Source organism: Polyodon spathula, chromosome 5, assembly GCF_017654505.1.
Source record: "Polyodon spathula isolate WHYD16114869_AA chromosome 5, ASM1765450v1, whole genome shotgun sequence".
NCBI lineage: Eukaryota > Metazoa > Chordata > Actinopteri > Acipenseriformes > Polyodontidae > Polyodon > Polyodon spathula.
Genome location: NC_054538.1, coordinates 33,310,099 through 33,454,277, shown reverse-complemented (window position 1 = coordinate 33,454,277; position 144,179 = coordinate 33,310,099). Strand labels below are relative to the sequence as shown.

Here is a 144,179-nt window from a genome sequence, read left to right as displayed (position 1 = left end):
GAGGGATATAATCCCTGATATTGTACCCTTAGAATCTTTGTATCCACATCACAAAAACAAATCAAACAAGATCAACAAACTCTACCAGCTATTAACAAAATTTTGTTTAAAATAAATTTCAATCTTTTTAATAAGATGTCAATTGAGGAATGGCTAAATCAAAACATCCTGGAAAATACGAGCGCCTCTGAGATGTCTACAGTCCAGTGCAGAGAGAAGTACTGACAGACAAACTGAAAAACCTACCAGCAGTACTACTAGTAGTGCTAGACATGGTAACGTTACCCAACAGCGACTTGATTTAATTGAAATAGAAAGAACTGACAAAAAAAATGAAAACAAACAGTTTGAGCAATTAATGTTTTTCAAGACTGGTTAAAGGAAAAGAATAAAAACACAAATTTTGAGGAAAACTCTTGCCAAAGTTTAAATGAATATCTCAGAGAATCGTATGGAACCATCAAAAATAAAGAGGGACAACAGTACGGTATCAGCTGTGTAGAAAGAAAAGTAAACAGATTAGCACACTTTTTCTGTAAATATGTTAGCTACACAGCGTTTGACCTTTTTTTTTACACAGCTGAAGAAGGGCTTTCCTTATGTATGCATGTCTAGAACTTCAAAGTACAGCCTGTGAATTCTATGCAGCTCCAAATTTCTTTCAACCAGTGAGGTTTTTTAGCTTTCTCAATCAAGCTTTTTCATCTCCCTTCTTTTTCCTTCTTTTAATTTTGTTCTGCTTGTTAGATCTACCCGTTTCTCCCTTATTTTGGCTACTGTTCTTTGTTCCTCACCAACAGTGTTTACTGCATCAATGATCCTCTGCAAACTTGCCAAATAGAATAGATTTGTTTCCACCAGCCATTTCAATACTTGTATAATTTTTGTTCTTTAAAAAAAGAATAGCTTTCCTTTGTAACCCTTCCATTGTGTATTTACTAATTGGTCACTGTGCCTTAAAATTGTTTACCGATCGCAAAACAGTGAGCGCAAGTGATGGCGAAGTGCTTTATGAAACACACACAGCGCCGACCTTTGCATCCTCACAAACTCATTGCAAGCACATCACAATCGCAGGACTTTTGTGAAATGTGCCCCTGAAATGCAAAATATAAGTACATATACAAACTATAGATAAATGTTAACTCTTCCAGAAACATGAACACTGAAAACCTAACAAAGTATTTTCATCACAAAATAATAATACATTTACAGTGGCTCTCAAAAGTATTCACCCCCCTTTGGCAGCAATTACAGCCATGAGTCTATTTGGATAAGTCTCTACCAGCTTTGCACATCTGGACACTACTATTTTTGCCCAGTCTTCTTTGCAAAATTGCTCAAGCTCGGTCAAGTTGGATGGGGACCTTTGGTGAACAGCTATTTTCCACTCTTTTCACATATTCTCAATTGGATTGAGGTCCTGGCTTTGACTGGGCCACTCCAGAACATTGACCTTTTTGTTTTTAAGCCACTCCAGTGTGGCTTTGGCTGTATGTTTGGGGTCATTGTCCTGCTGGAAGATGAATCTTTTCCCAAGTCCCAGGTCTCTTACAGACTTCAGCAGGATTTCTCTGTACTTTGCTACATCAATTGTGCCCTCTATCTTCACAAGCTTTCCGGGCCCTGACGCTGAGAAGCATCCCCATAGCATGATGCTGCCACCACCATGCTTCACGGTAGGGATGGTGTTCACAGGATGATGTGCGGTGTTAGGCTTGCGCCAAACATAACGCTTAGCGTTGAGGCCAAAAAGCTCTATTTTGGTCTCATCAGACCATAGTATCTTCCCAGCTCAGCCGTGGAAGACTGTAACTCCTTTAGAGTTGCCATAGGCCTCTTGGTGGCCTCCCTTACTGGTGCCCTTCTCACCCGGATACTACGTTTTTGAGGTTGGCCTGTTCTAGTCAGACTCACAGTTGAGCCATATTCTCTCCATTTCTTAATAATGGACTTTACTGTGCTCCAGGGGATATTCAATGCCTTGGAAATGTTCTTATATCCTACCCCTGATTGGTGCTTTTGAAAAACCTTATTCGCTTTGAATGTTCCTTTGTCTTCATGATGTAGTTTTTGTTAGGAAATGTACTAACCAACTGTGGGACCTCCCAGAGACAAGCATATTTAACCTGAAATCATGTGAAACACCTTAATTGCACACAGGTGGAATCCATTCAACTAATTATGTGACTTCTAAAGACAGTTAGTTGCACCAGAGCTTATTTAGGTGTGTCATAGCAAAGGGGGTGAATACTTATACAATCAATTATTTTCTGTTTTATATATGTAATTAATTAGAACAATTTTTGTAGATTTAATTTTTCACTTTGACATTATGGACTTTTTTGTGTTGATCAGTGGCAGAAACTCCTAATTAAATCCATTTTGATTCCAGGTTGTAACACAATAAAATGTGGGGAAAAGTCCAAGGGAGGTGAATACTTCTGAGAGCCACTGTACAGTGAAATAATTGGTCTTATAAAAAAAGACAAAATAAATAGTGTAGAATATTATAGCTTCTGTCTTAGGCCCTACAGCCCCAGTAAAGTACCATTCAGGTAAATATTTGAGAAGGATAAGTAGTGTTAAGTTAATCTAAACTATCCACTCTACCAGATTTCTTTTTTTGTTATAACATGAGGGAAACTTTTTATATACAAGTAGGAACTTACACAACAGATGTGAAATCTCCTGGGTTTTGAAGGAAATTTCAATATACTCTTAGTTTTACAAACCTATAACTTCATACGGGCCTATGCAATATGTTTATATTAGACATTGGGTACATTTGTGGGAAGAGAACTTGGAGAATTTCAAATATCTTTCCTCCCACCTTGTACTGTATTTATGCTGAATGTTGCTCCTGCTAAAGCTAAGCGTTATTTATTTATTTATTTATTTAAGTAACAAACATATTTAATCGAAAGCATAAACCGGATCTGCAATAATTTATTATTACAAATTCAATAGCCTTTAAACATTGTACATAGCAACATAACTACCACAATGCATGTACATTCAGTATGTGTAAAAATACTTATTGATTTGCTTTATGCAGCAGTATGTCATATAAGTATCTACACAACACATAAAGGCACCTGCCAAAGCATCTTGTTGAGCTGCTGGGATTTTTCTTACTCCTGTTTTGTTATTCTCACCACAGTGATTTTGTTCCTCTTTAATTTCAGTTGGGTTGAAGCAACTAATCTTTTCTAGGTCATGTCTGCATCAATCATCAAATGTATAATATCAAGCAATAGTGTTCTTCGGATATGGGGCTACACATGATATCCCTTCAGTGTAGGACCTCTTTCACACCATTATGTTTTTAATACTTTTCCACTACCAGGCTTTCCTTTCAAGTGAAGGGTTTTTCTATCTTCAGAAGTGAGGATTGACTTTTAAGGGTTTGTTTCTTTTAATCTCACCACCAGCAGAGGAAGATTGATTGCTGTTTCTGCCTCCACCAGCAGAGGGAGATTGCCTGCTGCTTCCGCCTCCACCACCTCCTCATGCCTGCACCACCTGGGGCTGCCGAGCCTGCACCACCTGGGGATGCCTGCTCACCATCGCCTGGGGATTTGCTGGGCCTGGAGGAGCCAGTCTGGTAGTCGTTAATGGAACCCTGCAAGCCGGGAAGTTGACAGCCACCAGCTGTAACAACCAATAATGTAGTAAGTAACTGATAATGTAATAATACTCTATACTGTAAGAATTTTTTGTTTATAATGTGATAATAATGGATAATGTAATAACTTGACCAATAATGTAATACAAATTTCTGTCCTATAATGTAATAATTAACTGTTTTCATACTTCAGAAATATTTGTTATGGTCCATGTCAGGCTTCCCTATTTATAGTACAGCATGGATGCTAGTGCCAGAGTAGCCGAGTGCACCGCCTTTAATTATGTGCAGGGCTTTTCTCCTGCCCTGCTACATATTCTGTGGATATAGCTGTTCAGAGAACTCATAAGGCAGTACCTACCCTGATTGCACATTAATGATTCTTTGGCTAATGGTTTGGACATCATGGGTGCCATTGAATCCCCTGTTAATATTATTAGGCTATATAGACTGGCTGATACGGGGAGTGGTCTGTCATTACGTATATGGGAACTATTTTCTATTAATATAAGACGGATGCATGCCTGGCTGATGCCATCTGATTCATCGCATGGCCATTACAGGGTAGATGAAATTTTCTGGAAATAACACCATTGTTGAATAGATATTTTAAGTTGTTAGTATTAGAATGTTAGATTGTTCGATTTGAGTTGGAACATTTCTTATTTGCTAGTGTTCTAATCTCATATTTTTTAGTGTTTATATGTGCCATATGTTACATATTTTTGCAGTTGTGTTAATGCCAAATGTTTGATGTAAAAAACATTTTGTCTTGCGTTCAAGGGGATGCCAGAAATGGGAACATCACTGCTGATTAAGTTTTCAGCAGAAACAGTTATTGTGTCTTGAAAGTGAAAAGTATTTTGGGATTGCACATCTTTAAAAAAAAAAAAAAAGTGGCTAAAAAAAAACGAAAAAACATTGTCAATGTATATGTTGAAAAAAAAAACATTGTTGACTGCAATTTCATTGGATCAATCAATAGTCGCCATGATGTTTGATTGAAAATACATAGCAAATATTTAAGAACAATACCAAAAAATGATAACGGACATCATGATCTACATAACTCATGTACTCAATAACTATTCTATGTAATGGACAGCAAAACATCTCTGACCATGTATGCCAATATCTTGTTTTTGTTAGTTACAAAAGATTTTAATTTTTTTTTCCCACTATCAGAGGAGTTGTACCTTTTTATAATTTTGCCCATATGCCTACATAAGGAAGGCATATAGCAGTCACAGATCATCAGATTTAGATGGACAAATGCTTGGAGATCACAGATGACTCATCGGGGCAGGTTTGCAATGGTGGCATGGCAGTTATTACATTATTGGTTGGCAAGTTATTACATTATCAGGCAAGCCGAATTATGGGGGGGTGAATATGTAGCAGGGCAGGAGAAAAGCCCTGAACATAATTAAAGGCGGTGCACTCAGCTACCTTGGCACTAGCAGCCATGCTGTACTGTAAATATTTTACGCATGAAATGAGTTAATTTTCCACCAAGTCATTTCTTAAGGGTATTTTGAAATACTGTATTGGGTAAAATCCTTTCTGTTTTTGGTTTGTAAATTTTGGCAAATACCTAAGGGAATACATAGTTTGTTTGGATAACTGAAAACAAACAAAATTCTGACAGAAGAAAAACATAGTCATTTGTTATATTTTTGTAAATAATGATTTCCATTTGTTAAACATATTTTTCAGTCCAGCCAGTTATGATAAGTCCTATTAGTCCATATAACCTACACTGTATATCAAACAATGTATATGGAACATTTAACAATAATCCTAATAATAATAATTGTGTTAACTAGAAAACTATCAATTCATTTGTTTTGATTAATTCAGTAGTCAACTTTTTTCTGTTTTCTACTGCACTCTTGAATTCTAGTTTAATTTATTAAAACTAAGAACATACATTCAGAATAGCCTCATTCACAAAATAATGGTACTGAATTAATATCTCTCTCTCTCTCTCTCTCTCTCTCTCTCTCTCTCTCTCTCTCTCTCTCTCTCTCTCTCTCTCTCTCTCTATATATATATATATATATATATATATATACATACATACATACATACATACATACATACAGCTCTGGAAAAAATTAAGAGACCACTGCAAATTTTTCTTAAATCAGCATCTCTACATGTATGGCAGCCATTCCATTCCAGTGTCTGTTGAATTCCAACACAGGCACGCCTCATTCTACTGAATGAGGTACTGATTAGGGGATCACCTGAACCAAATCTTATTTAACGAGGAAAAGTATAAAAACCACTCCTGTGGTCATCACTATCCTCTTGCAATAGGACCAGCTGGATGGCAAAACAGTGCTAGTAGTACCTCAAAAGTAATTGGAATCAAAAAATAACTATTGACCATGCCCAAAGAGTTGAAAAGGAAAGTTTTGAGTGAGGAAAAGAAGGGTTCAATTCTGGCTTTACTGGCAGAGGGATACAGTGAGCATCGGGTTGCTTCCATCCTTAAAATTTCAAAGACTGCGGTTCATAAGAACAAGGTCAAGCAGCACACATTTGGGACAACAAAGCTACAGACCGGCAGAGGGTGAAAACAACTCTCCACTGACCGGGATGACCGCCAACTCATTCAAATGTCATTCAGCAACCGTAGGATGACATCAAGTGACCTACAAAAAGAATGGCAAACGGCAGCTGGGGTGAAGTGCTCGGCGAGGAGAGTTTGAAACAGGCTCCTAGGGGCAGGGCTGAAGTCGTGCAAAGCTAGTAAAAAGCCCTTCATCAATGAGAAGCAAAGAAGAGCCAGGCTGAGGTTTGCAAAAGACCATAAGGATTGGACCGTAGAGGACTGGAGTAAGGTCATCTTCTCTGATGAGTCCAATTTTCAGCTTTGCCCAACACCTGGTCGTCTAATGGTTAGACGGAGACCTGTAGAGGCCTACAAGTCACAGTGTCTCGCACCCACTGTGAAATGTGGTGGAGGATCGGTGATGATCTGCGGGTGCTTTAGCAAGGCTGGAATCAGGCAGCTTTGGCATGAATCAAGCCAAGTACAAGGTTGTCCTGGAAGAAAACTTGCTTTCTTCTGCTCTGACAATGTTCCCCAACTCTGAGGATTGTTTTTTCCAGCAGGACAATGCTCCATGCCACACTGCCAGGTCAATCAAGGTGTGGATGAAGGACCACCAGATCAAGACCCTGTCATGGCCAACCCAATCTCCAAACCTGAACCCCATTGAAAACCTCTGGAATGTGATCAAGAGGAAGATGGATGGAGGGATCACAAGCCATCAAACAAAGCTGAGCTGCTTGAATTTTTGCGCCAGGAGTGGCATAAAGTCACCCAACATCAATGTGAAAGACTGGTGGAGAGCATGCCAAGACGCATGAAAGCTTCCTAAGTTAAAACATTAGTATTGCTTTGTTTAAAAATGAATATGGACTTATTTTCTTTGCATTATTCGAGGTCTGACAACACTGCATCTTTTTTGTTATTTTGACCAGTTGTCATTTTCTGCAAATAAATGCTCTAAATGACAGTATTTTTAGTTGGAATTTGGGAGAAATGTTGTCAGTAGTTTATAGAATAAAACAAAAATGTTCATTTTACCCAAACACATACCTATAAATAGTAAAACCAGAGAAACTGATAATTTTGCAGTGGTCTCTTAATTTTTTCCAGAGCTGTGTGTTGTGTGTGTGTGTGTGTGTGTGTGTGTGTGTATATATATATATATATATATATATATATATATATATATATATATATATATATATATATATATATATATATATATATATATATATATATATAGATATTATTTTCAATGTTTTTAAACAATAAAAATGATTTTACATGTTGACAGTGTAATCCACTTGAATGCTTTCCAAAAAAAAAATACTGTTTTTAGTGCTAGAATGTACTGTACAGGGCTCTACGTTTAGATTTTTGCTACTAGACCCTCGGGCTACTGAACTAGTATTTTTACTGGCCCAAATGCAATTTTATCTGGCCAAATATATTTATGTATTTTTTCATGATGGGTTTTACTTTCAATATGTTTGTAACTAGGTATGGTAACCAAAGAGAGCCCATGTCTCAAAATAAAGTGGCTAAATGAAGCCTTTCAATATATGTTACTTCAGCCATTAAACATGTATATAGCAAGTGCCAAAAGAAGTACGGTAATCCAAACTTGGGTAACATTGAAATTAGAAAGGTAATTTAACATTATGATGAATATAAAGACATACTAAATGTTAAGCACAACAACACAGTAACTATAAGAAAAGGCAAGATACTTGGAGTTGGAATGGAGTTATTTTTTTAACTCATGACTGTAGTTCAATGTAAAACATCTACTGTTGACTTTCTGTGAATGGATGGAGTAAACGGCAACATTTGGATTGACTATGACCAGAGTTCGGGTAATAGAATACACAAAAAGGTTGCACCCTGTGTATTCAAATAGGAAACTATTCGAAATTCCCACCCCTAATCCTAATAATAAACATTATTAAAACAACATTCATAATACAAAATAATAGCAATCCTATATAGAGCGTTGTCGCTTGTGTAGCCTCTCCCAAGTTAGCGCCAATCTTGCTGAGCGATACCAGCGAGTCCCGGATGAATGACATTTTTGACCTGAACACATCGGATCCCAAGTCTAAAAGTTAGACAGTTAGATTGTGAATCCAGGTATCTATTGGTATACCTTACTGTGAGACTGGATATGATGTGAACGAAATATTGAATTCACAACAAATAAAGCTGCTGTTTTATCTGCAATTCTGGGAAACTGAGCAAAACAAGGCAAAATGTTACTTTTTCTTTTCTCTGTCATAATGGAGCCTCCACTCTAAATGTTCGTCTTCGTTTTTTTTCATAATTACATTCTTTATGATTTATTGATTTCAGCGCTTTCGTTTTGGCTTATTGGTTGCTTATTTGTAGAAAACCTAATTTGCCGCGTGAACAAGTACCAACACAGCACTTCGGTACGTAGCCTCAGATTCTGACTGTAAAATAAATATAACGTGCGGTGAGAAAGTTAGGATTAGTTCGTAGTTATGTTTTTTAAAAAAAATAGGAATAAAGAGGTGTCTTTACTGTTGCTATGATAATGAGATGATGCTCCAATCCCACTTTCAAGCTGCCAGAAAAGAATAGCTTAAAGCTGGGTTTTTTTTTGGAAAACTAAGCTCTTCTGGACATTTTCTTCCAAAGACATCATGGGTAAATCACACACATCTACAAGAACTTTCATCTATGTGGAAGATACTGTATATTATTGTCCCCAACATTTAATGTGAATTAAGAGCTGTCAGCATACAAGCAAATAATTTTATTATTTTTTTATCTTACAAAGGAAAATTCATACACTTTCAACAACAGCTCAATTTTTATTGCCTAACAAAACCACCAAGGTACCTTACAGCATGATTGTCCTACACAGCAAGGTGTCCGGTTGGTTAATTAACCACAGTTCATTTAAAGCTGGGAAAAAAAGCTTTCAGCATTCTGCAATTATCTGAAATATTGTATTTCGTTAAAATGTTCTCTTTATGCCTGTGGATGACAGGGTGATTGGGCTGTCTAATTTCATAATTCACCTTCACTATAGCCCAAATCACTTCATATGTCCCCAGCCATTTAGCAAACAATTTCGATTCTGATGAGGGAAGTAGTAGCATTACCTTTTCTCCTGGCTGAAAGGTTCTAATTACTGAGGTTGTCCTGGGCCAAACAACCGACCAAATCGATGATTTGTTAGTAGGAGCACATACTTCACTACATTTTTGGACTAGACTGTGCTCCTCCCACCCTTCTCTCAACAGATCGAGGATGCCGCGAGGCTGTCGGCCTTACAAGAGATTGAAGGGGGAGAACCCTGTCGAACTCTGCGGCACCTCTCTCACTGTAAAAAGGAGGTAGGGAAGAAGCAATGCTCAATGTTTTTGCTCTTGTGTTACAAACCGTCTCAGCATCGACTTTAAAGAGTTCCACCAAACCGTCTGTCTGTGGATGATAAACAGATGTCCTGATGGCATGTATTTTTAATATTTTATATACCTGCTGTAACGTGTTCGACAGAAAGTTGGTTCCATGATCAGTCAAGATCACTTTGGGGATCACTACTCTAGTCATAATCTGTACTAACTCAGTGGCTATTGCAGCGGCACCAGTGGATCTCAATGGAACTGCCTCTGGATATTGCGTTGCATAATCTACCATTATCTACCAGTGCTACTTGCTGGCAGTCTGGGCATGTGGCTACATATTTCGACACATCAGTATGAAGACCTAACCAATAGAATTGAGCCAATATCTTCTCCCTTGTCTTGTCAGCTCCGAGGTGCCCCGCAAAAGGGATATCATGCGCCAGCCTCATGACCTCGGTCCGACAAGACGATTGATTGTGTTACAGGCTGTCTTGTGCCCGCGCCTAGATTTACCCTATACAGTAATTGTGGTGTTGACGGTAGTGGTGGTGGTGGAGGAGAAAGAGGGGGAGCTCGACTGCTCCAAAGGCCAGGCACCGACTGTACCCCTGTCCAGGCAGAAACCAGGGAGTCCTCATAATCCTCAGCGAGTTTCACGTTGTCTTCCAGGGTGTGAGGATTATAACAGGGATTTGCAGTAAATACGGGTATCTCTCCCACAATATGCAAATGCGGTCACCAGTCCTCGGTGCACACTGTAGTACTTGTGGTGGGTGATACAATTTATAGAGTGACAAATAGTGAAGTGCTATTCTGGGTTTTACTGCTGGCCTATATCGACATCTCCAGACGTGTTGAACACACAAGTAACAATTATAGCAAGACAAACAAAACAGACACTCATGATATTGTACTATTTACCGCACAGTCCTTCCGGGTTATATTTCGTAACCAAAGCGAAGGAACACATTACGAGTCTCCGCCTCCATTTATATGTTAGTAAGCATGACCCCTTTTTAAACGATTGCAGCTGTTTTTACAATCTGCGGCTGCTACATTGTTTCCCTTCTGGGTCAATACGTTCTGGCCACAGAGTCTTGCCTTCCATGCTGACTGACTTCCCAACCCTGGAAATGAACTGTCGGGCCAGCCTGTCCAAAGGATCATACCTTTGCTGCTTTGAACCCTCACAGGTTGGGAGAGAGATTTACAACCAAGACTCATTATATTTCTGTCACAATGCATTATCAAAAATATTTTTGCATAGTTTAGATGCATTATCTACAGTCAGCCTGGACTATTTTATTCTCAAGAGGTGCAGTACCTGCTTTCACAAACAAACTGTACTGTGTTATCAAGATGAGAAAGACATTTTTTTTTTATGACTTAACATAAACGTTGTCTCGCCAGCAACATACAACAGTGTCCTAAACTGGGCAGCACGTTGCCGGCAAAACACAGGCAACACAAGTTGATCGTTTAACCAAGCCTTAATACTTCATTCCCCTTATCCATTCACTTCCTTCACAATCACATTTTCAATAGTGTGACTAGGTTTATAAAGTATTTGTTTTGAGCAGACAGGATTCTACATTGAAACACCATAAAATATTTAACTATGGAACGTTTCAACACTTAATGCATTACAAATGGATATATTCAGGCAAACGATAAAAAATTGAATGAGTTAGAAAACATAACGTCAGTTTAAGAAAGCTAAGCCTTGAATTATTTGAAGAAATCACAGTAAGATAAACAAACAGAATACAGTGTGTTATTCTGAAAGGTGAGTGATGTAGTACAGTATTTTGTGCACTTCTTAAAACGCTAAAAATAAAGGTCCATACAAGAACATCAATATCTCAGAACTAATAACAGTATCCAGTGAACATTTTCCTGTGATTATAAGGTTCATATTTAAACAAAAAAAAAATGTACACTCTCTAATTTAGACTGGGAGCTGCAGTTATTACTTTAATAAATTAATTTTAAAAAAATGATGTGCTAGGGAATTAAGTTATATATAACTTTTCGTTATTTAATTAACAAAATGTGAGCTAGAAACATAATTAACCCCTACATTACATTCTAGAGACAATATTGAAAGTGGGATATTTTTTACCTGGGTGCAAGCATAGTACAGAAAGTCCTGCGCTACCGCTCTTTCTAGAAGGAACATACAGGTGCTGCAGATCTGTGGTGCACTAAAGTACTGCTGCAAAAACAGACTGACACGCACACACACTTTGTCTACAACATCTAAACTTTCTCCTACTTACAGTACAGGCAATGAAAGATCTGGGACTTTTTTGTTCTTATGCTCAGCTAAACACAGCAAAACAGGAGTGGGTGTTTTTTCTTTCATTATTCACTCAGCATGGCCAAACATATTCTAAAGAGGCATGCTTGTGCAAAAACATGCATGGCAATGTAAATAGCCTGCATTACAATAGCGTTTTCTCTTTCTTGGCTGAGGACCAACCAATTGACGTCATTCCACATTGCCGTCTCAATGTCCTTCTCTCTCACACTTCCCATGCTTGTTTCAGCTGCAAACCATAAACAAACATACACAAGAAAGCCTGAGGTGCAAAAATAGAAGGTTTCAGGATTTAATAAACTAAATTTGCTTGCTTACACTTGGACCAACTGGGAAATTAAAACAACTAGGAAATAAAACAATCTGAAAATTAAGTGATATAATAAAGCTGTATCACAAAGGCCAATAAAATTAGTGACATTTTTTAAGTTTATTTTTGTATTACTATTGTCGTTGTTAAAGTGTTTAAATTAAAGTATTACAATGCCTCTGCCATCCATCGGCTCCAGCTCATCCAGAACTTACTTGCTTCTCGTCTTGTCTTTTCCCATTCCTTGTTTCTCCCACTCTACACCGCTGCTCTGCTCTCAGGAATTTGGCTCCAAGTTGCTGCTTGCATCCAATTCAAAACTCTTGTACTCGCCTATCGCTGTCTAGACCATTCTGCTCTCTCCTATCTCCAGACTATAATTTCTCCCTACACCCCCTCTTGTCCCCTCCAATCCTCCACCACCGGCAGATTAGCTGAACCCCGCCTCCGCTCTCCCACTTCCAGAGACCTCTCCATCTCTCCATCACCTTCCAGAGCATCCTCAAGGCACACCTCTTCAGCAGCATCTGTACACCTCACAACTCTTGACTATACTGGACTACTGTATATAGCACCCAATTGTTCCAGTTCTTGTATCAGCTTGTACTTGCACTGAACTGCTCCATACCTCGCCATGTTCTACTACTGCTCTTAATTATAACGATTTCCTGTATCTTGTTCTTGATTTTACTCTTCTAGGTATCCGTCTTCATATTTTTTATAATTGCTCTTATTTTAAAACCATTCTCATCCATTCATCGTACTGACTGTGTGATCATACTGGACTTTACTCATATAAGCAAATATTTTTTTTTAATATAAGTTAACTGCTCTTAGTCAAACATGCTCTTACATGTAATTATTTACTGTATTCTCTGTTTTTTGTTTTTATGTAAAACTAATCTTTTGCTACTGATTTTATTGTACTTTACAACTGCTCTTATCTGTAATGTGATATTCTGAAATGTGATAATTTACAATGTGATATTTTATAATGTAATACTTTGTATTGTGATATTTTGCAACAATTGTAAGTCGGCCTGGATAAGGGTGTCTGCTAAGAAATAAATAAAGAATAAAATACAGTATACCAAACTGTCCTCAGTGAAGACAATCATCTGGTAGGTGGTAAAAGCCTATATAAAAATTCAAATACATGTTTGCTTTTTTTATTTTCTGTTGATCTAGTTTTCTCTTTAGTGCTTCAATATTTAAAAAAATATGTAGAAATAAAATGTTGCACAAAATAGTATTGTGCATTACATGCAATTAAATCTGTCAATGGCTATATATAAATTTATACATTTATAAAGTTTATAAAAGTAGTATCTGTGTCACTGTGGCAAAGTGGTGAGTAGATGCAGGTGAGTGCAGTGCCGTGCAGGTACAGAACACACAGACAATTACTTTCGGGTACAGGGGTGTTTATTGATAATAATAACAATGTCCAGAGCCTTAAGGCAAACACCTGTAAATAATAAATGCTGAAGTGATACAGCGGCCTGTATCACTCGTAACTGTAATCCCCGGGTTTGACGTGCAACCAAAAGTCCAGGTTTTATACACACCCACACTAAACACAAAACAAACAAACACAAGTCAATAAGTGAATTTAAGTGCTAGTGGTGATTACAGTGCTCCGTGAAATGCTGGGGAGAAAAGTGATGTGTGGGTTAATGCTGGCTTGTACTCCAGGCGAGGTAGAGGATGATTTTGGTCCCTGTATAGAGGACCCTAGCATACAGAACATTCCAATGGGGGAACAGTTACTCCCAGATCAGCAGAGAGATCTGTGCAAGTTAACCCTTTGCGGTCCTATGTCAGACCAGGTCCGATATTACAATTTTCCCTTTCTAGTCCAATGTCGGACCCTGTCCAACATCAAAAAGATGTAAAGCACAGGTCACTAGTCGTTTTTTCTCTGGAAAAAGCAGAGAAAACCTCTCAGTGGGCGAGTGAGACCGATAGGAGCCGAACGAAACTGAAAAAAAATAGGTGTATCTCATTGCCCCATGCATTACAGCGATAACACTGACATAACAAAGGAGGTACCTGCTTCTGCATCCAGCACTCAAAGAATATCACAGACATTTGCAGAGCTTTTTGGGAGATATTATAGTAATAAAATAATGACTTGGATCGCATTACTGAGGAGTTTGGTGATAAAACGAGCGATCAGGAGAGGATTTATCAGTATGCACGTCTATAAAGAGGTATGTGAAAAATACAGCGAACAAGAGGTGGAGCTTGGCTGTAGATACAGTACTGAGTGTCTTGTTATGATTCAATGCCTTTTAAACCTGTTTTACTCTGAAAAAAAAAAATTTTAAACAGCATGTGTAAAATAAACAGTGCGTGTGAAAATAAATTGGACCTGACAAGCCTGAATAAATGGACAGCAAAGGGTTAATTGAGGAGATGTTTGGCGTACCCGGCAGAACTAATCTTGTTGAATATGACATGATCTATGCCCCAGGTATCACGATTCGGGAGAGACCATACCGGGTCCCGGAAATTCGAAATGGTGGTGTTTGCAAAGATGTACGGGCGATGCTCAAACTTGGGGTGATTGAGCCTTCCAGGAGCGAGTGGTGCAGTCAGATTATGATAGTTGCCAAAAAGGACGGTACCAACTGCTTCTGCGTTGATAAACACTATTACCAAGTTTGATGCATACCCCATGCCTCGGGTCGACTAGCTTCTCTTTGGACTTTGAACTTTGGACCTGACGAAGGTATACTGGCAGATCCTGTTAAACCTCAGATCACGTGAGAAAACTACATTTTTTACCCCTGATGGTCTGTTTCATTTCACAACCATGCCGTTTGGGCTACATGGTGCGCCCGCTGCCTTTCAAAGACTAATGGACCAGGTTTTATGCCCACATCATGAATATGCAACAGTGTATATTGATGATGTGGTTATCTACAGCTCCACCTGGCTAGAGCATTTGGCTAGGGTCGCAGCCTTCTTACAATCTCTAAGGGTAGCCCAGCTGACAGCTAACTTGGGTAAATGTGTATTTGCCAAGGAAGAAACCCAATATTTAGAATTTATTATGGGACATAGGCAGGTGAAACCCATCGCCACCAAAGTCCAGGCTTTGACGGACGTGGCAATCCCGAAAACCAGGTCCCAGGTGAGGTCTCTTTTGGGGTTGGACAGTTATTACCACCGTTTCATCCCCGAGTACACCACAATTGTTAATCCTCTAGTGAACCTCACTAGAAAGAGCACACCAAATTTGGTAGGGAATTTCAGGGGGCATTTGATACCATTAATCAACGACTCTGCCAAGCCCCCGCCCTGATCACACCGGATTTTGATAAGGAATTCCTCCTACACATCAACACTTCGGATGTTGGTCTGGTTGCGGTCTTGTCCAAGCAGGTCGTCAGAGTACATAAGCAAGAAAATGCTCCCTCGGGAGTGCCTTATGCTACTACCTCTTGGGACATTCATTCAATCTCGTCACTGACTACGCCCCACTCAGATGGTTAAGCACGATGAAGGATGAAGTAATACCTGGATAACTTGGTGGTATCTGGCGCTGTATCCCTTCATGTGACACACCGTGCAGGGAAAGATCACCAAAAAGTGGATTACTTTTCCAAGGAGGTGGGGTGTAATGGGTAAGGTAGATTCAGCTGAGTATTCCTTCAGCTCCACTCTGAGCGGTGGGATATGTGACAGAGAGCGAATTAATTCTGAATTAACAGTCTCACTCTTGACCTGTGAGGGCACTGTACAACATGAACTGTGTGCCTCATACTGAATGGTTGGGCAGTTCATTCCAGGGGCAGTTGGAAGCAGGCCATTCAGGAAGGGGACAGCTTCACGGTACCAGGAATCCGAAGTTTCAGTCATTATTTGGAGGATAAGTTATTGAACTAGATAACAGAGGAGACAGGGCTTAGGGTACTTTAGTGGGGCATGATGCTGTAATCGGTTCCTTTGTTGTGGTTAATGGGAGGAAACGAGGACGGCGGAAATGTGAGTGGAGTATTTCATATTTGATGAACTGTCTGTGTTAGTTTCATCAGATGGCTAGAATGAAACTGGGAGCTGCAGCACAAAGCCAAAAGTAAGTCTGGACATGCATATATGACCCACCACTGCTGAGAGCACTGCACCTACACAAAGAGCACCTTACAGTCTGGAGACAGGGTTTTTGTGTCTGTGTTGTGCGTTTGTGTTTGGTTTATTATTTCAGAACTGCAAACCTTTTTGTTTGCAGTCCTGTTGGGTAGAACCAGCCTTATTATTTAACATTCTCATCAGAAGAAAAAGAAAACTTAAAAGTATTGTTTGAATTGTAACTTTGTGTCTGTCGTGTTGAAGCATCCTATATCACCTGTACACCTCAGCACTGCAAATCACTCTTTCACAAGACCAGAGATATATGGTAAAGTAAATTCAACCTGCTAAACCCTAGGTGTTATTCTTGACCCCTCGCTCTCCTTCTCTCAACACATCTCTTCGCTGATATGCACTTACCACTTCTTTCTTAGCATCTACCGAATCCATCCTTTTCTCACTACTTATTCCACCTAACTCCTGGTCCAAAGCTGTGCTGCTTTTCGTCACCAGTTTCTAAGATCTCCACCAGTCCTACTAACCTGCGAGAGGCTGCTGCTGGTTGAGCAAAACTGTTTTGGGTCCAGAACAGGGGTAAATCACTCGTATCCTATGCTAAAATTTTACATTTTGTTTTTATGCAGTTCTCACAATTTTTTCATCTGCTCTCTTCCTTGTTAAATTATTATAAATCCTATTTATTTATTGTGTTCCACACACTTTGATCTGTATCACTTGTGAAATGGTGGTCAACCCATCTGAATTTAAGTAGACTTTATTTGCAAGATGTACTGTATTTACAGTATAATCGTAAATCTCGAAAAACTACTCACTTCTAGATCTTTTTTTTTACTTCTAAGTCACTTCTAAGTCATTTTTGTATTACTTTAGTATAAATACATGTTAATTTGGATTCATATGTTGTTTTTTTCTGACTTTATGTGAACGAAAAGACATACCTTTGCCCGTTTTCCCATTGGAAATAGTGATATTTTGAAATATCACTGTCCTGGTCACAAAAGCAAAGTTTGTGGGGAATAATAACCATTTTCTATACTTTTGAGGCATAAGCAATTAGGAAATAACACTTACTACCCAGGAACAAAAATTGTGTTACATAGTGTTATTAAATGACAAAAAGAGCCTGTGGAAGTTCATATTGTAATTATTTACCTGTTCATATTGTATTTATTTATTAACCACCTAAGTCAAACCCCCTATATCTGACTGAATTTGGGAATGTGCTATCTATATTGACAGTCAAATATGATGGGATTCTATTATTGGGTAATGTTCATGTTGACACTGATTCTGATTCTAACTCTTTGAAGTTTTTGAGGCTACTGGATTCCTTAGATTATATCCTGCATGTCAAATGCAGGCTGTGAACACATTACCAAGCCTGTATGGTGGTCAAAAGTAGCCGGCCACGTAGCCTAAGTAAACAAACTTGCTGTTTTAAAACTAATGAATCTATTTAAGGATTTCGCAACAACCAATGAAGGTTGTATCTGACTAGTAGAGAATAATCAAATTGGCTTACTCACGTCGCATAGCCTACTTTAATATTACTGCCGCTACTCGCAAACCACACCTCCATTGCACAGACCGCTGACCTACCATACTGTACCCTTCCCTGCCCGCGCCCCTGCCCCATCCATGCCCTCGCACCCGCCCCATCCATGCCCTCGCAATAATCCTAGATTTATTTTTGCTACCCTAGATAAATTAATGAATCCTTTCCATAATAGTCCCACCCTTGACATTGGCTCTTCTCACAGCTGCAATGGCTTTTTAAATTTCTTTAAAAAGAAAATACTAGACATCAGAAATGAGATTCCACAGACACCTTCTACTGAGGAGGATGTCAGAATTTTACAAATTACACCTATTAAGGCTACTATGGGAGCTTTATCTTTGATTACCTTACAGGAACTGATAGAGCTAATTCAACATATGAGAGCTACTACACGCTCTCTTGATCCTATTTCTACCAAACTATTAACAGATGTGCTTGGTGTTATTAATACCCACATTTTAAAAATTATAAATGGCTCACTTTCCTCCGGTATAGTTCACTCAGCACTTAAGGTCACTGTGGTAAAGCCTATGCTAAAGAAACACAATTTGGACCCTAAAGTCCTCAATAACTATAGGTCAATCTCCAGCCTACCATTCTTAAATACGGTTCTTGATAGAGTTGCTGCAATTCAATTACAAAAATGTCTAACTTTTAATGGTATATCTGAGAAGTTACAGTCTGGTTTTTGTGCTGCACATAGCACTGAGATGGTCCCTCAGAGTTGTGAATGATCTGCTGATAAACTCTGACTTGGGTGTTCCATCAGTTTTAATTCTTCTTGATCTAAGTGCTGCCTTTGATACTATGTAGACCACCCCATCCTACTGAATCATCTTGAAAGCACAGTAGGACTGTCTGGCCTTGTCCTATCCTGGTTCAAATCTTATCTTTCTGATAGGTTTCAGTTCGTCTCTATTGGGGAGATAAAATCAGCATTATCGGAAGTTGTCTGTGGTGTTCCACAGGGCTCCATTCTAGGTCCCTTGTTGTTTTCATTATATATGCTACTGTTAGGTGACATTATCCGCAGACATGGAGTGAACTTCCATTGCTATGCTGATGATACCCAGCTTTATCTGTCTCTAAAGCCAGGAATTTCTTCTGCCTGGGTGTTATTAGCTACTTGCCTTACAGACATCAAGCATTGGATGTCGATAATGTTGAATTCAGATAAAACCAACTTAAAAGAAATGTGGTATTACATGATCTAGACCCTTGCAGTCTCTCATCAAATCTTAAACTATAAATTAAGAGTATGTGGGGACATTTGAGACTCTTATTAGGGAAGCTATTAAAGTGTCTTATACCATTTGAGAAATATAGCCAAACTTAGACCAATTATTTCCATCTGATGCCAAGAGACTAATGCATGCCTTTGTTTCATCTAGAATTGATTATTATAATGCACTTTTTTCTGGTGTACCAAAACATGTGGTATCCCGCTTGCAGCTTGTTGAGAATACTGGTGCTAGAATTCTGACTAAAAACAGGAAAAGTGAAAATATTATCCCTGATTTGGCCTCTTTACATTGGCTCCCTGTGCAGTATAGAATTGATGTTAAGATATTGTTGTTAACTTACAAGGCCCTGAATAGATTAGCACCTAGTTATTTGCAGGTGTTACTGACCCTGTATCTTCCAAACCACACTCTGAGAACACAGGATGTGGGGCTGCTGGTTATTCCTAGGGTCAACAAAAGCAACACTGGCGGTAAGGCTTTTTCTTGTAGAGCTCCTAAATTATGGAACGCTCTGCCTTCGTTTGTCAGGGAAGCTGGGACCGTTACAGTTTTCAAGTCAATACTGTAAACACACTTTTATAAAATGGCTTTCTTATCTTAGTGGGTTTTAATGTAACTTCAAAATTGCTGCTTTTGTACATATACAGTTATTTTAAATGGTCTGACTTTGCAGTTGTATGAGTGACATGCTATACAAATGTATTGTGGTTTGTTCTTTTTTTCTGCAATGTACTATACAATGCTTTGTGATACTTTTGTACAAAAAGTGCTATATAAATGCAATAAATAAATAAATAAATACATATATTAAGATAGCATTGTAACCCTGTACTGCCCTGTATCACCTATAAGTCGCCTTTGATGAAGGTGTCTGCCAAATAAATAAATAATAATAATGTGAACACTGCACAATTAAAGTACTGTGTGAGCCTAGCTGTGAAGAATTTCAAAGGATACATATTGGTATTTTCTTCCTATGCATTGGGATGTGGGACCTTCTCTAGGAAATCAGGACTGTCCCAACCATATAGGGACTGTTGGCATGTATGCAACATTGAGGCACTTACAAAAAATTCTACTTTCTTATACTACTGATTAATGACCGGATTTCCTCCTCGCTCCAGCGAACTTGAGCTGAGGGCGCCAAGCGCACTTCAGATACAGCTGGGATCAAAAGTAAAGGAATGCAGTTACACACATTAACAGCTCAATTGTTCGTCATCTTTAACCATAGTTTGTACAGCAAGGGTATTCGGAGATCTTTACACATGCAGCTCATGGAACAAGTGTGTTTATACAGACCTGTGCAACCTTAGTTAGGAATACAACACAATGTAAAGTACTGAACAAGTGCACGACAGTCCCACAGCAATACAGAGAGCATAATAATAATAATAAAAATATTATATTAACATGAAATACACCACTGCCAACCATGAAACCGCCCATCAGTAACTTGCTTTGACTAAATACTCTTTTAAACCGACAGGAACTGACCTGTTCTCTTTCACTTTTATAGTGCGTCATTTAATGATATACAATTATTGCATTCTCATTTGCATGTGATATGCAGGTCTGCTTGTGGAAATGGGCATAGATTTCCAGCGTGTTTGACATTTTTTCATCATTTTCTTGTGTTTTCGTGATTGAATAACACTGTATATAAACTCCGCCAATGATGTTACTGAACAACATTCAGATGTGGTTTATGGTCAGCTTGATTACTCAAAACTATACTTTTGGTAGTAAGAACCCTGTAATTGCAAACTCACGAAATACTAGAATAACAATTTCATCTGGTCTGTTTCAAAGAGATATAATAAGAGGACATGCATTCACATCTATTTTGTGTTTTGATGTTTTTATACTGTTTTGATGCCTAAAAAGTAAATTTCATTTATAATACCAAACGTTCACATTTAAACTATAGCGTTGAATAAATTAATAGCCAAAAGAAAACCATAAAATACAAAAAATATAACAGGTGGAGTGACGACCCACCACAGAGTAATAGAGTAGGAACCACCTCAGCAACTCACATTACACTACCGTGCAACTATGCGGGATCAGGTGGGGTGATGAAAATAACACATTAAACCATGAGAGGAAGTACTTTCATCAACTTATAGTGTGGCTGAATAAACAGGCTTCACCTGAGTGAGAGTGAAAAGAAAGTATGAAAAGCAAAAAGATTAACAGCAAAACAAGAAAATACATTGTGACAATGTTGCTATGTTAAAGAGGTGTGAGAAATTAATTTTCTTGATTGTTACAACTTGGATCAAAACAGCAGTGGATCTTAACAACAAAAGATTGCAATAAATCATTCCTGAGGGGTAAACAGAGTTAAAGAGTGCTGATCTTAAGATCTGCCCATTTTTATATCAGTAACAAAAGAAATGTCTGCTGTCTATACTGGTCACTGTCACTGCTGTTGGAATTGACTTCGACTCTTGACTGTTTAATCTCCTGCCCTTTGAGTACTTTCAAAGATTTGAGAACAGTGCATTGATTGGATTTTGATTCTGCTGGGTTAGTGATTGCTTCAATACAGGATGACACCGAACTGCCTCTGCAGGGTCAGCAGATCCTGTAATACTTTGATGTTTTGCTTTTGCTGGCTGCTCCCTGACAGCTGTGCCACCTCTCAGACCAGGAAACACATGGAGCTTCCTTTCCATCTGGTTACTGGAAAGGAAATGTTATGTTCAGTTTCAGTCCTCCTCAAAAACATTATCTGGAAGCTTCCGCGAGAGGTAACAAAGGAGCTTACGCACTCTCGGCTCATGAGCAGTTCCTCTTGGCATGGCGATGAGATTCCACGTACCCACCGCCTCGGCCCTTGTCATCATAAATTGAGATGATTTTTAAAAAATGAACAGTGACCTCCTATGCAAAGCATGGCTATTTTATTTGATTATCCTAGAAGTCTTTTTTTGTGTTTTATTTTATGTATGGTCATGCAAGTCACGAGTGATCACTCTCTGTATTGTTTTGAATGCCTTTCAGCAACATTTCCAGTAAAATAATGAATCAGGTATTTAAAGAGACACTTCATATGATCTGCATTGTTCTTAATATTTAATTTCTTACCCAGTTTTTCATCTACTATTACATGTGTTTGTATATCATAAAGACTCTTTCAGAACTTAAACAAAAAGCTTCTGACAACATACATTTTATGAAACGGGAACATTTTTGAAAGTGATGTTAATGTGTAAATTAGCATATTCCAACACAAATGTACCATAACTCTAACTCATATCCCTATAGGCCTATTAACCTTTATTTAAAAACAAATTCAACATTCCTTTCTTTGAAACCAGGGCTGCAGTTAAGTGATAAAATAGGGGTTGTAGCATCACTCCAATTGATGGTTTCCTGACATACTATTGATATTAATACTAACATTGTTGCAGCAGATTTGAAAAAATGACTTAAATAAAATATTGTTAATCTATAAAACAATAATAATCAAAACAATGTGATGAAGACACATAAGATAAAACTAAACAATTTATATAACAATTTTATATTGGTACATGCACAAAAAAGAAAACTACCTGGCTGATAAACAAAACAAAAAAACTACCTGGCAAAAGAAAAGCAAAGAAAGAAACAAGAAGAGACTCCATTCCCAACATAATATCTGTCAGTGGCAACATGCTACAGTACAGGGGGTGAGCAGGATACTCCATATTACTGCATTTTATATAACTAAAATTACAAGATTTTTATAGACTTCTTCTAAGTTAGCATCCTTGTGTATAAAGTTATGGCAGGGTAAGGGGTCGTGTTTGGTGGCACAGACTAAGGAGAACTCTGCCAAGCTGTCAACTCCTCCCTTGTACAGAATGAGTGCCAGCTTCCCATGTACAAATTGTTTTATGTTCTGTGGTAGTTTGCCAGGGATAGGCTTAAAGCCCATTTTCCTAAATGAAAATTGTCTCCCGGGTTACCTCCATTCCAGCCATGTGAGAATGTGGCTCGAGTGGAGGAAACAGGGACCCTGATTGGTTGGACCAGGCATGTAGGGAGCATTTTCACAGTGATACAGCCGTACCACGTCAATCAATTGCGATATGTAGCCCTGTAGCTAATAAAGTATATCGTTCAGTACTGGGTTTCTTCTGTTAGAATGGTGATTTTATATTAAGAATAACTGAAAAAGAAATAAGAAGATTTATTGTTGTGAATTGCCATTTTCGAAACACTCAGAACTGCATTTATTATTTATTATCTATTTAATATTTTTCATTTAATGTTTTGTTCTCCTTTATTAACTGAATACAGTGTTTTGTGTCCCTTTTGAAATTTTTGGAAATGTTTTCTTACGTTATTTTTACGTTTAAGTTTTTGTAGATTATGTTTCACTTTAATTTTGTTCCCACTCCCGCAATTCTATAGTGAGAGTACCATTTCTGTTCTATTATAAAACCCAAATGCTGAAAAGCACACATGCAATAGTATTTTTTAGAATATTTGCCAAGCGCTATAAATGACAAAGTGATATAAATAAGCAGAAATCACAAGTCAAAACAACAACCTTTATTTTATACTGCATATCGCTTTTCAAGAGGAAGCATCACAAAGTGCCTCACATCAAATTGCTTTTATACCAAATAAAATATCATTATAAAACAATTTAAATAGAAACTGAATCTTTAACTCTTTAAACTCAGCTCTATTTCTACCTGTTTTGCACTGTTTTCATTTATGTTGTGTAACTACTGGATAGTTTGTGCTGCATGCATGTAACTTATATCAAGTAAAAGGCCACACAATTTCCTATCATATTATATAAGTTACAACAGGATCAGGCATACTATATGTGGTAGAGATGAGAATATATGTTAAAAAAAGCTTTTTCCAAAAAAATCACGTTTGATCACTGCTACCATATATGTTATGTAATCATAGATGGCTCAAAAAACACTGTACCATTGAACTTCAATATGAAATGAACATGGTAAAATAATTAAGCAAATTGTATGAAAAACTGTTTTACTAGCACTTTTACCAAATTGCAACTATCTCTCTCTCTCTCTCTCTCTCTCTCTCTCTCTCTCTGGTCTGAAGCTTTTCTAGCAACCTAGCTAGGCAACCAAGACAAACGGCATTGGAAACGAAGCCAACCCTTTTAAAAGATATCTAATCCGATTGGCTGGGCTTTGTATTTGATCTGATGCATCTCACAGGACTGTACTATTGCAGTCTGGAGGCTGTAGTTTTCTCTCAGAACTAAGTATATGAGAACATTCCTGAGATTCTACGCTTTCCAACAATACGACCCCTTCTGTCTGGCTGCTAAAATGATGGAGTAATTTACTCATAACGAAACCTATGCAGATGACCCCTCTCACATGACGAGTGGCTTACCTTCAGGTGATTGTAGCCCAGGCTAGGAATACTGCTTACACACAGTAAATAAGTCATTGGAAGGCGCCAGGTCTGTACTTTTAAACAAGCCCTGAACCACAGGTTACAGGCCATTTCTATTACATGTTCCCAAAACTTTTGAAACTCAGCTTTACTTCTCAGAGATTTTAAAGTTACTACAGTCATTCTTGTTAAATTCTGTCCTTCTGATGCACATATTTCTGGAGATTGCAGAGCTGTGCTGAGGTTATCACAGTGACGAAATAAAACCTCACCAAGGGCAGCACCAAATAGAAAATCAAAGGACTTGATCAGGAAAGAAACACCCAACATTCTGCTTTTAGTTTCTGGTTTTGGAGCTTGGTCTTCATAGGCAATCCATGTGTTCTGAAGTACGTCATAGTTATCCAGAACACGCTTGAGTGACTTTCCTTTCACAGTCCACCTTGCCGGACACAGAACTCGAAGTCCAGGGACATTAGGTGCAAGATTATTTTAAAGCTGTTCAAAGCAAGTTCCTCTGTTGGGAGAGTTTTTAATCAGTTTTGTTATTTCATGAATTATCTTAAGAACAGTTTTGATTTCTTTGCACTTGTTAACAGCATCACAGCATGATAAGTTTAAGGAGTGTTCATAACAGTGGACAAACAATGCCTGGCTTTGCACCAAATATCTGCTGTGCCACACCTGACTTTTTCCAGCCATAGTGGCAACACCATCATAACACTCCCCCCCCCCCCCCCCCCCTTGACGTTTGTGATACAAGCATTATAACATCTTTGATTGTGCACACCAGCAAATCCCCGGTGGTCAGCATCAAACAACCCCCAAGCGGTGACAAACAAGCCTTCCCAGGCGATGGCAAATAAGCCTCCCCAAGCGATGGCGAGCAGTCCTCTCCAGACAATGCAAGCATGGCAGCCCTAGTCACTGCAGGCTCGGGACTCCTAGGCAGTACAGGCTCTGCAGCCCTAGGAGAGGCAGGCTTTGCAGGCTCGGGCAGGAGCAACAGATAGTCTCCCTCTAGCAGTGGAGGCAGGAGAGGCAGGCAGTCTCCCTCTACCTGCTAAAACGAGATTACAATTAGGAATGGAGGGATGAGGGCTCCTGAGTGGTGAATCTGGTAAAGGCGCTTCGTGTGGAGTGGAGGATGCATCCTGTGGCCTGGATGTTGCCGGTTCAAATCTAGCCTATTCCACTGCCAACCGTGGACAGGAGCTCCCAAGGGGCAGCACACAATTGGCCAAGCACCGCCTGTGGTGGAGGGGGGAGTTACAGAAGTGTGCAAATACTGTCAAGTTACTACTGCACATATTTTGACAGCAGAAACCACTGAAACATTGTGGAAAGTAACTGAAAACAATCATCTCATACAGTATATAAAAGAGAAAGCCCCCCCCCCCCCCCCCCCAAAAAAAAAAATATTTCCATAAAATACCTAAAAAATAAGCACCAAAAAATTAAATTAATAAAAACAGAAATACAGAAACCTTAATTAAATCAAGATATTTTTTCTACTCTATTAAAATTTATTAAATATTTTTTCCAAATCAGCAAGGAATTGAATTCTATTTGCTCACTTTACAGCAGTTCTACTTCTAAAACAGGTTGCAAGTTACCCCTCCACTAACTGGGCAGATAGGCTTGATAAATACTGATTGTGAGGGGACATAATTCCAGGCTTTCTTTATAATTTTGTGTATAAAAATAGTGCTAAAACTGCTCTTCCCTTAAACAGCGCACTGTGAGAACTGTGCTAGAAACTGGACAGTGTAGGTAAAATTATTAAGTTTCTTTACCTTTGCCTCATTTGGTTCATAAAGGGTTGAACCAGCTGAAGCTTCATTCCCATCACTACAGGCAAGTAGCAAGTATTGTGTTAATAGGGGTGGAGTATGTACAGTTTTATCAAAGTGTGTATTCTTGGACTCCTGCCTGTGGGAACTATTTTCTGATGGTAGTGGAAAGTGTTTTATTTTCGTAGTTTTCCCTTTTGTGAATTTTTCGTTTTATTTTATAAATAAACGAGCACCAACCCAGCACTTGAAAACCTTCTGTCGCGGCAATTACCAGGCCAACCCCTCACAAAAGGTATTGTTAAATGTTTGCTTCCTTGCACTTGAGCAATTTATATCATGGTGCTAATTATTTTAAATTCGGTTCTTCAAGTAGTTGCAATTGTGATGTTCACACAACGTGTGTGTGTGTGTGTGTCTCAAGTGATTTCCTGTTATAGGTTTAATATAGAAATTGCATAGGCCAAGCTGGTATCAAAGACATGTCTGTTTCTGCATCTCTGCAACTTTCACTCTGTATGCGATTAATTCCTGAGGAATTATTGTAAACTCTTTTAAAAATAGTGGATTTTGTGATAAAACAAATGACAGATTACACATTTATAATTATAATTTACCAGAGCCAGAATATTCATCGGCCTTTGCATTCCATTAATTGATTCTCATTTTGTTTACCTGTATTTAGGTCTTCCTATTAGCTTAACCTGGTGCACACACACTACAAACGTTACAGGTTTCTAATGCATGCATTTACTTTAGCTTCTGATGAACTCTGTAGTGCTGTCGTTTCCTTAGGAAATTCTCAGACCACCAAAGCACTAAATTGCATGACCACTATCCTTTGGCTGAGATGGAAAGGGTCCAGTGTACTCTGGACTATAGAGATACCAGATCCCATGGCACCCATTGAAGAAATATACTGGTTGGATGCTAACCCATACATCCTTGGTGGCTAAACTAAATCCCTCTGCAGATGAATAAGTGTTTTTTAAACTTTTCCTTTGTGTTTCAATATCTTAGAATCTCCACAAATAATACGCTTTGATGATCTGATGCTCTGTTATGTCACAATACTGTGTTCTTTGGTGGATAAGCAATGTTATGTAACACTAATGGAATGCTCTTCCGATCTGGAGAGGATCACTGTACAGAAGCATGAGATCCCTTGTTAAGACTGTGCCAGTCATTTTATACTGTTTTCATCCAAGACAATTACATTAAGTCAAGCTCTGGGGAATTATAAAACTGCTGTGTTGCCCTGAAAGGTTTTGGTTTTCCAGTTTGTTTAAAGAATTTACTTGGGCTAGCTTTGGCCTTTAACGTTATCTCTGTTGAAACCTGGTTGTCATTCCATGTAATTGCATCCATCAGTCAATAATCAGTCAACTATCAATAATAAATGTTTTGTTTTTGTTTGTGGGAAATGTTTTTATTCAGATGTCAAAAATCCAGGGGCTTGAACTCTTGCCTTTAACACTGACTAATGCTTGACTCAGGTACTTGAGACTGCTTGGCTAGTTTATCCAGTCTTGGCCTGATACCCCCCAGTGGCAATGATCCAAACATTGCATTCCCTAGTCCATCTCAATAACTACAAGTATGAAGAGTTTAATGAAGATTCATCTGAATTACTAAGTTTTAAACAAGAACAAGATTTTTTTCCACTTGACTTATTATCTCTCCTCATCAATAACTTTGATATATTACAGTGATTTACAGTGTTACTGATCTCAACGTAAAATACGCATCAGAAATGTCCTGGTGTTGTATCACAAGTCTGTATCACACAGCTTGTATATGATACAAATGGCACCACAACATAGATTTCACTGGTACCTGAAGCTAAAAACGAAGGGGACAATGTGCCACCAATGGTAGACTTGCAACTTATTAACAATGCACTGTCATCCTTTAACAATATGAATGCCAGGTACGTTTTAATGATTTTTATTTATTTTTTAGTTCACAGTAGTGTCTCATTAGCTCTTTGCTCATTTTTGTTTAAGTTAACATAGTGAAATGAATAGAAAATTATGCTCTGCACTATATTGTATAGAAATCCTAAGAACATTACAAAGCAGCCTATAAATAATACTTCTCAAGACTGTTATGCAACTATAAGCAGATGTTATTTTTTAAGGCTTCCTTTAGCTTGAGATTCACCAAGGAAAGAGAATTAAGGTGTGAAATTAACACAAAAGCTTACATTATTAGATAATGTTATATAAGGTTTCTTGTTCTTGTTTTACTTCAGAACATGAAAAATATCCTGTTCATAACTTCCATTACACTCCCATCAAGTCATAATTTGGTTAGTTTTTGTTATTATTGCAAACATTTGTTCTCAGTGTTTAACTGGGATAATGAAGTCTGTGTGTTATCAGGTCTCACATGGCATTCTGAACAAACCGCATTCCTCATGGAATATTGAGGAATGTGTTATTTGTTATTTGTATTCATTCATAACAAAAACTAGGGCTGCATAAAATCACAATTTTTAAAATTATTATTATTGAATTCATCAAAATTAGTTTTAAAAAACAGTCCTCAAGAAAATATTCCTTAAAACAGGCTCACGTGTCATGAATAGGTCCCAGTATAATCAAAACACACTTATTAAATTAAAACAATGTGTGTGCCAGCAGTCAAAATATGGATGGAAGTCAATCCTTTACACTGCAGTTTTCACAGTGCATAAAAATGTTGTTTTTGTTTATAGCTTCTTATTTAGCTTTCTTGTTAGTCTCACAGACATTTTCCATTAGCAGAGACTGTTGGTTTCTTGTTTCCACCTTGCGACTCACACGTTTGTTGTATGGTTTCTATGTGCCTAATGAGGTTTGGTTTGTGGTTTCCACAGAGATCATGGTGACACAAAAATTAGAACAAGAGCACCTCCTCTCTGAAACCAAAGAACAGGTTTGAAAAGACTCCCTAGTTGACAACATGTTTTGCATATTAGTATTCTCTTTAATTGTATCTCCTGATTGTCTCTCTCACTTGCTGCAGGAGTACAGTCCTGACAGTTTTCAATCTGAGTAGTGGGTCTTAGATTCAGACCAACACTGGCACTCCTACCTAGGTTGTACCCGCATTGACCCGGTTTGACCCAAGTCGGCAGCGACTCACCTCAGGATGTGGGTCATCATGCTTTAACCCAGGTGGAGCAAAACAAAATGCATATTGGGCATTTGAAAGCAAACAGTGTAACAAACAGTTTCACTTCTGTAAAGAACATTTCTGTTTATTCTGTTTATCCATATTTTTGTTGATTGAAAACACACAGTGAGCCAGATTGCAGCAGGGATAAAGAAACATTTGCTCTAATGAACATTTTGGCTTGGGTGGAAGCGTTTCCAACAAGCTGCTTCAGGGCCATTGCGTATGTGCATTTACATACCCGTGTTTGTTCAGGAAGCTGCCCCCTTGTCTGTTTGTCACCTTCTTTCACATCAGATAGCATCTGCATCCTTTGGGTTGCATTGTGGCCAATGCAGAAAGACAACTTGCTGCATGTTACCTGCTTCGCATATTCATATTATTAGGGCCAATTAAAAGCATATTTATATTTCAATCGGAGGTTATAGCAGTGATGTCACAATAGTGGCTTCACCAAGCTTTAAGCTTCCCACAGCAATGGCCAATAAATTTAAATCTTTGATCATAAGGAAATATTTCACTATGGGCAGGTGGGATAAACAGAAAACTCTGTGGTTCTTTGTGGTTGAGTCATTATTAAATTTGTAAGTAAAGATATAAACAACTCAGGACTTAGTCCTGCAGTGTTTATATCTTCCCTCACTCATTTGATCATTTTTTTAACCCATCAGAACCATTGTATACTCTTTCTTTCTGGAACAAACTAATAATATTTGTTATAATAGTGTTTATTTAGGATGTGCTCTGAAGAAAAAAAAGAGTAGACTGAAAAACACAGTTTTTCTCTTCCCTTAAAACGAAGTAGAACTGATCAATAGGAGCCCTTATTTTCTTGAGTTTTAAAAGAACAACTGGATGACTTTAAAGATATTTAATGTATACTAACTAACATATACTGGATGGTTCTTTCATGACTAGGCCTCTTTCAAGATTATCTTACTGTATTTCATTAAAACCTGGTATAGCCAAGAACATTTTTCCATAAACAATCAGTTTTTTTTTGGCCTTTTGCCATTTCTCCATTTCCCTATTACATTTCAAAGAGGAAGGAAACCTTATTTATAAAGCACCCTAATGAATTCCTGTAAATGAGATCAAAGAACTACAAACAATCACATTAAAATCAAAATTACTTTTTCAAGCAAGTTGCTTTATTGCAAACCTGTTGTCAAGGAGGGAACCAAAGATATTATTGTGCAATACCAATGACAGACTGGGCAAATCCACCACCTTTGATTGAAGACATACTTTTTAAATAATAATATCCTTATCTTACATAGTTTATACACTGTAACTGAAATGCAAGGATTGTGTGTGCATTTTCAGCTAACAATGGGAAATTAATTATAGAGATCCAGTAGTGGGTGGTTATTTTGATCAAACCTCAGTGGCATAAAATGTATTCAAAGCATATACAGCAGACATAATAACATACAGTATGGGAATGATCTGAAATCTCAATATTTTCCTGTTTTTGTAATTTGAATGAACTGAAATACTGGAAGTTCAAGTGTTTTAAAGTTTATATTAAATATGTTATAAATGTGTCATTTCATACAAAAAATAAATGAATTGGGGTGTTGTTTTTATTAAGGGAAAATTGTATGCACAACATTTTGTTTTGACAAGAATTAATCTAATTTTGGATTGAAGCAAAAACCTGTGTGTGTTTGCTTGTGAATGTGTAACACTAGCTTGCTCACAGGGGCTACAAAACAGAGGGATTATTTTTAATATTTAGTACGACTACACCATTTCAGTGTGATAAAACACAGAATAATATTAAATAATTGATCAGAATCTTTTTAATTAGACACAGAGCTAAAATACAGGGAGCAGTGTCACCAAGAAAAACATAGACAGTAGAATGAGAATGCTTTTATTTGACAGCATGGTTAAAATGAGCAGCACATTGTTCAATATCCAAGTGATCAATTACAGATTTTTCTATGAACATGTCATCATAATGAAGATTTATCAGAATAGTTATTTTAAATCACCAAAGTACAAACTGCACTATTGCACTTCAGAAAGTGCTTAGTGCATGCAGAAGGGTATGGTTTGTTAACCAGGTGTAACTAGAGGATAATAATACAAACACTGACCATTGTAAAAACACAAAACATAACATGTTGTCTGCACATGGGAGGGAACATCAGAGTGAGAGAGAAATCTGTATAACAATCTCTTACTTTACTTTCCATACTATCGGTTACGATTAGCTACCGACAGACTATGTCTGTCATTGTTGGAGCACCTGCATCACTTGCACACCTGAGCACTGCAAACTACTCGATAACAACATTTTCTGACAGATAAATATACTTTCATTTACTTATTGTCTTCTTAGGGAAATGGAACTTAGACCAGTCTAATTTACTATGATTTTCTAACTCCGCAAAAACAAAGCCAAACGAGAGTAGAATAATTTTTAATGGTTGGTCATCTATTTTACACTTACACCTCCTGTTCACTGTTTATTACTGTGACAGGATGGCTGGGTGGGTGATGTCACCAGACCAGGAAATAGATATACAGGCAAACAAAGAACTGCAGGTTGAGTCGCCAATGTGCTCTTTCTTTATTAAATAAGAACAAAGACTTTAAATAAGAAACAAAATGGCGCGAGAGCCAAATAAATAAACAAACACAAAGTAGTACCATGCTGGTGCACATCCAGCACGCATAGCAATGGACTTTTTTTGTTATTTCTCTTTCTCTTTGTCTCCTTTCTCTGTCTTTCTCTTCTCCTCTTTCCCAGTACACAGCTGCTGTTTATACTGATGTGGCGGTTCTCAAATTTGAAGACAGCCATTCAATATAAGTATTTCTGGCAGGGAAGGTTTTTAGCCCCTTCCCTGCCAAACAAAAAAACAATAATATCTATTTTTTTTTTTTAACAAACCCAGAAAAATACAAAAATAATAAAAATAAACAAAGGGGTGGGGTGTACCCCATCACAATTACCAAGAGCTCTCCGGTTGAATGATTTCATGACCTTTTCATCTTGAACAAGCTCCAATAAATGCAGAGCTCTGATATGCAGTAATTTAGATAAAATGTATTATAAAAAATGCTCACAAATGTCTATATCCAAACAATATTATAGAGCTACAAAGTAAAAAAATAAGTTAAATTACTGTAACTTTTTTTTTTTCTAAATTGTTATTTTTTTTTAGCTGGTTAATAATAGTATCTCATTCCTACAATGCTCTTCACTGTGTTTGTTTATTATGGTTGTTTTGCATGTGTATAAAGCCATAACCCAATTCACAAGCCCTACTGAATACCATGGCCCCCTCAGCCAGACTGTGGCAGCACAGAATGTACAAACTATGCACGCACAGTAATGAGAGAGGAGGGACCTAATATATAGCCTCTGTTAACTATGTATAAGCATTATAACGGAGCCCTAGTCCATATGAAAAGTCATACAGTACTGTATATAAGCGACATCAGTCTAAAAGAAAACAAGAAAACAAAACTATAAAGAAAACAGCTTTTATTAAAAAAAATGAAAAAATAAAAAATAAGTAAAATATATTGAGGTTTTTCCATACTATAACATAGAGGGTTCCCAAATGATACTTTAAATATAAATATAATATAAACACAGTTAAGTTAGTTATCACTTTTATTTGAAACACTCCCCATCATGACTTAAAAAAAAGAAATCAAAAGCTAATGACCAGATTGCATGCAACCTATGAGATACTAAGATGTGACACTAAGTGATATGTTAAATTCAATGAGTGACTGAGGCAGGAAAGAAGCAGTTGGCCTGATTCAGTGAACAGACTGTAACCCCTGATTATAAGTAATTAAGCGCTATCCTACTGAGGTTCTGGAAAGGGTGTGGAGAATTTAAACTTCTACCTATTAACCCTTTACACTCCAAGCAATTTTCACCTGTATTACATTAACTGCATTTCCCACTGTAAAAATATATTTTTGTTTTATGTTCAAGAGGCATGACTGTTATATAAAATCAAAATAACAAAGTTTCCTTTATTTTTCAGATATGTTTTGGAGACTCTTACAGATGAGAAAATGTAGACTAAAATATAAATGCATTTACAAAAAGTAACTCTTTGTTGCTATGAAAACATATATAAGGTTACCGGCAATTTGAAATTTCAATATGTTGGGAAGTTGCATACACAATTTCAGCCCAATAGGACAAGAAACAACCAAAATACAAGTGTGTAAACATTGTTAGCGTTTTTCAGATGTATACCAAAAAAGTGCCTTTCAGAACATAAGTAACAAAATAACTATATACAGTACAAGAAAGAAATAACAACAACAACAACTATATACACAGATCTCTTGTGTAGAATGAAGCTGCTTACAGTAGCAATATCAATAAAATGAAACAACAATGTTTTGTAACATTTTTGTAATATTGTAGTACCCTGCTTATTAGTTTTGTCACAATTTTTTTGGACACTCTCTGGAAAAGTAACAAACGAAATAAATCTGAATGGTTGTAGTTCCTCCAGCTTGGACCTGGAGTGTGACAGGGTGTGAACCTTGGCTGAGTGAGAGTGGTCATTAGGCCAGTTTACATGTGTGATTATGTCACGTGAATGGACAATGCACGTAGAACGTTAGGTTATTACCATAATCCTCGTTCCCTGGAAAGAGAATGACAACCATTACTGAATGGGAAGAGCCTCTCTGAGCATCAATCTCTGAGCAACTATACAAAAGCTGCCCTATCAGGGCCCTGCTGTGATGGGGAAGTCCCGCCCACCTCCTGCTGAAGAGGGACGTCCTCACAGTTAGCACATCACCATTTTCTTTTGAAAACAGAGGTCAACTGGGGACACGACCTCAAAGGGTAATGGTTGTCATTCTCTTTTCAGGGAACCAGGGTTATGGTAATAACCTAATGTTCCCTGTCAATTCAAATGACAACCATTACCAAATGGGAAAGCTGTACCAAAGCTATCATGGCTCCAGACTACCAACAGTACAGCCCCAGGGCGATAGCAACAGAGCCCACATGACACCTAAGGGCATGCTGCCTGCAAAACTCTAGAGCCCAGAGAGGGACTCGTTCGGTTTGTCACATCAGGGCGGTAAAAACGCACAAATGTCTGACTACTTGTCCATGTAGCAGCATTGCATAACTCACCTAAGGAGGTGCCATGATGGTAGAATGGGCCGTAATGTCCCTGGTAACGGGGAGTCTGTCTGTTCATACACCAAGCATATCACATCTGTCACCCAGTGCGCTAGACGTTGCTTCGATAGGGCCTGACCTCTAGATCCAAATAACAGCGTAGAACCCGAACAGGGCATAGTGTATGTTGTCTACGGTACTCCACTGACAGCACTCGCCTCGACGCCGATCCCAGCACCGACTGATTCGGCACTGGTGAATCATTTAAAAAAAAAAAAAAACGTGTCTGCAGGCTGCTCATTGAACACAGCAGTTTGGATAAACAGCAACAACAACTGCAAACATGTTGGTGCAGTCAACTGGATCAGCGGGCTTCCACCAGTGTGACCGGTGCTCAGCCAAGCTTCCCAGGAAGGATGAACACAGATCCTGCACCAGGTGCCTCAGGCCAGAACACGCGACCAAGGCACTGGCAGGTGAGCTGCTCTCCCTGTCAGAAGTTCTCAAGGAGAAGAAAGCGACGGAGAGCAGCCCTATCCCCAGCAGAGTCTCTCTCCTCAAGCCATGGGAGAATGAGATCGTCCAGGACCCCCCCTGCTACAGTGATCAGGGAACTCTCCTGCACAACTGGATCTCCCCTTGAATCCCCTCACAGAAGGGAAGCGATCACTACAGATGCCTCCACTCTGGGCTGAGGAGTGATCTGGAACAGGAGAGGAATAAGAGGTCAGTGGAAGGGACATTGGCAGCAAGTGCACATAAATGCGCAAGAGCTGCAAGCAGTGAGCCTGGCGTTATCACATTTTCGCCAGCAATTACAGAAACATGTGCTGGTCCGGACGGACAACACCACAGTGGTAGCCTACATAAATCACCAAGGCTGCCTGCGCTCACCGGGCCTTCACCACACAGCACACAGACTCCTGTCCTGTCCTGAACTTGCGCTCCATCAGGGCAGTTCACCTCCCCGGTGTGAACAACAAGGCAGCAGACCTCCTGTCCAGAGGAGCTACAGACAGCTCGGAGTGGAGGCTGCATCCTAACAAGATGCTCGGATACATTGTGAAAAGTGTTGAATTTAAATCAAGGGAAGTAATGTTAAAACTGTACAATGCACTAGTAAGACCTCATCTTGAATATTGTGTTCATTCTGGTCACCTCGCTATAAAAAAATATTGCTGCTCTAGAAAGAGTGCAAAGAAGAGCGACCAGAATTATTCCGGGCTTAAAAGGCATGTCATATGCAGACAGGCTAAAAGAATTGAATCTGTTCAGTCTTGAACAAAGAAGACTACGTGGCGACCTAATTCAAGCATTCAAAATTCTAAAAGGTATTGACAGTGTCGACCCAAGGGACTTTTTCAGCCTGAAAAAAGAAACAAGGACCAGGGGTCACAAATGGAGTTTAGAAAAAGGGGCATTCAGAACAGAAAATAGGAGACACTTTTTTACACAGAGAATTGTGAGGGTCTGGAATCAACTCCCCAGAAATGTTGTTGAAGCTGACACCCTGGGATCCTTCAAGAAGCTGCTTGATGAGATTTTGGGATCAATAAGCTACTAACAACCAAACGAGCAAGATGGGCCGAATGGCCTCCTCTCGTTTGTAAACTTTCTTATGTTCTTATGTTCTTAAGTGGAGTCAGAGGAGAACCGTAGACAACATACACTATGCCCTGTTTGGGCTCTGCGCTGTTATTTGGATAGGACAGCGTCCTGGAGACAGTTCAAAGAGCAGAAAAAGAGCAAAGAGTTTCGTATCGAAATCTGCTCTTTTTAAGAACTGAACAAATGTTTCGGTACAGTTCCGCAACGATACTGGTATAAAAATGCTAGTGTGAATAGGGTCAAACGTTAGTGGTGGCAACCTCAGGTGGAAAAATAAGCCGTTGACCAACATCTGCCAGCATTTTCCACTCTCTAGCAGCTTCCAGTTGTCCTGGGCCAGGTTTGGTTTTAACACCTTTTCTTGGTGGTTGCTCTCCTGGGCAGAGGAGTGTTGTCTTTTGTGTGTAATGCTTAGATGGAACTGGTGGCAAGTTATTAGTCAGGTTATGGTATCAGCACCTGGTAATGGCACCAAGTAAACCAATCTTGGCTAAGACCCACCTTACATCCTGTCAAAATGTGCCTTATTGTTGCAGGTGATGAACACAAAGGACATGAGGGATTCTCACCCACCCAGAGGTTTAGGTTCTGTGGTGATGGGAGAACATCATATGTTGATCTAATGAAGCAATTGATCCTGCTCTGTTCCATTGTCCATAGGTCTTGCCAGCCGATCTTGCCTTGTTCCACACTTTCCCATCTCATCCATTCTCCCTGCTTGGCCTGGGAAATGGCCATTACACACCTCATCCTCTCTTCCTGCTTTTGCACCTTGCTGACTATCAACTTATTATTTGTCCATAATTCTAGATCTGTAAGTTAGATTCAGAGGTTCCCATTTTTTCAAATATCACAAAACCTTTTCTGCCAAAGCCTCCAACAATGGAACCAGAGGATTTACTAGGACGTCCTAGACCAAGACCTATTCTCCTATTTCTTCACATGTCTCTGATTCATAGCATGCTCTGCATGCGGTTCCACTGCTCACCCTATTATTTCCTGCTCCCTTACTGACCCTCCGCTCCGTCCCCTCATGTCACTCTTCATTCTTTCATCCTTCAATCTTCCTCATTCTTTCATCCCCTCCAGATCAAAAGACGGCCAGGACCACAATATTATATTCTCTGTATGCTGCCTCATTTGTAATAATTTCAACGAAGGAATCTGCTTCTACTTGGCCTGTAACTTCCTTCATATATGCAGCCATTGTGACAAAGCCCATTTACAATTAGTATGTCCCCGCAAACCCCATAAAACAGCTCAAAATAAAAAAAAAACACTGCTAACGTTTCAAAGTGACTACTCAGATTCTTGTCCACACCTATTAATATCCAAACCTAGCCTCAGAACTACACAAGCACCCTGACCCCTCTTTTGTGTTTTTTCTAATTAATGGTCCCACTAAAGGGTTTTCTACTGGTCTTTTTTTGTCTACTTACCTCTTCCACTTATTGCAAAAACCTAAAAGCTGCCATTTTGGACCCCAAATCTGTTAAAATTTTACTAAAGAAAGAATTAGACAACGAGTTTGTGATAGGTCCCTTTGAATCCCCTCCTTTTCCCACCTTTCACATTAACCCCATTGGGGTTGAAATAAGGAAATACTCGGTCAAAAAGAGACTGATAATCGACCTTTCCTCTCCCCATAACTCCACCACCCCCAGCATCAATAGTTTAATCCCTCACAAAGATTTCTCCCTGTAACAATCGACCACGCCATATCCTTACAAAATTGGCGGGAAAAACACATGGCTGGCTAAAGTCAATATATTAAATACTTTTAAAATCATGCCATTGATCCCGCGCTTTGGCACCTCTTCAGAGTACAGTGGTGCTCCAAATTTTACTTTTGTGTTCGCCTAACATTCAACTGCAACAGCAGCCTCAAGTTATTCGATATCCTGTAAGAAGAGCTATGCTTGATCCTTCTTAACAACTACCACATTCCTTTTCTGCTGCATCTCCTGGGTGATTTTCTTCTCACTGACTTTCCCCACGCTCCCTCTGCCCAGAACATAATGATTCTCAAATCATTATTTTCAAATCTCGAAACTCCCCTAGCACCAGAAAAGACCTTGGGTCCTCTCACTTCCATTGAATTTCTAGGCATCACCCTTGATTCTCAAACCTTAGTAGCCCTTTTTCTCCTAGCCTTTTTCAGGTTTCTTAGGTACTCACAGTTTTCCCTAGATTCACAACTGTATCTCCGATCTAGCTTTTACTAAAATGTGCTCTTAAGTTAATAGTCTGCCTGGAGGAAGGGCAATCAGATCAACCATGGATGCTCAAAGGTGATTTTGTTTTCCTCTCCTGTGCATTGATAATCTTTGTTAAAGGTTGGCTAAACCTTCAAGTTGGCTATATCCAAAGTTAGGTTTGATGCCAAATAAATGTGTATATATATATAACATACTTCAATGTATTCTTGTATACTGCACATTCTACTCAATAAATATTTGTACCAAAACACGTTGTAATTGGTGTTTGTCCCGAACTACTGAAATGAGATTTATAACTAAAGTTCGGGAGGAGGGTCAGACCCCTATGTCTGTGTCATCAAATTGAATCATTCAATCTACACATTGGCTAATTAAGATTGTTAGCACTATAAATACCCTCTTCACTTACCTCTCAATTGCGTTTTGATTTCATCATAACCCACCACCTCCCCATCTCCACCTCTTTAGAAATTTAGGTTTTTATCTATGGGGATCTCTGCCTCGTCCAGTCGGCCAGGCAGCGAGCCCTCAAACCAATTTAGGTTTGATGCCAAATGAATGTGTATATGTAACATACTTCAATGCATTATTGCATACTCCACATTATCCTTAATAAACATTTGTACCAAAACATCTTGTAATTGGTGCTTGTCCCGAACTACTGAAGTGTTGAATGCAATCAGAAAACATAATGCAAAAGTTCAAATTAGATAATATCTCCAGCACTTGTCTGTGAGACTAAACTCAAATTCTGTCATTTTTCTTTTTTTAAATGAGAAAACACTTAGCATTTTCTATTAAAATAATGTTATATATTAAATCATATTTAGTGTTTCAATCAAATACCACTGCAATGAAAATGAAAATATTCATTTGAAACCAAATGTTTGTTGAAAAGGGGACTTTCTTCTGCTATGTTTCCCCTTGATTTGAACATTCAGGGCCAAAGTGTTTACTCCAGTGTTAAAATAATAAAATAAAATAATAATAAAAACGTAACTTACAAAAATTTATAATAAATAAATAAATAAATAAATAAATAAATAAATAAATAACAGACATTTTACCTTTTTCAAAACATAGGAGTTAATTAAAGACTGGAGTAAATGCTTTGAATCGACCTTGATAAATTTACTGTTGGGTGGTACTATGATATGTAATAACCTCAATACATTTTCTTTTTTCTTGTATAATTAATGTTATGTAAATATTCATACTGCAGATAACCCACTAGGTCATATTATTACTATCTAAACAACATTTTGGGGCAGATGGAATGGTAACATAGAAACATATATAAAATGAAAATACAGCAGACGTTTTATCACAAGATCTTCTACTATGGGCACATTGTTATTATGGTGTAGATTAGTTTAACAGTGTCTCTTTACCACCATCAAGTGGTTACAAGTAAAATTGCAGTTTTGTTAACTTGTTAAACTCAGTGGTAGGCTGTACCCCCCTGAACAGTAAAGTAGTCACGTTTATAGATTAAACCTGTAACGAAACTGGCCCTACATAAATTGTACATACGATGATTTCTGAAATCAGAACTTATTTTTTATCAGAGAATTGTCAGCAACAAATAATTAAAGTTGTACTTTGACACAACGTGTTAGAAATGTGTATCAAAATGTTTTCAACCCCTTTCTGTTAGAAATACTAAAAAATACTAAATTATTTTGTTCAAATATATTACGTTTTATTTACTTTTTTTTTTTTTACTGATCTATTTATTGAATAATAACATGGGGAAGGCTGGGCAACATGACCAAACCTGCAGACTGCAAGACACCCACAGGGCTGGTAATAAGCATTTGCATTTGGACGTTATTAATAATGTGCTATTTTATAAATCCCATTGAGGTTAAAAAAAAAAAAAAAAAGTGCAAACAGAAATAAGTGCCTTTTTTATACTATAACGGGGTATACTGAATTGATTTAAAAATGTTTGGTCCTAATTTAATATTTAAACGACGGCGGTATTTAGATTAGACATGTCATGGTGCTCTACAAACAAGCTGCAACTCTATGTTTTGTAATTAAGAAATACAAAAATACGTGCTCTTAATGCATTTAATTAATAATAAAAAAAGACTTATCAAAATGTTTGTCATTCAACTGAGTGTTTTATAGATATTGTAACGCTAGGAGGTTGGGGCGAAGGGTGAGGGTATCTCAGGGGTTAACTTGTGTGAGTGGTTGAGGGGCATGGGAAACGCGGTTTGGGATGACTGTGAGTCCTTGCTAGGAGCGGGAGGCTGAGTGTAGGGAGGAAGGGATGCGGGTGATTTGAGGGGGAACAGGGTGGACCGAGGGCATAATGGTACGAACGGTAGAACTGACAGGATAGTGTGAGAATGGTGAGAGATAAGAATAAAGAGGAAAGGAAAGAAAGAACGAAAAGAGAGAAATATTGAATCACCACTTTATTTTCTGTTTGCTCCCAGTACCTTTCCCTTGTTTATATTGAAAGTGTTATTTAAATAAATACGGACTCTTAAGCCTTTAAACTACCTACCATCTGACTCCATTCATCCTGGAAGTTCCAGTACAATATTGAGGGAGTTGTATTGTATTGCAATGTAATGTGCCCTGCAATAAATTGAGATATTAAGCTGGGAAGCCAACTACTGTAGCCATATTTTAAAGGCAACTTATCTGTAGATCATCTGAAAAATGTATTCCAATGGTCTATTATTCAGATAATTATTAACTTTTCTTTTAAAACGTCTTCCAAAATATTAAAATGTTTAAAATTTATGAACTAATTACAGAAGATACAGTTCTTCTAAACTTGAAAATAGATGTGTCAAATATTAATTTACCTCCTGTGCTAGGTTTCAGACCCGTTACAAGCCACTGTACTGATTTACTTTAATGTCCAGTGCCCGACCGTAGCAAAAGTATATCTCTGCAGAATGAAGGCTCGCACAGCGTAGCTCTCCCAGGGAGCTCACATAGAGTAGACTTTGTACGTTCAGCTAGTTAACTGAGTAAATTAGCTGTAATTTACATTTTCTTTTTTAATCTTTCCGTCACTTTATTAAGGAAGATAGTTGTTACAGGGAGCATGTTAATACAGGTGACATTAGCACATAATCTTGCACTGAGATGGCCTAATTATGTATTAATCAATTCAAACTTTTTGTTACAATTATTAACGTTAGATGGACATGGGCTATATAAACAAGCCCCGGTAAGAACTTAACTTGGTAACAATTTCGCACGCAACACTACCTTGTGCGTGCTGCCTGTAAAAGCAACGCTGTGGGGTTCTGCGTTTTGCAGCATTACCGCTTTCGACCCTAGAGCTTTCCTTTGTTGATTTGAAACTGCGTCACTTGCTTGCCGGAGCTGAAAGCTTAATTCTGATTGGCGAATCCCAAGCGGATATACATTACGTACGCCGGGTCAACCAGTGTTGTTGTTGTTTGGGAAACCATCGTAACGGCTTGTCTCCGTTGATAGACCTTTACTCATTGAAATTAACATTTAACGTACTGTAGTTTTAAATAAATAATTATATCGAAAACACTGGGACATGACTCTACGCAGGTATGTGCGGATAGAATACATTTTTTTTTTTGTTCTCAACTTGTAACTGCAACTTGTTTCTAGTGTCTGTTCTGCATCGTTTCTTTGATCGCTACAGTGATGTCTAAATCACAGAAGGGTCTGGGAAACGTATTTTATACTACTTGTTTGTTAAATATTAACATTTGCTATAAACACAATCACTATCCCGGCTGCCACAAATACAATTTAGAGAGGATACCGTAGGAATATAGAACAAAATCTACTATAGGTCCTGCCAGCAGAAGGACGTATTAATCACTGCGTGACAACTGAACAACCTAAATAAACGAGTACGTGGCTAAATGTCAAACGTGTAACCATTTAAAAATGCGTAAATGCAAAGCACTTACCATCAACAGTAGCCCACTACTATAATATTTTTAGACGTACTGTTACTGTTGTTGCTAGTAATAATCCTGCACCTTTCGGACGTGAGGAAGCAGCGTTAATTACAGTATAATGTGAAGTCCAATAGGCTATAGCTGTGCAGACTCTGAGCACTCCTCACCACAGTTCCATGCCACACAGACGTGGGCATGTCAGCACTTTGTAATGACAGTTATTTCATTTTATTAAGGTATGCCCCCAACTTAAAATTGCATTTTAAACTTGACATAGTTTTTGGATTGTTTTCAGATTTTGTCCAGAAGGTTATGCAGGAAAGTCACCCAACGTCCCGGTTTAACTCTTTAAGAACTGGCCAATGCACCTAGATTGCTAATGCAATAACGGACAATAACTGTGCATACAAGACCAGTTAACCAGGCATGTTCTTAGGTATGCCCTTTAATATATATATATATATATATATATATATATATATAATATATATATATATATAATAAAATTTATTCTACCAATATTAAAACATACCCATGGGTTTGTTGCTCTGTCCTTGTCTTCACGAGGTTCTACAGACCCGTACCTTAGTTCTGTGGAGCGTGTGTTAACAGGTTAGGTGTTTTGTAAAACAAAAAAATTTGTTTTAACGATACACATTCTGTAAGAAATTGGTCTACAAAGTATGACAATATAGATATATAGAACACCTCTGATGCTAGATGTATAGATTCCCTCTAGCAGGGGTGTCAAACTCAGTTCCTGGAGGGCCACAGTGCCTTCTGACTTCCAGAAGACACATGTTCTCATTTACTTAATTGGTCTAATTATTTGATTAATTGGACAAATGTAATACTTCATTCTAGGCCTCAAATTGTTTTATAGGTAGTGGACCTTGAATCAAGTACATTTCTGAAATCAACTCTAAAAGACCTTGAAAAAATATTAAATATGTCAATTTGAACAAGTAATTGGATGAATGCAGTTAATTGAGCTTAAGTTGGATTGAAAACCAGAAGACCCTGCGGCCTTCGAGGACTGGAGTCTGACACCCCTGATATAGAACAATCCATAGACTCTTAGGACCTACACAAAAACTTGAGGAAGCAATTAGGAATAGGACCTATACAAAAACTTGGAGTAGCAATTAGTCCAGTTCAAATGTGCATCAGAAAAATGGACTGTTGTTGACAACCATTGGGCCTAGCTTTTGGACCTTGGGATTTGATTCCCTGACTGGTGAGGTTTAATGTATTTCTAATCTTTTTCTAAAGGAGGAAGGAGATTAACCATGTCTAATTCCTCCCAAGTACTCACATGATGATGTTTATAAATAATTGCTTTAGACCTTCCTATAGAAAACCATATGCTGTATACTGAGATCTAACATGACATTTTTTTATTTTGCTTTCCAGTTTGTTTGACACCAGAAGAATGTAACACTTGTTGTACACTCAGCATGAACTTTAAGACTTGAAAATGCCAGCAGGTGAGGATAGCATAAAGAAACATTGTTTATCCTAGAAGGCGGAAATCTTCATAGTTTCGATGTAACTGAAAAAAATGACTTGCAAACATTATATAGAACTGGTGCAAGACAGCTATAGTACACAATACCTTGCTTTCATTAAAAATCTAATTTGACAAAAATATTTTTGTAATATTGAAAATACTTACATAGGAAAGGTCCACTGAGATAACGATCTTGTTCATTTGGTGTTCCTCTTGGAAAGATCATTCTAAACTTTCTGCAGAGGGTATAATTAATAGCACTTGTGATCTGCAAGTCACAGAAAATAGGATCACAAGAGATGTACATTTATAATTTATATCAATCAGAGCTCTTTGCTCCCACCACAAAGTAGTTTGTTATTCAACTGATTATATTAAACAATTAATACTGTACTTTAGATATATAGGTAGGTATAATTGTGCTTCTGGACTTTGGATGGCTGAAAAACATTGTGATGTCACACATCAGCTTTTACCTTGTATTTGATGGGTGGAAGGATTAGCGTATAGAGACAAACGCAGGAAACCCTTCACTTTGACTTTCTTACTAACCCTGTGTTCAGTAGTCCACTAATGATTTGTTGGTGCTATCTGGGACTGAGCATTTTAGCTGATCATGTACCTTGCACAATGCTTCTCTTTAATCGTGATGGAGGAGATTTGTTTTTAAGGAGATATCTCATCCATAACTATAAAACACCCATTGGTGGTATACTGTACACACACACAAAAAAATACACAATTATTTAAAAAACATTTCAACTAGAAGACCTTGGAAGACTTCTTGTCTAAACTTTTGTTAAATAATGTAATATGTTTATTTTAGAATTACTACACAAGAAGACAAGGAAACAAAATTGTACAATACAATAATGGAATGGCATTGCACAGGACATACAGGAGTCTTTGCATCACCAAGCTGTTGTTCATTGGGACTAACAATGTTCAGAGAGGAGTTCATAGAAGTGCCTGATCCCTGAATGTGATAATATTATTTCTATACTTTTTTTTAACCCTTTAATTTAGTCAAAATATTTGTCTTCTAGGGGAGAGTGAAGCAAAAGCAAGGACCAAGGCTCGATTTGAAGAAGTATTTAAGAGCTATGCAGGTCCATCTACTGAGAAAAAGAAAAGCACCCAGCCTCGGGAAAGTTTTGCAGTGAGTAAATAGTTTTTCTCAAAATCAACTGTAACTGAGTAATAAGCAGAGGCTGGGGTTATCAGATACAACTTTATTTGTGTCATAAGCATTAACGAAACTACCAGTATTGATGAGGTGAAGTGTCAGCTGAATTTTAATGAGCTCATGTTAAAACAGGAAGGTTTTTTTGCTAAATAGATAACAATCCAGATTCCTTTAAGTTTCTTTCACAAAGTTTATTATAAATTATATGTTTCTTATAGAAAGCTTATGGAAATGCTCACTCAATTACCCCATTATCTATTAATTTCAAAACTTCAATAAAGATTTATTTTCAGTGCTCAGCTGTGTGAGGAGTAAAAAAGATTTTAAAAGTACATATAAATGAGTTCCCCTGTTTCTTAATGTGTTTTTTTTGTTAACATGAGCTTTTCAAAGTATTTCAAATAATTCTAGCCTTAGATTTGTAGTAATATATTGTAATATACAGTCTACACCCCCTTTTTTCACATTTTGTTGTGTCAGTACTTCAGAGTTTCATGCATTTAAATGAGGATTTTTTTTTCCACTTATCTACACATCATACTCCACACTGTTAAGGGGAAAAATGTTTTTGTTGAGAACAAAATTATATATTAAAAATACAAAACTGAAAGATATAATTGGATAAGTCTCCACCCCCCTGAGTTAATACTTGGTGGAAGCACCTTTGGCAGCAATTACACTGTGAGTCTGTTGGGATAGATCTCTACCAACTTTGCACACCTAGATTTGGCAACCGGAGTGGCTAAGAAACAAACAGGTAAATGTCCTTGAATGGCCCAGTCCGCACCCTGACCTAAATCCAATCGAAAATCTGTGGCATGACTTGAAGATTGCTGTCCATCAACGGTCCCCGAGGAACTTGACAGAGCCCAGTCAGAACTGGTGACCATTGTTCTTTACAAAACTGTTCAAGCTCTGTCAAGTTCCTTGAGGAGCGTTGATGGAAAGCAATCTTCACGTCGTGCCACAAATTTTAGATTGGATTTTGCTCGGGGCTCTGACTGGGCCACTCAAGGACATTTACCTTTTTTTGTTCCTTAGTCACTCCGGTGTAGCTTTGGCTGTGTGCTTTGGGTCGTTGTCATGATGAAAGGTGAACTTCCATCCCAGCAGGGCAGCAGGTTTTCCTCAAGGACTTCTCTCTACTTTGCAAGTGCAAACTACAAGTGCCCCAGTCCCTGCTGATGAGAAACATCCCCATAAACTGATGCTGCCACCACCATGCTTCACAGCAGCGATGGTGTTCTTCGGGTTATGCGCTGTGTTTGGTTTCCGCCAAACATAATGATTTACATTTAGGCCATTAGTTCCATTTTAGTTTTGTCAGACCACAAAACTTTTTGCCACATGGCTACAGAATCTCCTGAGTGTGTTTTTTGCATACTTCAAATGGGATTCAAGGTGGGCTGTCTTGAGTAATGGCTTCCTTCTTGCCACCATACCATACAGGCCAGATTTGTGGAGTACTTTGGATATTGTTGTCACATGCACACTTTGACCAGTCTTGGCCATAAAAACCTGTAGTGCTTGCAAAGTTGCCATTGGCCTCTTGGTAGCCTCTCTGATCAGTCTCCTTCTTGCTCGGTCATCCATTTTGGAGGGACGGCCTGATCTAGGCCAGGTCTTGGTGGTGCCATACACCTACCATTACTTAATAATCGTCTTGACCGTGCTCCAAAGGATATTCAAGGCCTGTGATATTTTTTTTTTTATACCCATCCCCTGATCTGTGCCTTTCAACAACATTGTCCCAGAGTTCTTTTGAAAGTGCCTTGGTGCTCATGGTTGAGTCTTTGCTTTGAAATGCACTACCCAGCAGAGGGAACCTACAGGAACTGCTGAATTTATCTTGAAATCATGTGAATCACTACAGTTTAACACAGGTGGAGGCCACTTAACTTGGTGTGTAATTTTGAAGGCGATTGGTTACACCTGAGATAATTTAGGATTGCTATTACAAGAGGGGGTGGGTGATTGTACATTTATCCAACCAAGCTATTTCAGTTTTTTATTTTAATTAGGATGTGTAAATAAATGGAAAAAAAAGTATTTTAATTCCAGGTTATAAGGCAACAAAAGGCAAAAATTTTGAAAGGGGGTGTAGACTTTCTAAAGGCACTATATATACAGTACCAGTCAAAAGTTTGAGTACACCTGCTTGAAACCAGGTTTTTCATGATTTTATCTATGCTTTTAACTGTATAAACTTGTCTGTCAACACTTACTATTTCATTACATGATACATGTACTTATATAAGCTGATAATCATGAGTGAATTGTATTCAGAAATTTTATTTTTTAAATGAAAACGTAAATCTTGTCAATTTCAATGACATGGTCGCCCAAAGCAAGGTGATTTCAGTCTGAAGTTAAAAGTCTGAAATGTATATAACACTGTGTTAGAACACTGGCTTAAGTGTAAAAGTGTCTTTGTTAGATGTTCTCTGAGTTAACTATCATGTTACCTAATTAACCTTTTGTCACCAATTATTGTTACAGGTGAGGGTCCACAATTACTATAAATATAGGTAGTATAGGCACAAGTTTGTCATTCCTGAATGTAAGGGAGCAGAAAATGGCAAAATACGCTCAGTTAAGCAAAGAAAAAAGACAGTCTGTAATTACTTTAAGAAATGAAGGTCAATCTTTAAGACAAATCGCAGGAACTTTGCAATTGTCTGTAACTGCTGTGGCCAAGACCATCAAACTTTTGAAGAAACTGGCACTCTTGAGGACCGAACAAGGTCAGGCAGGCCAAGGGTGACCTCAGAATCGGAGAACAAGTTAATTCGAGTCACAGTTCTGCGAAACCGGCAATTAACTGTCCCTGAAACACAAGCTCAGCTAAATGCTACTAGAAGTACAGGTGTTTCAACATCAACTGTTCAGTGGAGATTGCATGAAGCTGGCCTAACTAGAAGAACTGCTGCAAAGAAACCATTGTTAAGAGTGCAGAATAAGAGGAAAAGACTTGCCTGGGCCAAAAAACACAGAAACTGGACGTTTGAGGAGTGGAAGTCGGTCTTATGGGTCGATGAGTCAAAATTTGAAATATTTTGGTCCAACCGCCGAGTATTTGTAAGACGCAGAGAGGGTGAGCACATGAGTTCTGCGTGTGTGGTTCCCACTGTCAAGCATGGAGGAGGTAGTGTCATGGTCTGGGGTTGCTTTGCTGGTGACAGAGTTGGTGATCTTTACCAAGTCCATGGCAAGCTCAACCAGCACTGCTATCATAGCATGCTTCAGAGGCATTCCATTCCATCAGGATTACAGCTAGTTGGGCAGTCTTTCATTCATTCTTTCAGCAAGATAATGACCCGAAACACCTCAAAGTTGTGCAAGAACTATCTGGCGAAGAAGGAAAGTGAAGGACAACTCAATCTAATGACCTGGCTTGCCCAGTCTCCAGACCTCAATCCCATAGAACTTGTATGGGACGAATTGGACAGAAGAGTCAAAGCAAAGCTACCCACAAGTGCCCTACATCTCTGGGAATTGCTGCAGAAGAGCTGGGAAGACATGTCGGGTGATTTCCTGCTGAAACTTGTTAACCGAATGCCTCGTGTTTGTGAGGCTGTTATTAAGGCAAAGGGTGGCTATTTTGAGGAATCCAAGATTTAGAGACAATTTTCAATTTTCTTGAACATTGCTTTGATACTCCTTATGTTTTGTTTTGTATATTGTAACATGTGTTTTCATTTTCAAGTATTTACAGAAACGTATACAACGTAAAACATTGTCAATTATGAAAAAACCTAGTTTCCAGCAAGTGTACTCAAACTTTTGACTGTGTGTGTGTGTATATATATATATATATATATATATATATATATATATATATATATATATATATATATATATATATATATATATATATATATATAGTTGCATTGTGATAATTATATTATCCTTCTAAGGTCCTTTTATTTTAGATAGTCAGGGATTAAATGAGGCATGTTTGTGATTTTTGTCAAGTTACTACCTTTAAAGTTCAGTTAAAGCTTAGTTTTTTGTATTCTGCCATCCGTTTTTAGAAAACACTAACTTTTTAACTTTCTCTATTTGTTTCCAGTAAGGTTTCCGTTGTGTGGGCTAAATTAAATAGTTTCCACTTGTTGTATACATCTAATTTACATTAATGTCTCCTATCTTCCATTGCCTTATCTTCACATCTGTGCTTATCTTTTAAAGAAACCACATCCTTTTTGCCTGGAAACCTTTGTACGAAACGGATGTCCTTGGTCTACCCAGACAGGAAAGGGTTAAACACCAATGGTTGAATTTGTGTGTATTTTAATTCCTATTGCAAATACATGTTAGTCTTGCAGTGCTATATTTTTTGTAAATGTTGTTCATCACTAAAATAACATGCATTTACAAACAGGTCACAATCTAAAGTGCTAAGTTGGGTTTTCTCAAAGTTCCATTACAGGTGGTTGCCAGCAAAAATTAACCCTTTCACTACCACTGTTTTTAATTTATGGACATGCCAGTGATGCAGATAATTTTTTTTCTTCACATTTCCTTAGTACTTCATGGTTACACACCATTCAAGTGCATTTCTGTTTTCACAGCTTGAAACCTTGAAAAACAGCCTTGACTTGAAAAAAGAAAATGGGGATGACAAGACCATCCTCAACAACACTTACAACCAAGAGGAGGGGAGCCCCCGGTTTACAAAGAACAAGTTAAGAGAGAAAACCTTAACGACAGAGAAGGTCAACAACAATGCCCTGACTGAGGAGGAAAGACAACCAAAGACCAAGAAGAAGAAGAGAAGGGATGTTATTGAGGACAAAGGCCATTATGAAGATCCACAATATATCATCAGCACTTCTGTTGAGAGAGATGACACACAAACTACCAAGATTTCAAAATCTAAAACTAATTTGGAGGCTTATGAAACCAAACAGAAGCCTGAAAGAAGAAAGGCAAAAAATGCCTCCAGAGTGCCACCAGAGTTATCAAAGGATGATGAGGAGGAAGATGAGCAACTCTTCCAAAAATATCAGCAACAAATTGCTGAAGAGGAAGCTAAGCAAATTAAAAAGAAACTAAGAAAGAAGATTGCTGAAACAATGTCACATTCTACTGTGAACACAACAAATCATGTTTTAAATAATGAGTTGGAGAAGAAGAAAAAGAAAAAAATGGTGCCAGTTACCACTGAAGGAGAAACAAGGTAAAATCGGTTGTATTTTAAAGCACAAGGTTCATCATCTAGTGCACCCCCATAATGGCAATCTCATCTGTGGTTGTGTGCCACTTCCTGTGCACATTTCACAGTATGGGTCACGCAAGTAGTAAACAGTATTTGTAGTGGGAATGAAATAGTACAGTACAAGATATGAACTAATATTTCCAAAGTATGATAAGGATGTGCTTTCCTTTCAGTGCAATGTCCTTATCTGAGCTGCAGGACAGCCAGACAGAGGAGATCAACAGAAAGGAAAAGAAGAAACACAGGATAACTACCTCTGATGCAGAAACAGAGAGAGTAGAAGAGGGTGGGGAGCAGATACTTGAAGAGGAGGAGGCACAGCAGAAAACAGAAGCAAAGAAAAAAAAGAAAAGGAAAAAAGGCACTGAACTGTTGTTACAGAATGTGGATGTGCTGTAGTGGTTTTGTTATTTTCTTTTAACCTTTTTTGTTTTTATGGCTGCATTTATTTTTTACATTTTGTCTTCTTCAGCAGAACAAGGAGTTAATGAAGTGCTGAATGACAATGCCACAGCTGCTGAAGCTCAGCCTAGCAGGCATTTGTTTGATGACAACCTTGTGCTGGGGGTTTATGTCCATCGAACAGACAGACTAAAGACAGATCTCATGATGTCGCATCCTATGGTGAAAGTCCATGTGATAGATGAAATGACTGGGCAGTATGTGAGAAAGGAAAAAAGGTAAACTAAATATATAAGCAATTGTGTCTGTAGAAAGTTTGACTGTTAGTAGAATTAACCACACAGATTTATTTTCACAGATGAAGTGATTATAAAAAGGTATATCACCAATGAAAAGGTGTGGCATTTCCTGTGTCAACAGTAAATTCAAACTTTAAATGCTATAAGGTGTATAATATTATATCCTGATATAGACTGTTCATATTTAAAAAATATTTGTCCATGTATTCAAACTAAGTTTGCAGCAATACACAAGTTTTATGTTTTTATCACAGTACCACACATCACTTGTCTCGTGTGATTTGTCCTTATACATGCTTTGTGTGCTTTTTATTAGTGTGTTATTTTCTGGCAGACTTGATTCTTGACCACACAAACACCTGTATAGTAAATGTAGCTAGTCTACCCATCATGAGGTTGTATCATATATTCATAATCCAAGTGTCAAATCTAGTGTCGATTTACGTTGTAGCATAATATTTAGTCTGTGTACTTTTCATTAACAGTGGTCGTCCGGTTTCTTCATTTTATGAGCAAGAGACAGTGGATCATATTCTGCCTATCATGACACAGCCTTATGATTTCAAGAAAAATAAGTCGACAGTCCCAGAATGGGATGAACAGATTGTCTTCAATGAGAGATTTGGATATTTCGTGCAGGAAACTGAGGAAAGTCCAAAAGTAATGCTATTTTTTGAGGTACAGACATTCTTGCATTTTTTGTGATCCTGAGCATACAGCAATGCAAGGTTGCAGTATATCTGTTTAAAGTACAGTAGTCTGTCACGTATCCGACTGCGGTAGGACCAGAGTAAGTGCGGATATGTAAAAATTCGGATAAATGAATCCTGTTTTAAATACCGTTATACACACTATTGGCTATATTCACACAATTATTGTTTTGAGATTCAGCTTTTATTGGCGCGCACCCCTAAATCCCTTGTTTAGAAAGATGCAGGGTAGCCGTTTGCTGTGTGGGTGCGTGTATTCGCGGCTGAGTGTCAGGCAGGAGATCGAGATGGAGGTTGAAGTTGATACGTCCCTGCAGGCGAACAGGATGTATTTACATATCAACACACTGAACAGCTTACATGACACTACCAGAATGGCAGCGTACGGAGCACATACAACACGGTGTACGGAAACTTTGGGATCTACAATGTCTGGACTAATCTTCTCTGTTCAGTAATGACGTTGCTGAAGAGCTTGATCTTGGCGGATAAACTGTTAGGTCGGATATGTGACGGGCGGATGCATGACGGATTACTGTACCGATTAATAATGACATGGAATAATGTTGCTCTAATTCTAATAATTTAAAGCTGAAGCTTCAAAACACAATATACCTCCTGGTATATAAAGTCAAAAAATAGTAGTAGTATTATGACTGACCATGCTGTAACTACACTGCCGATTTAAACTGGGACAGCTATAATTTTTCTGCCAGAGAGGTTGTAAAGCATAGACATACAGACACACACACACAAAAAAAAAACCTTACATTGTTCTTTGTCTATTTCATAATTTCTGTTTTATGATTTAAGGTTCTTGATTTTATGAGTATGGATGAAGCACGGGCCAACTTTGAGATACAGAGACATGAAAGTGGTTTTCGAAAAATAGCTTGGGCATTTTTAAAGGTATGTTAAATTAATTTACAGACATTTATGTTTAACTAAAACAGACCTTGGGACAGAACCATGCTTGTTTAATGGTGGGGATTTTGCAGCTGATTTCTCAACCGGTTTTGTTGATGATTTAACATCTTTCCTGAACACTTTTAAGGGTACTGCATTTCACACTATTTTTTTCCTTTTTCAGATTGTAGGGACTAACGATGTCCTTAATGTGGAAGGAAAACTCAGACTACAACTCTTTTGCCCACCTCCCAGAGGAAGGACGCAGCCCAACACTGTGGAGGTGTTTGAGTGGTGGAAGAAGTACCCAAGGAATCGATACTCATCAACACTTTATGTTACAGTCAAAGGCTTAAAATTGCCAGATCATGTACGTTTTTTAGTATGTAGTTTGTGCTTAATATATCAGTCATGTTTTATTTTGGTTAACAAAATATGTAACCTGCAGCATTGCTGAATTAAAAGGTTTCATATTCCCAAGACTTAGAAGGGTGTCACACACCAACACCTGAATCAACATTTGAGGTCATACATACTACCAAACCCATGTTAGTCTTAGCTTGTTCATAACAGTTTGCTGAAATGAATTGATCAATCGTAATTGTCTTTCCTGGAGGTATATCACTCAGAAAAGACATGCACATCCGTATTGCCCTGTAAAACTAAGGATCAGTGCGCAAAGGTATAGTGCCACCACACTAGCGCTAATTGTCAGTGATTCCCGGTATTTCTTCAGGTTGATCCTTGTGTTCGCTCGATGATGGCTCTGCAGCAGGAGATGGGTAGTACCTCATACAGCGAACTTCAAAATGAGGTCACAAGAAAGGGTGATAACCTTCTTCAGGAGGAAAAGAGAATTGAGTTTCTGAAGTGGAGCAGGCTGCCTGGGCAGGTCAAATCCTAAATACTGTTCTTTTATGTTTAGTAGAAATCAGATTAGTTGTCTGAGAACAGAAATGTTTGCATGTTGAAGATAGCTGTGTGGGGAAAACTTGCATGCAGTGATCAAAGGAAAATTATTTGCTTACATCTTGCATTATTTTATGGCCATGTCTGTTTCAGAGCGTTTGTAAATGCATACAAATCCGCTTTAAAGTGAAAACTGAAGTGTACCATAATGTTGTAGAATAATTTGTGTATTTTGCTGTTTATACAGTAATTGCATATTTATGTACACCTTCATTCAATTACCTTAAGTCGCCATGTTGCTGTATTCAGCTTTAGGAGCAATAAGTATATATAAATAAATGAATACAGAATTGTGGTTTGTTATCTACCAATTTTGCTAAAATAGTAAAATATATATATTATATATATATATATTATATATATATATATGATATATATATTAATGTGAATGAGAAACATTTGTTTTATTAATAAGTGAATCACATATGAAGAGATATTGAAAAAGCAAGAAATTAAATATTGATGACTTCTACAGGGTAAAAAGAATCCAACAAACAGCGTTAAATTATCCCTTAAGACCAAGGGGATTATAAACCTTACAAACAAACCACACCTCCTAACTGTTTGTCATATTTCAAGCAAGAATATTTAAATATTGTTTTATTATATTTTGTTTTTATACAGGTTTGCCGTATTCCAAACAAGCCTTTGCTATCCTTTCGAGGGGGTCAGATGGGCTGTTTCTGTGTTCGTTTCTCCAATGATGGAAAAAAATTGGCATGTGCTTGTGCTGACAAAGACGGTTATCCTATTGTAGGTACATACTTTCTTATACTTCATGGGACTCTGAAGTGAGTTATGTTTATATTTTATTGTTTTGTATACTATTTAAGTCATCAGTGGATGCATATTTATAAGGTGGAAAACTGGCCTGCTAAAATGTTTGGCAAAATTGGTAGACAACACTCTTAATACTGGTATACAATGTGTGCTTTTTCTTAAAATTTTTTGCTAAAATACATTTTTCTGCATTTCTGGGTGCGGTTTCTCTACTTGTAAATGTCAGTTTTCTACAGCAAGTACTGATACCTGCAACTTAGCATTGATGCATTATTTGCAGTAATTCATTGCAGTAATTTTAACTTAAATTATTATTATTATTTTCTCTTGTTGGGTAGTGTATGAAATTCCATCAGGCAAAATTCTAGGAACATTTAATGGTCACCTTAGTATTGTATATGACCTTTGCTGGTCCAGAGATGACAAGAACCTCCTTTCAGCATCCTCGGATGGGACTGTAAGGTAAATATGTTCAATGCACGTTACACTTACAAGAATTGTGTTGTATTAAGATTTTTTTTTGTTTAGTATGACTTTGATTGTTGGCCCAGAGCAGTAGCAAATGTCTGATCTTGTTTTATTTTAATTTTTTTTTTATTCCCATTGGAAATTAAGTTATCAGTTACACTGACTGCTTTCTAGTGAAGCAGTGAATTTCAAATATTACATAGCTTTAACTGTCATAACCAGTCATCCATATTTTTTTCATCTATGCCCCTAAACACTTTTTATTTCATTAAGCTGCAGTGATCTCACTGGCTCAGTCCTACACTGTCATATATGCCGAGAAGTTGAAGGGTTCCAAACTGCCTAGACATTTTACAAGCTCTAAAACAATCCCAATGTGATGTCATATATTGTACGATCAGCACTCGCATATCCGACCCTATAACATTTTGACTTCAGCGACGGTTAAACGCGTGCAACGCATATCTGATTATTTCATTTTGGCCCGTTCCAACCCTTGTCTGTTTTTCAGGGAACACAAAAAAGATACAGTAGCAAAAAATCATAACTGAAAGGACTGTGTTTTAAAATAAGTAGGCTTCCATTTAGATGTACTGTATTCGTTTTGTTGGTACAGTACTATATTTTCAACAGAAGTAGTATTTTTTAATTCAGAACTAATATGATTCTGAAAATATCACTTGCCAAAACTAGAGAGACAACATGTGCATACTTTTAAATCCGGTACGTACTGTAGTGGTATGTACAATTTCCCATTAAACACCTAACAACAAAATGTCATCTAAATGTTATCCATGCACAGAACTGCGTAAAACGTAAAAGGCAATGCAGTTTAGTAAAACCAAAAAATACCAACACTTTCCAGAATTAAAACCGTATCGCAAGTCAGTATTCAAAATTGCAGAATATAGTGTTCGATAAGGTCCTAATGTCACAGTTCACTTGCAAATGAAAATGCACAAAAGCAACAAAAAGGTCATGGATAAAAAATAAATTAATACATCGCAGTATCTAAAACTGTTTAATGATTAACTGTTATATTACCCTAGCTTGTCTCGTTCGCTTTGTTTTGGCTGCATTTCCATCAGGTGAAACTGGAGGAAGTGTTGTGTGACTGCACAGTATAAGACAGACTGATTTGGTATTAGAGAGAATTAAAATAGACAAAAAAATGTGGGCTGTGACGGATATTCACATAAATTGTAACAATGAAGAGATGGGCTTTGCGTCAGAAAACTGGTGATGGAGTCGGAAATTGCTAGTGACGGGTAAGTGCATTAATTAGTTACGTGTATATTAATGGGGATTGATTTTATTCTTAATACAAGGGCAGTAAAATGCAACTGACGTGTATCTTGGTAACGGATGTCTGACTGCTGAATGTACTTATTTTATTATATATGTTCAAAAATAACCAAAATAATACAGCAATGCCTTGTCAATGGTCAGTATAGTCTAACTGTGAATTAAGTTTGTCATGAAATTAACAAGATGTTCTATACTCTGCCACCTTGTTTTTGAAGAGCATTGAAAATAATTGTTTTTTTTAGAATCCACTAGAGGGCCTTCGTGTGGCACTTAGTCACTGAAGTTATGCTTGAAACAAAAACCTTGTTTTGATATTGTGGGGAATCCCAGTGTATAATACATCCAAATATGGTTTTAGATTTTCCTGTGGTGTTGCCAAACTGTAAATCTTTAACAGTAAAAGGAGCGTTTTTTGTTTTTGTAAAAGCAGAAATGTGGTCATGTTACAGAAATACTGAGAAACCAATTTTTAGGAACTCTTGAATCTAAACTATTTGGTATTATATATAGCATTTATAACTTTAGCTTTCCTTTTAGAAAAAGGCATGGCAAAACAAATCATTTAAGTAACTGCTTTTTATAAATCATGTTCAGTAAGATGGTTTGTACCAGGTTTAAATACCAAGACATTTAGGTAATAGAGGTAAGTTGTCTTTGTTTAAGTTGTCTTTATTCTTTTCCATGTTCCTTTATTCTTTTCCATGGCACCAAAATCCCGTCATAGGCTGGCAAAGTCTGATTGTGTTTGTTGGTGCTCACCTAGTGCCCCAGAAGGAGACCTTAGTGTTAGTGCTTAAGGCCCAGTATGTCACTTATGGTTCCAAAAAATGACTCGCTGGTAAGAAGTACTGTATGCTGTGAAGTACAGTTGTTATTTCAAAGTCTTGTGTTCTGGCCCTTTAAAATACAGTTCAACAGAGATGTTATTTTAGCCAGACAAACGTAAACTCGGAAGTGATTCTACTTTATTTTTCTGCAGGATCCTATTGAGAGTGCCATATTTAGTGGTAGTGCTTGCATTGCACTGTGATTTAGCCCATCTAAATATCACTTAGATTATTTAAATAATTAAAACACGACCTAATGTGCTTTTTATAGGCAGAAATACACTAAGTAGACTTTATTATGCTGTTAAAGGTTTGATATTCTTAACGTTCATACACAAAAGCCCTATTTGAATTCTTAGTATTTTGATCTTGCACTAAGATCAGGACGCCCCCTTTACGGATAGATACTTAAATAAATATGAAACTGTTATTAAATGCATGTGGTTTACTTTGGTTTCTATCACAATTATTAAGAAGAAAATAATTTATTTTGAAATTTTTTTTTTTTTTTTTATCAACCTCTTGGCAGTGGATATTTCATTTTTTTTTTTTTTTTAACTTGTCCTCATTTCAGTTGTTTATATATTGTATATTATATATTTATATATATATACAGCTCTGGAAAAAATTGAAAGACCACTGCAAAATTATCAGTTTCTCTGGTTTTACTATTTATAGGTATGTGTTTGGGTAAAATGAACATTTTTGTTTTATTCTATAAACTACTGACAACATTTCTCCCAAATTCCAAATAAAAATATTGTCATTTAGAGCATTTATTTGCAGAAAATGACAACTGGTCAAAATAACAAAAAAGATGCAGTGTTGTCAGACCTCGAATAATGCAAAGAAAATAAGTTCATATTCATTTTTAAACAACACAATACTAATGTTTTAACTTAGGAAGAGTTCAGAAATCAATATTTGGTGGAATAACCCTGATTTTCAATCACAGCTTTCATGCATCTTGGCATGCTCTCCACCAGTCTTTCACATTGATGTTGGGTGACTTTATGCCACTCCTGGCGCAAAAATTCAAGCAGCTCGGCTTTGTTTGATGGCTTGTGACCATCCATCTTCCTCTTGATCACATTCCAGAGGTTTTCAATGGGGTTCAGGTCTGGAGATTGGGCTGGCCATGACAGGGTCTTGATCTGGTGGTCCTCCATCCACACCTTGATTGACCTGGCTGTGTGGCATGGAGCATTGTCCTGCTGGAAAAACCAATCCTCAGAGTTGGGGAACATTGTCAGAGCAGAAGGAAGCAAGTTTTCTTCCAGGACAACCTTGTACTTGGCTTGATTCATGCCAAAGCTGCCCGATTCCAGCCTTGCTGAAGCACCCCCAGATCATCACCGATCCTCCACCACATTTCACAGTGGGTGCGAGACACTGTGGCTTGTAGGCCTCTCCAGGTCTCCGTCTAACCATTAGACGACCAGGTGTTGGGCAAAGCTGAAAATTGGACTCATCTGGGGGTGCTTCAGCAAGGTTGGAATCGGGCAGATTTGTCTTTGTGAAGGACACATGAATCAAGCCAAGTACAAGGTTGTCCTGGAAGAAAACTTGCTTCCTTCTGCTCTGACAATGTTCCCCAACTCTGAGGATTGGTTTTTCCAGCAGGACAATGCTCCATGCCACACAGCCAGGTCAATCAAGGTGTGGATGGAGGACCACCAGATCAAGACCCTGTCATGGCCGGCCCAATCTCCAGACCTGAACCCCATTGAAAACCTCTGGAATGTGATCAAGAGGAAGATGGATGGTCACAAGCCATCAAACAAAGCCGAGCTGCTTGAATTTTTGCGCCAGGAGTGGCATAAAGTCACCCAACATCAATGTGAAAGACTGATGGAGAGCATGCCAAGACGCATGAAAGCTGTGATTGAAAATCAGGGTTATTCCAGCAAATATTGATTTCTGAACTCTTCCTAAGTTAAAACATTAGTATTGTGTTGTTTAAAAATGAATATGAACTTATTTTCTTTGCATTATTCGAGGTCTGATATCTTTTTTGTTATTTTGACCAGTTGTTATTTTCTGCAAATAAATGCTCTAAGTGACAATATTTTTATTTGGAATTTGGGAGAAATGTTGTCAGTAGTTTATAGAATAAAACAAAAATGTTCATTTTACCCAAACACATACCTATAAATAGTAAAACCAGAGAAACTGATAATTTTGCAGTGGTCTGTTAATTTTTTCCAGAGCTGTATATACACACACACACATACAAACAAAAATTCAGGTAATTCCTGAATAAGTTCATTTTTATATTTTAATACTGGTGAAATTACATCTTTTTATATGGTCTAGATATGTGGCTATGATCCATATGGTTTAGTTTGTAAATATTTATATTTTTTTCCTCTTTTAGAATATGGAATGTTGAAACATTTCAAGTCCTTGCTGAAAAGGTTCTCCCACACCCTGCATTTATCTACGCTGCACAGTATCACCCCTTTGCACAGTATTTGGCAGTGACAGGAGGCTATGATTGTGTGATTCGCGTGTGGAACGTGAAAGTGAAAGATGTTAATGGACAGTTGCTTCAAGAATTTGATGGACACAAGAGCTTCATTAACACAGTGTGTTTTGATAAAGAAGGTATGTAAAGTTTCAATTCCTCTTAGATTTCTGGTCTTGCATATTAATCCATTATATTTACAAATTAAGCAATAGAACCCAAAGAACTGGGCTTTACTGTCCTCAGGCTTCTAAATTGGGTAAAAAATAAAAAAAGGGCAAGGTCAAATGGTATTCAGTTCAATTAATTTGTAGAGGGCGCCAAGGCCACTGAACTTAAGTCAAGACCAAAGTGTAGGATGTTGTATTATTTTTCATATAGAAAGCTAATTTAGCTACAGAAACAAGTTTAATGTAATAACTTTATTTGTTCAGCAAATGCAGGTTACTGGCATGCTGGCATGAGGGTGACTTGTGCCCTCAGGGTCAGAAAATATATTTTTTATGCAAACAGCTTCACTGTTCAAAGGAACACAGCTGCCATCACCAAGGCTGCACAGAGAGCAACTCAGCGCTTGGCAGACAGGGTAGCCTTGCACCAAGACGCTGCCTAGATTCAGTTCGAACCTCTGAGACATTGGATTTTACCGCTACGCCATTGGACTGTTTTGTTCAATTTTAATGGCATGTATTTTACATAAACAAAACTCAGAAATATTGTTCAAGGCAATTGAGCCATATTGAAGTGAACTACATTAAATCCACTATTTATAATTATATTTATTTGGCAGAAAATCATTTGCAAACAACATTTCTAAACTATTAATCTGACTGTTTTCTGAGATGGCATTAATACACGTGGTAAAAATCCATGTGCTTGAAAAGGTAATGTTTGTTGTTTGTTTTGTGTTGTTTTTTTTTTCCTGCTCTTACGACTTAACCACGCAAATCATGTAATCGTGTTATTGTTTGGATCCAGACACTTCCTAATTTGATATGTTCAGGTGTCTTTAGTTGCTGTAGCAATAATTGCCGTGAATAGACATACATTTTGCTGGGCATTGCGGCAATTGAGAAGGGCACCCACGGCAATTGCCTCATTGCTGTCGTTAATTTCAAGCCCTGCTGTCTGGTAAGGCCCGCCTCGTGCCGTTAAATGTCCCGTGCCAAAAGCACTTACGGCAGGTAGCTAAAATTTGTAATAAATAAATAAATAAATAAATAAAAATGTAAGTAAAATCAGCAGTTTGGGTTAGACCCATTGCAACGTGAAAGGTCTGTAGTTTGTGATAAGTTTGAAGAAGATTCAAGGCTGTTGCTGTGTCACCAATTAGAATGTGAGAGACAGACAAACTGCATAAGGGTCCACATTTTGATTGAGGATCCTACTTATGGGTAATATGTATCTCAGACTTGTGTAAACAGGCTGTCGCTCCCATGGCTGATTTTAATTTGTTATGCAAAAAGCATTGTTACTTTGCATTCTGTAGTGTTACTGTTGTATTTCCCTGTTGCAACCAAGTTTTATTCAAATTGGGCTAGGCAGTAGATATGACAGACTTTGATTCATGACTGGTAAACTGAGGCATTGTCTAGTGCTTCAGTATGGAAGATTTCAAAAATCAGTGATGTTTTAATGGGAAGTTTCAAAAGAGATGACCCACCTGAGGAAGTACAATAAAAGGCTAACAAGGGGGATCCAACATTTTTCATTCATTCAGTGAACTGTGAAAGGTTTGTTTTGTGATAACACATTTATTTTGTCACATTTTTTTTAACTGTCTAATGAAAAAAATAAAACGAGGATTTTTTTATTTTTATGGTCCAGATAAAGGGTTGTTTTAACAAGCATAGGTAGATCTTACTTGCACAACCCGTGTGTTTTGTATAGTATCTGTTGTTGATGATGTTGTTGTTGTAAACTCTTCTATACTAAACAGAAATAAAATGTTTAATGTTTCAGGTCTGCGAATGTTTTCAGGGGACAGCTCAGGTTTGATCATCATGTGGAACACCTTTGTGAATGAACGCTCACGGCGCTACCCAGCTCAGCAGTGGTGTATTGAAAAGGTACTAGGAATAACAATGACTTTTCTAAGAAGGGTATTTCTTTGCAATTTGAAACATGCTTGTCTAGCAGTTCTTGCCTTTGTGGTTGGAAATGCAAGTTCCCTATTTGAGTATGTTATTGATCAGTTTCCAATAAAGCAAACCGCAGTAAGGTTGTAGTGTTATTAACTGTTGGGGGATATACCTATTGCATTGCAATTGTTTAGGAAATAAACTAAAGTTTCTGTTCACCATTACCACAAACAATTCTCAGTACATTGTTTCATCTCCAGATAGTGTTTAGTTTTTCAGGTCTTTTCATCTTGTACAGTGCAAAACACATGTTGGACAATATGACAATCTAACTCTTTTAGGGCCTTTTACATCTAATAGTGTTTGTTTCGAAATTAACCCTCTGCAGTTGGTTTGAAAACTAACTGGAAAAAAAAAACAGAAAAGATCTTGTTACTTTTAATTTCACATTGCACTTGAAAGTTTTTCTGTTGCTTCAAAGTTTTTCTGAACTGATTTTGCTTTCACACTGCAGTGAAACAAACCACCCAAACATACATGTTAGGTATAGTGTGTTGTGCTACTTTAATATTGCAGAACATTTCATGTCTTGTAAGTACTTTGAACAGCAGCTTATTTACATAAAAGTATACATATCCAACTGTATACTTTTATCCTCAAAGCGATATCAGGTGGTATGAACATCAGCTATATTAGATACGTTTTAGATACAATTTATATATATATATATATATATATATATATATATATATATATATATATATATTATACACACACATGCATGCATGCATACATACATACAGTGGCTTGCAAAAGTATTCAGACCCCTGACCAATTCTCTCATATTACCGAATTACAAATGGTACATTGAAATTTTGTTCTTTTTGATATTTTATTTTTAAACACTGAAACTCAGAATCAAATATTGTAAGGTGACATTGGTTTTATGTTGGGAAATATGCATGCATACATACATACAGTGGCTTGCAAAAAGTATTCAGACCCCTGACCAATTCTCTCATATTACCGAATTACAAATGGTACATTGAAATTTCGTTCTTTTTGATATTTTATTTTTAAACACTGAAACTCAGAATCAATTATTGTAAGGTGACATTGGTTTTATGTTGGGAAATATTTTTAAGAAAAATAAAAAAACTGAAATATCTTGCTTGCATAAGTATTCAACCCCTATGCTGTGGAAGCTCCCAGTTTGCACCGATGAAAGAAATTGCCCTAACGAGGACACAATTACCTTACCATTGGCCTCCACCTGTGAACCATTAAAGTTCCTGTCACATTTTCTGGATAAAAACCCCACTGTTGAATGATCATTGGTAAGGCTGTGAATATGAAGGAAAATGAAGACCAAAGAGCATTCTACAGAAGTTAGAGATAAAGTAATACAAATGCATAGATTAGGGAAAGGGTACAAAATAATATCCAAGTGTTTGGATATCCCAGTGAGCACAGTTGGATCAATAATCAGGAAGTGGAGGCTGCATCACACCACCCAGGCACTGCCAAGAAAAGGCCGTCCCTCAAAACCCAGCACTCAAACAAGAAGGAGACTTGTGAGAGAAACCACAGAGAGGCCAACAATCACTTTGAAGGAGCTACAGAGTTCAGTGGCTGGGAGTGGAGTAATGGTGCACCAGTCAACCATATCAAGAGCTCTGCATAACACTGGCCTATATGGGAGGGTGGCAAGAAAGAAGCCATTACTCAAAACGTACCATCTGAAAGCACGTCTGGAGTTTGCCAGAAAGCATGAGAGTGACCCAGCTGCGATGTGGGAAAAGGTTTTGTGGTCAGATGAGACCAAGATAGAGCTTTTTGGCCAAAACTCAAAGTGCTATGTGTGGCGCAAACCTAACACTGCCCATGCCTCAAGACACACCATCCCTACAGTGAAGTATGGTGGTGGCAGCATCATGCTGTGGGGATGCTTCTCATCAGCAGGGACTGGGCATCTTGTTACAATTGAAGGAAGAATGGATGGAGCAAAATACAGGAAAATACTGCAAGAGAATCTGCTTCAGTCTGCTAAAAAACTGAAGCTTGGGAGGAAATTCAACTTTCAGCAGGACAATGATCCCAAGCACAAGGCCAAAGCAACATTGGAGTGGCTCAAGAACAAAAAGATGAATGTCCTACAGTGGCCCAGTCAAAGTCCTGATCTCAATCCCATTGAGAATCTGTGGCACTATTTGAAAATTGCGGTCCACAAGCGTCGTCCAACCAACCTGAACAACCTGGAGCAAATCTGCCAAGAAGAATGGGCCAAAATCACTCCGACACTGTGTGCAAAGCTGGTACATACTTACCCCAAAAGACTTAAAGCTGTTATTGCAGTGAAAGATGGCTCTACCAAATATTAATGTGTGGGGGTTGAATACTTATGCAAGCAAGATATTTCAGTTTTTTTTTTTTTTTTTAAATATTTCCCAACATAAAACCAATGTCACCTTACAATATGTGTGTGTGTGTGTGTGTATGTGTGTGTATATATATATATATATATATATATATATATATATATATATATATATAGCGGCCCTTTATTATACAGCAGAACAGGTTATAAGACTATAACTGTGTCCAACAGCCCTCGCGCCGAAACACCACACTCGCTACAAGTTTCCCGAAACACAAATAATATAGGTCAATGTTAGTCAAAGTAGTCTGATCGTGTTCTTGATAGGGTTTTACTCTAATTACTCCAGATGAAATTACTGAATATCTTCTACTGCTGTTAATAACTTGTTCTTGACAGTGTTCATGAAACCATGTCTGTCTTTTGGTAGTCCAGTGTTGAAAAGCAAAGTCTCAAAGTCGAACTGTCCAAGATCAGGTGGAGCTTCGATTAATATTGTCATGAGGCTGTGTATGTTCCAGTTTTTAGATGGTTTTGCTCTGCTGATTTGATGTTATGAGCACTCAATCCCTGCTCACACTCTACAGATGTAGATGCAGTTGTAAGGCAAATTGCATAGGGAGTATTTGTATAGCCATGAATACTTCTGAGGTAGAACGACCTTTACATAAAAAATATTTTGTGTTCCTGTCTTGGTGTGCTCTGAAGACAATTACAAACAAACAAAACAACACTCGTGATAGTTTCTGGTTACTTTCATTTTAGTCGTTCTCAGTTCTGTCCACAACAAACCAATGCAAAGGAACAGATTACGATTCTCCGTCCCCTTTTATGTTGTCACACATGACCCTTGGTAAATGAGTGCAACCACCTCTGTAATCTGCAGTTGCCACATCGTTTCCCTTATGGATCAATGCGTTCTTGCAATGGAGTCTCGCCACCTTCCAGAGTGGCCAACTTCCCTCTGGGAAAGAACTATCAGACCAGCCCGTCCAAAGAACCGTGTTCTCGCTGCTTAGCACCCTCACTGGTCAGGCAGGAGATTTACAAACAAGAATCATTGTATTTCTGTCACAGTCCTAAATACAGACTGGCACCCTTCAGGTGCTTTTGGCATCTGTGCCAAAAATCCGTCAAGGTATGTTCCAGGAACCAAGGAGGGCTTCTGCTATGCTATTCAGTTGCTGTCTAGCCTCTCTGAAGAATACACCACGCTTCTGGAAAAGCTTAGACAGGATCCCCAAGATTCTCACAGCATTTGCCAAAAAGTGCAAGCCACAAACATGTTCGCATTTTCTTCAGACAACTAGCTGCAACTGTCTTCTGGTAATTTGTTCTCTTCCATTTGTGCAAGAACAGACATTATAGCCCCAATGCAACCTTGTAGGGCTTCCACAGTTTCTGAAAAAGACAGCCAATGAGTAAAGAAAACATGTTTACATTTTTTTGCAGGCTCTAAGAACCTCTTTGTTGTGCTCAAGCATGTAGCAGAATTTGGGTGATAACAGTTTTCCATGTTTATTTACAGTTGAAATGTAAGACACAAGGTATGGCAGTGTGTTGCTGTCTTTTCTGAAGCTAAGCTATGAGCGAGACAATATGTGGAAACTAGGCAAGGGTGGTCTGTTTTTGCTGTAGTGGTTACATCTTTTTTTGCAGCTTGTCACCACTGTCAGTTTATAGAACGGCCAGCTTTTTGTTTTCCCATTTCTTTTATTTTATCATTTTCTTTTACCCTGCTATAGATGTTCTCAGCTTTAGTTACTGAGCTCAGATACACCAAGGAATTTGGATTGTACATGCCCATTGGAATCAATAAATCAAATGTGAATCATTGAAGTGCTCTTATTTGATACATCTGTACCCTCATCAAGTTGCAGAAAATACACCTTTCAAGATGATCTCTCCAGTTCCATGAGGAATCCTTCTTGTACAGTGCTTGCTACTACTACTGCTTTGTAGAAATAATTTACTGAGTATACATTCCTGCACCTTGCATTACTGAGTGCTTGACTGGATTCAACAATGTGCAGTTCTGCAAAACAGAAACAAAATGAGTACTATGTTACATGAGCCTTAATGTAGCCTTAGAAACAAAACTTGCTAGAAAAATAATAATACATACATTTTGAACCTGCAGTTGAAGTTGCTGCTAAAGATTATGGCTATCCATCAGTGTCTTGGCCATAGAATAAACACTTCTCATTTCTGTAGTAATGGCTCCCTTTACAGATGAGTATGCTGTACTTACTGCTGTTTCCATTGCTTTCATTCGTTTTTCAGCTTCCAGTGCACGCCTGAATGACCTACAAACACACGGTCACTGGTAGAATACCTGTCAGCCCTTTTAAAAGTTCACAAGGCTAAAATAATAACATTTTACTGCAGGATTTATGTGGACATTTGTTTATACAAAATGTTTATACTTAACAGTAATATAAACAGGTTATAAATATACTGTTTCAGCAAGACATAAATAAGGATATTTTATTTGAAAACGCATAGATATTTAAATGCCAGACCCTACCCTTTACTTAGACATAAACACTATATTTAAAGTGCACTATAACGCTGATTCCCATTTAATCAATGCCAAACCTAGATGAAAAGGCGTGATTGCAGATTTCTAAAATTCAGAATAATTTTGCACAGATATTCATGTGCTACATAATCCTTTATGTTTTGACGGGTCACGGTTTTCTTTCCACAGCAGAAGTGAAATTGTGCCAGGAGACAATGCTATTAGTGTATGTTAATATAAATGTAATTGTCTCCCTGACCAACCACAGATTCCTTTACAAGCATACGTTCAAAGTAATCATGCTGCATTGTCTTGCACAAGTACATTTTTCAAAGCCTTCACCATTGTGGAGAACTTGGTGAAAATTAGTAGAGCAACACAGAAAAACATTGCGCTTGTGGCAAGTGGGGAAAGTAGTAGTTGCCAACAGAAGACTATAATGCCCGAATCCGTTGGAGGTAACTACAGTTCTTCCCGAGGGGCCTTAGTTTCCCACTGTGAGCCGAGGTATGCAGTCCAGAATTGTTTCATGAATCACTCAAGAAAGTAATGTTTTTGAAGTCCATAGTGCAGAGTTATTTGTTTTATTTTATTTTTTGCCATAGACTGTCTGTCTGACTTTCTCACTGCAGTATACAAATTCTACATGTTTGGACTGGTTTGAGTTCTTGTTGGAATCTAAGCGCATTATAGCAAATGGTATTGTGACAAGGATGGTGAGTGCAGTGTGGTGAAATTTACACTAACTACAAGGGTTTATTCCCAAAAACATCAGTGTTTTATTAATATATGAAAACGAAAGTAATTACAAAAATAAAGCAGGTTGCCCCTATACCAGCAACACTGGTACAACTGGTGCAACAGAGGGGTTGCAGTCTCAAACAATAACAAAAATAATAACACTCCTGTACCACAATCCTCCTTGCATGAAACTGTGCTCTCTGGTCATGCTGGATCTGGTCCAACTGTCCGTTCTTCCATGTTATGTGCAGTGATGTGGTGAAATGCAGTTGTGAGCTGGCTCCAGGGCTGCAGCTCCTGTTCTCTGTCTCACTCCTCTGCAACAACAAACAAATCAAAAACAACAAATACAGGCTCTGGCCGTATAGCCCGTTTCAGCACAAGGGGGCCGTACTCATGCAACTGCATCCCTTTTGTACCACCAAACTCCTCCCTGCAACCAGCCTGTTGCCATGGTTTATCCAATCGCTGCCTGACTCGTATCTGATCCCAGTGGAGTTGCAGTTACGCACTTCCCCAAGATGGCCAACTTCTGGTTTCCGCCCACCGTCGAGTCAACACGTCTATAAGGAAGTGTACTACCAACCTTACCCGGTGCCCGTTCTGATTGGGAGGGAGATTTACAGCATTGATTCTTTCTGTCTTTATCACAGTATCTTCCCAGATTTTTAACCTATTGCCATATAATGTATGCAGATGATTTGGTCTGTTAAATGTGCATACATTCCCCACCCTCTGCCTACAGTAGAGACTATTAATTACTAATAAAAATGAAAATATGTATAATTACAGTTGCTATCCAAGACTTTACAAATATGTCACCTTTATGTCACCCTCATCATCTTTTGTCATTTTTGTTTTGGACTAGAAAATGAGGAGTCCAAATATAGTGTCATTAACTATAGACTGTGGACTGGGAAATTGTATTGGGAGCTACACAGAATTACATTTCTATTTAAAAATGCACTATTACTAATTAGACTTGTCAGTGATATTAAATCCTAATTAAGTTTTAAATCATGACTTGATTTAAATATCCAAAATAATTCTCATAGGTGCTTGGATAGAGCCTCGAACACAAACCTTCATGATGTCCAAAGTTAAGGATCCTGAAAAAAAGTAATATGTAAAGTGAACATGCTCATTTAAAACTAAAACAGGCCTAAAATCAAGAGTGTTAAAGTCTCAGAGTTTCTCAAAGTTCTTAGTTTGAATCTTTAGAAAACATTTGCTGAGGTCAGGGTTTAATTTGTAAACGAGAAGGTACTGGATTTTGTTTCTAGTCCTAATGTACTGACCTTGATTTACAGTAGCATATATGCATCAAGTTCTCATTTGCTTGTGGGTTTCTTGCTTTGCTGATGTTGTATGCTGCATACCTACCTTTGCCTAGCCATGCTTTAACATCATCTGCAGGTTTTAACAATAGCAGTGGTGGGCCAACTAATCTGTTTTTTGGTGTTTCAGTTACAGTTTACATTATATTGTTCATCATTTGTGAAAAGGTAGTGTATCTGGGATCTGGAACAAGTGAACCCCTGGCTGAGGTTTAGATTTCAAGTGACTTATTCATCAAATGTCCTGTTTATGGCAAATGTATTTCTCTTTCCATAGGAGATACAGGAGACTGACTTAAAAGGAGTTCCTGTGAATCACTTGGAGGTGCATCCAAATGGTCGTCGTTTGCTAATCCACGCCAAGGACAGTATTCTTAGAGTAATGGACCTGAGAATGTAAATGCACTTATTTTAAATCATGTTTATTTATAACCAGTCATAGTTGTAACTATTATTGTACGGGCAAAGCAATAGGTATGACATTGTGTGATTCATTATAAATACCCATTCCACTGAAGTGTTGGTTTGTATTTTTGAGGCCAAGATTCTAGGTTAAATAATGGTTCATGTGTACAGTGAAATTGACAAGCAGGGAACTTATTGTTATTTCAGGTTTAGTGGAAGTTTCTAATCAAGAAGTGTTAATAAAGATAATGAAGAGTAAATGTAGTTTTGAAACTCTTAATCAGTATTGTACAAATTAGTGTTTTATTGTCTCTTCTAGATTGACTACGAAGAAATACACAGGTGCTACTAACTACAGAGAGAAAATCCACAGTACTTTTAGTCCATGCGGAAGCTTCCTTTTTTCAGGAAGTGAAGATGGGATGGCCTATGTTTGGAATGCTAATACAGGCAAGTCATTTGTATACTGGTTTAATGTTGCATATTTGTTGCCCTCATAATTCTCCCCCCCCCAATATAATTCTTTAAATAAAATAAGCGGAGCATTGCCATGAACCAATAAACAAAAGTTCAAGGCAGTCTTTCACTTTGAGTGTCCTCAAGAACCCTGTTTTTCACAGTAACTAGTTTGCTGAAAAGTGGAATGGCCTGGATGCATTACAACAAGCTAGAATATAGTATAAAACCGACTAAGAAAATAATATATATATATATATATATATATATATATATATATATATATATATATATATATATATATATATATATACACACACACACACATAGTACTGTGCAAAAGTTTTAGGCAGGTGTGAAAAAATGCTGTAAAGTAAGAATGCTTTCAAAAATAGACATGTTAATAGATTGTATTTATCAATTAACTAAATGCAAAGTGAGTGAACAGAAGAAAAATCTAAATCAAATCCATATTTGGTGTGACCACCCTTTGCCTTCAAAACAGCATAATTTGAAGGAACTTGGCAGGTAGGTTGGCCCAAACATCTTGGAGAACTAACCACAGTTCTTCTGTGGATTTAGGCAGCCTCAGTTGCTTCTCTCTCTTCATGTAATCCCAGACAGACTCGATGTTGAGATCAGGGCTCTGTGGGGGCCATACCATCACTTCCAGGACTCCTTGTTCTTCTTTATGCTGAAGATAGTTCTTAATGACTTTCACTGTATGTTTGGGGTCGTTGTCATGCTGCAGAATAAATTTGGGGCCAATCAGATTCCTCCCTGATGGTATTGCATGATGGATAAGTATCTGCCTGTACTTCTCAGCATTGAGGAGACCATTAATTCTGACCAAATCCCCAACCCCATTTGGAGAAATGCGGCCCCAAACTTGCAAGGAACCTCCACCATGCTTCACTGTTGCCTGCAGACACTCATTTGTGTACCGCTCTCCAGCCCTTCGGCGAACAAACTGCCTTCTGCTACAGCCAAATATTTCAAATTTTGACTCATCAGTCCAGAGCACCTGCTGCCATTTTTCTGCACCCCAGTTCCTGTGTTTTCTTGCATAGTTGAGTCGCTTGGCCATGTTTTCACGTCGGAGGTATGGCTTTTTGGCCGCAAGTCTTCCATGAAGGCCACTTCTGACCAGACTTCAACAGACAGTAGATGGGTGTACCAGGGTCCCACTGTTTTCTGCCAATTCTGAGCTGATGGCGCTGCTGGACATCTTCCGATTGCGAAGGGAATTAAGCATGATGTGTCTTTCATCTGCTGCAGTAAGTTTCCTTGGCCGACCACTGCGTCTACGGTCCTCAACGTTGCCCTTTTCTTTGTGCTTCTTCAAAAGAGCTTGGACAGCACATCTGGAAACCCCTGTCTGCCTTGAAATTTCTGCCTGGGAGAGACCTTGCTGATGCAGTATAACTACCTTGTGTCTTGTTGCTGTGCTCAGTCTTGCCATGGTGTATGACTTTTGACAGTAAACTGTCTTCAGCAACCTCACCTTGTTAGCTGAGTTTGGCTGTTCCTCACCCAGTTTTATTCGTCCTACACAGCTGTTTCTGTTTCAGTTAATGATTGTGTTTCAACCTACATATTGAATTGATGATCATTAGCACCTGGTTGGTATAATTGTTTAATCATACACCTGACTATATGCCTACAAAATCCCTGACTTTGTGCAAGTGTATCTAGAAGAATTGATGCTGTTTTGAAGGCAAAGGGTGGTCACACCAAATATGGATTTGATTTAGATTTTTCTTCTGTTCACTCACTTTGCATTTAGTTAATTGATAAATACAATCTATTAACATGTCTATTTTTGAAAGCATTCTTATTTTACAGCATTTTTTCACACCGGCCTAAAACTTTTGCATAGTACTGTATAGAGGCTCCCTTGAGAAAGATATGTACAACATATCGAAACGTTGGACAGCTGGCTCTTATATATATATATATATATATATATATATATATACACACACAGTGCCTGTAGAAAGTCTACACCCCCTTTCCAAATGTTCACCTTTTGTTGCCTTATAGTCTGGAATTAAAATGCATTAAAGTATTTATTTTTTTATTTATTTACACATTATCAATACATCCTACCACATGACATCCTACTCCAAGTGAAAAAATATTCTAGAAATTTGTAGAAAATTAATTAAAAATAAGAACTGAAATAGCTTGGTTGGATCAGTGTCCACCCCCCTTGTAATAGCAATCCTAAATTAGCTTAGGTGTAACCAATTGACTTCAAAATTGCACACCAGGTTAAGTGGCCTCCACCATTGTTAAATTGTAGTGATTCACATGATTTCAGGATAAATTCAGCAGTTCCTGTAGGTTCCTTCTGCTGGGTAGTGCATTTCAAAGCAAAGACTCAACCATTAGCACCAAGGTGCTTTCAAAAGAACTCCGGGACAAAGTTGTTGAGAGGTACAGATCAGGGAATGGGTATAAAAAAATATCAAGGCCTTGAATATCCCTTGGAGCACAGTCAAGACGTTTATTAAGAAGTGGAAGGTGTATGGCACCACCAAGAACCTGCCTAGGTCAGGCAATCCTTGAGGAAAACCTGCTGCCCTCTGCGAGAAAGCTGCAAGAAGTTCAACAGGGGACCGGTACTCAGTCTCCAGTATTATAACGCTGAGCTGGACTAAATACATAATTTAGCAGTAGAGGTTTTAACATCTCCGCTGACAGCGAGTTTAAAACCAGCAATAATGTACATCAAGGCCAGGTACCACCCCTAGAATTACCAGCCTGGATTTGAAGTATCTGCTTGAAACTGAGCTACTGGTTGGATTGGTGCATAAAATCTGGTTCGATTGTCAACTTAATCTGGCACGATTTGGACGTGAGGGTGTCCGACAACCAACAAAAACATATTTTTAGATCCAAAAGGATGAAAACGTAGTACAGTATGTGTGCCTTTTATACACTGAGTGTACAAAACATTAGGAACACCTTCCTGATATTGAGTTGCACCCCCTTTTGTCCTCAGAACAGTCTCACTTCATCGACAAGGTGTCGAAAGCGTTCCACAGGGATGCTGGCCCATGTTGATTCCAATGCTTCCCACAGTTGTGTCAAGTTGGCTGGTAGTGGATCTCTACTCGGAATAGCTTGTTCCATCTCATCCCACAGCTGCTCAATTGGATTGATATCTGGTGACTGGTCAGGCCACTGCAGTAAGCTGAATTCACTGTCATGTTTGTGGAACCATTCCTGGACAATCCTAGCCTTGTGGCATGCTGCATTATCCTGCTGAGAAAAATCCATTAGCAGATGGATACACTGCTGCCATGAAGGGATGCACCTGATTGGCAGTTATGTTCAGATATCCTGTGGCATTCAAACGTTGCTACACTTTTATCAAGGGGTCCAATGTGTGCCATGAAAACACACTCCACACCATCACACCACCACACAACCACCACCAGCCTGCAATGTTGACACGCGGCATGTACTCGTGGTTTTCTCCATACCTAGTCCTCCCATCACCATGAAACATCAGGAACCGGGATTCATCAGACCAAGCAATGTTTTTCCAATCCTCCGGTGTTTTCGTTCCTTAGCCCACTGCAACCGCAGTTTCTGGTGTTTTGCTGAAAGAAGTGGAACTCTGTTAGGTCGTCGGCTGTCATACCGCATTCGTGTCAAGGTACGACAAGTTGTGCATTCTTTTATGGGTCTTTCGACACCAATGTTATACTGGACTGTCAGTTGACTAACTGTAGCCCGTCTGTTGCTCTGTACAATTCATGTCAGCCTCCTTTGGCCTCTTTCATCAATGAGTCGGTCTTGACCACTGGCCTGCCATTGGCTGGATGCCCTTTGGGTGGTGGACCATCCTTGATGCTCTACACAGGGGAAACTGTTGAGCGTGAAAAACCTAGCACTGTTGAAGTTCTTGACACACTCAAACCAGCACGCCTGGCACCTTCTACCATACCCTGCTGCTCCCTTTAGTGTCATTTGAAACTCCGCCCATCATCACAGCTTGTTGTCAGGCCTCTAATGTCTAGAGAGATGGCACTTGCGATGCACGTTCGTTTATTGTGAATTTCTGCAAGTTATTTTTAATAAGCGAACGATGAATTAAATTAAATAAAATGTGAGACTATATTACACTGCGGATGTATACACAATCAAGTTTCTGGTTTTGTCTTAATTTAAATATGTTTTAATTATTTTAATTATTTTTCTTCCCACAAATGACCATGTTATAAGTGGTATAAACCACTGCAGGCCGTGTGGGTCTGATGATGTATACCACTTCTGGGGGTGGCTAAAAGCCCTCTGTTAACTACTCGGGACTTATCACCACCGCAAGCCTGGTATATATCATGGGAACCACACGGCCTGTTGTGGTATATACCTTATATATATAATATATACACGTGCACACAGACACACAGTCAGACAGACACACACACAGTAGAGAGTCAATTATCCAAACTAATGGGACTGATACTAGTTTGTATAATCCATTTGTATGGATAATTGAACAAGTATTAACAATTACTCTACCTTTAATAATGTATAGAATAAAGTTAACATACACATGTACTTACTGATGATATATAGCTAGTAACCTATTCTATCGCATTAGGCAGAGCTTTACAAATCATTAAATTAATGCAATTCAATAATACTTTAACACATACGGTTAAGGTAATGTAATTTAAACGTACCATACCAAACTTTGACAATCATTAAAGAATACAATTCAGTACAACTTTGACATGATTACTTGCTGTTAAGGCATTGTATAAAATTGCAATTGAAATTAATAAAAGTTCTTAATTGCTTAATAACATAGACAGCCCTTACTGACGAAACAGATGAAAAACAGGAATGGAGTGACTATTTTAATTTGCTTAACTGCAACAATTTAAAGCAGACAGTGCTCCATCTATGGTTTTGGTCTGAATAATTCTGTAACTTTCATTTGCCTCAGTGCTGTCCTTTTTTTGGCAGCTAAATCTCATTGATGTTTTAACAGCAGAAGCTGGTTGCGTAGTACACCACACGTAATTCGTTGTGCGATTACAGGTACGTTCGGTTGATCAAAGATCGAATAATTGACTCTCTACTGTGTATATACAGTGCTGTGAAAAAGTATTTGTCTCCTGTCTGATTTGTATTTTTGCACATTTAATTCGGTCAGATCTTTTTGTGGGTTGTATTAGTATATAGAGGGAGTCTGAGAGAAAAAATGACACCAAAGTTTGGTGTTTCTTTCATTTGTTTGGTGTGCAAGGTAAGCAAACATGCAATCTTCAGGTTGCATTTTTTTCAGGTGTGAAAAAGTTATTGCACCTCTAGTTAACTCAACCCAATTAAAGGGATAGTTAGGGTCAGCTGTTTGAATACTTCGGTTAATAATCAGGCCTCATTTGGGCCAGCCCTGCCCAATATAAATCCGGCTAACTTTGGCCCTTACCATCAGTGTGAAGTTGTCAGCACACAGGTTCTAGAGGCACATCATGCCACGATCAAAAGAAATTCCTGAAGACCTCCGGTAAAAAAACCTTTTGTTAAAAAAATGCATCGTAAGAAGTAAAAAACTGAAGCTGGAAGTTTAAGTTTAAAAAAAAGAGTTGTTGAGTCTGTCACATCGTTTAATTTATTCTGTGTAGACCAAATAAAGCATGAAATAACGATGCTACAATGATTGAATTCAAGTGTAAGAGGTTTATCCAAATGATATTTAAATATAATTTAAATATTCAGAGACAGCATAGGGGCAGGGGGGCGTGGCCCCTGTGTGTGTGCCTTATAATTTACAGCAAGACGTTACAATATGAACATGTTAAAGTAGAAAAATATCCCAGAGTAGAAGAATACCTTGTGTAGGCCTTACTTTACCCCATTTTCATAAAATAATAACATGAAGTTTATTTGTACCTCTTTGTAGCTTAACAAGCAACAGAACTGAAATGTTAACTTTAAACACGTCTGTGGCAGGAAATGGCGTTGCGGTCACTCAGACCAGAAGGAGGAACAACAACTGATGGGTATGGTGCAGTGGCGCATGAGCCATTTTATTTGAAAGCAAACTAAAATAAATAGAATATTTAAACAAAAATAAACACTGCTCACAGAGCAAAATAAAACAATTAAACAAAATAAATCTCGAACACAATACTAAAATACACACAGGTCAGGCTGGGCAGATTGCTGTCAGTGATTCTGTGTTTTAAATATCAATATCTCGCTCTCGCTCTCGCCTCCGTACAGCCACCCGGAGTGAAGGGAGCTGCAGGTATTTATACAGGTGACCATCTCCCAATTAGCAACAAATGAATCACTTAATTAATTCGGAAGATGGCCACCTTCTGCACGAGTTTTTAATCCACGCTGCAAAACAATACAAAACAAAATGCACGGTGGTTCGCCATCATCTATACACAAATATAAAACAATAAACAAATACAAAATAACACAGGGGCGGAGGGGGAGACCCCCTTCTAAAAATAAACAAACAATACGATTAAATAGCAGGGCTTTCCTATGGCCCTGCTACAACGTCAAAGAAAACAAACGTGGAAATAGCACTGTAAAGTGAAGGGGATAAAAACTCACATTTTTTGTTTCTTGTTTATTACATTCCTGTGGCAAAGTGGTTTGCAGTGTGCAGGAATGATTTGAAACAACAGTTCACAGTTAAACAGCTCTTTATTTCGCTGGGTTGCTTGTTTTGCAACCAGAAATAATAATACCTGGCTCTACACAACAATGTGTAGCACGCAGGTAAACCACGGGGCTCAGTCCCAAAATAATAGTAGACACTAAACAAGACATGCACAAACACAACACGGTCACAAGTCCAGAGTGAATGCTCTTAGTGAAAGTGGTGATTTACAGGTTTATAGGTGCGCAATGAAGTGTAGTCCGGGTTTAATTGCTGGCTGTTTAGCTACAGCTCCCAGATATTAGCCTTCTTTAAACGGCAAACGTAACAGTTTAATAGAGAAACAAAACCACACACAAAAACACACAGTTTCTTTATGACACAGTACTCCTTCACTGGTCCTTTCATAACCATAACAAAGGAACAGATTGCCACATCCCCTGATATATTCTGTCATGCCCCCTTCGGTAGCAAGTGCAATCACATGCCCTCCAATCCATGACTGACACATCGTCCTACCGCACTAAGACGATGACTTCTGGTATTGTAACTCCGCCCCAGTTCTGAATGGCCGATTTCCAGCTGATCCAGGAATGAACTGCCAAACCGTCTATTCCGGGGCATTTTGACATTTGACACATTCCTTCCCCTATCCAGTGCTGCTTTAACCTGTTCTGCATACCAGTCTTGGAAACTGTTTTTCACCTCATCCTTCATTGGCTTGTTCACACAAAGATCTTGTGGCTTTAATTTGTCAGTGGTATTTGTGGGATGAAAACACATCGGACATGGTGCTCTTGCAGCTTTGCCTACACATATGGGCTTCTCTGCTCTAAACATGTAAAAAATTACTAAAGCTGAGTGTGTTGCTCTTAAACCCAAACGTTGTCTGACAAAGCTCACATAAGGCACAGTAATGTGTTCAATGTAACGAAGCATTGTTTCTTCTTTACTCCAGTGAGTCTGTGTATGCCATACGTCAAAGTCCGGTGGAAATTTGTAACATGGGTGGCAACCAATGTTCTTCCCCTCATACAGTAATTGTGGTGGCAGAAATGTCACTGTCATCGATTGTGTCATCCATTCCAGCGATTTCTATAGTTTTAGTTCCTTCTTGAGCCGTGGTTCACTTTCCACTTGGTACCAGTGGTAATGCTATTTGATCTCAGTTACAAATTAGTTCTTATTAAGTAACTGTCACAAAGACGGCCGGAGTGGGGGACGTCTGACCAGAAACAGGAAAATAAACAAAGAGAGAGGTGGAGTTTGGTGGAGCTGAGCGAATGGTCTCGCTCAGCATTTAATGAATGAACAGTCAGACAGACAGAAAATAAACGGTTGTAACAAACAAAAAACAGGACATGGCACTTTCGCCAAAATAAATAGACAAACAAAAACGGACTAACCCTACACAAAACAGGGTGAGCAGATGTTTTAACTATTATTCTTACAATTTATCACTATTACCACTGTCTCCAATCCCGTTCTCCACTCACCGAACACACAACCCCGAGTGGGTGAAGACATGCAGCTTTTATGCAGCTGTACCAAGACTCAATTGCTAATCAATCATTCAATTGGAGTCTCGGTACAACTGCACGTGAATTAAAATATATATATATATATATATATATATATATATATATATATATATATATATATATATATATATATACACACACACAGTACCAGTCAAAAGTTTGAGTACACCTGCTTGAAACCAGGTTTTTCATGATTATCTATGCTTTTAACTGTATACACTTGTCTATAAACACTTAATATTTCATTATATGATACGTGTACTTATATAAGCTGATAATCATAAGTGAATTGCATTCAGAAATTTAATTTTTAAATGAAAATGTAAATCTTGTCAATTTTAATGAAATGGTCACCCAAAGCCCAAGTCAGTTAAAAGTCTGAAATGTGTATAATCTGTATATATCCAGTACCAGTCAAAAGTTTGAGTACATTTGCTAGAAACTAGTTTTTTTTTTCATAATTTACAATGTTTTACGTTGTATACGTTTCTTTAAATACTTGAAAATGAAATAATATACAAAAAAAAAACATAAGGAGTATCAAAGCAATGTTCAAGAAAATTGAAAATTGCCTCTAAATCTTGGATTCCTCAAAATAGCCACCCTTTGCCTTAATAACAGCCTCACAAACACGAGGCATTCGGTTAACAAGTTTCAGCAGTAAATCACCCGACATGTCTTCCCAGCTCTTCTGCCGTAATTCCCAGAGATGTAGGGCACTTGTGGGTAGCTTTGCTTTGACTCTTCTGTCCAGTTTGTCACATACAAGTTATATGGGATTGAGGTCTGGAGACTGGGCAGGCCAGGTCATTAGATTGAGTTGTCCTTCACTTTCCTTCTTCGCCAGATAGTTCTTGCACAACTTTGAGGTGTGTTTCGGGTCATTATCTTGCTGAAGAACGATAGACTGCCCAACTAGCTGTAATCCTGATGGAATGGAATGTGTCTGAAGTATGCTGTGATAGCCATGCTGGTTGAGCTTGCCATGGACTTGGTAAAGATCACCAACTCTGTCACCAGCAAAGCAACCCCAGACCATGACACTGCCTCCTCAATGCTTGACAGTGGGAACCACACATGCAGAACTCATGAGCTCACCTTCTCTGCGTTTTACAAATACTCGGCAGTTGTACCCAGATATTTCACATTTTGACTCATCTGTCCAGAAGACCGACTTCCACTCCTCAAACATCCAGTTTCTGTGTTTTTTGGCCCAGGCAAGTCTCTTCCTCTTATTCTGCACTCTTAACAATGGTTCTTTGCAGCAATTCTTCCAGTTAGGCCAGCTTCACGCAATCTCCTCTGAACAGTTGATGTTGAAACATCTGTACTTCTAGCAGCATTTAGCCGAGTTTGTATTTCAGGAGCAGTTAATCGCCGGTTTCGCGGACTTAACTCAACTTAATTTAACTCAGATTAACTTGTTCTCTGATTCTGAGGTCACCCTTGGCCTGCCTGACCTTGTTCGGTCCTCATGAGTGCCAGTTTCTTCAGATTGTTTGATGGTCTTGGCCACAGCAGTTACAGACACTTGAAAAGTTCTTACAATTTGTCTTAAAGATTGACCTTCATTTCTTAAAGTAATTAGTCTTTTTTTCTTTGCTTAATGGAGCGTGTTTTGCCATTTTCTGCTCCCTTACATTCAGGAATGACAAACATGTGCCTATGCTACCTATATTTATAGTAATCATGGACCCTCACCTGTTAACAATAATTGGTGACAAAAAGGTTAATTAGGTAACATGCTAATTTACATCGGAGGACATCTAACAAAGACACTTTTATACTTAGGCCAGTGTTCTAACAGCGTGTTATACACATTTCAGACTTTTAACTGACTTGGGCTTCAGACTGAAATCCTCTTGCTTTGGGTGACCATTTCATTGAAATTGACAAGATTTACATTTTCATTTAAAAATTAATGCATTTGAATGCATTTCGCTTATGATTATCAGCTTATGTAAGTACACATATAATATAATGAAATAAGTGTTTATAGACAAGTTTATACAGTTAAGCATATATAATCATGAAAAACCTGGTTTCAAGCAGGTGTACTCAAACTTTTGACTGGTACTCTGTGTGTGTGTGTGTGTGTGTGTGTGTGTGTGTGTGTGTGTGTGTATGTGTATATGTATATATATATATATATATATATATATATATATATATATATATATATATATATATATAATATGTGTTACACGATATTTGTAGTCGGATCAGAAACCATTGTGGGACCTAATTCACTTTCTACCTAACGTCTAGTAACCGTATTGCCATTACTATAACGGTAAGGGGTGAAAATAATTAAGGTGTACTACAAATCAAAATGTACTTTAAACGTTATAAATTTCTTTGTTTTTTTTTTCAGAAGGTGTCTTGTCACTATCCGACCATATAATGATCTGTATAAACACATGTAACCACAGTTGTGAAGGATCCAACTATATTTGAGCATTCACTATTATTTATATATATATATATATATATATATATATATATATATATATATATATATATATATATATATATATTTTTTTTTTTTACACATTCTGAAATGTTAATTTTTAGTAAATTAATGAATTCATTTTTGTATAGCAATAAAATGTATATTGTTGGTTTATTTTGCGGCAACATGAAGTAGTAACCAATACAATTGTCAGTTAAAATGTATATTTTTGGTTTAATGCAGGGGACCAAGTTGCTGTGTATTCTGAGCTCGGTTATCCATCCCCTCTTCGTGACGTAGCCTTTCATCCTCATGAACACATGGTAGCATTTTGTGCCTTTGGACCAAACCAGCCTGTCCATGTGTACTTGTATGATCATAAAAGTAAGTAATGTCTGGATATAAATTATATATAAATACATGGATACAATGATAAGGTCAAGAGGGTTTTTTTATTATTATTTTTTTAACCACTAAAGCCCTGTTCAAAGATTTAAGTTTTTTGTGGTATGTAGCAGGGTAACGTTTCTGTCAAGGCTGGCAGCTGTAGGAAAGCAAACCCAGTCAGGATACTGCAGATTTAAGTACAGTGCACACTGTAATTAACGAACAAAGGCACAAGGGTCAAAAATAAAAGGTTTAAACTAACACAAATCAAAAACTCCCTTTAAACAAACTTTTAAGCATCTTGAACAGTTTCATTAATATCAGATTGTCTGTTAAGTCAGGTAGGGACACATTATCAAAACATTTACTCCTATTTTTTGAAAGTGGTAAAATGTCTTAATTTTACAAAACTAGAGCCAGATAGCTAAGTGATATAATCCTAGTTCTCTTAAGGAGTCTCAAGGTGTTTGTTTCTTATTTATGCGTTTTTCTTCTTTTCAATTTTTTTTTTTAATTAAAGACTGGAGGAAATGCTTTGAACAGTTATTCTTTAAATACCTAAATATCTCACCTTTTTTTTTTTTTTAAATATTACAAATGTTGGTTTTAATGGTTTAGTTCATTACCTATATTTTGAGTGTCATCATCACGGAACCTTTAGCAGTCACCGCCTGTATTTTACTAAATGTAGCACCTGGGAGTAACTGAAGATGTTGTGCATATCGGCAATGTAAGAATGTATTGGCATTCCCCTTATATTGGGTATGAAATAAAACAAAGTTGCTTGTATGTTTAACCCACTTATTACCATTGCACAAAGACCACAATATTTGCATTATGCATCAGTGTGTCCAGCTTATTAATCTTGTTTAAAAACTAAGCTGTAGCTTTCAGTAGACAGTTAAGTTGCGTCTAGCTTTGAAAGGGTTAATCATACAGTACTTCTATATTTAGTCATGAGTAATACCACAATTAGGACCTTTGCTTTCTGGTTCTCATGTACATGTAGTTTTCACAATATGCTAAAATAGTTGATTTAGCATTTAATACATCTTGAATTCAATCAGTAATACAAAATAAAATATAAAGTGACTCATCACTGTCAAGTGTGTAGTCCTACATAGCATATGGGAATGATGTGAAACAAAAAATAGCATTTATTTTAAAAAATCACTGTTATAGGAAATTGGTTAGGTGTGCGTGTCAAAACTTTATATAAATCCTTTATGGTGTTAAGTTGTTTTATTCGTTAAATCAACTGCACCTTGAAGCTAGGTTTTACCTTGAATAGTTGGGGTTTTAATTCTACATATTCATGTATTGTGCATATTACAGTTCCTGTTGAATGTTTTAGGTGAGGATGGATACATTTCTAAAACTGAGTTGGTTATTCATCTGCCAATTCCTCTCTTCACTAGGCTCATCTCAATCTTTCTGTTAGACCCTTTCTATTCATCAGTTTTTCAATGGGTTATTTTTTTTAAACAAAAAACATGCCTGTGTTTAACAGTCACTACAACAATCTAATTCAGTCAAGAAGTCAGAATTTGACTAAAAAACTTTATTGCAGAAGGTAAAGGTGTGTTTCTGAAGGAGAAAAACAAAAGTTTGTTTTTTAAAATAAGCCAGAAGCTCAAATTATATTAATGGCAAAGGAAGGTAGACCTGGGCTTGGTGGATCTTGATCAATTGAAACTCTTTTCTGTATGCACAAAAATTCTTGAAAACGGGTTTAATTGTTCAATAACTTCTTTTACCTGGTGTGCTGCCCTAGAATGAATGTGGAGCAAACTTAATTTTACTGTCCTGTTTAAAATGACAGTGGTATATGTGGCAGTGGCAGCTTCTGCTGGTTACAGTCCTTAGCAAGTCTTTGGAAGCATTTGCTCCATCTTGTGGCAGCAAAACTGCAAATCTGGTAGAACCAATGTTAACGACAAAGAAGACAAACCATGTTTAAACATGTCGTATCTCATTTGTGATAGCTGGCCCTGGGTGGAGAGAATTGTTTCTCGAAGCAGTAGAAAGTGTGTTGAAAAAAATGTGTAGGCGCACCATCTTTAGCGCTTGATGAAACTTCAAAATCATCTTTTTAATGTGCTTTACTTACATACCAGGACTTCTGCCTTGTGTCCTCTCTCAATAAGAGGTCTCTATGAGTGGGCAAAGAATCAAAATAGTACTGTGGTTTTCATATATAGCCACACACTTATGGATAACACACTGTTTAAGCTACTCTGATCAGCTCAAGTCCAAAGTCTGCAGCACACTATGGAGCACTTTTTAGATTTTTATATCATATTTGAAATTAATAGTAAGGCTAGATTTAATTTCAATGCGACGCCGCCTTTCATTTGTCACGACTCATCTCTCTTTGGGTTTAGTATTACATGAAAAATACAAATCTGGTTAAATTAAAATGTATACTGCCCATTTTATGGCATTTGCTTAAAATAACATCAATATATTTGGGAAGGGCTAATACATTTCTCTGGTACTATGTTGCAAAATTAAAAACACAAATTGTTGAAATTCATAATTAGAATAAGCGTATGGGTTAAAAGAGCATCCCTTTTCATATAACATAGCTGTTAAAGACTTGTTTCTAAGATTTATTTTGGGAGAAAGTCCTAGCAAGTTTGTAATTAAACACCACACAAAAAATAAATAACTGTGACTAGTCTTATAATATCCCACAATCCACTGCATAAAAAAGGGTTGACTGATCTAAAGAAATTTGTTTGATCACCTAGGAAACGTTTTTTTTTTTTTTTTTTTTTTTTATTTACAGCTAACTTACCACTGTATACATTTCTATACTTTAGAAATATATTATTCTTTTCAGGAAGCCTATATGTTTCAATAAAATTTAAAGTTTTAGTGGTGTGTCTTCCTGCTTTCATCTCTGCTGTGCTCTGGTAACATATATATGGGCACTGTGTGCTCCAGTGTTTATTACATGTTCATGGGAAACACAGCAGATTTGTAAAACAAATCATAGATAACACACTTAGATGCACCCCTCTTCATTATCCTCAATAATATGTATACTTTGTTAAACAACGGTAATTGGTGGAATTAAACCATCAGTGAATACTGGCAAGGCCAATACTGGGCAACTTTGAACTTTAAGGCTTGTCATTTTATTGTACAACCTTTAAGAGTTACACCATTGCCCTCTTGGTAAAAGCATAACTGAAGAAAACCTGAAGAATTTTCAATATGACATTTCTTTTTTTTTTTTGTAAAGACCACTCGTGTGGGACTGTTTTGTCATTTTTGTATAAAGGGACTTTAAAACATAATGGAGCTGGGGTTTAGTGCTGAATTCTCTCATGCTGGATCGTATGAGACTGAACTAGGTAGTTTCCACTTCAAGTTTTGAAATTACATCATATGTGCTATGGGGAGTTAAGGGGTTAAAGCATTTTGCATTATTGAGATTTATAATATAAATAAGTTATTTATAACCAGAGTTAATATTATTAGTTTAGTTAAGATGATTCTCAACAGAAATGACACATTAGTATTTCCGAATGCAAATCTTGAACTCTCCCTTCTGGGTGTTGAGATGTGGAAAGTAAAAACTGTATAGTAAAAAACAACAGAATCATGCAATGAAATACAAGCAGTTTTCATGTTCCCTGTTTCTGTCTTACAGCAACTGATGTTTTGTTAAGGGATGCTTGATTTGAAGGTTCTCTTTCTTTTAAAATATATTTTTAATATATAGTAAAATGCACTGCAGGAAAGGTTTTTTCTCTTGCCGTGCAATGTAAGACTTCGTAGTTGGTAAACTGCTGTATTCTTTGATTTTCGTAGTTAAATTCCAGTACCAATATTGTGCAGTGAAATACACTTTGCTTAAGCCTCATGCCATTTCAAAGATGCAGACTATACATCTACATTCTACGATCTACTGTATTTACTATCTTGTTTCAGTTGCACTGATGGAAGCTGAATCTATGAAAGAACTAACTGGGTCTCGGGTTACAACAATTCCAAAAGGGCCCAGGATCCTAAGCAGCACTTCAGATGCTCCCATATTGCAGGATTCAACAATGTCTTCTATGGATCGTTTTGCAAGTGCTGCAAGGATTTCCTTGAATCTGCAGCGAGTAAAACAGAAATTAGATTCTGTTTTGGTATGTATCATCATTTTACAGATGTTTTATAACACATCTTCAAAGGGACATCTATACATTAATCTGCTGTTTTTATAGTTTTGAGCATTTGTTATATACAATGGTTACTAAGAATTTTAGATTTTTGTACCGGTGTTTATAAAAAAAAAATTAAAGATACTGAAGCACACTGTATATATAAATTACCACAGGCTGTGTAATAGGAACCAAAGTCAGCTCAAAGTATCCAAACAAATGGGAGTTCCCCTGCCTGTTTCAAAGAAGTGAAAAGAGAAGTGTTGCCATCCATCCAGACAGTCCAGGTTCTGCATAGTAAATCTCTCAGAAGGCTTGGACAATCAATTGAGGGAAATGCAAAACTGTTTTAAGAAGTGTTAATTAAAATATCATAAAACATTACAAACCTTAACATTCCTTGTTACAAGTTCTTTTATCTTTGGCCATAATCTAGTTTTGGCCTTGATTTGGTTAGGCTGTTTTAAGAACTTGTATTCAGCTTTGCAAGGATATGTTTAACAAAATAAATTAACGTTCAACACAAAGGAGCTTTCCTTTTGTTTACGTGTGAACCATTAACTTCAGGTTCTTTCCCTGCTTCAAATACAGTCAGATATGTGTACACTGCTGTCATTCTGCATCAGAAAAGATATTTGAGTACTGTTTTCATGGTCAAGTTGAGATGTGAACACACATTGAGAGATGATGGAAGTATCCAGAGCATGACTGTACACAACTGGGCGCTTACTTTCGGCAGTGAAGGAATCAGACATAACCTTAAAGAAGACTGCGAACTGCAGATCTGTCTCTGAGAACCATGTGACTCACTTCTAACCTGTTTTATGGAGATTGGGGCATGTCTGCTTAAAATACCCCACTCAGACCTCTTGCTTTATTAGGTATGCCTGAATAAGTATTTGTCCTCTCTTCAAATATATGCATTGATATTATTAATCAAGCTGTTTCTAAAGAGTGGTGGTGGTCTAAAATATTTCTTGAAATACAAGATACAAAGCTATTGACATTTAGTCATGTATTTAAGTTGTTTCATCAAAGGAACCAACAATTTACTAAAAAATAGTTGCGCTATGATCAAATAGCATTGACTTAAAAATGACAGGGGACACACTTCACACCTTTTTTTTTTTTGTTTTTAATAAAATAGCACTAAAAATAACAAATAACAAGAATGTGTTCCCGGGTCTGAAATTGATAGGAAAAAAAAAAGAATATCTATTTCACCATCCAATACTTTTTTGTGATGTCAGCTGGAAGTACTTCTGTAATTAGTGCTTCAGCTAATTATTTACAATTAGCATTTATTATCTAACAGACAATGCCCCATTGTTTATTTAGAAATTGTTTTTGTGAAGCACTTAATAATAATAATAATCATAATAATAAAATAAAACAGGTGTTCTTGATTTGTACAGTGTTTACACAGCTGCATCTACAGTGTGGTTGTAATCAAGCGAAGCCTGCCAAGTGAAGCCATTGGCATACGTATTTAATAAACATTTTCATTAAACAAATGTACAATAGAAAGAATGCTTTGCAAGGCTACCAGGGTAACAACAGGAGTTGATAGTAACACTTTAATACAGAAATTGCTGGAGTGTGTAGATTAGCCTTTTGTCACTTACCACATGTACTGGACAATATGAACGAAAGCAAGTTTAAATGGATATACAAGTTGGTGCAGTATATTAAAGAAGATATATTAAAGAAAACCTAAAAGGTTGTATGATTCAAATATATTTTTTTACTGGCCATAATGTATTTGTATACAGTAAATCTTGTTTTTCTTGCTCCTTATCACCACTTAATTGCAGTGAAAATATATCTACACCCATGGATGAGTCATTCTGATTTTAAATGCACATTAATCTAGTAAGAGTTATGTTAGCAGAGGCCATGGAGTGGTGAATGGGGTTTAGGGAGAGTTTGATAATAGGAAATAAGTGAGATTTCTAAGCCCCAGTCCTACACAATAAGGTTACGTTTTACACATATAAAAGGTTCCTGTTTATAACACTTTGCTAACAATCCACTTTGCTTGCCTTGATTAAAGGCATGAACACAAATGAGCAGAGCTGTAACCTACCGCACAGTACCGGATGCCTTTTAGCCCTGCATATTGCTTTGCTGCTGCTAAATTTTTCCGCTGTGGTACACCTTATACTTGCAGACATAATATTTAAAGGTATGCCGTTCATGCGTGTCTACCAGAGGAGCTGTTCGGCACAGTGCCACTATGAGCCACCAGTTACCGGTCTCCTCATGTGTGTCCAAGACTTAAATTTGTACAGTAAATCAGATCAATTGGTAACAAAAAATAGTGCCGGATTATACTGTATGCTGGTTTACAGATGTAGTGTAAAATCTAATACTATACCCAAAGTAAAATTAAGGTATAAATGACAATCTGCTATACATAAAGTAGAAGTACTGTCCTGTAACTCTAGTATTGTATTCATTTAAATGTTACTTCTCTATTATGTAAACAATGATTTTATTGTACCTGTGGAACATACTTTATATTGATTTTAGGCCGACAAGACTTACAAATCATGCTAGATTAATTTCAATAGGGATTTGGTCGAATTGTACAGAATGATGGTTTGTAGAGCAACATGATTAGCAGGTTTTACTGTGTAATACAATATGGACTCTATGCTTTCCTTTTTGTGACACTCGCATACTCGTGTAGCAGAACGAGTTTCAAACAACATACTCAAGTTATGGCAGCGCTCAGGATGTAAATATAAACAATATAATTAATATTATCCCTTTAAAGGGTGCTACACATTTAACACAAGTTTGTGCTGTCAAAGATAATCAAAAGGTACCATCCTACTTTTCTAATGTATTACTATGTTGGTATAGTCATTCCAAATTCTGTAAACAAATGCTGGAAATAATCCATGTTTAGGTATTGTAAACAAAGCTGCCTCAGTATCACAGTCAGGAGAGGTCGAAATTAAACTTGTAAGATAAACAGAAAATGACTCCGCTATGGAAAGATAACGCCACTCAAAATCACTTGCCCACGAACTAATCTAATATATTAATATGTATATTTATGCCTAGTTACTGTTAGTTTTATTGATTTAATAAATGTTTTTACATTGAACATGTTTGTCAGCTGTCCCAGGGTAGTCTTTGATTTTAGAGAAATCACTTACCAGTTGTGCTGAAATAGTTAGAGAAGAATTTACAACATTCTGATTATTTGTTTTTGTTTTAGGTACCAATGCATAAAAACCAATCAACGATGGAGTACCTTTATGAGCAACCAGGTATTTCTAAAAGCATTTTACCATTAAGAAATTATCATGCACTGTTTTCCATTATTTGTTTTAGAAAATATTTATTTACAAAAAAAAAAAAAAATTGGATGTCTTGTAACCTTAGAATCTATCTAACCTTAGAATCAATCTGTGATTAATTGTTCAAATCATAACCCTGGTTCCCTGAAATTGGAAATGTAACCATTACCTAATGGGTGTTTACCTCCTAAAGACCCCGAAACCTGAATATTATATGCCAAAGCTGTTCTGCCGAGCCTGTGACGACGAGGGTATAAAAGGACTGCACGCACAGATCGCAGCGTCATTTTTCTTACAAGCCTGCTGCAATCATGGATGCAGCGACCTTATGTTAGGGAACCAGGGTTATGATAATAACATATCATTCCCTTTCAAGTACAAAATGTAACCATTACCTAGTGGGTGAGTATACCCAAGCCGTCGTAAGGGCAACATTACAGAACGAATGGAATTCTACAAGGCTAGGCCGAGAGGCTGTCTTGTCCGTTCCCATTAGGAACCCCAGTAACAAGCAGCTAGAGCCAAAACACTGAGGGAGAAATACCTCCTTTGGCTGTGTTGTAAGGGTCGACTTGGTAGGTGCCCTTAACACTTGTTCCAAAGCCAGGATTTTGAGGATCCACGACATTTAGTTTGTAGAAGCTAGTGAAGGTATGGGGAGTAGCCCACGCTGCTACATTGCATATTACATTGACAGGTGCACCCTGGATAAAGCCCACAAAGTTGCCATGCTCCTGGTGTAATGTGCAGTGAGCTTCTCTGGAGAGGGCAAGTTGGCTCGCTCATAGGCAGTCCTGACTATCTGCTCACCATTTGGACAGACTCTGTTTAAACAGGGCTTGACCATGGGACTTTGCCCTATAGCAGACAAAAAAAATGCTTGGACTGCTTCCAATTTTTTGTCCTGTCAACGTAGTATGCCTGAACCCGCACTGGGTAGAGCGTATGGAGCTGCCGCTCTCTGTCAGACTGGAAAGGAGGTGGATGGAAAGCCTCCAGTCCCACAGACTGGTTGACATGAAATGCCGATATATAGTCTTCGGCAAAAAAGCAGGATTGGTACGGAGTGTAACCTTTGTCCTGGCTTCTGCAAAAATTTAAGCAGGCTGCATCTCACTCGCTATGCGGAGGTGATTGCAAGCAAGAAAGCCGTTTTGAGCGAAAACATTTTCAGCTCAAATGAAGGCTTCATGAGTCCTTCAAGCGCCACGTTAAATCTCCAGCGAGGAACAATATCCTTCTCACACGTGGCCGAAGCTGCCAAGCTCCTTTCAAAAATTGCACCGCCAGGAAGTGAGCTCCTGGGGAGACAAAGCCAATTTTGACATGGCAAGCTGAAATAGCTGCCAGATAACCCTTTTAATATAGAGGAGGATTTCCCCTCATCAAACGGGTCCTGCAAAAATTGTTGCGGGGGCGTACTGCAGATGTACTGCCCTAGAGGAGGTTATCGTATGCCCAGAGCAAAAGCTTGTAGGCCACGCAATGGAGACTGGGTGACCTGAGGCCATCCTGGTGGTTGATGTAAGACACCACTGTTGTGTTGTCTGTACGGACAAGCACATGTCTTCCTCGAACCTCCTGTAAAATATGCTGCAAGGCCAGTTAAACTGCTGCAGCTCCAAAACATTTATGTGGAAGCCTTGCCAAGGGAGTTCCACATACCTTGCTCACCCCTGCCATTCCACACAGCACTTTAGCCCAGGCTGGATGCGTCAGTGGTGATAATCTCAATGGGGCCAGGATAGCTTCCATGCACTTTGAGAAGGCACAGGGAGCCAAAGAGAGGCCAAATGGCAAAACACGGAACTTGTACGCTGTTTCCTGAAAGACGAACCGCAGGTAATAACTTTGCGCTGATTTTATGGGGATGTTGAAATAGGTGTCGTCTGTGTTATCCACCGTGGTAAACGAGTCGCCTTTTTTGGTTCATTTTTTAACCTCTTTTTGCTCAGATACAGGTTGACATATCTGAGGTCAAGGATTGGTCTGAGGTCACCATCCTGCTTTGGTGCTAGGAAGTATCTGGAGTAGAACCTTTCCTCCAACTGGAGAGGGTCTATCATGTGAATAGCCCTTTTTTGTAGCAGAGCTGCTACCTCCTGAGACACCACTGCTGCATTTTGTGAGTCTGTGAATGATGTTGGAGTCACGCCCCGAAAGGGACCGTACTTGAACTGCAGTGAGTAGCCAGTTTGAATGGTAGCCTGCACCCAGATGTCCATGGTGCACTTACTCCAATACTCCAGATGGCTCCCTGAGAAGAGGCCCTGGGTCTGTGGCAGCAAACTCATAGGGCTGCTGCTTGGGTTGTGGCTTGGCCTGAGGCTTTTGTCTCTGTGCCGGGCAGCAGAACCTATTAAAGTCTCCGCGGCGAGTAGCCATGGAAAGATTCTGAACACCACCTCTGGCCGCAGGAGCAGTCGGCTGCGCTGGTCTCTGAGGCTGCTGGGGCCTTGGGGTGCCAGTTTACCGTTGGTTTGCACACTGGAGGTGGTTGCTTGGGAAGCAAGTGAACCAGCTCCTTTGTCGATTCCTGCGAGCGGTGAGAGCACTGCAGCATCTCATCCACCATGGGACCGATGTATGCCCTGGTGTAATAGGGGCATCCAACAGTGGGGCTTTGTCCCAGTCAGGCACATGTGCTTGGGAAAACCAGAGCTGCCTCCGTGTAGCTATCAGCACAGCCCGAATCCTGCCTACAGCCTGTTGAGCTTTGACACACAGAGCAGGTTCATATTAACCAGATGCAGCTCATCCCGCTGTTGTGGTGAGGGCCTGTGACTGTCACAGAGGGACCTAAGCAAATAGGACTGGTAGGCTACCAGAATACTATTATAATTGCCTAGCTATTATAATGGCACATACAAGACTGCAGTGACCCTCTTGATCAGTGGTAGAAGCTCTGCCGACAGGGAAAGCTTAAGTGCAGGGTATGTGCTGTCTGATTCCACGTCCTCAGACTGAAATGCCAGCTCCTGTTCTCCCATCTCCTGTTGCCAATCTGCTGAACGTAACAAACAGGCTATAGTGCACAATATGAAATTGTTACAGCATAAATAAAATCTCATAAGTTTGTAAAACACAATAAAGTATACACTCATAAGCAAAAAATACTAAGATGTGGCAATCTGCTGTGTGACTCCTCAAAACTAACATCTTCTTTAATATAGTATGTTCCTCTTTATTTACATAGGAATAGTTCCTTCTATTACAAAGAATTTGACTCGGGAGGCCAGTGTCATAAGTCCAGGGAGCAATAATTACCTGCGCACTGTAAGTATTGTGAACGGTTAAACCATCAATTTCTATTTCACACAGAAAATCTGAATTGCTTTTATAATATGTTAATGTAACTAGTGAGAAATAACAGATCTGGCCATCATGTATAACAAACAACCAGTACTGAAACATCTTAGATCTTATATTTCTTTCAAATTGCAATATATCAGCCAGGAATGTATTTGATGGAACCCATGCAAAATGTTGTATGTATGTTGCATGGTCCTTTTTGCTTGAAGTGAAAAAATCGGGTCAATGTTGTACACAGAATTCATTGAATAAGTTGTCTTGACACAAAACTACATGAGGTACATGAATATCTGAAAATGTGTGTGACGAACGTAAGAGAGCGTCCAGTTTGTATGCATGGGTTAATATTCTTTCTTTGGAAAGATGTACAAAAACATTTTACCGAGAAAAGAAAACTGCTATACAGCTTTTTTATATATAAATATAAGTACTGCAATGTCATTTTAAAAGGGGTCATTTGAATGGAGAATAACTTGATGCCAGATAGCCCAAGGCAGAAAATTAACTATGATGATCTGATAAGTAGTGGAAAATGGTGAGCTTATTTGACTTGCAAATGTATTTATGCAAATAACTGCTGTGCTATAGGATGCTGGAGACATGGCTTGAGAATGAATGAGGGCACTGTTGATCCCACCTTGTTTAGTCAAGTTAAAATCCACTTCTTTTTTTATTTTAGACTTTAATAAATGTTTTGGTATGAAAATTCTGTATCTAAGAAATTGCTGAATATTTACATAATTTGCATAGGGTTTGCAGGGGATAAGAAAAGTAATGCAAAGTAGCACTTGGCACGGATTAGTTGGTTTGTTCCCCTTTTTTCGAGCTTTATTGTATTGTTGCCTAACTCCGGAGCTTTAGAAAACAGGAAGATCTGTGGTCGTTTTTTTTTTTCTTTCTTTTGAGTGCATGTGTTGTGAAAGTGCAAAGCCCCATATTGACTCTCTTGGTGCAATATCTTTCCACAACCTGTATTTTTGAAACCGAGATTGCTTCATTTTATTCATCACAGTGAATGAATCAAGGATATATATTTTCAGGAAGTATTAGTAAAATGTGAGGGCTAGAATGCCTAGAGTAAAGTGCAATAACAATGCTGGTTATGTTATACATTTTGAAAGTCATGAATTTATTTATATAACTTTTTTTTTTTTTTGGAAAAATCGAATAAAAAATGAAAGCAATAATGGACTATTTTGATCAATGTAATGATGACTGAATTTTAAAACATTACATTCAGTGTATTTGTACAATAGGAACAAAAATACAGTCAAGGTAATCTTCCTTTTAAAATGTATAGTTTCTTTCTTGTATTACGGTGTGTTTGCCTTCTGCTCTAGGACAAACACTGATTAGAAATAGCTTAATTTTTAAAGAAGCTCTGTCCTTTTATTTTAGGTGAAATTGTATATTTCATGCTTTTTAAATCATTTTTACATTTAAGTTTTTCAGATGCCAGAGTCATGGTTAACAGGTTGATGGGGAATGAGGAAATCTTCAGACCCAGAAAAAAAATATTTAGCTTTTTAAAAAAAAAAAAAAAAAAAAAAAATCTGTGTGTTAAAGTTGGAGCAGAACTGTAATTATTCAGCTTTTTCTTCATTTAACTCGGAGTAAATTGACTGAATTATCTACTTAGCCCAGTAGAGGGTGGTCCCAGTTCCCTTTAGAACATGGTTTAAATGTAAGCCCTGTCAAAGCTATAATATCATATTACAGCATGCTGCATGAACCCTATGAGGAAGAAGATGGTCTTGCACGCTTGCCAGTAACGTTATTAAATATTCTATGGAGTCGTAGGTGGTTATTGTTGTCCCTGTGCTGTTCATGTATCTCATTATTGCAGAGTGTGAATTTGACTGTTTTAGTATCTACATTGGTAAAATTCCATTTGGTATTGGCTTGCTTATTAATATTAAGTATAAATAATGATACCATGACTGCCGACAATACTGTATTGTATGATATGTCTTTTTTTTTTTTTTGTAAAATCTCTAATTTGTAGTCTTTTATTTTGATTAAATTGAATAATTAAATGTAGTTTCATATGTGCAATGGTGCATTCCAACCACCTGGGTTACAAGTAGTTACAGTATTAGTATCACTGCACTTTTTTAAGAACACCTGTTTTTGTTTTTTGGTTTTTTTAATCTGTCAGGAGCGTGAGTGATTTTTGAGCCATAGATGATTTATTGAATATTTATTAATACGAATAATTTGGGTTGCAGCAGCAGGCTAAGCGTGATTAATGGGTCTGTTCATACAATGGTAATGTGTTAATCATTTACAAAATTACTATTTTTGAATCAATTATTAGAATAAACAATTACACGTGCCCATCCCTGGTCTTAACCCAACGTCATGTAAAGTTATTCCCACTTTTAAAAGCCCATAAGTTGGCATAAATTTGCCAACAGTTCTGATAAGTTGTAGATCTCTACGTCATTAAGCCTGAAATATCATCTCAGTTGCTGATAGCGATCATTGATGCACAGGAAAGCTATTGGATATTGCACTGCCCAAGTCACACAAGTGGTAAATAATTATTAGCATTAGTTAACCATTGGTCATTTAGTCATATCTAAGAATTTTGGTCATTTAGGAAGTTTAGGTAGATATTAAAATTCCTTTATTTGCATTGCACCTCACTGTTTTAGCTGCCTTGTAACCCCCATTATGATGGTAAAATAAAGCAGCTCACTATTAGTCAATAGCATAGTTGGTCATACTATTCATTAATGTCAACAATCCTTTCATTTGATTTCTGTCCTACAGTGATCTGATAGAACCCAAATGGATTGTACAGTATTGTTAACATTTAAAAATATTTTAAGGTAACTGGTCAGTAGTAGTTTTCTACTGTACTGTGGAATGTCCAAAATCGATACTAGAGGTAGTTTTATCACATCAAGATTTAGACTGTTTCTACTGACAGCATTGTATAATGTAGTAATTTAAGTACTGCAAAACAAAAGGCGTACCTTAACATTTTTTGTAATTTCTACTGTAGAAAAGACCTTACTGACAAGATTGATAATGTGATACAAAAGCTTGTATTGATTACATTTGTTAACTAAATGTTTGTAATGCTGAGTGTGAACAATAATTTAAACCAATCTCCTCAAACGAATCAGCAATAGCCCAAGTACTGAAAAGGTAACGCAAATCTATAATCCTGGGATTTTTCATTATGATCTTAGCCTTTTAACTACTGGATACACAAGAGCATATTTATAATACTTGTAAAAACTAGTAACTATGGAACTACATGTCTTTCAGCTTGTTTTATTTTTTGCAATCTGTTGCATTGTGGAATTTAATTAGTCCATGCGAATTACACATATGCAAACAATCTCCTAGTAACACAAACCATAGCAACCTTATCTGTGCATATATGAAAATTACTGAACATGCCTTTTGTGTCCTTGGTATTGAGGGTGGGGATATTAAAAACTGCAGTTTTTTTTTTTTTTTTGAAGCACATGATTCAGCTGCATCAGATTCTTAACCCTTTATTGAGATTGAGATGGGATTGTTTTCCACTATCAGGAAAAGGGAAGGTGAAGTGGAAGTGTATGTTGAATTGATCCCATGCAGTGTAACTTATGATATTAAGATTAATTGTCTGTCTGCTTTGGTACGTAAGTCACAAAGGCTTATACCAAATTATCAGAGAGAAATACAATTATTTTTACCGTATAATACTACAAAAAAAAAACAAAACAGTCATTTGGACACTCTTTCCTTTCAAATATGTTATTTCTTGCTAGTTTTATCCAAGTATACTTTTATTCTACTGAGAAAGTATTCCTTTCCGTTGCATTTTAATTCATCAAACATGGTTCTTCATGTAGTTTAGCATTCACGTGATTTTATCATGATTTTTTGACCATACATACATACATAGACTTATGTTGCTAAACAAATATTTTGTGGTTTTAGGCGATGATGGGAATACAATTAAAGTTAAATAAAAACCTAGTAATTAAAATAAATAAATACAATTTAAAAAAAATAAATCCTGAAAGCAAGAGAGATGATGGATTAAGAAGGTTTAAATCTACTACTGATTTTTATAAAAGGAACCTGCAATTGCATTTCTATTCTTGTATTCGGGAACTTATCCTTTTTTTTTTTTAAACTTTATGCAGATGTTGCTTTTTTCCCAGGCTTGATATTGGTACGTAACCCAGGAAATTACACTTCGCTTTCTTATTTGCCTTCCCTATTGCAGGTCGGGTCAAATCTCTCGCTTCCTGCTCCATCATTGCTTTCACCACACTCCAAACTAAGGCTCCCCAGCACACTGGGTGCTCAGCTGATTCCACAGCAGTCCTCACACAACGGTAAGTACTTTTCCTCATTTGGTTACAGATTCATGCTGCCATTAGCCTTGTCAGCTGAAGTCACAATATTGTGTCGTCGAATCATACTGAAATTCACATACTGGTAAGATTAATGATTTTTACTTCCAGGTTCCTATATTTTGTGTATGTATATACACTTATATATCTTTATTAAATGCTGCCATAGTGCCCTAAGTTGAGTCATTTTGATTGAAAAAAGTGCCTTTCTTAACACTTGGTTCAAAACAGGTCCCATAGTTTGATAGATATATTCTACAATAGACTAGTTTGAAATGTGCTTTATTTGCATTGTAGATAAAATAACATACCACATAGAGAAAGGGGATATGAAAATATAAGAAACGTTAGCCAGTTAAACACATTTTCTTAGTAGAGTAGGTAAAATGTATGAAGATTTTCTTTTTAAGCTTTAAAGCATATTTGTCATTTTGTACTTTGAATTTGGCTCAGCTTTTGATTAGCTCAGAGTAAACTTCTACTGTATGTGGATGTTCCCTTCAGCACCACTTAATGTATACGAATGTATACGACTAATGGTGGTCAGTTTGTTAAAATGGAATATAGCAAAAATGAAAATATATATATTTTTTTTTCTACAGTTTTAATGGGCAGATTACTTTAGATGTTGTTGTGTTTTAGTGGTATTTCTTTAAAACTATAATTACATTAATAATGGTTAATTGGGTAGTTTTATTACTAGTGTTTCTAAAGTTTGTATAGGATACCAATGGGTTCTGGAGTAAAAACATAGTAAATGTGCTTAATAGAATATCATGTCACATTTTTTAAAGCAGAAGGAAGCGAGAGCATAGTATCACCTGATGCAATGTGGCAAATGTATTTATGTATACCAGCTGTGAGGTAGAGGTTTAAGAAAATTGCATGAACTTAACAGTTTAGTGCATATAGGTCTGCTTCGGAAAACCATACTATTTTTTTTACATATAATACCTACATTTTTTAATTAACATGCAGACATCTCTGTAGTTTTCTTGAAGTATGTGAGACAAATACAAATTATTTTATGTAGTGCAGAAACTCTACATAATAGCTAGAAAACTGGTAATCAGATTGTGATGAAACATGCTATGGACATTACCAAGTCTGACAGAATCGCAGGTAAATGGAAACTCCCAGTCTGTCCATTTTAAATCAAGGACATTATTATTATTATCCACCACTGGGGAGACATCTTTCCAGCAACAAAGACATAGTGGAGACACCTGTACATATGTCACTCTTAAATCTTTACACATTTATTTATAATGTGAGTAAACTGCCTTAGAAATTTGGTAGCACAAACTGTTGAGATTATAATAATCTGGACATGTATGGAAATAAGAAAACAGTTGACAATGTGAGTACACTTCAAGGAATCGTGATTGTTTTGGCCTACCGTTTTCTAACTTGTCATGCAACAAATTTGAGTTTCGCTGTTCTTTACATTCATGTACTGTACATCACAGCAGATTTTGCCTTGGCAGTAACAAACCAAAATCTATTTCAGTACCAGCGGTGAGTGTGTGTGTGTGTGCTATAGATCTTCATTTACTGAGGCAGAATCACTTGGATCCTTTAAGACCCAACTTGACAAAATCAGATGAGCCAAATGACCTTGTTTATACATTTTCTTATGTTCTTATTTTCTGAATTGCATGTTGTTTTTTTGCTTATGAATAGAAATGACAGAATTGGCATTAGTTATTTGCAGCAGGCTATTGAATGTGATTAACTTTTATGACAGCTTAAAGTTAGTAATACCGTTGAAAATTTAACAAAATGGAACTTACCTTTTGTTTTGTGTATATTCCTCTTTTAATTGGATACATGTTTTTTTAGGCTTGTATATTCAATTTTAGCATTAAAACAGTGAAGCATCTCTCCTCCTAAAATGTAAACAGCATCTCTGTATATGCATGGTGGTGTAATTGTTCTTACTGTGATGTAATGTCTTACCTACCGCAAACGATCATGTGCAAATGGTCCCTAATGATAAAGTGGGCAAGCACAAAAAGTTTAGCTCATTGATGCACAGGTAAGCTACTGGATATTACACTACTCAAATCTCACAATTAGTAAATAGCTCCTGTACCTGATATAAACAACTATGTTTTGTTGGAAAAAAGATTGATTTTTAATTTCTTGATTTCTCTTTTATTTGCAACGCGTGTCATGGACTGTGTGTTTTTGGGAGTAATGTACCTGATATACAGTACTATAGCCTTCGGGTCTGAACTGTCAGATGAATGGAGGAATCTCATGGTACATTTTTTAAGAGATTTTATTACCAGCATTTTGGTTATTTCCATAACCGTTCTTTAAAATTAAGTAAGTACCAGAGTTGTATACTGGGAGATGTTGTTGTTTCACTCTCTCTTAACAATTGTGTAGTTTAATCTTGCCCAGGATTAAAATGCCAGAACTCTTTACAAAGATCTTAGCCACAATGGAAAATACGTTTGCCAAGCTACCATATCACACAGTGCAGCTAAGCTGAACCTGAAGGATAAACAGCAGCATAATATAAGGCATTCTCAAAAAGTAGGACTACAGTATCAACTTTAAATATACTGTATATATTGTGCATTTTACAAGAGGACATGAACTCGGACAAAGCAAAACCCACCAGACTATAACATTCACATTAACCGCTTATTTGGGGAAGTTGAGTATAAATGTGTCCATTAGACCTTGGTACTACAACTTTTGGCCAGGTGTTTATATGCAGTGTCTCCCATCAGAAACAGTATTGGAGGCAGTTCATATGTAAATACGAATGTCATATTACTATTTTGATTCAATTTTTGGTTTGACATTCAAATGCAAGATATTGCATGCACCTCCTTTTTACATTTTATTGTTGAACACTGTTCTGCATTCCAAATTCAGTTAATTATAGGAAAGATCATTTTGTAGACTGTAGACTATAGTCCCAGTTTTAAAGCATAGTAAGGAATGTAAATTGTGTAATAAAAAAAAAAAAAAAAAAAAAAAAAAAAAACTATTTTTCTGCTTTTACTTTTGTTTGTTCTTCATTTCATAAAGTTGTGTTCCATTTTTCCTTTTGAGAAAAAATGTGACTAATTATTTTGAAAAGAAATCTTAAGTGTGGTCATTACAAAACCAGAGGGAGTTTTTTTTTTGTTTGATTGTTTGTTTGTGGTTAGCTAAACTTATTTACAGTCACAGTGCAGAACTGACACACAGAGTTTGTGTTTGTTTATAAATTACTAAATAGACTGATATATATATTATTATATTATATATATATATATATATATATATATATATATATATATATATATATATATATATATATATATATATATATATATACATACATACATACATACATACATACATACATACATACACATACATACATACATACATACATACAGTGCCTTGCAAAGGTTTTTTATTTTTCTTTAAAATATTTTCCAACATAAAACCAATGTGACCTTACAATAGTTGATTCTGAGTTTCAGTGTTTAAAAATAAAATATCAAACAGAACGAAATTTCAAAGTACCATTTGTAATTCGGTAATATGAGAGAACTGGTCAGGGGTCTGAATACTTTTGCAAGGCACTGTGTGTGTGTGTGTGTGTGTATATATATATATATATATATATATATATATATATATATATATATATATATATATATATATATATATATATATATATAAGAATTCCCCTTTTAAGTAGGTGTGAAGAAAGTATGATTTATAAAATGCAAAAATGCAATGGTATACTGTGCTTTAAAAAAGTATACTGCATTTTAAAAGAAACACACATTTTCTCTGCAGTCATCTTATTCATCAGGTAGCATTTCTAAGTTTGCAGTAGGATTTTAATATTTTAATCTCGGCTTGTGTTTGTTGACTGGAATACTGTAGCAACCAGTGTTAACTCTAGTCACAGCCTGGTTTTCATTCAGTAGGCCTATTTCCTGTCAGGAGTGTGCTTAGCTACAGAATGCTGATTAATTTTGCAACATGTTGTTACATAACCTGAAATCTTAAATATATTAATGCGTCAAAGTTCCAGTTATTTCAATTTGAACCTGAGTTTTTAATGTAGGTCCACTAAGCCTTTCAGAAAAGAAAGCATTATTTAACAAAACCTCAATTAAACGCCACCAATGTAGTAGAACCAGCTGTCTAAAGACCATTTCTATATTGAACCACATGTCTATCCCCAACCACAATTCAAATTCTGTCCAAAGATCCATTTCATCATGTAAGACAATGGTTCCCAACGACAGGGCCCCAAGGGAGTTGCTGCCGGTCCGCGGTTCAGGCTTCACTATAGCAGACAAGCCTTGATAGAATGCTAAGAGAAAGTTGTCATGTAATATTAAGCCATGGTGTACAGTACTGTAATGCTAATCTGCTGTTTGACTTAATTCAGCTATGTATGTTGATATTTTAGGACTGCATGGTCATGTTTTAAATAAGTAAAGCAGAACTTATTCTAACCTGTCATAATGAGTTACATGTTGTGCTACAGACGTCTTCCAACTTGTATAGGCTAATATAGTTCATAAGCTTTCTTATAAATTAAAGATGCAACCAAATGGAATAGTTTTCTCCACGCATAAAAAAGCAGGTTTATGGAGTACACTATTTACTTGGTTTAACTTAAAACAGACTAGTAGTGTAACGAGAGCCAATAGATTGCCCATAACCACACTATCATTACATATATATATTCTAATATGATGTGCATGTGCGTTAGTACGTTACATTATAATGCATTACATGTGTCACAGTATATTGTGGGCGTGTAATCTGTGAAGGGTTGATTTTTATTGATAGTGTCACTGCCAGATAGTGTCTCCATTTAAATAACAATGTGACACTATTTGGCAAAGTGACACTGGCATCTATAGATGCCAAATTCTGCCAGGTTACACTATTTGGCAGTGAGACTTTTAGGCATAACACCGATCTGCGAAAGTTCTTTAAGTCGGTTTGCTGGTCAGCAGTAATAGAAAGGTTGGGAACCACTGATGTAAGGTATACTGTACTGTACTTAAGTTTCTATAGTTGTAGTCTGATGAACAGGTAAGTGGACATCCTATGAGTAGTTCATTATACAGATCTACCAGAAGAGTAATGCACATTTAAATATTACTAATAATGTTACTTTTGGCCCAGGCAAGTCTCTTCCTCTTATACTGCACTCTTACCAATGGTTTCTTTGCAACAATGCTTCTAGGTAGGCCAGCATCACGCAATCTCCTCTGAACAGTTGATGTTGAAACATCTGTACTTCTAGTAGCATTTAGCTGAGCTTGTGTTTTAGGGGCAGTTAATCGCCGGTTTTGCAGACTTGTGACTCGAATGAACTTGTTCTCTGATTCTGAGGTCACCCTTGGCGTGGCTGACCTTGTTCGGTCCTCATGAGTGCTAGTTTCTTCAAATCGTTTGATGGTCTTGGCCACAGCAGTTACAGACACTTGCAAAATTCTTGTGATTTGTCTTAAAGATTGACCTTCATTTCTTAAAGTAATTACAGAATATCTTTTTTCTTTGCTTAACTGAGCGTATTTTGCAATTTTCTGCTCCCTTACGTTCAGGAATAACAAACTTTTGCCTATGCTACCTATATTTATAGTAATCATGGACCCTCACCTGTTAACAATAATTGGTGACAAAAGGTTAATTAGGTAACATGCTAGTTAACTCAGAGAACATCTAACAAAGACACTTTTATACTTAGGCCAGTGTTCTAACACCGTGTTATACACATTTCAGACTTTTAACTGACTTGGGCTTTAGACTGAAATCCCCTTGCTTTGGGTGACCATATCATTGAAATTGACAAGATTTACATTTTCATTTAAAAATAAAATTTTTGAATGCAATTCACTTATGATTATCAGCTTATATAAGTACATGTATCATATAATGAAATATTAAGTGTTTATAGACACATTTATACAGTTAAAAGCATAGATAATCATGAAAAACCTGGTTTTAAGCAGGTGTACTCAAACTTTTGACTGGTACTGTATATGTAATTCATTTTATTTATTGCATTTATATAGTGCTTTTTATACAAAGTATCACAAAGCACTGTACAGTGCATAGCACAAAAAAGAACACTCCACAATACATTTGTATAGCATGTCACTCATTCAACTGCCAAGTCAGACCATTTAAATAACAGACTTACATAACAGTATATTCAATAATAATACAAAAGCAGCAATTTTAATGTTACATTAAAACCCACTAAGAGAAAAAAAGTAATTTTGTAAATGTGCATTTTTAGTCTTGACTTGAAAACTTTAACAGTCCCAGCTTCCCTAATATAGTTATCCCTAATATATGCCTGTCTCAGCCTGCTGTTAGCTGTCATTGTAAAAAAAAAAAAAAAAAAAAAAAAAAAAAAAAAAAAAAAAAAAAAAAAAAAAAAAAAACAGATAACAATTGACAGATGTTATATCTCTCACTCACCAGTCCTGCGTGTACATCAAAGTGCACATTAATTGTTTTCATGAGGACATAAGGTATGTTTCTCAAGAATGAACATGTTAAAACATGCAATATGCAGAACAATTTATATTATTACATAAGGAATGAACATGTGAACAACCAGAAAGTCAGGATTCCTACTTGAAAGAACCTTGCTGTGAAACCTTAGGGGTACTTTCCCACGAGAAAAACTTTGGCAGAGTTTGAATGATTACATATTTGGAACTATGATTAGAAGAAAAGCTAGGAGTGCTGCAGGTCTTTACTATATCGGCTTGTTTTGACAGTACAGCTTGTCTATGCTGGTACATTTATTTATAATGGCAATGATGTTGATCTCCTTTCACCCAAATATGTTTTAAATGCGCAATATGAAACCTTTTAAAGCTGATTAGGTTTTATGTTTTGTTGTTTTTTTGTTTGTTTTTTTTGGCAGGCGGGTTGGCAGTACATTTACGCTAGACTTATTTTACCTTCATTTTTAACCAAAAATATAACACATGTATGTAGTCACAACAAAATGTTCCTTGTTGTACGAATAGTTATGCATATTTAGAAAACCACATTAGGGAACATTGTGTTTTAAACACACAACTTTCACTAGGAAATAAAATGAACAAAGCTTGTGTAGAGGAACTATTAACTTCCTGAATCCTGTAAATGTAAGGAATAGCTAGTGTAGTGCTGGCAGATGTTGCCATGGTTTTTAAGGCAAAGGGAAGCACCATCTGTCAGCCTACACAAGGGTGTGGATTAAATGATGCATTACCTTAATTCCACTTGGCAGTCATATCAGATATCCCTCATAAAAGTTGCTTAAGCAGAGTGTGATGTAACTTTCTTGTTGTCACCTGCTGCTGTTATTTGTATGATACAATCTATTTTCTTTAACCGGTTAAAGGTCATGTCTCAGATAGGTTTTATATACATATAAAAACAGTTTTATATACATACAAAAACATCCCAACAGTTTTAGTTATCTGGTTAAGTAGTTATTAAAACACTGGTCTTGTCTGACGCTGAAAGGAGCAATTTAAATAAAAAGATACACAAATAAGGGCTCTGCTCTTTGCTTCCTCTCTCTGTTCCCTTGCTGTTTGGCAATATTGCATATTTAGATTTTGTAATTCATATGGGCAGGGTCTGTTTCTTATCCCGCAAGAACTATAGGCCTGACTATTAATCTTAATCGTATGTATTCGTCAAACATTTGGTAAGCAGACACCTTTCTTAAGTACACATTTCATTAACTAAAAATGGAATACAATATCCTCACTGTAATTCGGTGTGCCTGGCCACAAATGGTTCAACTGTCTGTCACTACTTGTTTGTAGCTCTGCATGTCAAGGCCAGGGAGACCACACAGTGCATAATATTAGCAACATTTTCTTTCATAATCACCGCTATCCAAAAACAGTGTGCAAAATGTATAGGCCCTGCTCATCTCAATGCACGAAATCAGGAATTGCCGTATTCCTTTGAACTTTAGGACGCACTTTGTAAATCAATTTTTTCTTCGCAAAAATGGCCTGCATTTTAAGTTCGAATATAGTGATGCATGTATTAAAATCACCAACAAAAGACGTAACTACCTGAGTATACAAAACTGCCGAGTAGACAAACAAAAAAGTCACTGCCTGAATACACAAACAGCAATGTGAATGACTGCCAAAAAAAGACAAACAGAAACATCACTGCACTGTCTCGAATCATCCGTGTCATACAGGCAGCCATTTTCAAAGAAGCGTCATTAGCTTCCTGAGGAATTCGAAGAGCAGCTTTTACAATTTCAGCATTTCGTTATTAGGTTCAGTTTTAACAAACAGTACTAGCTTGGATAGATCAGAAATGCTGATCAGACCCCAGTATTTTTCGACATGCCAATACCATAGTTCACAAAAAGGAAGAAAAACAGGTGTGAGTAATCGCAACGGGAAATGATGCAGCGCATAACTGTATGCTCTGTGTGACGGCATCTTTATTTGATGTTATATTTTTTTACTCAAATTGAGGGTCTTAAATTTGAAGGGATATGGTAATTTTCTATTTTTAAAAATGTGTCTGTGGCTTAACAGGAAAAAGTAAAAACAACCTGACCCTGCTTTAGACAAATAAATACAGGCAAATTAATACAGGGTTAGAGTGTTTGCTTTGAGGCTTAGAGCTCTGATGCATGTCTTCATGAAACTCTCCTTCCCATTTCTTAGGGATGGTAAGGCACCATAGTTTTTGTTTTAATGTCAGGTGCAGTTTCCTACGTGATAGCTGTCTTCACTACAAGTATTACAGGTCTTTGGACCTCACCCCTACAAGTTATGATGGCAAAAAGTTTCCAAGAAACTGCAGAACCAGTTTTATCTCCTCTTCACATAATGTCAATACAACATGGTTAAATAAATAACGTGATGGACAAGAATCAACTTGTCCCACTTTCTCCATGTGGTGTGGCAGTAAAGGCTTCATACAAAGTTTATTTTCACTTTCATCCTTTATTTGTTTGCTGGCTCTGTCTTTTCTTGCAAGATTCACGCGAGTTGATGTTAATTTTCTTTAACCCTTCTGTAGTTAACTTTTGAAAAAGGTTCCACCTCAACTACAAACAAATCCATTATCAAACTTTTTTCTCAGAGATACTAAAATGCAACAGGCACAGTGGTGAAACCAGGTGCAGTCTGAAACTTCATAAGCAATGATACCAATGTGCTTTCACACAGAAGAGTTATGGTGGTTCAGAACCGCCACTGAAGAGGCTTATAGGTCTCTGTGAGTTGCTTCTCTGGGCGTGCAGAGTCATAGCGCCGGTCCCTCTAGTTAAAAATCTCATAAAATGCTTTTTAAAAATCTCAATACAGTTTTATTCAGTCTGTAAGTTCTTGCGTGCTCTAAAGAGAGACAGTCCGCTGCCACCCACATTTGTAACCTACTTTAAATTACTTTTAAATTACTACTTGACACTGGCTGCAACTCTGTTGTCATTTTTTATACACAAATAAGCTTACTTGATTTGAAAAATGGCATGAACGATACAAGCAACTTCTTACACTACTTAGTTTGATTAAATGGGTAGTACACAACAAAATATGAAAGCTGAACATTAATTTCAACAAAGAACAACGTCAGCTTTTTCAATAGGAACATTAGCCTGCTTTAATATATTAAATCAAAACAATTAAAATAATAACAATCTAGTTCTCTTGCTTTTTTCAATGAATATAATTTAAATAGAGAATAAAAACATACTAAGTTAACAACTACTTAGCCTAAGTTTAATTACCGTATTCAATTTGGCGGTGCAGCGTTTATTTTAAATTAATCAAAATGATTGCGGCGCTTAAAAAAGGACGGACGTTATTAGTAATACTACGATTTTCAAATGCTGCACTATTTTAATACATGATTTATGACATTTTAGAAGTATCATGGCTGCTTATTTTCTGTAATACGGTATGTAGCAGCGTGTGTGGCTAACCTACTTTGACTATAGTACATTTATCAGTGACAGTTACCAAGAGCCTATTAGGTGGGAGTTGGAAGGTCAGGGGAGTACTGTACCAACGAATCAGGAGTGTGTATTAGTTGTTAAGGGGCGGGACAATGCTGGTGTGGCAGTTAATTCCAACAGTGTGACGTAGTTGTTTTTCTGCACCTCAGAATATCAGCTTGATTTCTATAAAAACTACAGTATATCCTACTCGGTTATTTTTTTTTTCTGTAACTTGTTTGTTTGTAATTTCTCTGCAAGAGAAACTGAAACTCAATCTTATCTAGATAGTAAGCACATTGTTTTTATTTGTACGTGATTGAGTACGGGAAGTACAATTGAACTAAAAACAAATCAACAAAACCACCTACAGGGCCTTCAGAAGGACCGCTGTTCTGTACGTAGTTTATCTTGGATTTTCTTTAAGAACTGTACTACCATAAAATAAAATGTGCTTATTGTGTGAGTGTACATTAGTTTATAATTTACGTGCTGGATTGAGGCTCCCTTCTCTTCGGGGGCGTTACATGTACATAGTCAGTGTTGTGCGTTTATTTGTTTGTTTTTTTTAGTAGGGGGAGAAAAAAATGCTTAATTGTTTTTTTTGTGTTTGTTTGTTTTTTTTACTGATAGCGGCGTTTATTCGAGGGCGGCCTCTATTATAAAGCTGAGATATGACTGTGGTGTCAATTCGAGGGCAGAGCTAAATTTGAAGTAATACGGTAATCGTTTTTGTAATCTACCAGCGGCTCCTGTTGCATACACATTGCTGATAGTGCAGACCTTGGGTCAAATGCCAATGTTGTTGGGGTGTGTTTTTTGTTTTTTAAACCATTTAAATGCAAAACCATAACAAAACATGTATACAGGCTTTTTTTTTTTTTTTTTTTTAATGTATTATTTGTCCTGCGGTTGCCTTTAATTTATTTTTTTTTGCACGTACTAGTACTTTGTTTATGATGTAGAATACATGAATGTACATCTAACACTAGTACGTACAATACTCTTTCAAATAAACGTGTTATGATTTTGAATGTGTGGTTCTTAAGGACTGTATTATTGTCATTGCTTGCACCCCGGTACCTCTTTCTTTACAAATTAAGCACTGTGTGCATGTGTTAGGTCTTCTCGGTGTTTCAGCTTGCACGAGAACAGTCTGTTGTTCCCATGAGAATAATCTGTTGATCGACAGGTTTGAAAGTTGTACTTGCGTGATCTCTTTGGCTGTGTGAAAGGGTTATGACGGTATAACAATGGTATAGACTGCACAATTTCATGCTGTGTGAAAGGGTATTTTGTGACGTTTCAGAGACGGCACAGTAGCTGCATTTCTGTGTGAAACTGGTGATAGAGAATTAGGCACAGTACTGTAATGGGCGTTTTGTTTAATGGTCCATTATTTCTGGTAATATACAATTTTTTAAGTATGATGTCATTTATATATGAAATATGTTTTAAAACATTAAACAACAAATACAGTACATATAGTAACCTGACAAATGGGTTTATCCAAGTAATGCAGAGTGGATTCAGATATTAGCTTTTTTGGCCATAGCATCTCCACTGATCACTTTTATGTCATCGACTTAAGTTATATTTGGGATTACATTATAAACAGGGCTTCTGTTTTTCGGTTTTGATTAATTAAATTTTTCTGTGCGTATTTTTGAGTTTTATGTCAATTTTCTGGGCTTTCTCTTTTTAAATACTGTATAAAAATGATTGTTTTCGGTTACTTTCCAAAATGTTTGGGTGTCAAAATATGTACAGTAGTTTGACAGTACTTAAGAACATAAGAACATAAGAAAGTTTACAAACGAGAGGAGGCCATTCGGCCCATCTTGCTCGTTTGGTTGTTAGTAGCTTATTGATCCCAAAATCTCATCAAGCAGCTTCTTGAAGGATCCCAGGGTGTCAGCTTCAACAACATTACTGGGGAGTTGATTCCAGACCCTCACAATTCTGTGTAAAAAAGTGTCTCCTATTTTCTGTTCTGAATGCCCCTTTTTCTAAACTCCATTTGTGACCCCTGGTCCTTGTTTCTTTTTTCAGGCTGAAAAAGTCCCTTGGGTCGACACTGTCAATACCTTTTAGAATTTTGAATGCTTGAATTAGGTCGCCACGTAGTCTTCTTTGTTCAAGACTGAACAGATTCAATTCTTTTAGCCTGTCTGCATATGACATGCCTTTTAAGCCCGGAATAATTCTGGTCGCTCTTCTTTGCACTCTTTCTAGAGCAGCAATATCTTTTTTATAGCGAGGTGACCAGAACTGCACACAATATTCAAGATGAGGTCTTACTAGTGCATTGTACAGTTTTAACATTACTTCCCTTGATTTAAATTCAACACTTTTCACAATGTATCCGAGCATCTTGTTAGCCTTTTTTATAGCTTCCCCACATTGTCTAGATGAAGACATTTCTGAGTCAACAAAAACTCCTAGGTCTTTTTCATAGATTCCTTCTCCAATTTCAATATCTCCCATATGATATTTATAATGTACATTTTTATTTCCTGCGTGCAGTACCTTACACTTTTCTCTATTAAATGTCATTTGCCATGTGTATGCCCAGTTCTGAATCTTGTCTAGATCATTTTGAATGACCTTTGCTGCTGCAACAGTGTTCACCACTCCTCCTTTTGTGTCGTCTGCAAATTTAACAAGTTTGCTTACTATACCAGAATCTAAATCTTTAATGTAAATTAGGAAATACAGAGGACCTAATACTGATCCCTGTGGTACACCGCTGGTTACCACACTCCATTCTGAGGTTTTTCCTCTAATCAGTACTTTCTGTTTTCTACATGTTAACCACTCCCTAATCCATGTACATGCAGACTTAAGTTGTACCTTCTTTCCTTTGCTGTCTTCCTTAACGAAATCCTTATGGTCACGGGCACATTATTCTGGGGTTTTTGTGTGTAGGCATTTTTCTACATTTCGCTACAATTGCAATTCTGTTTTAAGTCCTCCGTATCAGTAACAGCAGGGTCGGCGAACACAGCGTGGGCGACTTTGGCTCCTATGGTAGTGTGCATCACGAATGCAGCCATTTTGAAATCGTTGTCAGAGTTATCATGAATCAAAATATGTAACTATGTATTCATATAAAATTATATCAACTACAAGTGCGTATCTAAATATTTACATATGTTTGAGTTGATTTTTTTACTCTGGTCTAAAATTGCAACACAACGAAATGTGCCATATTAAAAAATATCATAATTTCTTAAAATACAAAACTAACCCCACGAAATAAGATTTTTTTAAATTATTTTAGTCTTGATTACAAACTGCACACAAACCCCCATAAAAATGCATAGATTTTATTATATAATAGGTGATTTTTTAAGACAAGTGTACAGTGCCATTTAGACTTGTCCGCTGCATCATATTCCACGGCACCGGGGGGTAGGTTCAGTATTTTGGACTGGCCACAAAGGGAACAATATAGTACACACTCAAAACTTTTTAAAAAGTACACAGTACCTTTTTGACCTTTTTAATCCCCTTTGTCTGGAAGAAATCCCCCAATCAGAACATTTAAAATAACCTCAATTTAAATGTTTGGGGCACTTTTTTAATGCACTTTAAACACCTACAAACAACACAAAAATTACACAATTGGAAGGTCAAGGTGTCATGTAAACATACTTTTAGAATTATTAACCAACCTTTTGTGGCCTTGGAGATAGAGGGGTTGGATTAAGTGACATGCAGATGTTTTCATTGGTGCCTGGCCATTTTTATTCACTTTGCTAGGTTGATAAATCACAACGCTTTAAAAATGACTCATTTACATATTTGCTGGGCGGACTTATTGCACAGCTGATGCTGCTCACCTGCGCGCATCGGTGCCATGCCTACACAATGACAACACCCCACACGTCAGACAGGGAGGTGCCCGGTTTTTAGGAAGACTGCATGAAACTTAGATCCTCCCATTTTAAACTGCCATTCACGTTAAAAAAAAAAAAAAAAAGTGTAACTGATTTAATAAAAATAAATGGGTGATCTTTATTATGAAAGCTTAGGACTGACAGGCACTTAAAAGAAAAAAGAAAAACAAAGAAAAACAAGATGGCGGCCTGCCAAACAAGAAGCTAATTCTGGTGCATTAAAAGCCTTTTTCAACGTTTAAAAACATTTTTTGGAGTGTTTTCATTTTAGATATGTTTAAGTTAAATGAAAACTGTTTGCAAAAGCCAGTTCATTATTTATTTTATTAAAATCTAAAATTATGATTAACCTCCCTATTAACAGTAGTACGGCTTTTTAAATCCTGCAAACAAGCCTCCATTCCTAATTGCAATCTCATTTTGCAAACAGTTTCCAATAGAATTGTAGGAATGTGCTGCCACTTAGTAGTTCGGGCGGGTTTACAGTATTCAGAACGAATCAATGACAGTTGCAAGTCAAGAAGGAGGGACATTGGTCAACTGGTTTTTTGTTTGTTTTTTTTAAAGTAGTATTTACTTATTTAATGGGAAAGAGATGTTCAATGTGAATTGAGTAACCATTTCCACAGTTTTTCCTGTGTTTATTGGTTATACACCGATTTCATTGGTTTTGTATCGGGTGGGTGCTTTACCAGTCTTTATCGGTTAAAACAGGAAATCAGAAGCCATAATTATAAATGATCTCTTAAGAGCAATTTGGTATTTTTATGTTTCTGAAGTCAATTTGGATCATTTATTGCAAAGCTGTCTGTGTATAATAGCTGTTCACAAGTCAAATAATAAGGTTAGCTTAAAAATATATCAACCATTTAACCCCCCCCCCTTATTTATGAGATATTTAATACAAAAATAAAAGCCACTGTTTATACCATGTTCTATAAATTTAATTAAAAGTTTTGGTAGAACCTTACCTGTTTTGTTTTTTTTGTTTATTCATTTTTATTTTTTATTAATAAGTTTGTTATTTTGGGAATTCCAACTTGTGTTATAGCCAAGTACTGTCACATGATAAGAATAGAATTTCCTTTAGCTGCTGAGTTAGCTTAACACTTTAACTAGGCCAGAGTAGCAGACAGCGCCTATTGTGGTTGTATAGTGTCTCAAAGTTGAAGTTGATTTATATTTACCAGAAGATTGTGTAGGTTTGCAGAAACTCTTGCCTTTAAAACATCAAGCGAGAGTGAGTAAAGTTCATAAAGGCTGTGGTGTTTAAAGGTTTGGGTTTTCAGTTAGCAAATACATTTTCCATGGTTTCAGTTGGCAGATAATGTTACTGATCAGGGTTGATGACAAATATTAGACATGAAAGACATAGGCAGTGGATAGCAATTTGCTTATCCTGAGTACTTTTTGCATTTCAAATTTAGTGGGCCTGCCTAAAGCAGATAGAACTGCAGCTCTGGCTTGCCATATGGTTTTTGTGTCTTCTTCATCAAGCAGTTTAAGTTGAAGTCATTTTAAGTTTTACTGTTTTAGTTTTAGGACAAGTTTTGTTACAAAAAGTATATTAAATTAACAGTAACCAAGTTGTTACTGCATTGTGTGAGAAATTGTTTATCGGTGTGGTTTTTTTCCGTGCTGGGCTCAGCAGTCCTGCATTGGACCGAGACGCGTGTTTCGGGCTAAGCTGTTTGCAGCCTTTCCCACAGTGTCTCGTTTTCACATTAGTTCTGCTTGCACAGTTAAATACTGCCATCCTTGGTCCAGTACCAGCGGATTTGGTTAGTGACTCATCACGTATAACTTATTACAGTGCTATTGCCTGTTACATAAGCATCACTGCTGCGTGCGCTGCTATATAGTGTACTGTTATAGTACTTACAGCTGAGCAGTTGTTTAAATTGTACACCACTACTGTTAAACTATGCCAGGGTTTCATTCTTGCGATGTGTACAAGACTGGTCTCCCCATGGAGGACGGGCACGGCAGGTGCGCTGCCTATTTTGGTTCTAGATAGAGAATAACCGAATCCTACTATTTGAACAGGGTTCGGATTCGTTTAGGATTCGGTGAACTGAATCCGAATCCTACATCCGCCCAAACACACATCCATTTTAAAACGTCCCTCCAATGTGTGCAGTTCTTCTTTTAAATAAAAGACACAAATCCGGTATAGAACATAACTGTTGTATTTTAATAACAGGTATTCAAGAACAAGAATACGTTTGAACTGTGTTGTAGCTCTCAACTCCCAACTCCTACAGCTGCTGAATGCAAATATACCCCCAAATATACCCCCGTATGCAACACATTCACATCACACTTTTCATGGAGTAAAGTTATGCAGTAAACATGTAATATATAGTAACGGCAAACTGTTGTAGACTTTTGTGCTTTGTCTGTGAAACGTGTCCTAGACATCATATGAAAAAAAACAATAAAAAAAAAAAACTTGGTGCAAAGAAATATATGTTTTGTGTAAATTTACAACTGTCAGATGTGCACGATGTTGAACAGTATGCTTTAGTAAATGACATTTTACATTATTGTAATGTGCCAATACAAGTTGAACCATTTCGGAACTGCAATGTTTTATTTAAAAATTATTAACTATTTTTCGTAACATATTTGATATGTGTTACACACACGGTGCATTTAAATCAACGTGGGTTTTATTTTGCAGGGAGATGCAGATCATGCATGGTAATTTTTTCCTCATTGACACGGGTTGAAACGTCATAAAATAAAATAATAGTGAGTTATGGCAAAGATGCAGCTGCCCTTTCTTGTAAAGATAAAGTTAACGGTTCTGTATTTTTGACATTTCTGTTGTTGGGGGAGGTGGCTAGCGGCCGTGCTTAATTTGTTCTGGGGCTCAGCCCAAGAACCTCTGGGCGTGCACAGTCATATTCCAAGTACCTCTAGTTAAAAATCTCATAAAATGCTTTATTTTTAAATTCTCAACACAGTTGTATCAAGTCTGCAAGTTCTTTCATGCACGCTGGAGAGACGGTCTGCTTCTTTTGCATACACATCGCTCATAATAATAGTGCAGACTGTTGGACAAACCAGTGTTCTTGTTGGGGTGCGAATTATTTTATTTTATTTTTTTTTATCAATTTCGTCCTTCTGAAATCCTGTGAATGCCTTTTTAATTTTGTTTTTTTAAACCATTTAAATGCAAAACCATAAGAAAACATGTATATAGGCTTTATTTATTTATTTATTATTTGTCCTGCGATGGCCTTTAATTATTTTTTCTGCATGTACTAGTACTTTGTATATGATGTGGAATACGTGAATGTCTAACACTAGTATGTACAATACTCTTTCAAATAAATGTGTTATGATTTTGAATGTGCGGTTCTTAAGGACTGTATTATTGTCACTGCTTGCTCCCCGGCACCTCTTTCTTTACAAATAAAGCACTGGCTAATGGTAAATTGTGTAAGTTTCAAACAATAAATAAAAATACTATTAACTAAAAGGCTCAAAACTGTAGATTGTGCAGGTCACTTGTTAGTAGCTTCCAGTCTGTTTGTTTTCATTCAACAGTTTCCTTCAGTTTTCTTGACAGTTTTTGCAGGATTCGGTATTCTGTTCGGTATTCGGCTGAATCTTTTGAGATGGATTCAGTATTCGGCCAAATCCCGAAAACTTGGATTCGGTGCATCCCTAGTTCCAGAGCATACTAAAGAGGCACTCATCAACCGCAGCGCCTTTTTTTCGTAGTGCACTCTGGAGAAGTGAGTGTCTCGCAGCTCTGTGGCTCAGTTTTCATCCATTCCACCTGGACAAGGCTCCCCTCCATCCTCAGCTCAGAAAGTGAAGGTTGTATCCTCCCCTGATGGCTCTGTGGCAAGTGAGAGTAGGAGAGCTTCATGTAGGTGACCACCTTCGCAGTCTTCCTGATCTTCTAGTTCTCTCTCTCCTTCTGCTTCCCATAAGAAGAGGAGAAGAAAGAGCCACCAGTCTCTTAGAACTGCGAGTTCTGAGCAGCTGAAGCTCTGGGCGGTGGTCTCCCAGCAGGGCACCGTGTTAGCCGAGCTGCTGTGTGAGCGCACTGCTCCACCTACTCCCTGTTAGAGCAGCAGAATGGCAGCAAGAACTCCCATCAAGAGTTCCCCTCTGAGGAGGGAGACTCGGATAGCGCAATACCAGTAGTGCATCTTTCCTTGTCAGCAGAGTTTATGCTGCTGATCAAGAGGGCCACTGATGCCTTACAGGTTCAATAGCCTGTAGATGAGATGCGGAAACAGTCAATCTTTGAGGATGATCCCAATCTCGGCTCTGTCTGTCTCTAATAACAGTGGCTCACTGGGGCAAGGAATCATGGCTAGTTGCTCCCATTACTCCAGGACACACTTTTGGTCCTGCAGTGGAGGACATGCTGCAGCACTCTCACTGTGCACCTGCTTCCTAAGCGGCCTCCTCCAGTACGCAGACCAGCTGCAAACTGGCAGCCAAGGTTCCTTCAGTGGGATGTTTTTCAGCCGTGGTGCCTGACCTATCCCATGGCAGTTATACTGCAGTTTTTACAGGATCTATTTGATGAGGAGAAATCACCCTCTACATTTAAAGGTCCATTTTGGCTTGTCATATCAAAAATTGTTTTGGTCTCCCCATTTCCTGGTAGCCCTAGCTACTTGCACTGGGGCTCCTAATGATAACGTGCAAGGTGGTCTTTGACTTAGCCTTGTAGCACCCGGTTGGTCTGCAATATTGCCTTGTGAGAGCTTTGGTATTCATACCCATTAGGTAATGATTGCATTTCGTACTTTGATAGGGAACGTTAGATTATTATCATAACCCTGGTTCCCTGAAATAGAAATGTAACCATTAACTTTCAAGGTCACTCTGTCCATGATTTGAAGGAAAAAGGATGACAATGTTTGTGTCGGCTGCATCACAGGCGCTATGTGCAGCTTTTGATACATCTTATTCAGGTCGTCATGGTCATTAGGTTAAATACCAATTAGGTAATGGTTACATTTCTATTTCAGAGAACCAGGGTTATGATAATAACCTAATGTTGTTTTTAACTATTAAACACATGAGTTTTGCTTTTGTAGAACAGCAAAAATAAGTATTTTTCATGGACAAGAAAATAAATTGGAAACATTGTTTACATTTACAAAGAAGAGGAGTTGTCAGACTGATGTGTAAATGTATACAATAACACCTGTTTCTTTAAATGTCCAAAGTTTGGAAGTGGAAACAAAGAAACAGTAGAAATACAAGTGACACAAATGACCGGCTTGTTGTTTATTTAAACACTATGTTTTGGGAAGGGGAAATGTCTTCACGCAAGGGGTGATCAATATGAAGTAATCGAACATGCACTGAAGTTCAGGGGCTATGCGCGCGCATACAGGGCCAAAGCCAGTTTCGGTCTGTGCTTAAGTGTAAACAGGTGGCTCAAATGACAATACTGTTTTAATCTGATCGACCCTAAGCCAGCTCAGGTCCACGTTGTAACTGTAAATGCACCATAACTGCATAAAGATCAAGGTCTCCTGCTAGACTCCTTAGCTCAGTGCACTTCCGCCTCCTCTACCAGTAAAATATTCTTGCATTGAGGTTGGGTTCTTGTGTATTAATATCTGGGAAATGCATCTGGTATATTTCTAAGCTGTAGCTTTTCTTGCCAATGTTACTGTACTGTGTGCTGCAGTTCAGATAACAGGATTTTTGTCTTATCCACTAATTTTACCTATGTTTTCAGCACCTGTTTATAGAAAATATATTGGTAAATCTTTTTGACATTGCTTTATTAATTGATTACCGTACCACGTGTTACAGACTCAGAAGGACCTTCTTGTGCCTTAGACTGAAAACTACTGCCCTATTATCAGAGCTGACTCAATCACGGTGGGGCTGTCCAATGTGGGATGTGTACAGGCCACATCCGTTTGTGTCTTGCATAACAAGGTCCTGCAGCTGCATACTTATTGTGAGAACACTTTCACGTACATAAAAAAAAAAAGATAAAGTATATTAGATTGCACAGAGGTACATAATATAAAACAAATGACCCCATAAATGGTATTTTGAAATCTCCATAAATTCCACACGAGTGAGCATTAAGGTCTGTGTGATTTTAGACAATTGTCTCTAACACATTTTAAGCAATTTTAGTTTGTATAAGAAAGAAACATAAAAAGGTGTAAAAGCAGTGCTGGATTGAATGAATGGTAAAGTGTTATTTTATTGTGCTGCTTTTCTACTTCACCACATAACCTCTACATCCAACTCTGATAACTAGTGTTCACTTCTTAAAACCGAAGAGTACAATACAAAAAAAAAAAAAACTTGGATCATGTTAATGTTAAATTCTGAAGTTTTAGTTTTGAAATTCATTCAACTACATATTTAAAGTTGGAACAAACATAATTGTGCAATATTACAATGTGGTTTGTGGTGGCATTGTTCTTGCAAAAAACAGCTTTTTGATTTAGGTACTGAAAATATGCTTGTTTGGTGAATTCAAAGGAATCTTACTTCAAAGTTTGTTTTATGTTTTTTTTTTTTTTCTTAGAAATTGCACCATAGCTATGGGAAAGCTTCAATTCAGTATTTTTATGAAAACCTTTTTTTTTTTGTAACCTGGCAACACAAACTATTTAGGTACTGCACTTTTATTGATCATGTTTGGGGTTATGAGTTTGTCATGGAAAATTTTGATGTAAATCACGGAGCAGTCACGGTCAATGCGTTCAAAATCACAGAGAAAATGACAGCAGGAGAATAAAGTCACAGGGATAAAAAAAATAAAAAAAATAACTGTCTTTAATAAAAGCATACTGTGGCGCCTGGTTGCACACAGGTTCAGCAAAGAAGGACGAGCAAGCAAATGGAATTTTATTTGCTCTGCAAAGGTGACTACTAACTAACAGTAGCATTTATAAGCGCTGAACTAAGCAGAGAAAGACGCAAACAGGGGAAATGGGAAGCAGACGGAAAGCATAACACACTGGGGTCGAGAAATACACACACAAGGATAACACAAAGTGTGTGTGGGGCTGTCAAGAGACATGTACATTAAATTAAGAGCAACCGTAGAACAATTAATCAACAAGTGAAACAACAATTTCAATTAAAAAGAGAAAACAGTTTAATGTATGTCCCACAGTGAATGTTGGCAGTTAGTATAGTAGACACACACTGAATTTATGAACGGTTAACATAACTTTCAAGAGGTATTTAATCAAAGAGCTTAGTTTGATTTAAAAAAAATAATAATATCTTCTCCAAAAAAAAAGGACAGCAAAAATTAAATTATAAAAAGACGACTTGCAGCCTATCTCTCTCTGAAAATAAAATGTTCAAAAACAATGTCTCTGTGCTCACCGATTTCATCTGTTGTGGTACAAGTTCATTATTTTTTGTATTTTTCTTTTCACGTTTTATTCTGGTGCAGCATGTTGTATGTTGAGAGGTTTGTTGGCTTAATGGAATGCAGGTTTTCCCTCAGAACATTGTGGTAGAGAGAAAATGTACTCATTTTTGTCTGTGTCAAGGGCTGCAACGGCTCCTGAGCAAAGTACGGTGTCGGAGCTAGTTCAAAATATGTAATTATTTATTCAAATAAACGATAAACGCTGTTTTTTTTAGGTGAAATTTAATATTAATATGTTAAACACTTTCCAATAAAATCACATATAGATGGAACACAATTTACTGACATCTCCGCAAGTCACGCACATCAGCAAAAATCGAGAGCACTAGCAAAAGTCACGGAATCCATGACAGCCGTGACTAAGTCCGAGCCCTAATCATGTATGATTAATAGCTTTCAGTACCAGTAAGTGCCTGTCATTTTCAAAGTGTGAACACATTTGGCATGTGGTTACAACATTTTGTAACTAAAGTTACAGAAAAAGGTTTATAAAATATGTTGTAATATAAAAGTAGAATGGAAAGACTACTCATCATTAAATAAACAATGGCCACCCAAGAACTTCTGTTTAAAAAAAAAAAAAAAAGCATATTTAATAAATCCGCTTAAAAAAAAAAAAAAAAAAAAAAAAAAAAAGATATGTTGATCAGATTTAATTGAGGAAGGTAATTAACTTGTAACTAAAGTAATGAAGTCCTCAAGGCTTGTCAAGGATCATGTGGCCAAGATTTTGGAGAAAGCTAAGTGATTGGTCTTATAATGTGGTTTTGTGCCTTTTTTTTATTTGAGTTTATTTGAGGTGCTGTGTTTGGTGTGTTGTACCAAAGATGGCAAAAATCCCAAATAACAAATGCCTTTCAGTGATGGACTAGAAAGTGAAGATACATGATAACCTTCTATTTTGGGCTTCACATTATATAACCGCAAAAAGGAAACACTGGGTGTATGATTTGCTCCAAAGAACAATTTATTTGAACAGATACACAGGTATGGAACCATCAAAAGAAGTTAGAATAAGCCACCCACCAAGCCAAAGATGTGCTAAAGCATGATTCGCACGGGACTAAAAATCAGGTGTCCTCGGAGTTGGTCAAATGCAGAGAACATCTAGTAACCTCCCAGAGGTGGATTAGTTTTCATCAAGAAAAGTCAGTAAATTCCAAATTAAATGTGATGTTGTGGCCAGTGAAGGCACTTTTGTGCATCATTTGAACCCCCCCCCCAGGCAAAAATTACCATAAATAACCATAAATCGCTAATTATGTTTTGTATTTGTTCAGTGTTATGGGTAGCTCTATCCTAGAATTAAACAAATCATTACAGTAAAGTCGGTAAGACACAGGTACAGAAGCTAATAACTCAAAAAACCCTTGAGCTTGCAACTTTGTAATTTCAGTGATATTGTGGCAGGACAGGGCCCTGCCTGTAAATAATATTGTTTTGGTGGTGTTTGGCAGGGATGGGGTTAATTTCCTATCCCTGCCAAAATACATGTGAGAATGTTGCTGGAGCTAATTGAATAATTGATGATAATTAGGTTCCAGCCACATGGTATAAAAAAAGGGAGAAAATCCTTTGTTTGGTGGAGGGAGTTGGTGAGTTGTATCTGTTTCTGTTGATAAAGCTCAGTGAAGGCTCTGTCCAGTCTGAACAGTTTTGTTTTTGTTTAAACCTTTGTTTTGACCCATATGCCTTTTTGTTTGCACTTTGTGTTATTGTGTTTATTAAAACACGCAGCTGTGCTTAAACTGCAGCCTTCTTGCTTCCGAGTCTTTGTCCATTCCAATACCATCTGGGTCCGCAACGCTACCGTGTCACTGTTATGAATACTCCTCATGGAGAATCTAATGTCATCCTTTTCCTTTTTATACAAGGCTGTCTGTGTGACAACCTGTAATGCTGCTGTGGAAATGATAGCTGTAAATCAAACTTTTTTTTGTAAAATTATTTAAAGTTCATATTTCATACCTGCGTAAAGTAATTCAATCCAAAATGATTCATTTTATTATAAGCACATATCCAATTCGTGTCGGGTTTAATATGCAAACATTCTAAAAAATCAGAAAAAAAACTTGTTAACCCTTAGCGGTCCATTTATTCAGTGTTTGTCAGGTCCAATTTATTTTCACACGCGCTGTTTATTTTACACACGCTGTTTAATTTTTTTTTTTTCAGAGTAAAACAGGTTTAAAAGGCACTGAATCACAAAAGGACACTCAGTACTGCATCTCCAGCCAAGCCCTACCCATTGTTCACTGTATTTTTCACATACCTCTTTATAGACGTTCATACTGATAAATCCTCTTCTGATCACTCGTTTTATCCGCAAACTCCTCAATAATGTGATCCAAGTCATTATTTTGTTACTATAACATCTCAAAAAGCCCTGAAAATGTTTGTGATATTCTTAGACCGCTGGATGCAGAATTGCTTATGTGGTGCATGGGGCTATCGGATACACCCTTTTTTTGGCTGCATTCGGCTCCTATCGGTCCTCAGCCATTGAAAGGTTTTCTCGTATTTTTCCAGAGAAAAACGACTAGAGACCTGTGCTTTACGTATTTTTGATGATGTCGGACAGGGTCTGACATAGGACCGCAAATGATTTAAAGAAAAAAGTTCTATTTTTTGTTTGTTTGTTTGAGTTGTCTGTTTGCTGCACATGCCAACTTTGGGGGGGGGGGGGGGGGGGGGGGGGGGGGGGGGGGGGGGGGGGGGGGGGGGGGGGGAATACCTTCCTTGAAAAAAGGATTGCATCCCAAATTACCATGTCTGTCTGATGTCTGCCTTATTGCACTAAACCACAAATATCACTCGGTCAACCCTACAAAGGGGAAATCGGTTTCTCCTAATTGTGCTAACCCTTTCTTCCACCCACTTTCCATAGATTGGCTAATTTACAGCATAACTCTGCATGTATCCTTATGAGCAGTGGTCTTTATCCCTTTCCTTTTCATGTGTTTTAAATCTGCACTAGAATTGAAAAAGTACAAATGCATTAGACCAGGGATGGGTAACTCTGGTTCTTCCAAACTAGGTGGTTGTTCCCATCATGTAATGTTGTTGAAGCTGACATCCTGGGATCCTTCATGAAGCTGCTTGATGAGATTCTGGGATCAATATGCTACAAACAACCAAACGAGCAAGATGGGCTGAATGGCCTTCTCTCGTTTGTAAATGTTATGTTTTTATACTGTACTTTTTTTTACTGAAATAGTATATTTACAGTGGTGTGTCCAACTGAGAACAGTGAAAGTTAGGGATTTTATTGTTTTCGGTAACCTTTAACAAATGTAATTTCAATTTGATTAGATAACTAAAAATGTAATTGTGAGCTATGTACAGATGCACCGTCATATACCCCAGAATCTCTTTGTACTTAAGAATGTCCAAATCCACTTTCATCTCAACCTGATAGGTGGCTTTCTAACTATAAATATAAATATAAATATATAAAACTACTGTATAAAGTGTGACTACAATAGAAGCTGTCCACAACTTCCCCAGCCAGGGATAATAAAGCACCTAAAAGGCTTTGTTTAAGAAATCATTCATGTATAATGAAGCAAGACCATTGGTGAAGGACATGGTTAAGGTATTTTACCATAACCCAGATATTTAAAATGACTAAATAGCACCCAAAGATTTCCCTCTACATTTGTAATGGTGTAATTAAAAACTTGAGGTAAAGTATCTGAAACTGAAATTGTCAAGAGTTAACACCTTACTCCTCCTTTAACAAAACATGATAGTTTATGGTTTCCTGTACTTCTGAAAGTGCAGCTTTTTAACCCTGAGTGTCCAACCTCGATTTGGTTATTCATGGTAAAAAAAAAAAATAATAATCATCACTGGCCCACCGAATATGAAAAAGTGTTGATGTTCAGTCTCAATGCTTGTTGTGTAAAACAATTTATCCAGACACTATTCTTTAACAAAAATAGACTCTGCCTTTGTAACTACCATCAGAAGCAGTCATATTTAATTTTTCTGCCAGATTAGGAGAACAAATACAAGTAATTTACTAGATTTTAAATGTTAAAAAGGATATCTATTCATGGTGTCAGTACTAGGGAATGTCAAAACCTACACAACAATCAACAAATCACAAAAAAGGAAAGAAAAAATATCTCACCTTTAGGTCTAAAATGATCATCTCGTAGAACATGTACTTTTCTAATTTAGCTTTTGATTACAGACAGCAAGATATTTTGTGGTAGGAAGACAGATGATCACACAGATATATCATTAACTGTTAATGTTTCAGACAAATAAATAAGGAAGTAATTCCTAATATGTGTATTTTTATTTATTTTAGTTCTGCTTGAAGAATAAAACTGTGGCCACTAAAGTGGATTGTTTTTTCACAAGCAAGGTTAATTATGGAAAATAGTTGTAAGCCGTTTCCTTCAGTGTGTGCAAAGGATTAGTTCACGTAGCGACAGACTTTCATTAAACACTCAGACCCCTTACAGTATTTTACAAACTACAAGATGCACAGCACTAACCAAGACAAAGATGGTCCTCTCATGGTTTTTACCAGCATTCTCCAACGAAGAGGTTTGTGTGGCTTTCAGAGTGAACTCACTTGATATTTGTGTGGTATAAGTTGGCTCCAGCTTCATTTCATTGTGTATTTTTTTGCAGGTGGATTCAGCCCAGTAGGACAACGCTTTAGCCAAGCACCATCACTCAGACTGCAGACGGTAAGAAATGTAGTTGTTTTTTTTGTTGTGTGCCAGTGTTTTTTTTTTTTATAGTAATGTAGAGGTTTACGGGTTATTATTTACCCCCCAGACAACTAGCTGATAAAAGGAGAACTGGATTCAGTAAAGCTAACATTTCTTTAGTTACCTACAGCTTGCGTAATCTGGCATTTTTAATATACTGTAATACTATGCATTATGAAAGGGGGGGGGGGGGATATTGCATACTGAGGAGTATCATGCACAGTAAAAATATGCAGTAAGCAGCTTGAGACTTTTTTTCACAATTCAACTGGTTTAAGCTGAATTTAAAAATAGGAAAGCAGACTTTATTTTAGGGCCAAAAGAGAAGTGAAATGTAAGCCCACTACAGTAATACGTGTGCTGTAGGTCTGTGCTGAGCAATGAGCACAAACAAATATCCGTAATGATTATGGTCATTTTTTTTTGTGTACGCTTGCTGTGTTTGATGATAATTTTAGATGACACATTAAACTTTGGGAGGAGAGCTGTTGTCACTGAAGAACTTCTAGATACATCCACTTTGAAAATCTTTTTTTTAAAGGGTATACTCTGAAAAATAAAAGTTCATATTAGGTTTATTTGGGGATTTATTAATTACGTCTACACTAAGGCTGGGTATCCGCAACGTCTTCACAATACGATACATATTGAAATATGGGGGTGTGACAGGGTGGAAGTTCTGCACATGAGAAATATGTAGTTTATTGTATATTTTTGGGTTAATTGTTGTTAATAGATTCATTTAATTAATTGTTTAGCTGCTGTGGCGCTCAGCCAGGGACGATTACCCGTCTGCGTGGAGCAGCAGCTGAAAGCAATCAGCTGTTCCAGCAGGCAGGTGGGCGTGTCTCAGCGGAGCATCAGTATAAAAACATAGCGATCACTAGGATCGGGGCTGATGCAAGCCCTGCCAGAGGTGCCTATTAGCAGCTTTTCCGGTTTTAGCCCTGCCCACTTCAGATGTTGTCATCCGAGTATGAGTATCTACACAAGTATTGGTTTCTGAATACAATTACGAGTAATGGGTTCTCTGCACACCTCTAGTACTTGCAGTATGTATGAATGTAGTTTGCGACATCAGCAAGGGTATTTTTGCTGCAACTAACTTTAATATAAATTAAGAAAGCAATAAGATATGATGGGATGTCAGATATAGTCCAAACCCTGTGTGCCGAGTGAGATGATGTTAAATAGCCTAGGAGTGCATTATGCTTTTGTGAGGCGAGAGTGTATTAAATGGAATGTCCAGACAGTAATTTATGTGTACAGAAATAAAATAATTTATTTTTATTATCTATACACAACAAAATAATTAAATAACAAAAGAAAACAAAATGGTGTGAGGGAAGGAGTGCAGGGGTGAAATCCAAAACAAACCGTGATAACTCGTCTTTAATCGTCTTTGTGGCAAACCATACATAAACAAAAAAAGACAAAAGAAATGTTAGTGTTTTTTGTTTTAAAAATCCCGCTGCACCAACCTAGTCTCTCCCTCCACCCGTTACTCCTCCTATTTTACTTTCGGACCAACCCCGAACACAGTAGTACGTTCCCTTTAGTATGTAATGTCCCGCCTCTGTAGTCAGTGGAACACCAATCCCCAACTGACAAGTGTCCTTATCCTTCACTTGACTCCAGTGGCTGGAATTTACATACTCGTACTTCCGCCCCTCACCAAGGTGCCGCCCCTCAAAAGAAGACTTTTGCCATGGTCACGAGATCTTGATAAGGGAAGTCCCGAGTTGGTTTGATGCCATCTACTGTCGGGAGGCTGAATCACAGACCGAAATCCCTTTGACTCATCACAGCTTTACATTCATGTGTTATGGTTTAAATCCTATCTCACCCAATCTGTTTCTAAATTGAGTTTGTCTTCATGATATGTTACTGGAAAACACAAACAGATCTGGTAAAACTGCAATTCCTAGATTCCCCCTAGTGCTTGAAACTGTTTCGTTGGTCTGCTGTCAGAACACCTCCACACACGTACTTACTGAGCTGTGGCAATTACAGAGTAATGCTTAAGGCCACCACACACCAGACATGATGCAGTTTTTCATTGGGCTACAAGATACTTTCGCAGCAACGATGTATGTGACCATACATACTAAAACAACACAGAGGCAATATGACAGATTTGAAAGCTGGCAGATCTATAAAACTATTAAACGTTGCTATTGAAAAAAAGGTACATATTCATCAACATTACGTAGTGATTATGAGTGCCTCCTCTGACAGTATTTCAACATATATGGCAATAAATCATACATTCCAGGCTAATCCAATTCCTTTGAAATGTACTCCCGTATATTACCTTTCAAATGTGTATCTTTTTATAATTGCAATGATCTTTGTCATAAAGCTCTGTATTTTTTCACAGCAAGTGTTATTTTTTCGTCCGTCATTTTGGATACAGCTTTACCGTGCTGGACCATGTGCATTGAAGCTGTTCTCTGATTGGCCAATTCCTAATTGTTGCACAACAAATGTAACAAAAAAAATAAGATTGAATCCTATTTATTTTGCATCGTTTGTCGTGTGAAAGATACTTATCCAAAGTTGTATTCATTTTGTCGCATTGCTGCACATTTTCATTTGTCGCATCGCATTTAGTTTGTAGCAGCCTTTACTGTGAGACAGACATGCTGAATTTTGTATTTTTTTTTTTTAAAGTGAAATGTGGCTTTGTCTAGTCAAGTCTGTTGTATGCAAACATTACAGTCCCTGGGATAGTTGCCATGTGATCAGCATTATATTTTATTTTAATAAAGCGTAAGAAAAAATATATAATATTGTTGGTTTTCTCATCATGCAACACTGGTATACTCTCATTTTGATGATGCTGCTGCATACATTAAACAGAACTTATGAAACAGGGAGGTGAAAGTGAGGTGAGTTAGTCAGGGAAAAAAAAAAAACTTATTGTTTGCAAATATCGGCATGACATGTAAAAATAGAGACAGTCTGTCCATGTTTTATGTGACGTTATGGAGGTATCATTTGCATTGCACTTGGGAAAACCTCTAGTTTTAACTAGGAAAATCAATCATTTAAAAAAAAAAAAAAAAGATCTAAACTAACTCAGGCCCTAATTAACAGGAATGTATTTAAACTTTAGATTTGAACATTACTCAAGGTGATAACATCAGTTGTTTGTTTGGGATTCATGGCTTCTGATGATTTTAGGTGGTGGCAGATGTAGTTTTTTGACTGAAGTTCAGACTAACAGAGCTGACATCAGGGGATACACAAAGATGTGTAGCTGGTCAATTATGTGTGACATGTTATTAAACCATGTACACTAGAAGTCCTAGACAAGATTTATGGCAGCATTATGGCAGTAAGGAATTTAAGCGACTGTGAGAAAAAGACTGCAAGAGTGTGGTTTGAGGTCAAGAATACTAGCTACAGCTTCTCAATTAACCACAAAACACAGAAGAGCCTGATGATTACTGCATTGATCACCAGATATGGCAGTTCCATCATTGGGTAACTGTTTTGTTCACTGATGAATGAAGATTTTATCTGTCCACTAATGATTGACATGTTAGAGTATGGAGAGCCCGAGGAGAATGGTTTGCTCAATTCAACATTATTGAATATGACTGTGTTGGAGGGGAGGTAGGGAGGCTACATTGGAGGTCACACAGATCTTATCGTGCTTCCAAGTCACGGATTTATGGATTAGTATAGTATTGTTGACATGGTATTTGACCCTGTAGTAAGATCATTTGCTGGTGTAGTTGGTCCAGATGCAGATCCAGATGCTGCCTGTTATCATTCTGCCATGGATTATCTTGAGGAGACTATAAAGTAGTGGTCGGCAAATGGTGGCCCGAGGGTCATATACGGTGCCTATAGAAAGTCTACACCCCCTTTCAAAATTTTCACCTTTTGTTGCCTTATAGCCTGGAATTAAAAATGCATTAAAACAGTTTTTTTTTTTTCATTTATCTACACATCCTAGCGAAAAAAATATTCTAAAGATTTGTAGAAAATGAATGAAAAATAAAAACTGAAATAGCTTGGTTGGATAAGTGTCCACCCCCCTTGTAAGAGCAATCCTAAATTAGCTCAGGTGTAACCAGTCGCCTTCAAAATCACACACCAAGTTAAATGGCCTCCACCTGTGTTAAATTGCAGTGATTCACATGATTTCAGGATAAATTCAGCAGTTCTTGTAGGTTCCCTCTGCTGGGTAGTGCATTTCAAAGCAAAGACTCAACCATGAGCACTAAGGCACTTTCAAAAGAACTCTGGGACAAAGTTGTTGAAAGGCACAGATCAGGGGATGGGTATAAACAAATATCAAAGGCCTTGAATATCCCTTCGAGCATGGGATGTAAGATGTATGGCACCACCAAGACCCTGCCTAGATCAGGCCGTCCCTCCAAACTGGATGACTGAGCAAGAAAGAGACTGATCAGAGAGGCTACCAAGAGGCCAATTTTTTTACCCAATGAGATCACCTACTCCTGTTTTCCTATTTTATTTTAACTATTAAACAAATCCCCAATAATTGCCTCATCCAAAGCAAATGTAATTTTACCAGATGTTACTGTAACATAAGTATACACCATTTTAAGTAATACATCAGTCTAAATATTCATCATATAGAGTTTCAGTTGTGTGTACTGTTTTTATTGTTGAGTCCAGGCCATGCATTGCCAACAGGATATCATCCTTTGGTTTATTCATTTTGGAAGCTTGCCAAAGGGTGCCAACTCTTGTTGATTAGAAACAGGTGGAAAATCCCTATTGTTTAGTGCATTTAGAAGCAAGGACCCCACCTATAATTTGTACTGACACCTGACCGACACGTTAATTAAATTCTTGGTGAGGGATACGTACTGTCTGATGCTGGCATAAAAGCTTGAATCATGGTAAATGTATATAGTAAATGATATGGCTGAGAATTTGAAACGCTTTACAGCAATATATATTCTAGGAAAGGGGTTCTCTTAAAAGTGTTTTTTTTTTGTTTGTTTTTTTTAATTGTGGTTTTAGTCAGAATGATATGTTCCCCTTTTTGCCTTTTTACAGGTTGTATGATATTTGTGGTGATTCTAAATGGTTATTTTGCTGATGTAGCTGATGCCTTTGTTAAATATGGTGAAACTGAATGTGATCATGAAAGCTGGAGATCTGTTCCTGAATTTAGGTCAAATACCTTAACACATGTCAAAAAATTAATTAAACTCAATATTTGAGTAAATATTATAATTAGAACGAACCAGAATGATGAGAAACATCACAAAAATGTAAGAGGACGGTAAAAAGATCCCTAGGTTTAATAAACCGTTTTGCTTATATATCAAATCTATATAATCAATGGGGTTTGTATTGGGTTTATCTTTATTTGTTACAAAGGGACAGTCCACTTCAGTTAACCCCTCTCTTGGTGAAGAGGTAGGAAAGGCTGTTTGTTTAAGCAGGCCTATTGTGTTTTCTTTTGTTTGATACAATAAGGTACTTTCCCTTACCCCCGCCCCCTCTCACCCTCATTTGTTTACTTTGTTCTCGCCAGTAATTGATACTGATGCTGAAGTTTCATTACAGATTACTCCTATAAACAAGGAACCCTACCATACCTGAATTTTACAAATTTATATTGGATTGACTTTCACCATGTGGTGGCTTTCTTTTTCAATTTTTTAAAGCAGTGGTTTAGTATTATGAAGATCAATAAAAGGGGGAATGCCATCTGCATTGTCATGACATTAGTATATTGTTACACCCCTAACATCAGCTGCTTAAAATGTCATCTGGTGATATTATTTGTGTTTATATGGTATATGTACAAACACTCATGTACTTTGCATTATTTTTATAAGTTGCTTTTTTCTTCTTCTTAAGAGCCTTGCTAATCCCTCAGCTTCGTTCCTTAGAGTTGAGGCAGACACCTTTATACCAGTCCAACAAACAGTAAGTACAAGCTCATGCTGATGATACATTTAAAGCTTTTCTATTTGAAACTGAGTTCTTGTTACTTTCGCAATTGAAATTGATTTAAGAGCCTGGTTTTAAGAATTTAGCAGTTCAAATCTATTTTGTTTTTATTGTGTTTTTCTATCTTAATTTGTGGCAAAAGGCCAGACATGTACTAGGATTTGCTACCAAAATGAGGACAGGTGTAAGAGGATTGTGAGATGAGTTGGGAAGTAAACTACAGTATTCCTGTTCTTAAACCATGTGTTTCTCGTTTTATTTAATCATACTGCCAAAAGTAGCCATAAGACAAAGTTTAAAATATGTTAAAACTTTTGTTTTTGCTGTTGTCACATGCTCTTTAAAATCTAGATTTTTTGTAAACCGATTTTTTGTTTCCCTGCTTTGATTACAGGAGGTATTTAAACAAATGTTAACAACCCATAACAAAAACAGAAAACCAAGAAAGGCTTTTTAATAACAGTGTGCATACATTGAGAACTTCTTTTAGCCTGTGTTATCCAGAAAAAGGATTACATTAAGTAATCATATTCAACTTGGAAAATGTTCATCAATTGGCATTCTCAGAGGAAGGACTAAGATTTTAATAGGATGGTTAAACAGTTGTCTCACACATTGTAAGGTAGGGAAAATGGCACATTGGCAGGGCAGCATGAGAAAGCATGCACAGCTTACTCCTCAAACAAAGTTTTGCAATGTATCTGCTTTTGCTATAGTTTTACATTCAGATTTTTTACAAATTGTAAACATCATGCTGAAAAATAGAAACAAAATATTACTGCTTTCCAAAAGATGTCAGCACTGTGTGCCAGTAAAGGGTTAACGCCACTAATAAACTGAAAACAACACATTTGGCACAGAAGGTAGTGTCAGAATTCTAAGAACGTGTGTGTGCTGAGAGCTTTTTAATCTTACTTTCACAAGTAATCACTCATAGAACACATAGCAGCTGTTTGAATGCTAATCTTGGCATAGTGGAAGGTTGTTAACCATTTCTGCAATCCCGCAGTCCTTTATCTCACTGATCCTGCTGTGCTCCCACCACCCTGAATCCCATTCGCACAACCCTAGACAGCCTCAGCTATTACCAGAAGAGCAGCTTTGGTTTCAGCTGCTTTACTGCATGAGGAAGTGAATGTTGGGGGTTTCTCTCTGCGGCACTGTTCTGATAAAGCTGTTGTGCTCTTATCTCTCCTCTAGGTTGTGGCACTCTATGACTACACAGCGAATCGATCTGATGAGCTAACCATACATCGCGGTGAAATTATCCAAGTGTTGTACAAAGATAATGATAACTGGTGGTTTGGTCGGCTGGCAAATGGACAACAAGGCTATTTCCCAGCTAATTATGTGGCTGATGAAAGTAAGTAATTCAAAAGTTTCTTATTAGCAAATGCAACCTCTGCAGACAGGGTGGTTTTGTGTCATTTGTAAAAACATATTTGCATGGTTTGTTTTAGGAGGGTTTGAAGAGGAGCTGTCTCCAAATCCTGCTCCGTCTGACCAACAAGAGGCTGAAGAGAGATCCCCAACCCCAACTAAGGTAACGAAAGGATTCAAAGAAATTCTTCAGATTAAAGTGTCCTGACTCCTGACCCTTTTGGAATTGAAGACCTGGGATTTTTACCCATGTACAATTCAGCCCCCAGATGCTGTAAGTTACTAAAACTGGGTGGGTGGTGAACAGAAGGGTATTAAGTGTTAGCAGATGCCACTATGTTGACATAGTAGACACTAATTGTGTTTTGGGGAACATTTCTAGGGCTACAACAGGTTCCTTATTTAGTTATTTACTTTTTTCTATGCCCATTTTGAGCAACAAGTACGAACAAAATTCTGTAACGATTATGGCAGATGTTTCTAGTAATTTTGCTATTGCTTGTATTCAGGGGAAAAAAATGTAAAAAAAAAAAAAAAACAAACAAACAAAAAAAAAAAAAAACAAACAAAATAAAAAACGTTGAATTCAGCAATTGGTTCCAATAGTAGTAACAATTGTCAATCTCAAGTCTAGATGTAATGAGCCAATCCAAGGGAGAAGGAGGTGGAACCATCAGCACAGTAAAACATTATGCTCCGTTATTGTTTCAGAGCAGAGATGCAATCATCCAATTCTACTTTGAAAAAGGGATTTCCCAGTTACATACTTTCTAAAAACACACATTTATTTAAAAATATTTTATTTTGGTTCATATTAGGTTTATTTGGGGATTTTGTTTCAGATGACAGCCAAAATCATGTTGTGTTTTTTTTTTTTTTTTTTTTTTTTTTTTTTTTTTTTTTTTGCATTCTGTTGAAAAGAAAAGCAATAATGTCAATATAGGCTTTTAATCTGAAAAAAAAAATAAGATACATATTTTTTATAGTTGCCTATGATGTCAAGGTTTGCTGTCTTTTTTTTTTTTTTTTAATGTGTCTATTTGCTGAGGTCCATCTTTGAGAGTCACAGGCCCTCACTTCAACAGCTGGATGAGCTGCGCCTGGTTAATAAGAACCTGCACCATCTGTCAAAATGAATGGGCAAGCTGTAAGTAGAACCCTGGCTGTGCTGGTAGCTGCATGCAGACAACTGTGGTGTCTCGGGAGATTTGCTGCAAAAACCGGGCTATTTGCATGATAGACCCCCTCCAGTTGGAGAAAGGGTTCTTCCTAGTGCCAAAGCGGTATGGTGGCCTCATACAGATCCTCGACCTAAGACAGGTCAACCTGTATCTGAACCAAAGGAAGTTCAAAATGTTGATGATACAACAGCTGTTGCAGTCAATCGGGCCAGGTGACTGGTTCAGCATGGTGGACCTCAAAGACTCCTTTCCACATCCCATTAAAACCAGCGTATAGGAAGTACCTGTGGTTCCACTTTCAAAGAACAGTGTACGAGTTCCAGGTCTTGCATTTTGGCCTCTCTGTAGCTCCCTGTGCCTTTTCAGTGCATGGAAGCTTATCATGGCCCCATTGAGACTCAAGGCTTCAGAGTACTCAATAAGTTGGACGTCTAACTCATTTGTGCCCAGTCTCAGTCTCCAGCACAGGAAAATGCCCACACGGAACTTGTCCCCGGCTACCTTCAACGGTTGGGCCTTACTGTGAGTCATGTGAAGAGCTAGCTCACGCCTTCTCAGACAGCCTCCTATCTAAGACTGTGGTTGGACTTCAGGTCCATGCTGTTCACTATGTCACATGGCAGAATGCAAAGAATAGTCGTGAAGTTACCGAAACTTCTGGGCTTGATGACAGCACCTTCTTAGGCCCTACCTTTGGGTTTCCTGCAAATACACCTTCTGCAGCCTGGTTCAACAGCAGGGTTTTTCAGCCCATGTTGAACCGTGACCACCTATTGACAGTGTCTCATCACTGTGTAAAGGCAGCCTCTTGGTGGAAACAGCTGGCCCATCTACTCCTCGGCACAGTGCTGGGCAGTGTCACCATAAAGGAGGTTGTCACCACGGACGCATCCAACCTGGGCTGGGCACTGTGTAGATGGCAGTGGGGTGCAGGGGTTGTGGAATCCTCCTTGGCAGGGTCTCCACATAAATGTTTTGTAGCTGCAGGCAGTTTACCTAGCCTTGCAGCATTTTTTTGCAGAAGGTTCAAGGGAGGCATGTGCTTGTCCGTACAGACAGCAGGACTGTGGTGGCTTACATCAACCACCAAGGTGACCTCAGTTAGACCAGTCTCCATTGCGTGGCGTGCAAGCTTTTGCCCTGGGCACACAAGAACCTCCTCTCACTGCGGGCAGTACATTTGCCCAGGGTGATAAACTGCGACCTGCTCAGTTAGGCGCAGTGGACCTTATGGCATCCTGACCCATTGAGGTTGCAGCTCTGGGTCTAGTCCCTGAAAGGCTGCGTTTGAACAGTCTCAATCTGTCCAATAAGGTTATTGACACCCTAAAAAATGACAGAGCAGTGTCCAGATATGGTGTCTACCTCGTGGGTTCAACCCCATAACTTGTCCCATGGCAGTAATACTGAAATATTTGCAGGACCTACATAACTCCTTTGCAGAAGATCCATTATAATTTCAGCCAAATTTGTGCAATGACATAATTGCACACAACATTGTGACGAGTTGTTTTTATTTTTTTCAAATTGTCTGAAGTCTGACAAAGGTTTTCATGCTAATCAGCCAAACAGCAGTTAGTCCGGTCTGTAGTTCAAGAATGATTTTTAATTTTTTTTTTTTTTCTATCAAGCGATTTGGCGATCACAATGCGCTCAACAAGTACGAAGAATTATCTGGTAGCATACTAAATTGCCCAAAATGGTTATAAACCAACAAAACATTTACTGTAGTGAAATATCATGACAAACCAATCAAAATGTATTTCACTAAAGTCCCTAACCAATAGAGTTGAGTTTTTGGATGCAGTGCAGCATTTCAGTATTTTGGTTGCAGTGTTTACTCGAGATTACCATAGACCACGGCAACAAAGTGCAGTGCTTTACCAGAGAACTTTCTAAATCATTTTGCAAGACCCATAACGCTTAGTGATCCAAAGTAAATATAATATTGTTTTTTATAGATTATGTTTGTGGAATGAGTGCCAGAAGGAGAGGAACATCTCCTGGATTACTTGACTAACTCCAAACTTCACAAGCATCACAAGCATCATTACTTCTTCACACCGATAGTGAAGTTTCTGTTTCTGAAGTAGATGAGCCTGGGAACATTCCAGTTTTGCTTGTTTAGTTTTCAGTAGATGTTAGTTATGTGAAATAAGCCCTGATTATAAATAATACTAATGTGTATATAGATAGCAACTTGTACAATTGTTTAGTATAGACTAGTGTGTTACTAGTCTGTATAATACATTAGTTAACGTTGCTGTTGTGTTACCCATTTATTTTTTACATTATTGGTTCCTTTTTACATTTTGTCCTTTTAAATTTGGTCCAGTGTAGTATATTACTTGTATAGCTATAATTGGTTATTATAATGTAGTATTTATTTATATTGAAAAAGTGTTGTTGTTTAAACATTTGAAGGACAGAGTGAACTTTTTAAGCATTGTTCTGAAAAAAAAAAAAGTTTTGAAATCTAAATTAGTGGGGTTTTTTTAGTTTTTTTTTTTGCTGTTGCTCAGGCATTATTCATATTTTAAGTAAAGCTACCTGTAAAACGAAAGTGTGCTACAGGTATGTATTGCTTACAAAATGAACGGAGTACTCATGTGTCCTTCCAGACATGTCTGGTTTAGCAAGGGACTACTGATTATGAAAACCTTTTTGACATAAGAATATTTTTCACGTCCACATGGTTCTCTTAATGTCGGCATTAAAAAAAAGTAATTTGAGAAAAGACTAATATATTTTACTATTTTGTGTATTGTCCAGTTCAGTAAGATTTTGGTGTCTGACCAAATTTCCTACCAGAGTTTCAGTTTATCGCACTGTCCATGTAGTTTAGGATTACCAGATTTCCACAGGAAAAAATTGGGATTTTTTTTCTTCTTTAATTTACTGACACTGTAGCAAGTCTGAAGCCAAAAGTAAGAGTATATACAATAACACAATAATAGTTTAAAAATTAAACATTGAGTGAATTTATTGCAGATGATAACTTATTTTCTAAAACATGTTAAATGTATAAAAAGCCAAATTAAAAAAAAAAAAGACCAGCTTTTACCGTTTAAAAATATGGTATACATATAAATCAAAATGATTAAACAAATAATCCCTAAGATTGTTTGTTTATTTTTGAATGGTGCTAACACAAAACCTAATGCATTACTCTACTATTAACTTGCTGTGCACGCTGATACAGTTTTGTACTAAAGAAAAGAAAATACAATAGCAAAACACGGACGGTTAACAATTTTATTCTTTCTGACCAGGACCAAAAATTAAGGCTGAAAACTGTGACTATTTCAGTTTTCTCAAGATGCCTGGTAACCTTAATGCAATTCGCCCAAGACGTTGTTTGTTTACTTCTGAGTCAGGTTACCTTGTATAGTTTGTTTTCTATGTGCATAAGGACTGAGTCCAGCTGTTGTTCACATTGAAATTTAGCAAGCAAATCAGACTCTGTGCGTTTGCCAAACGGACTGAGACCACCTCTTTAGGTGGACTCGGTACGGTTCACTTCCCAAGCGGATTTTGTTGTTCTCTCATCATACCAAACGTAACTAACCATACAGAGTGCAGATCAAACCCACTAAACGGACCCAGTGTGAACACAGCCTAAGAAAGCTGCATGATAGCTGTAGTTGTGCAAGGCCAAATTGGAACGCGGACAGAAACATTTAAATGTGCCCTCCCGTATTGTAATATTAATTAGGTTATTTCTATTTGGAAGTAGAATTCCTCTGACTAAAAGAAAACTACATGGAAACCCACACTAGCCAAAAGCTACTACCAAAATAGTGTGAGAAAAAGGTGAGACTTATTTTTTTTTTTCCATGGAAACCTAGCCAATGGCTTTAAACCACGCAAAGCCACGCATTCAGGTAAATGCTTTGCATAAATGATTGAAAGAAATAAAGAACTGTGACAGAGAAAGAATGAATCTTGGTTATAAATCTCCCTCCCGACCTGTGAGGGTGCTGTGTAAAAGGAACAGAGTGCCCTGGACTGGATGGCCTGACAATTCATTCCCTGGGTTAGGTGGAAGTTGGCCATCTAGAAAGGGGGCGGAGCTACGGTACACAAAGTCATCACCCCAGAAGGGAAGTGATGTGGCAACCTTGGATTGGAGGAGAAAGAGTTGCACTCATTAACCAAGGGGGTGTGACTGATGTTATGTAAGGTAGCATAGCAAGGTGTCTGGATCATGAACTTTGGTGTCTGTGTTTCATCACCACTACACCTGCACACTGCAAACCACTTTGCCCAAGAACATATTCAGCAAAGCACCTGAAAGCACTCATTGAAATTACAGTAATAATAATAACTAGAACTGCCAGGCAGTTTTATGGCTTCCAAGCTCAGTACCAGTTGGAAATTTTGGCAAGCTGTAGCATTGCAGCACAAATGTCAGCAAAAGATCAGTATTATGGAGCAGTTTAAATTAAAAATACTGTATCAGTTCATTCTCACGATGCTTTATAACTTTAAACACCATAGTAACCACGACCCTATCTACATACTGTAAGGAGTTATAAGCTAATTTTACATTTAACCTTAAGGAGAAGCCAAAGGTCACAATCAAGGTACTTTTTTAATAGAGCATGTATGGGTTCCTATCTTTGTTGTATAGTTACCCTAACCCTATGTACACTGTAAGGAGTTATAAACTAGTTTTACATTTGACCTTAGAGAGGATAGAGCTCAGATGATTTCCTATATGTGTTCTATAGTAACCATAAACCTAGCTGCACCTTGTAAGGAGTTATAAGCTAGTTTTACATTTGACCAAAGATTTTGAAAGGTTTTTAAAAAAATGTGTCAGACAGCCATCTTGCTTTAGTCACAAACACAGTTTTTGAAAAAGTGATGCTTGGCAACTTTGAAGTTAATTAACTAAACTGTGTTCAACTGAAGTGGTTTTAAATTTAAGAACAAAACATAGGTCTGGCATCCATCTTCTTTTACAAAAGAACACCAGTTTGCCATATTTGAATTCCATTGTCCCCAAGGTGATGCGTACCAAATTAAGAGTTGGTTAAATGGTTTGCAAACAGAAGCAGTTTGATGTTTCGGCACATTTTGGCAAATTTGGTGGCAGCCATTTTGATATTAAAATTTATTGCAGCAACTTCTGCTTTGCAAACTTTTGAAGCCGGTTTGGTTGTTGATGACACTTGTGAAGTTTCAGATCAATCTGTTCACCGGTTCCCAAGAAGATTTTGAAAGGTTTTTCCAAACAATGCGTCTTGGTTGACGTAGGAACAAACATTTTTTGTATCTAAACGGTAATCAACGGTAACCATCACAGGATGATACCTGCCATGTTGATTGGTTACACCGCGAGCGAATAGGAGCAGTTTAAAGTTTTGGGAGGAAAAATGACAACAATAAAAATATAAAAATAAACTAGAACTGCCAGGCAGTTTTACGGCTCCCAAGCCCCAGTATCAGTACCCATCTAAGTGTGTTTAGTTCTCAATGTGCCAAGTTTAAAATCAGCAACTTCAACAGTTCCACAGAAGATGATTTTGAAAGTTTTTTTTTCAAAAATGCGTCAGGCTGCCATCTTATTTAACTCACAAATGCCATTTTTGAAAATGTAAATTGTACCGACACAGGCACAATGGTTTTCAAGTTTGGAGTTAATCAAGTGAACCGTTTTTAAACTGAAGCTTTTTTAAATATAAGAAGAAAATGTAGGAGTGACAGCCATATTGTTTCACGAAACGTAACCATTTTGACATTTTTATTCCGCTGTCACCAGAACCGGTGCCTACCAAGTTTGAGTCTGTTGGTCAGATAGTTTTGAAATAAAAGCAGTTTGCTCTTTAGGGTGTGTTTCGGTGAAATTTATGGCAGTCATTTTACTATTGAATGGTATCACAGCAACTTCTGCTTTGCAAGCAGGTTTAGATGGTGATAATGTATGCCAAGTATCAGATCAATAACTTCTACGGTTCCAAAGAAGAAGATTTTGTGAGGTTTCAAAAAGAAATGTGTCATCTGGCCATTTCGGTTTAACACCAGTTTCTAAAGTCAGTTGTATTGCCACAGTATCAAGGATGATGCTTGTGAAGTTTGGAGTTAGTCAAGTAAACAGTTTGTTAACTGAGACAGTTTTAAATTTCAAACGTAAACGTATACCTGCTGGCCATCTTGTTTTATAAAACATAACCATTTTGACATATTTATATTCCATTGTTACTGGGACAATAACTACCAAGTTTGGAGTTTATTGGTCAAACAGTGTTCAAATAGCAGCAGTTTGCTGTTGAGGGCGCATTTCGCTAAAGTTTGTGGCAGCCATAAATTAAAATTTATTGTAGAAACATCTGCTTCGCCAACTTTATGCGGGTTTGGATTCTGATGATATAGGCCAAGTGACAGATCAATCACTTCACCAGTTCCCAAGAAGAAGGTTTCGAAAGGTTTTATCGAAAAATGCATCACAGCACCAATTGCAGGGACGCAGCAGCACAAATTTTTCAGCATCTGACAGCCAATGTATCCAGCTTGCCACCTGCCAAGAACCCGATCAGTCACACAGCTTCGAAGCAGCAGCAGAAGCAGCAGTTTAAAGTTTTCAGTAGGAAAAAAAAAAAAAAAACCTTTTAACAATAACAATAGGCTTCCTAAGCCAGCTTGGAAGACTAACAATAAAAATCTTTACAATAACAATAGGCTTCCCAGCTGTTCTGGCTTGGAAGCCTAATAATAATTGTATACTATTGACAATTATAGATCATAAATGGTCTAATCATTTGCATAGATTTTGTATTACAAAATAATTATAGATTATAAATGGTCTAATCATTTGCATAGATTTTGTATTGTGCAATAAAGCAAAACCTGAATTGCAGTGTAGTAGACTAAAGTGAAATAGAAGTGATATTTTGTGTTTTACACTGGGAGTAGAGATTGTTCTATAAATGGTGATTTTATGCATTTACTGCCCTGTAACAGTTGTAGCGCTGTTACTCTATTTGATTTTGGTGATTTAAAAGTGGCCTAACTAACCCCATATTTATCTTATTATGGGTAAATTATTTTGAAAACATTTCTTTTGTGTTTTGGTTGAGAAAGTCACACCACTCCTGCTGTGTATTCTAGTGACATGTTAAACCTTACATTCAGCCTTGATCTGCATGTGATCTTCCTATATTTGTGTATTTATAGTAAAACTTCCCTTGACAAGACAGGAACCCCTATTTCTCAACTCTTTTAGCTTGGTATTGTTTTTTTGGGAAGACATGTGTTAAACGCCAACATCTGCTGAAGATGATTATGCTCAGATGGTTACCAGTATGTATATTCAGTCATGTTATTACAATTATTAGCATCAAATTGCTGTCTTTTTGTAAGCTGGGTTTTTGCAATAATTCCGTTTAACTTGGTGAGAGTAGAAAGTGTACAGAAAGTATTACTTACTAGCCTTTACTGGTTTCCTTTGCAACTGATATTGTGGATGAATGAGGGGTATGTCAGTATTACAAGTATAAGAAGTAATAGTCATTGAGGTTCCTTAGTGAATTGATGGATATATGTAAAAGTTGTCCACATTAGATTTTAAGATTGGTGCTTTCTACATTAGGCATATATCGACTGTAAACTAAAGCCCTGTCTGGAGAGAATAAGAAAAAGTAAGTGTCAAAGTAAAAAAAAAAAAAAAAAGACATTGATATTGTCTTGGATACATACTGTATCTGTGTTATTATTGTTTAGGTATTATTATTAATTATTCATTTCAGTTTTCTTTTTTTTCATTTGTCTAGCTTACTTTATTGCAGTGACAAACAATGTGATCATGTTCATTGGATTGTGGCATTTCAAGCCTTTTATTTACAACATAATGAGAACATTTTTTAAAAGTGTTATCACACAAGCTTTTTCCTAACCATGTGGTATAATCAGTCTTTGCACCTCTGTCATTCCTTTGCTTCATAATACTTAACCATAAACCCATAACACTGGTTCATCTTGTCTACTAATTTCAAAATACCCCATATACCACCCACGTGAAAACATCTATCAGCGCAGCAGATTGGTTTTAAACACAGTTCGGAGTCACAGGTCATTTTGTTTGGTGAATGCAAATACTGTTGTAAATGCTAAGTTACTCATCTAAAGTTTTGCTTCTTATTAAGGATTGAAAAGACAGATTTTTGATTATATGAATATGTTACTAGTGTGTGCTGTTCTGCTATTTCCAGATTATAAATAGTTTTTCTTACAATACTTTGATTTCAGAATTTGTAAATGAAACCACCTTGATCAACTGTGTTTGATGCTCAGCAATGAGTTAACACTTATTTTAAGACAAGGGGACGTGTAAGAAGTTTCTGCAAAGGCGTTGCACATGCTTTACCAAAGCTTCTTACACCATGAGACCTGAATTGTGTTGAAAAGTTTCTGCTGTACAGAGGCTAATGTTTAGCAGATCATCATCTGTGTTGCCAATAATATCAAAGTTAAATACCAATGCTGACCCTATAAATGTCTTTATAGTCGGTACACTGCTGTATTATTTTTCTCTTAATACATTTTCATTGCAGGTTGTGTCCACTATAAATTAAGCATTTCGCTGCCATAATTTCAATCTCTAGACATTCTTTCACATATGCATTTTACTTCATGTTTACAAACCATTTAATATGGTTTGCCCCTTTGATTAGATTTTATTCATAAGAACCCCATTTCTATTTTTTCTTTTTTATAAACTATTCCAGACGATGTGTCACTTGTTTTAGTCACAGTGATTTGTGTTAATTTGTGTTAATACAATGTAGTATATGTGCATCAGATTCAGAACATCACTGCCTTGGCTGTAAGTGCTGTCAAGAAAGACAAAGGACTGCTTAACTAAGTAGATTTTCTCAACTTCTGTCTTCTTGAGTCTAAAAATTAATCATATGTATGGAATTGGATAGCAGTACAGTATATCTTTTAAAGTAACGACTATCAGATTTAGGCTAAAGAAACAGGTTTCATTCAAAGGAATGTTGGCCTTTTGTTGTTACATTATTACTTAATTACTTATTTCACTGCTGTTTTGCGTTTTTAAAAAAAAATATATATATATGTTTTTAACAGATGGGTTTTTTTTGGGTTTTTTTTTTTTTTTTTTTTAAATATAACCACACTAGAACAGACACTTCATAGCCAACAGATACTTTTTTTTTTTAAAGGGTGGATGAGCTCTTTATACAGGAAGCCAGTGGGTTTTTGCATACCTGAACACAGAGAAAGTGCTGTTCCCTTTGTCTTCCTTTTCACTAAATATTATACTGCCTTTGCTGTTCTGCAGATGTCAGCCGTCATCAGCAAGTCAGGGAAATTCAAAATCATCTCGGAGAATGACACAGATACAGAGTCCCCTGTAATCCTGTAAGTAACTTTTAGAGTTTGTAGTCTATGACGTGGTATGTTCATTTTCATTGAGGAGAAATATACTTTTATAACCTTTTTATACCCATCAGGGATATAAAATATTATGGGCTATTCACCAGAGATAAGAATTCTTATCTCAGAATATGCAGGTGTTTTGTTATCTATTTCTAATAAAATGTATATCTACGTATTTGTAGTTGTCCCATTAAGTATTTCTTCTCCTGCATGAATATGTATTTACTTAAAGGAGGGTTTGCAGGATTGAAAATGTGGCACTTTTTACTATTTACATGCTGCCACACCTGTAGAACACATGAGTTGCTGGTCAGCCTCCACCTGCAGAAACAACTGCTGGTAGTTTCCCCCCATCTCTTTTGTATAAAACAACAAAAATTCAAAAGCCAGGAACCCCACAGTTCATACAGATGTAAGCCACATCAGACCTTACTCTTAACTGCCCCATATAATGTTTTTTTTTTTTTTTCCTGTTTTTGAATTTAGCTAGTTTCCTACACACACATAAACACACAAAATATAGCAGTTGCTAAATTTGAAAAATATGATTGTGATTTTAAAGTCACATTTCAGGACACATTGAAGTTTTTAAATTGACACATTGCTTATCTCTCATGATGTATGGCAAATGTCTCACTTATCAGCAGGGACATCGTGTATCCCTTTAAATCCAGCAAACGCTAATGGGTGTAGTTTTATAGGATTGGTTACTGATTTGTTTTATTTGCTGTTAATATAGTCGGTTGTCTATGTTAAAAAGTAAACAAAACAAGTGGCATTGGTTTTATTTTTGCGTATATTTTGTTTTAATTATATAGCTGTTTCTAGTAAAGTATACAGTACTCTAATCATATTTACTGTCTTCCCTCTGCCGTCATTAAATCTACATGTTTTATGTCAAACACTGTAATAAAAGTGATGTTAAAAAGATTTGAAGTACATCATATTTCTTTTGTAGCAGCCAGAAAAAGAAGAAGAAAAAAAAGGCAGTGGGAAGTGAATCTGAAGCTCCTGTCCTAGCTCCTGAACCGTTACAGCCTACAGATGTAGTGGCACAGTCTTCCACAGAAGTTGTGAAAAAGAAGAGACTTAAGGCACCTCTCAAACACTCTGATGCAAGTGGGGAAACCAATGTTGCCTTCGAACCTGATTTTTAGCAAAAAAAGAAATAGCCATTACCCTCCAGTTTAAATAACTTTTGGTTTTGCAATTAGTAATATTTCGTTTGTATAGCAGTATCAGCGACATACGCTACACACACCTGCGGTATTTGAGCGGGAATAATTTCATTGTTTCTGTACCACCTCAAACATGGTAAAGTGTGCTAATGGGTACCTGTAGGAACTGACTGAATCTACTTGAGAAACTCCTTAGAAAAACACTAGTTTATTCCTTTTGGATACATGTGGAATTTATTGTAATTTGACTTAATCACTTTTTTATGTGGCTATTGAGATATGTAAATTGTTGCTTTCTGTTTTCTGTAGAGTGTTTATTTTGCTGGATATGTGTTTAATTCAGTGTATGTTGTATATTTTTTACAATGTCTTTTATTTAAGATTTATTGAAGGACATCTGGATGATCATTTTGTACACTTGAGTGTTTTATAAGTATTCATCAAGAAATTACCCTGGCCTAATACATTATGTTGTATTAGATGCCAGTTAACTACATGCCACATGCTTCTTTTTGGCATCTTGCACATAGAGAGTGCAGCTTGTATAAGAAAGTGCAAAGAAAAAAAATCTGACTTGTGGCATCATTTAATTATAGGAATAAATAATTAGAGAGAGAATAGGTATTGTGGCCTTTGTTAATATCTTATGAAATAACTTGCTTAACTGGAACTAGTACATAAGTGAGAACCCAGGTTCATCATGCTCATCTGAACATCTAAGAGCTTGCTCCAGTTTGGCAAGTAAGCCGAGACACCCAGGAGAGGGGCCTTTCTGTATTGAGCACTATAGCAAAAGTAGAGCAGGCTCTTTAAACAATTCTGTTCATTTGTACAGCACATACTGTACAAACACGAACAACCTCTTATCCAGGTAACAAAACATGAGAAAAATGCATGTATTTTATTGTTACATCCTATATGATTACAAATAATAGTTGTGTAATATAAGGCCTGTGTTGATCCTTTAAAATGTATTTTTCAAAAATGGTATAATGGAAGTTTCTAACAAAAAAAAAAATGACTTAAAATTACATTTAAAAAATTGTTAGTGCACTGATAAGTGTGTTGGTGTATTTGTATGTGCGTATTACAGTATTAAACCTAAAGGGAGATGTTGAAGTGTTCTTTAATCTATTGAAGTATATATAAAATATATTTGTAAGAAATAGGAAATCGGAAAAAGGCTAATCTATCAATGAAAGACAGTAAGAAACTTTAACCTAACAAGCTTGTGTTAAAGAAAATATATGATCACAGTTGATTAAAAGGTATAAAATCATCATTTTGTAATTCTTCATGAGTTTCACATTCCTTGGTTTACTTGCATTTCATGTTAAAAGAAAATCTAATGCCCAGCAATGTTTTTCATGGCTATAACAGTCATTGTTGTCATTTATGTACCATACAGAGATAACACTGGACAGTTTTAACACATTTTTTGTAATTATATTTTGCATAAATAATGATAAGTGTGTGATATATTTACAGGTGTACCTGGGGGCTACATGAGTGTATAAACATAAATCCTATCACGTGACTAAAGATCTTTTTTTTTTATTGAAAATCTATCCAATGTTCCAGGACTTAGTGAAGACTTTGGACATGCTTCCAAAAACTTATAAATAAATACTTTTATCCTTTTTGTAGACAACTGAAATTGATTTTTTTTATTTTTTTTTAAATGAACAAGTGAAGTTTAACCCCACAGAAAAATAACAAAACTTTCAGTTTTTGCTCAAAAATGTTTGTTTGCGAGGACGTTCAACTCCTGCACTACCTTTTAATGCTTGTTATTAGTCAAAGAACAAACACAAATGGAGCGATGGTGATTTTTGAACAACCTGTTGGGGCATACATCACTTGTTTCCCCTTTTTGAACAGTCACTGAACATTGAGCCCTAAGGGCCTTCATCAAACTGAAAAGCACCCTTTTTTTTGTAGAGAAACAGGAAGTTTCTTTTCAACTCTCCATTCCAATGTCATTAATGTATTTTTGGTTCTTCTCTGTGTATTTCACTACCAGCCCATCACCTATCCTTCTGTCAAAAGCAGTGTTTTTCAAACTTTTAGGTCCCGTACCTCCTTTGAGAGAGGGTCATAATACACTGTAAAACAGGATTTTTTTGCAGCAATTTGATTTCGCTAATGGCCTTCAAGGAACATTTTTGCGATAACAAATTCTTGCGCTTTTAGCCTGTTAGACTGCATGACTCAAAATCACAATCTTAGTGTTTAAAAATAAAGAAAGAAAGAAATACTTTATTTATTGGCATATCAAAATCAGGTGCTGTACCTGCTATTTTGGCTCATGTTGAAGAGTCATACACAGTATAATGTCCCCTTTTATGTGGTTGTTCAGTGGCCTCAGTAACTTCTTCATTGGCTGATGCTACTGCCCTTGCTTCAGATGCCTTTTCTTCTGCATTTGAGTCGGGAGTTCCTGGGTTGTTTTTAAAGTTTACCCAGCGGAGAAGCATGATTACAAGTAATTTAACGCAACCAAGTAATACAGTACCCAGTAATCTTTGGGACCAGCACCATGGCAACCGAGAGCGTACACGTGACCAGAAATAATGTACTGTGGAACTGTTGTGTAGAGAGAGAAGGTTTTTTTGGTTTGTTTTTTTAAGTTACAAATATAGGATTTATTTATTCATTTTTAATTTAATTCTAATTTTATCGTTGAACAACAAAATGCCATATGTGTCAGTATGACTCCAGCCAGAATAAGCGAATATTTCCAAAAGTTAATTTGTTGAAAGTAGAAAGGGGATATTTATATCATGCAGTCAAAAATGACTTTTAGCAAAATGCTTCTATGTTAAAGTGTTTAGTGCAGTAGTCTGTTCGTGTTAATCAGCTGTAAGACAGTTAAAGCTTGTTGATGGACACTCCCTATAGGATATGAACACACTCAATAGGTCTGGAGTAGGGAATCCAATTATGGACACAATCGCAGGATTTAGGGATGTATTTATTTATTTTATTTCTAATCGTGCAATTCCATTTTTATAATAATAATAACATTGTGCTTTTGCATTTTTTAATAATTGCCGGTGTTGAGGCGTTGGACATTGTGCTCTCGACAAAGGAGTTATTCAATAAATTAATTAATAATGAAAAAACACATACAAACATTGCAAGTAAAGATAACAGTCGTGTTGCTCCACCTTCAGTGCAGAACAACTGAGTGATTTCACTGTCTAGGGCGACCAGCTGTCTGCTCAACTCAATAATACTGTTATTTTAAAAAAACTGATAAGACACTGAAATGGTTAAACTACCAACACTGAATATTTAAACTCCAGAAAGTAAACTTACCTAGTAAATATGACAATCTTTTAGGCTTTTTTGGGGTTTTTTTTAAGCCCACATAGATTGCAGTAACCAATGCAATGTTATTTAAATATGTAAATTAACCATGTGTGTGCTCAACGCTCAACACACTGTCCGTAGCCAGCTGGGTGTTTATGGAGTTAACCTTCACAGCAGAAAGGAAACGAACACCAGTACTGCTGTGGTTTTATTTGAAGGAGACACAGCATTGGAATTTGTAAAGTACAACAACCTGTTAAAAAAAATTGCGTTTTCCGCCATTACAGGATTTTTCTCATGTACCCCCTGGAGAGAGCTTGTGTAC

General features: G+C 37.2%; 1 protein-coding gene across 2 annotated transcripts; it reads left to right on the top strand.

Moving 5' to 3' along the window:
* The first annotated feature begins 41,799 nt into the window (after positions 1 to 41,799).
* ahi1 (Abelson helper integration site 1) lies at positions 41,800 to 141,816 on the top strand. Of its 2 annotated transcripts, XM_041250413.1 has the most exons (28): positions 41,800 to 41,942; positions 42,600 to 42,740; positions 43,718 to 43,791; positions 44,861 to 44,973; positions 49,575 to 50,182; positions 50,395 to 50,582; positions 50,697 to 50,901; positions 51,408 to 51,600; positions 52,446 to 52,541; positions 52,723 to 52,908; positions 53,275 to 53,430; positions 54,132 to 54,264; positions 54,626 to 54,749; positions 59,268 to 59,497; positions 61,320 to 61,426; positions 68,692 to 68,810; positions 69,139 to 69,269; positions 80,155 to 80,295; positions 84,241 to 84,443; positions 87,688 to 87,739; positions 90,966 to 91,045; positions 95,316 to 95,427; positions 121,364 to 121,422; positions 127,303 to 127,371; positions 128,596 to 128,758; positions 128,856 to 128,938; positions 139,264 to 139,343; positions 140,320 to 141,816. In XM_041250413.1, exons 3-28 carry the CDS (start codon positions 43,782 to 43,784, stop codon positions 140,516 to 140,518), a joined length of 3,840 nt encoding a protein of 1,279 aa, XP_041106347.1. In that variant the 5' UTR covers positions 41,800 to 41,942; positions 42,600 to 42,740; positions 43,718 to 43,781; the 3' UTR covers positions 140,519 to 141,816. The 2 variants fall into 2 exon arrangements, with proteins under 2 accessions (XP_041106347.1, XP_041106346.1); XM_041250412.1 differs by lacking the exon at positions 42,600 to 42,740.
* The last annotated feature ends 2,363 nt before the right edge of the window (positions 141,817 to 144,179 follow it).

Bases quoted from the DNA above. Each gene is read 5' to 3' on its own strand.
- ahi1 (XM_041250412.1), top strand. The intron at 50,902-51,407 runs GTAAACTAAATA...TTTCATTAACAG, and splicing joins TATGTGAGAAAGGAAAAAAG to TGGTCGTCCGGTTTCTTCAT. The intron at 121,423-127,302 runs GTAAGAAATGTA...CTTCTTCTTAAG, and splicing joins CATCACTCAGACTGCAGACG to AGCCTTGCTAATCCCTCAGC.